Source organism: Phoxinus phoxinus, assembly GCF_949152265.1.
Source record: "Phoxinus phoxinus genome assembly, chromosome: 15".
Classification (NCBI taxonomy): Eukaryota; Metazoa; Chordata; class Actinopteri; order Cypriniformes; family Leuciscidae; genus Phoxinus; species Phoxinus phoxinus.
The window spans coordinates 16,759,467-16,903,645 of record NC_136890.1 but is presented as its reverse complement, the minus strand read 5'-3'; the positions used below and the strand labels follow the sequence as shown (position 1 = coordinate 16,903,645).

Below are 144,179 nucleotides of genomic sequence, written 5' to 3'. Positions count from 1 at the left end.
ATTCTCTCAAAGAGAGAGAGAAAAAAATCTCAAATATTTATAATTACAGACGACTGAACTGTTGCTGATTGGAGCTGGTAAGTAATAGCTGTAAAAATATAATAGATTTACATGATATTTCTGGCTTCCAATTTACATCAACTTTTTTTTCACAATTAAATCATAACCGCAAATGGAAATTACTGATCATGAAAGAATTATTAACTGTGACTAATTGACATAGTGATGACTTCAAACCACACTATTTAAACAACATTTTATTTTTACTAACAGTAGTTCATTTTCACAGAAAATGACCAGGCAGACAATAATTTCACAGAATACATAATACATTTTTTTTTTTTCATACAACCTATTAATGCTGCCATCAAGGTTTTCAAACACCAATTCAAACGCCAAAGCACACTGACTGAGCACCAGAGCTCCATTTACTTGCTAGAAAAGAGATTAAAATATTGCCTATATCCATCACTGATTCTGAGTTTATTTTGTGATAAATATTCTAAATGTTAAGAAGGATAATCATTTTGCAAACTGGCATTTCATAACCTAATAACAATAAAGTCAAAACGAATTTACTTTCATCATCTTTGTGGCCCTAAAACATTTGCTGCTATCCAAAAAAAAAAAAAAAGAAGAAGATCATGACTACAGCCCCTTCAGCCCAGGTCTAGCGACACATCTGGTGCTACACCTCAGTCAGAGCGGATAAATCAGAATGTATTTCTTTTCTCTTTTTTTTCCACCACACTCTCTCCCGCAAATTCAATCACATTCCTCTGATCTGCCACAAAGATCAAATTAGGGCAGAAAGTCGCTTTGGGGAGAGAAGGAGGGATAGAGCTGAACAGAAAGGCGGAGATGAGGAGAAAAGAGGGGGAGAAGGACGAGACGAGACAGATGGGAAAGCAGAAAGAGAGAAAGAAAGTAGCCTACTAGAACTGAAAGCAAGAGAATAGGGAGATACAGAGGAACAAAGTGATAAAGCAAGGCGACTTCAGCACCGGTTAGCCCGCCTCATGATTCGACCACAGCTCTGGGCTTTGACGTTACTGAAACGAGTCGGCGGGTTTTTCTGGTTTATTGTGGCGACTTGGCTCGGCAGCACCGCTGGGCTCCAGCACGTCTCACGGTGGTGTGTGTGGTGCTGTGCGGGCTGAGACAGGGGCAGGAGGGAGCGGAGGCCCTGCTGAGAGACACTCTAGCAGTCTGGTCAGGGCCCTGTGGCAGCCCACATCTGCTTCCAGTTTGGCACAAACCGGCTAAAAAGAGGGCCCGCTCTGCCAAGGGGAATCACAGGCCTTTGATTGTGCAGCTCTTTTGACTTAGTCTAATTGTCATCTCTCATTATACAGTCAAAAGGTGCAAAGACACAGCGGCATGATGGGGAGGCAGCAATGTTTTCAAAGAGATAGATAGATAGATAGATAGATAGATAGATAGATAGATAGATAGATAGATAGATAGATAGATAGATAGATAGATAGATAGATAGATAGATAGATAGATAGATAGATAGATAGATAGATAGATAGATAGATAGATAGATAGATAGATAGATAGATAGATAGATAAACTCTTCACTGGGTTATTTGTTCTAGAACATATAGTCATCAAAAGCAAAACATTCAGTGAATTAACAAGGGCGTGAGCATTAGTGGAAGAGCCACATAAATTGTGGAAGACATCACTGAATTAATTATATTGGGAGTGGTGAAGTTTCGTACCAGTAGCAATTGCTGGAATGACTGACAATCAAAACAATATGTTCACAGTATTTAAATGACACTCCGGCCCGTCATAAAGACTTCTTCTGACAGGATGTGTATTCTCATGCATAAATGATGCACTACGTGCGTTTACATTGGTTTTTAACACCCAAGCATGCAAGAACCGTATCCCGACAGCCAAGAGAAAAATCAGCTGACGCAGCCACTCACCACTTAATGTCTGAACAGACTTTGTCTATTAGTCCAGAGCTTCTCATCTTTTTATGTTGTTTCGCAAAACCATGCAGAACTGTTAGCGTATTCCCTCACAGTCGATTCTAACCACATTCCCAAGAGCATCATACTACAATGAATCACTGTCACCAACATCTGATATCCTTTTTGAATTATTTGCCACTGGAAGAGACAATGGTATGAAGATATAAGAGTCGAAAATGGATAAGAAAAGGAAGAGTCTCTGGCTCCACATGAGACCTCCTTTGTTTTGGCCCCCATGGCTCTGCGGTTTCTCCTTACTCTTCTTAAACTCTTAATTTATTATGCTGTAATTGCAATACAAAGAAGCCACATTAAGTGGAGCACTTCTGAAAAGCCTTCTCAGGTGTTCGCAAAGACTACGTGCTCGGTGCTTAATGAGTCCAAAGGTTGGCTCTTACCTCAAGGTGTTAAAATAACCATCAACACAGAAGCCTTCAATTACAGCTGGGTAATCCCTCCAGCGATGGCAGGTATGTATCAGGTGAGAACAGGTTAAGTTGCGCACACACACACACACACATGGCTGACAGGCAAGGGTGTTGCCCTTCTTTGAAGTGTAGCCAGTTTGTTTGAGAAACACACTTGAGCTGCTGTGACGTGCCCGAGAGATCACCCCACAGATGATATGTCCCCTGTCTGCACCACCATGACATCCTGGGAATCTTACACACACACACACACACACACACACACACACACACACACACACACACACACACACACACACGCGCACGCACGCACGCACGCACGCACACACGTTGTGTTTTCAAGTTTAATGGGGACTTTCCATTGACATAATGATTTTTATACTGGTCAAACTGTATATATTCTATCATCTAACCCTACCCCTAAAATGACCAGTCACAGAAAACTTTCTGCATTTTTTACATTTTCAAAAAAAAAACAAAAAAAACACATCACTTAGTATGATGTATAAGCTGTTTTCCTCAAGGGGACCAAAACATGTCAAGGATTTTTGATATTGCCATCTTTGTGGGTACATCACACACACACACCAATACACTGTTGTTTGGCTGCCAGCTTTGACCTGTATTACCAATATTTTTGACTGTTTACAAAAATCTAAATGCATGTACTGTGCCTGTGCCTGTGCCTACAACAGAAGTAGAGAGACCATTTCTTCAACTACGGGCACTTTTGGACCTGTGGACTTTCAGAAAATAAACTCATTCAAAACACATCTTTGGACTCAATGGAACAAAATGGCCAATTCCACTCCATGGGACAAAATTGCCCATTTTTGCTAGGCTAATTAAGGCTAATTTAATAGCTAGCATTTAATGTATCCTAAAAGCATAATACAATTAAATAACCTTTTTTTTTGCACTTTTGCATAATTAGTGCAGGACATTTCCAATCAAGCTGCAATTTTCTTTCCACATCATACCTCATATTTAATATGAATCGATTCACTGACACTATTGTTGCTAAACCGTCATTAGACAAAATTGTTGGTTGTGGTGAAAATGACATGATCTCCGAGAGAAAATCTATGTTTTAAGTGTATATATACACTAATTATGTATCATTATATAATCTGTTACTGTTAGTACAATACAAAATCAACCCCATGAACATCAACCTCCAGTGCCCACAGTTGAAGAAACACCCAATTATGCTTATCCATCCCTGGCATTCTCAGTCATAGTTGACAGGAACTATTGCTCTAATCTCTTTTCAGGTTGGTTGCAAAGAGCACATTTCTTTTTTCCCCTCTCTCTGCCTCTCTGTTTGTCAAGCGTGCCATCAGATTAGCCTGCGCTCTGGTTTCAGTGCTAATTGTGCTCGTCCACTTAAAAAGCTGACAGACTCTCGAGTGTGGAAAATCGCAGGCCTTGGGTGGCTTACCGCTCATCCATCATCAGCAAATAGATCCCTCACAAGAGCTGCACACCATCACCATTAGCACGCGGCACACCATCACTATTAACCTGCAGTGTGCTCCCCATCAGCTAGCGCTCAAACACGTCCAGCGTGGCTTGCGTACGAGACTTAGATGTGAAGATTTATGCATGGTTAAGAATAAAAACGAACAAATGAACTGGAAAAAATGTTAACGTTGAGAATGTTTAGAGAATTGAAGCTGAAGTAACCTTGTTTTGATGCAAATCCTAACTGTAGACGTTCAGTGGCATGAATAATTCCCTCCTTTATTTTAACGGTATCTTTAGAAAATATTTGTTTTTTTTAGAATTTTTTATTTCTTTATTTTCCTTATGTGATGTTTTTCCCATTTCGTATGTCTGGGAGACGTGTTGCTATACATCCTAGCCGAAGCTTAGCTTCCTGTTTCCTACTCTGAAATACAATACAACTGTAATTTCATATTTCACAATGACAGAAAACCACGGCAAGGATTTTTAATTAAAAACCGAATGAGTGAAATGAAAGTGGGAGGAGAGACAATAAAAGCAGGAATGTGCGCATCCGCGGACAGATTCCCAACGTTTAGGTTCTTTTTTTATTTAAGACCCGCGCCTGTGCGCTAACAGCATTAATGACATTATAAAGAATTATGAGCAGAAATCGAATTTGCTTCGCCACTTGAGCGCCACTAAAATGCCAAACAATAAACTACCAGATTGCAAATTAGATCAGTAAAAATATCAAACACATTGCGGTGGTGGGGGAGAGAGCGAAAAGGGAGAGGGAGGGGAAAAAAAAAATCCATAATTGTGTTTAGCGTCTGGACCCCAGGGAGCACAGACACTAAAGATCATCAGGGCCCGGCGTGCGAGCCTGCTATTGACAGTGTGCTAAAAATCGACAGGCTAACTAAATAAACACTGCAGGCTCCATTAAATATTCAACAGCTGAGATTTGACTAAATCGGTTGTTTCGCTTCTGTGCGTCCCCCTTGGAATCGCTACTCTCTCCTGTTTTGCCTCTCCTTCTCGCTCTCTCTCCCCATCTCTCGCACTCTCAACTCATCACCCCGTCTTTTTTCTTTCCCTGACTCTTGACAGCAATAAATGATGTGGAGCCTGAGGGCCTGACTCCAAGGGGAGAGAGCCGAGGCCTCAGCCTGCTCAGAAAAAGCAATAGAGGAGAAACAGCCAATGACCAATGCTCATCACGCCAGCACTGAGGCGAAGATCAGTGACATTAAATAAAGGCTCCGAACACCTCCCGCTACCAAGATGGAGGACCTGTCACGGGCGCACACATCCACAAAATCTACCCAGCATGCACTCTGTGCAGGCAAGACTGGATGGATGCACACCGTCAAAGAAACCGGGAACCATTTTGGCAATGCAGATGTTTATGATGGCTGCCATACAAGGTCTTATTTTCAGGTTAAACAAATAGATTTGGTAACCGTTTGAGAGAATGCGTTTGATCATACCAGCAGTAGCTGGTTGGGTTCAAAGTGTGTGAGCGGAATGGAGTGATTTAAATTTTCCTCCCCACTCAAAGCGTTCTGTGTCACTCCAGTTTCAGCTCCACTCCAGGTTTTCTCACTCGCTGAATAGAGTACTGCTCTGAGTTCACTCAAACTCACTCGAAATTTGGCCTCAGTTACAACCAAATCGTAAAGTTCTTTCAACATCTTTTACATAATACACCTGAGTACATTTCTGTACAGTTACGATTATGATTCATTAGTATGACTCATTTAGAAAACCGTGAATTTTTTTAAGAAAGACTAAAATAGTATATTCTGGTAAAACATATTCCAATAATTTTTATTTGCAACTTAAATATTTTGACAACTGACATGATATATACATGATATATATATAGTTGATATATATATTAGTGTAATATTCCACTATTTCCATCTTTCTTTCATTTGAACTGCTAAATACAACATGGGTAGCCTAAGGTTTAGCTTGTGGTTGTACATTTTGGAAAACCCAACGATTTCGCCATCTCGCACAAAGTAAGATTTTTTATGCGAATAGCTTGACTAAATAATCTATTAACACTGTCATGGTGAATTCTTGTGTAAATGTTATTGCATTATGGGCTGTTATGCTCATGATAGAGTGGCATTAGAGTGACAGAGTACACAGACGGTTGCACACTCTAGTTGAGAACCAATACATCCGAAATTTCAATGAAGCCACGTGATCTCAATTGACATTCAAGGGCAGCTGCATTGCACCAAGACAGACCACTCGAAGACCATCACCTCGCATATGTTATAATCATATCAGCATGCTGACACTGATGCTCCAACTCGGGGGACAATCTCCTGTCCCTCTCCTAACATCCTAGCATTCAACTGCTGCCCACAGCATTATATCTCTGTATATTTCTAGGGGAATACATCAGGACAGATGACGGCCTGAGCCGAACCCGTTAATCTGAACTGAAAACCAAACTCCTCCAGGTTTCTCCTCCTCTGTCTGCGCTCATCTGCTCCCGCGAGAGTGGAGAAGCACTTATGCAAATGAGCAGTGACAGCATTATTGTGGAAGGAATATCAATGGAGTAATTACAGCACAGCCAGCACTCCTTTCCCCACCACCCCTGCCCGACTTCATCTCACAGCCCAGCTATGGCTCTCCCCGAGGGGGGAGGAGGAGACAGCAGCCACACTCTCTGGATCCACAGCTAATAATCGAGGCACAGGTACAGGCACTGAGGGAGTCAGCCCGGGGGTCCTGAGGCACAGACGTGGCTAAACGTGGCCCGAGGTCCCAGAGAGTGATCACAACACCCATCTAATGATTATTGTGCAGTGAGCTGTGTTTAAAGGCTCTGAATAGGAAATTGTGTATGTGTTTCTTTCCATGTGTAAATCGGTGTATTCTTGAGTGGATTGAAGTGGTGAGTTTTAAAAGGCACTTGCACTACTGAAGGATGTCAAGTCACAATTGTTAACTTTGTAATTGTAAACATTAGTTAATGTGTAAGGCATTTTATATCTGTTGAGGTCATCTTTGTCATCTTTTTTTTAAGATATCTTTTTTTTTTTTACAGATTACCAATGCCCACTTTTAAAGTTAATTTTTAACACTAATACATCAATACAACTGTTAAGTGTAATCTTTAGAAAATCTCAAAATGAATGTCCATTTTTGCGTTGCATTGATGCATTAATGTCCTTAGCATTTAAAATTATTAATTCAAAAATGAATAAAAAAAAATCCGCTTACATTATTGTCCAATTTTATCATCAGTGCATCCCTACTACTCCTAGAAAATGTAACTTTTAGCAGATATAAACATTTAATTATAATATACATAAATTCTCTTCCAAAAGAGAAGAGACCAAAAATATTAGTGACTTATCTTGCACTCACCAACGTTTCCAAATTTGTGTCCAATAAATTGTTGCATGTGAATGTCCATCCCACTAATGCCAATTAGTAAATAATGGTTAACTACTGACATATACAAGTGAGGCTATTTTGAGGCTAAAAAAGGGACAAGCCCTTCAAAAGTGGTATGTCCCATCCCAACTTCCTGTTTCAATACATCAGCACAATAAAACTGTGCTCGTAAAGCTCTTTCACAGGCTTCTCAAAAGAGTGTTGATAGTTACATGAGCAATCTGCAACTGCACGTGTCACAAATAATCAGGACTTCACGTTGGCGTGAGTGAATTACATCCAACATTAAGCTTCTGCAGTGAACTCCAAGGGATCGAGAAAAGTCTTTGTAACTATCCATGAAACGTCAAAGCATTCCCGCAGACTGAAAATATACAGCTCAAATCAAGATTTACTCTAGCCTAAAAGAGAATATAACAGGGTCTAGATCTTAGCATACTTATGCTTGCTTACAGGATTAGCGTTCATCAGTGAATCTAAGGTGATTTACTCTGACAGGCTCTGGAAACAAGCTGGCGATTGTCCAATGAGCAAACACTTTTGGCATGTAAGAGTTGTCTAATTTAATGCTCAAATTTGTCTCTTTGTGCTTAGGGAAAGCACTCCTAGCCCCATTAATCCATGTGAAACAACAGTCATGCACGCCTGAAAACCAGTAATCTTTCATCCTCACCATCTATTCACAGGTGAAGGATGGGTATGGCTATAAATAACGAGGGGGAGAAGAAAAGAGGAGGAAGGAAGGACAAGACGAAAGCTGGGAAACGAGACCAGAAAAAGCAAGGGAGAGAAAACCAAGGGGAAAGAGGCGATAGCTTCAAAGCCGCCACATTCTTTAATACCCCCCTAAGGCTGAGCATTAACACGGCCAGGGCTGGAATGCTCCTGTGGTTCCATCACTAGCATGAGCGATACCCCCGAAAAACACAACAGTAAACACTTGATTGCACGAAAGTGTCAAAAGTTTCACAAATCTGCTCAATAAATAAGAGAAGGGATGAGGAATTAATAAATGTGCAAGAGATCAGGAGACATCTTCAGAGGGCAAGGGGAGTGGAGTAAGGGTCGCACCCAAGACCCCGAACACATTCTGTTACTGCACGGCACTGGCGATGTCCAAGCACCTCATAGATCAGAGCAAGCTTATCCACACACTTATCTCACCAGCAATAACTCCCAATTAAAACTCAGAGAGAGTAAAACGGATGAAGTGTGAGACAGGAACCCGAGGTTTCTGAGGCCATTCGCCCCTTCCGTTCGCGTCAGCCTCTTCATTCACGTGTTCGCACTCCAACCGACAGCCAAAACAAATCGCTCGCGACCCCACTGGCTTATAAATTTTGATTATAGGGGTGAAATGTGCTTGAGGATTCCCTACCACACATTTCTGAGGTCTGTGTGGCCTTAATAAATCAGAGAATCATGCCTAGTAGTTTTGCCCGATCCTTCCATAAAAAAAAAAAAAATGCTTTCTAGCAAAAAACAATGTTTTGCTTCAGATGGGAATCGGTTTACTGGCCTAGTGGTAAATGTGTTGGAATATGCCATGGGGATACAAAAAAACAGCTGTGTTTTTATAATGATAATGGTTTGAGAACAGATATATATACGATTGCATAGCAATCAGGTCAATTAAGGCTCAGTGGAAATGAAAGGATTGGCATTTATTGCGAATACCAGCCTGACACACATCGTATCATTTATACAGCAGATTGATGAATGTTTCCATGCAGAGCTAACCTGAAAAATAAACAAATACGATGGTGAACGTAGGAAAAGAAATAAGCAACTGTCAAGTGTGATCTTCATTCGCTCACTGGCCTTTCAGAGAAGAAATTGTTACAGCACAATAAAAAAATATGCAGAAATAGGATATAGGTCTGTGGTGTGAAGTTACATTTTTAACTGCCATTGTTCTTATGTTTAAGAGGTCTGTTTTGCGTTCTCTCAGTTTTATTTTTCTTCACGGCAATAAAAATAACGAATTAAAATAACGGGCAACTCTCCACAGCATGAGCCCCCGCCGTGGGAGGAGCCGTAAAGTCGATGCTAACATGATTAACAGTGTTGACAATGAAAAAATAAAGAGTAAGAAAAAACATGCCCTTCTCTATTTATTTTTCCTGTTCCCTTCTATGGTGCTCTTCCCTGCTTTTCTTTGATCTTGCGGGTCTTATGAACCTTCCACATAAACTGCTACGTGCGAAGGACACTTTAAGTGCATCCTGGATTTGATGCAATGCATCTGCATGGATGTCGCCAGAATCACAAATCTCGGGGATGAAACGGACATCTACACTCATGCAACCACTGGAAAATGACATCTCTTTCTATCTGAAATATCTTAAGAATAGGTTACACGCTCCCAGTCTAGCACCTAAACGCATTTGGAGAATAGCGAGTGAGCGCGGGCTTTGAAATATCAACCACTTGTGCAATTACCTACGGGCCTCTGGTGGTTTGCCGCCACAGGGCGAGTGTCCATCTCGAGGAGGACAGCCTAGACACGAAAACCGAGATAAAGAATGTGCACCTTGCAGAAATCAGTCTCTGATGTTCACATCCCACCATACAGTACCCTGGAATATAATCAAAATAGAGCATTAAAGAACCAAGGACTAATAATGACGTGGTGGTACTGATTTATAGGTAATCGGGGAATTGCACACGTAGGACATTTTTGAAACACATAAAAGTTCTTTAAAGTCCCCCTGTAGTCAATAATTGTATCCCTTAAAACTTATCTTTGATCACCAAAATTACATATTTAAACGCTTTTTTCGTGAAAAAAATCTTCATGCCTTAAAATAGCTTGAATGTAACTTTTTAGTATATGCGGTTATATGAATATGCAAATTAGCCCCGCCTCCACTCCCTCGCACCAGCTCGAGATCCACTCGTTGACGGTCACACGTTGACCTGATTGGTTACAAGGTAGTTTGTGACGTCAGAAACACCGGCGATTTCAAACCGCGTTTTTTGAGACTGTCTTTGGTTCACTGCATTTTTAAAGAGAAAATACTCAGCAATGGTGTTGAATTATGCATTTGTACATGGTTTGTCTTAAAGCATATTAAAAAACACCACATAGACACATAAACAACATTAAAAGCATGATTTTCACTATACAGGGAGACTTTAAACACCCCGAATCCCATGACAGTTGATATCTGTTATACACTTTTGCTCTGTGTAATGATAATCTAGTGTTAAAAAGGAGTTCCAGTGTTTACAAAGACTTCTTTTGTAAATTAATCATTTTTTTCGAAGAATGTTTCAACTGTTCTTGTCTATATAATGAAAGTCAAAACGATTCAAAACAACTTTGGACTCCACTGACTTGTATGAACAAAAACATATTCTTCAAAATATCTTCTTTTGTGTGTCACAGAAGTAAGAAAGACAAACAGGTTTGAAATGATGTTTGGTGAATAAATAGGTTTGTTCTAGTATTAACTATCAACCCTCGATGGACACACTGAAGCTCGAGTCGCCATTGGCGGCATTATTTTTATGGTAACACTTTACAATAAGGTTCATTTATTAAACATTAGTTAATGTATTAACTAACATGAACTAACAATTAGCAATACATTTATTACAGTATTTATTAATCTTTGTTAATGTTAGTTAATATGAATAAAGCTGTTCATTGTTTGTTCATGTTAGTTCACAGTGCATTAACTCATGTTAACAAGATTTTAATAAAGTTTTAGTAAATGTTGAAGTTAACATTAACAAAGATGAATAAATGCTGTATAAGTGTAGTTCATTATTAGTTAACGTTAACTAATGTAGTTAACTAATGTTAACTAATGAACCTTATTGTAAAGTGTTACCATTTTTATTTTACTCACCAGACTTTTTTAGATGGAATGCAAGGATGCTAATATTATATAATATTATATGAATTTTGAACACTATTAAAGTCAAGTAACAACTAACCAAACTATAAGCAATAGCACAAATAAACAATAGAACAAAGATGCAAATTAAATAAACAGTGCTTTTCAGGTTTTTCATGTAGATCTAACAGTAGTTAGATACAGATTAGGTAGATTAGTACAGAATTTAATAAAGTAATCAGATGAAAAATAACACTGTTACTGTTAGGTCTTTACGGATCCAATATACTGATACTGTACACATGCATTTTCTTTCTCAACTGTTTACGTTCACTTAAGACATAGCCGACTGTTTACTAGAATACCTGCCAAGACTCGCCATTTGGACAATTTTGTGTGAAATTGTCTGTTCAAGCGCAAGAAGACGTAAAAGAGAGCTCAATTCAGCATTTACGCCACGTCCTGTCAGATCCGGGTGCATGTATTTGGTGACACATTTAACTGTGTTTGGTGAAACTTATTTTTTGCCTCTGACTCAATTACAGGTGACTGTAATCATACAATTGACAAGCCATTGGCTAAATAATAAAAAATTTGACATTTGGTTGCATATGCAAGTGATTTACTCGAATTTTAGAGGGTTGTCTATGCACATTAATTGGACTATAATTGTGCTTGCCGTTGTGCATGTGCACCAAATGTCTACTGGAAAGCAAAACTATACCATTTAACCTGTTTAGAGGTCTTCAAACACACACATAAACCCTGCAAATACTTTGACTTTCCAATTATATACCGTCAAAAGACACCTCTGGACAAGCTATTGCTCCTACAAGCACCCCTTTGAGAAGACTTAACTTTCTCCATCACATTTCCATGTCTTCGTCATCACAGATATGAAAGACTCAGGGTTAAATGACTAATTAAATAAAAACGAAGGAAACAAAAATACAGATTCAACCGGAGCAGAAATGAACACTGATTGCAGAGGCCAAATAAGAGTTTCCATTTGGGGTTGCCAAAGCACCGTTAAATATTATGGGCACATCAGGGTGCAAAGAGAGCCTGTTGGTCAGCCCAGAGGGGAGTATGACATCTGACACAGAGCAGAGGCGTTCTGGACCACGCAGACCCCATGCTTCAAAAGAACTGCATGGGAAACAGACAACACTGCTACATTTGGGTCACAAATGGGCCTCCAGCAGAAAACGTGAAGAACAGATATCATGAGGTGCACAATCACAAGTTATACAATCCTAGTCTTCGCTGAACTCAAGCAAAAACATATCCTAACGAAGTCACATGAAACCTTAGAGAAAGCCTATACATATTTATCTTGCTTTGACTTTCAACAACTGCGGTTGAACTCAAACCCAAGGGCCCCAAGAGTTGTCGGGTCTTAGACGCAGTATGGCTTGAGGGGCCGATGCTATGTCAGGGCTTTTGCTCCAGTTGTCGGTTCACTTTTATAGCTTCCTTGAAATATCTTTAAAAGAGAAGCTAGTGAGCTAAAGAAAACTGCTTTAAAACATTAGGGTGTAAATCTCTTTTAATACTACAGAACCCTGTGTTAATGCTGCCTTCAGAAACCACTCACCATATTTCTCTCCCTCTCTTTCCCGGTTTTCTTCCTCGCAGCTCTCCGCTCATTACATATGATGTGGAACTGAAAGACCACATCTTCAAATTCTGCACAACTAAAAGTGTTTTTCAGATACACTACGTGAACTCGGGCCAAAAGGCCAAACAGTCTTCCTGTTTGGCTCTCAAGCTGCTCGTTTGTCTTTCTCTCACCGGTCAGAAAGACGTAACATTTCAATTACGAAAAACAGAAAGACTTCTTTTATAATCCTTGACGGATGTCCACTGAGGTTCATCCGATGGCTGGCAAAAGAGTTTCTTCGCAGCTGCTCGCATGTCTCCCACGGAGGGGAAAAAAACCCCACATGGGTGGGAGATACTTGGAGTTCTCAAAAAATAATTACGTTTGAGCCTTTTGATTGATCATAGATCTCTCCCTGGAGAATGATACAGTTTTTGGGAGACATTAAAAACCTGACAGAGAAAAATACAGATTCAGCGCAGAGACAGCAGAGGACGGTCCAATGGTCGGCATCGTGAAAATGCGCTTGAGTAATGCAAGGCCTGTTGGAGCAACAGATGGTTTGTGAAGAGTAATACAACTTAATGTTTTACCTGTGCTGATGACATCACTACGGAATAACAATCGAGCCAAAAGGAACGTTGGGAAGTAGCGAGCAAAAACTTGGTGGAAAATCAAGGCCAGTTTTTCCTTTTCTTAAACTCGCAGGGCTGCGGTGAGCTTCAACCCTATAATAAAATAATGCACAGCAGTGTGCGTAGTGGATCTCTGTTTGAAAAATACTTGTGGAGCAAAAGAAAAACACATGGTGCGTAGTGTGGCACAAAACATATTTCATGCATGACTTTGGAGAATGTTAATAAGGATTAGAAACATACTTCAACTAATGTTCGGGTTCCCTCGTGGGGCCATGACTGATTTTTACTCATGTTTTTTCAAATGGGGGAGACATAACATCTGAGGTAAAAGTTAACATTTTTAAAAACAAAAAAGGTAGAAAACACTTTTAGGGGTATAATTGGTGAGCACGGTACAGAGAAAAGGAATCATTCTTCTCTCTTAATAGCTAATTCTGAGCGGTTCTCTTGCATTCGCTCTCTTTCTGCAGTCTTTATTTCATTAGGATGTCATGTCAGGGGCCCTCAAGTCTCCCTCTGACCCCACACTCCGAGCACGGCTTCTGGTTAATGTTACATCGATATGGCTCTTGTAAAAAAATGCTTTAACGTAAAATGTATGTTAGGTTTCCAAGGAAAGATGAACCAATTAATCTGATTATAGTCTCAAATCCGACAACATGTGTACGCGTGTATCTAAGCATGTGGGATGCAGATGTGCGGCGCGTATGCGTGCCTGCAAGCGTGTAACCCGCGGATCAGGCCAAAATGTTGAGAGGATACAGCAGCTGCCCTTCCATTGCGAATAAACCGAATGTCAGCTCTGGAAAAAAAACTCTGCAGCCTGTCAGATACAGAAACATCAGAACTACTTGAAAACCACGGAGCAAATACGCCACCAGGCTCAGCCACTTTGTTAAAAAGGCAAACAATGACACAGAGAGGGTTTTTTTACAGAGCGTGTGTCCGTGTGTGAGCATCATATGGCTTGTGGGAGTATTTAAAAAAATAAGGTTGCAGATTTGTTGCGGGCAAACCAATTCTAAATGTAAATAAAGAACTGCAACCAACCATGTAATCATGTACATTGTATAGTAATGATGGAACAATAGGGTTTAAATGAGAGGATGGACCTTTCCCCATAGGATATATGTGCAATCAAACTAATATTTTGATAAAGCCATCATTTTAATTTGGCCTGTGCAGTTCAATATTGATACATTTTAATGACTGGCTTTAAGCCTTTTTTAATTTTGTACAAAAAAGAATTTCGCTACAAATCTGCATCCCAAAGCAAAGCCAGTTGAGATATACTGGTTCACCGTGACTGAATCCACTCTTGTTCGTCACATGACGTTATGTAGTCGCATTAGACAACTCAGCAACTATATGCAAATACAGCCCACGTGTGAGTGACAGACAGCTGCTCTGACACTGGGAAATAACGACAGGAAAGAGCCATGAAAGGGATACAGAAGTGAAATCATAAACCTCTGTCCAAGCCTTCATGCTCCATTTGATATCATAACACTAAAGCACTTAACACTTCAGAGCAGATCATTTGTTCTTCTCCGCTTACATCACTGGGTCCAACGTTACGGACGATGTGTTTGCTGGGCTCTCTTTTTGAAAAATATGACACATTACTGACCTTGCTTTGATTGTGCTTTGCCAATAGAATGTACATTGGTTGGGAGAGCATCAGTCATCCTCAAGTGGTGACCCAAAAGTCTATTCGGATGTATTAGAATAAAGGGGAACAAACAATGCTAAAATACAAATTAATCATGAATGACAAAATAGGAGAACAGAACAGAAAACAGCATCATAAGAAGTTGGTTCAGTGGCACACACTAAAGCATTTCCAAAAGACGTATTCACATGACACTGCACTAAATTCAAAATTGCCTGTTGTAGCAGAATCAAATGCTAAATGTGATGTTGCCAACCACCTACAGCACCATCTTTTAAACAGCGGCCATCTTTTAAACTGTGACCATCTTTTAAGCAGAATCTTTTAAAGGTGGGGTATGTAATTCTCTTTTTTGGCCATTTTTTCAAAATCACTTAAAATCCTATTCCTAACCCACTTACAGCCACTGAGTTAGAAGCACTCCAGCCAATCATTTCCAAGACCACCTAGAATCATTGGACAGTAAGTGCGTCAATCAATCGGTCGTACCATCCCCCCCTCCCCCCATCCATGTCCATGTTCTTTGAATGGGTGGAGTCAAAGGAAAGAAGGTAGGACCATTTGAGTTGTGTATTTTCAAAATCTGCCGGCCGTTTTGCAAATCACATACCCCACCTTTAAGCAAGCCATTTTCAGGATTTGTTGAACAACTTCCTCGGTTGAATCCTTGTTTTACCTTGTTTATTCGCCACCGAATAATACAAATAATTGCGACTTTTATCTTGTCATTCTGACTTTTTTTCTGAGAATTGCATGATATAAACTCGCAATTGTGAGTTATAAAGTCAGATTTGCTTGATAGAAACTTGCAATTCTGAGAAAAGAAGTCAGAATTCCGAGATATCACACACTTCTGACTTTATTCTCTCAGAAACTCAATCTCAGAGTTGTGAGATAGAAACGTGCAATTGCGAGTTATAGAGAAAAGAGTGCAGGATTGAGTAGAATATTTATCTACAAAAGCACTGGAAATACTCTCATTTGACAGCGATGAAGAAGGTCGTTAGAAAGTTTGACACCTGCATGTGAAACTTGAACGACCAAAACAGTATCAAAACACTAACAGAGCACAAAAAGCATTCAAGATGTACAGTAGAGTTATTGGACATGCTTCTTGGAGTACTTTGGAGTATTAAATACTATCAAAGGATTGAATGCCCTCGACATAATATTCGAGAAAGAAATCATTTCGTCACAGATACCAAACCCTCTGTATACTAATAAATCCACCAACACATAGCCTCACAACCAATAGGAATGCACTTTAAAATGACCTCTCGTTTCTGTATTTTAATACAGTCTGCCCTTTTTTCACAAAATATTTGAATGTGTATTATTTTAGATATTATATAGCCTAATGTATAACACTATATTTTAATCCTTTAACTCTTGTAAAGAGTACTTAAGCAAACGAGGATGAATGTGACAGCAAATTGTTTGGATTGTAGCTGACTGTTCATCTCACAGATGGAGATGTTTTTGGGTGCGTGGGGTGTTCAGGCTTTGCCCTCAGGTGGTTTGGCACCGTGTCCCACCACTACAGAGTCTGGCGCACGGTGTGATGTGGAGCTGGAGGTCAGGGCTCTGCCGCCTCTCCAGCTGAGCACCAAGCGCCACACACCGGCTCTGGTTTCATGTTCTGGGCCGGGGGTCAGGATCGCTTTCCCCCTGCTAACTGCAGGGGCAGGGGCCGCTCCTCACGCCTGACAACAGACAGACGCCCACCTCGGGAGGGGGGAATGGACTTACTCACTCACTCCCGAGAAAAAACAACAGAAGCAGGGAAGCCAGGAGAAGAGATGGATTGGTCTGAGATGGAGAACATGTTTGAGGCCATAACAGAAATGTTTGACTCCAAAGCCAATCTTTTTAGAGGCAAAAAATGCGAAAGTCAGGTCTATCTATTTTCCATATGTGACTCAAGTGAGTTTAGCTATGTTTCTCATCCAGTCCTTACTGCTGAATAAGCTATTCGAAGGTTCAGTGTTTCTTCGAAAACACTATTATGTCTGAACAGCATGTTTGTGTTTGTGGTTATGAATCCTGCCAAAAAAAGATGGGCATCGGGGGACTGGTAAAAAAGTGTACTATCAAAACAACAGCATTCACAAGGTAAAACAATAAAGAGAAAGCATTGTTTGACACTAAAACAAAGAACACGTAATATCTCAATATTAATCAGACAATATAGGTTTTCCGGTCTTGCTCGTAAGTAAACAAAGACACATGAGTCTTCATTAAAATGGCACTGTGGAATAAATCATTTTCCTTTATTCGATTTTCAGAAATTCTCAATATTTCATTCCCTCATCCACCTTTTTTTAGACTAGCGGATCATTTTGCTGCACTTGCGAGTCGTGGAAATTCCCAGGAAGATGTATTGTGGCTCTTTTCAGAGAAATATTAGCATCCAGCCAGGAGAGACATGGAAGGATAGCGGAGAGAGGGGGGTGGGGGTTAGGGTGGGTGAGGAGGAAAAAGGCACAAACGATCAGTATCATACTTTTAGGATTTTTTTGGTTGTTTTCTTGGCTCACAAAGGTTACATCCCTGCATTAAAAAAGAAAGAAGAGACCTGCCCTTCATATGACATCACAACGTTCCCCGGCTGTAACCTTCTCTAAAACAAAACTGTAAAATTAAAAAAAGAAAACTATTTTAATCTGTTCTGCTTCTAATAAAATTGGTTCAATACAAGTTAAGACCAATTGACAGCATAATGTTCATTGGCACAAAAATTATTTGCGTTTTCTGAAGAAAAAAAAAAATCTATTTTTTTACAATGCAAGTGAATAGGGCCAATTCTCACAGTATTACAAATAAAAATGTAAAGCATATAATTTTACAAAAGGTCTTGTATTTTATTTGAGCTGTAGTTGATCTTGAAGTTGGTCTTGCATTATTAAGGTTTTCTGGCTATACTATTGAAACAGAGAGTGCTTTTACAATGTTTAAACATTGGCCCTATTTAATTTCCTTGGCAAGTGCCTCACTAAGAATTTTCTCCCGTTTCTTTTTTTTTTTTAAAGAAAAGGAAGGACAAGCAGCTTTGTAGATCTTAACATAATTCCGCAAATGCTGTCGACCGATCTCAACTTGCACTGAACCCAGAATATTACTTTAATTCCAATGAGTATGAAATTAAAACTAATTGTGTTTACATTGCTGTGGCTGTGTGTTTAACTCCTCGGAATCTTCTGATAGAAGATTATTAAAATTTTGAAACATCTGCAATCCAGTTGCCTGCTTTTTCCTGTCATTCCATTCTCTATCACTGTGCCTCTCATTGACTCCGCCTAACATCCAAATATTTCCACTCTCCACTTTTTGAAGCCGCCATGGGTCTTTTGACCTCCAGCACAAATCATTTTAGCTGCTTGCGGGGGGCTCGCGGTCCCATGGAGGTATGGAAATACGATCCCCACCATCTCCTGCTCACGTTTGTTTTCCTTGGTCCAGTCAGCGATGGGCCGATCAGCAGTGATCCCCATCGCAACAGAAGATCAGGACCGTGGGTGGGGAAACAGGAGGTCGCTGTTTTTTCAAGTTTACTTTAACCTGTCTCCCACTTCAGCTTCCCCACAACCCTGGGAGGGAGATTAGGAATATTTAGACCGCTACATTTGGGATTCAGGATTTCGTCCCGGATACACTCACACACACTGAGCAATGACACTCCTTCTCTGATGCACAGCTTATTTCTTTTACTTCAAGCCAACTTTCTGAACAACAGTTTAGACATTGTAGAACAATTCTGACTTCTCTAAAATCTTCAGTGATAAGTGAGCGATCGGTGATTATGAAAGTTCAGATAGCTTATATTAATGGGGAAAAAACCCAATCATGATAATAGCTTGATAAATTTGAAGTTATTAACTTAAATGTAGCCTTACACACAGCAAAATGGTACAAAAATGTAAAACAAATGGCATTTTGTCACATAATTTAAAAATGTCCTTCATGCATAAACAAAAATATAGTTCATAGACTCAATTAACTAAATTAATTTAGTACACCAATGAAAGTAATTTTTAAGGGTCAAATCAGTTAGAAAAAGCTGCTTACGGTAACAACACGTTTTTTTATTTGTAGTTTATATAGTGTAGATAGATAAGATCATTGTTGTTCTTTTGTTCAATTGCTGGGGAAAGTTTAGTGTCAGTTTAATGTAATTTAAGTTGGAACTTAAACATCAAAGTTGGTTGTACTTAAATATTTAAGGCATCAACCTTTTTTCCAGTATAAACTTAATTCAACTGTAAAGTTGTTCTGCTTGTAGAACAATTGTACACTTCTGCTCAAAACCATTGTTTGATCAAAAAGAAAACCTTATGATTCCATCAATAATGTTTAATGTTTCAACCACACAAAACATTTTAGCCAACCAAAACGCAAACTGTCACGTTCACCTTCAAACATCAGTAGTGCTGTAGGGATTCAATTGCTAGCCAGAGTAACGCTTCCAATATTTCAGTTTAATTTTCCTGAAAAGTCTGTCCAAGTACCTTGGTGGTGTGACAGCATTCAAGATCGTTCTAACTGCTACTCTTCTCTTTCCCTTTGTAACGAAAATGAAGAAATATCGCAATCTGGCTTTAGAACTGTGGTCGCGAGGAGGAAGGTAATTGGCTGGTTGAGGTAATCAGATCGTTTCAGAGCATCTGATCTGCAGTCTAACAGACTTCCAACTAGTTGAATGAGTAAATAAAGAACTGTGGGAGCTCCAGCTGAAGACAGATTACCACTAGCTCCAGGAGGGTCCGACCCGGAGAAAGCTTATTCCACGTGAAGGAAAACTGAGCGGGCGCAAAAGACCACAAAGCATCCAGCAAGAACCAGCAAAAGTCATTCTTTCAAATGACCCCTAAAACACCCTGATATGGGGCCCATACATGGTGAGGCGAGTTTTGACATTTAAAGGGATAAATCACCCAAAATGGAAAAATCTGTCATCATTTACTCACCCTCATGTCGTTCCAAAACTGTATGACTTTCTTTAGTCTGTGGAACACAAAAGAAGATGTTTTGTAGAATGTTAGAGTCCAAACAAAGTTCTTCAAAGAACATTGAGAGTCTTTTGTGTTCCACAGAAGAAAGAACGTCACATGTTTGTATCCACGAGAGGGCAAGTAAATGACCGAATTTTCCATTTTTGGTGGAGTATCCCTTGGTACATGAACACCTGCCAGAATTCTTCAATTTGTGCTGAAATGCTACTGGGATCTGTTCTATTTATAGACCATCAAGAGCTTTGTACTTTATGAAAATGCATTCCGAACAAGGGTTAAATGGAGGGAGCAAACTGCTTAATGCATGTGTGACTGTGCCTGTCTGCGAGCCTGAGCCCCATAAGATCCCTCTCATGCTCACTTGGCTGTGAGAGAGGGCTCAGAGGGAGGAAGTGGCAGTGGTCTCATTCCAAAGCACTGTCCCATTCCACCTCATTCTTCCCTCTTTTCTCCCTCTGACACAAATAAGAGGATTAGGGCACACAGCTTCCGTCATTCCCTCCATTCAAGACAATGCGGCAAAGAGCTTAGTAAGATAGCCTTGGATAGCGGAGCAGACCTGTCATTCAAATCAGCTAGTACTATGGCTGTTGGGAGGCTAATCTCATTAGGATATGAAAAAAGAGAAAGAGAGGGAGAGACATAGTCTGAAAGTCCAAGATGAGATTTGATTATCATCCTCATAACTCGCATCGAAGACATGCGCCAAGCTTAAATCTTCTTGTCTATGACAAGACAGTTGAAACACTCTCGCAAGACAACTTAATAGTCCAGGATTATTTTGGAGGATGCGGAGACTTTGAAAGTCACCAATAATTGTTATATCACTGGATTATGTCGCTGCTGGTTTTGAATTCATGAATGAAAATCCAGCTTTATTTTAATGATGTAGGTTATTTCGCGAACTCAAGATCCTTGTTTTGAGACAAACCCACGTGTGTTATGTCTTCATGTATAGGTAATGTGTTAGGTGTAGATATAGTGATGCCCCGTGGCACCACTTGCCACCCCAGTGCGAGTGTTTTCTAGCGTGTACCTGTGAAAAGCCTGTTTGTAGGAATAACACTGTGGAGACACTGAGCTTCAGCACTATGTTGAGAACACTGTAAAATAGCGAGCATTAAGAAGAGAAATTATGGAAATGTGTCATAATTTTGGCTTCTTAGAATTTTTATTTGCGTAGTGGATGATATCCGTTTATTCCCATGAAAAAAACACTGTGGCTCAGCATCCCAACCACATCTTAAAATGGCATTTAGAAACAGCCTTATCTGTTTGTCCAAACAATGGTTGACGAGGGGAGTGTTCCTGACATTATTTCTGCAATTGTGTTTGGTGATGTTATAGTGGAGATAAAAAAATTACACCCTTCAGATTGATTATCCAATTCGGGATAATGCACCAATGTTTAAAACTGGAAATTAGAAATGTGTTAATAAATTATTGAGTAACACTTACAGTAAGGTTCATTATAACATTAGTTAATGCATTAACTAACATGAACTAAACGAGCAATACATTTGTTACAGTATTTATTCATCTTGGTTAACGTTAGTTAATAAAAATAAAGCTGTTGATTGTTTGTTCATGTTAGAGATTTTAATAAAGTATTAGTAAATGTTGAAATTAACATTAACAAATATTACTAAATGCTGTATAAGTGCAGTTCATTATTAGCTCCTGCTAACTAATGTGTTAACTAACGGACATTATTGTAAAGTGTTACCAATTATTGTCAAATATTTAATTTAGTTTTTTAATAATATATCCTCATTATGGTAACATCCATCAAAAATGTAGCTTATAGCAATTATTATATAAATAATAAGGCAAATGTATATACAATATAATTTGAATATGTATGTAAATATAGAAATATAAACATTAATATATAAGTTCAAGTATTTACCTAATTAATAATTTGATCAAATGGATTAATAATTCTGTTTAGGTAAAGATACAAGTTTTAAAAATCATAGTCAAGCTTTAAAAATCCTTAAGTGTGTCAACAAAACATCAGTGTTTCAATGTCAGTTGAAATCAATTAAAACGAGTGTGCGTGACGACATTTTCATAATATCACATTCATAATGCAAAGAATGCCCCAAGAAATATAAGTTTCTGCATGTACTGTATTTATAATAGCAAAATAAATATCCTTTAAAGTTGTCTCTGGCTGGCACATTAAACATATAGACATAGCACACACAGTTTCTATGGTTAAATACTATCACAGCTGTGGAGTTACATGTCAAGGACATTTACGAACACATCTAAAAGAGAAGAGACCTGTATAGAGAAAACTAAATAATCTATTCCATGAATGAATTTAAAAGCAAAACCCAGCCATCTAACGATCCCCTCTACACCAGAATAACATCCCGTTAGGTCAAAGCGTTAAACGTCTGGTGGTGGGGGGTGTGTGTGGCACAAGTCACGAGATGACAGATGATTGCATCATTCTAATGCTGCCAGGAGAGGCTGGGCTAATGTTGACACAAAACCTAATACTTCCTTGCAGAGGAACAGGCTGGCTCAGGCTCGGCCTCATCCCAGAGCAGGGCGCTATACGAGGGCCTTCAACACTGCAAGCAAAAACCCCCTGAACGCTGCAGGATCAGGACTTGGCGTCCTCGCTTCTTTAAACTACCTTTTCTCACACTTCCATTAAAGCAGCTTTCATTTTTATATTTATACAACGAACGATGCAAGTATTCAAGAACATTACAAATCATTCAAATCATTCGAAACAATGATAATATGGGAGAGTAAAGGCATTCTGGGTAAAAACACGATGGCAGGGTGTATTGGGAGGGTGTATACGGCTCCAGTCATGTAGAAAACACACTGCCAGGACCAAAATCCACTCATGTCAGCGGGAATATGGCATCCCGCTCGCAAAGCAGAGCTAATTAAAAAACAACACATCGCAGGAGGACGCCCCCACGGTGCTAAAATAGAACTATCAGCACACCAGGGGATCGTCCACAACTTCCTACTTCGAGCAAATTATCCCTGGACCAAGACTAACAACAGACTCGAGCCAGGTTCCACTGACAAGGGCCAAAGGTGAACATTCAAACACTCAGCATTCAAATAATGCAGCATACTGTTAAATAACACTGTGATATTGCACTGTTATGTCATATCTTGCACACACACTGAGTGCACAGAAAGCCTTGCATGTGGTACAGACATGTCCATTTGAGAATAATTAAATTCAGGAGTTACACAGCCACAAAATCTTTGCCGAAAACTTATCTGCCTATAGCCTACATGTATTTTAAACAACATTAATATAAAACGTAATTATAATTACATTTAGCTTAATTGAAACAGTTTTGACAGCTTTTCTGATTTTAAAAGTTAATGTTCTGATAACAAAAGATAAAAGATTCCAAACTTTGTAGCCTAAATGTTTTTTTTTGTTTTTTTTAGATATTTAATAGTCTGTATTATAGTCTAATTTAGAGAATTAATAACTGTATATTGAGGTTATTTAATATTTATTTTCCTGTCTCCTTTGAGCAAGCAGCAAAAAAAGAAGAAGAAAGAAATGTAAAAAAAAATAGTGCAGGCTGTAGGCTATCTATTGTAGACTAGTGGCGTTGCAATTCAAATTAATTCCGATTAATTTACAATACAGTAACGAGAATTCCCACTAATAGCTTGAAAACACAATTATATTTCCATAACCTTTGTATTTAATCGGCACTAACGCAAAGGTCTGTTGAGCCATTTAAAGAACATTATATGCAGATCGTAATTCCAAAGCTAATCCTCTATTAACGAAAGACTGTTATTCCAAGTTACTCTTGAGCTACAGCGAGGTGAAATTTCCGCGCCAAAACAAGCTATAAATTCCCGCCGGTAAGCTCGTGCTGTAAATAGCTGACAGAGAGGTGTGAATATGAACGTTTGCCCAATGTCGTGATTTACGGTTCTAATGATTATAGGGCATGAATCAATTGATGCATGTCATTAGGCGGAGTTCCACCACAAACGGCCAAAGACTTCAACTTGGAGCCACGGGCGCTTTGCGGGGTTGACAAGTACAACCTAAATGAACGTCATAAAAGTCAAAAAGGTGCCAATTACATCTACTAAGTGGCCCGTCATTGAGAAATAAATAAACAAATATTACTGCAAGCTACCTGTGTAGCACGCGAGTGAAAGGACATCCATTGCAGGTGAATATGCTGGAACGAATCTGCTGTTTATGAAAGGCAGGTTTTGTAATGCGAGCAAAAAGAGATCAGACAGGAAAATATAATTTACACTAACCTAACGTCTGATTGACATCCAGTCTTAGACATCATAACAGAGTTAAGATTACAAAAAGAAATAATTTAAAAAGGAGAGAACTCAAGACAAGCAGCCTATAGGCTAAATCTAAACAGTCATTCTATGTAGATAATAGGTAGCCTATAGGCCTACTCAGAAAACCTCTTTCCCATTTTTGGCATGTCTCGCGCTAGCTGCCGTCTCCAGGGTAATGGAATATAAGACCAGAGCTATGAAATTAATTTTGTTAACACTAACTCTTCACGGTCAAGCTGGAAAAATCGGCGACTATTAAAGTCAGGCGGTAGATATGGCCTTTTAATTGTTGCTTGGTGTCCGATAGGGACCTCCCAGTTATCACTGTAGAGAGAAACACGGGAAGAAGTCGACATGCAACATAAGGCGCCCTGCGGTCGGTCCACACTCACAGCTTCAGGACCGGGTGAAGATCAAACTATCCCATACCATGACAAGGCCTTCATCGTTTTATAGAAAAGATTAAGATTCGAGCAGAATGTAATGGGTGCACGCGAGATGTTAGACTATATAGTTTTTTTTTTTTTTTTTTTTTTTTTTTTACATTCATGAAGGTAGCCTCATGGTTCTAAGGCGTTCTGTAGCTAATAGAACAATAGAAACGACCACGAGTGCACAACAACAACAACAACAACAACAATAGCCTAATAATACTATATATAGGCTTATATATATATATATATATATATATATATAGGCCTATATATATATATATATATATATATATAAATATATATATATATAATGCAATTAATACATATAATAGGCTACTAGGCCTAACAACCATGATACATTACCTCAATAAATTAATGGAAACATTTGATGAATTAATAAATAAAAAATAAGTAGGAAAAACAATAGTGCGTACTTATCTAGGACAAGAAATTAAAGAATATATATTTTCCAGAAATATATAACGCGGAATGTCTAATTTAGGCCTAAATATTTTCTGGCGATTTACCATTGGCATGTAAATAAAGGTAGCCTAGCCTACAATTAAAATAGGCCTCCATTAATATTCTGTGGTGACCATCAACGTCAATCTGCGTTAAATAAACCTAGGCTACTGTGTGAACGACAGGTGATCAAATAATTATGTCGGCCTGGATTAATCGAAATAAACGGAGAAACGACCACTTTAAATGAAATCGCTTAATTTTCATTACTATTGCGTTGCAAAATATCACAGCCCAAAAGTTCCTTCAAAATCACAGGAGTGACGTAGCCGATCTCAGTTTAGAAATAAGAAGAAGAAAAAAAGAACAAGACAACGTAGGAAATACAAACTAAATGTAGGCTATCTTATCTATAACTAGCTATATCTTAAAGGTATAAAAATATAAGGACTAATCTTCACTGCTCCATAGTAGCTACACTTGGTGCCTCAATTGTAAAACTAACACCATTTTAAGACGTTGACAAGTTCAACAAAATCATACCACCAACTTCACCATACAGTCCAACTTTACGAACAGAAAGTAGCTCGTGCGTAAAAACGAAAATTGTGTAATGTCTTTGCTTGATCACAGTTGAATAAAAAACTAAAGTAATGAACCTGTGCGCGTGTTACACCAAAAAAAAAAAAAATCCATGCCCTTACTGTTGGTAGTCATGTTTGCAGTAAAGTTTCCTCTCCCGGAAGTAGCAGCTGGTGGTGAGCGGTTGTTGACACACGGCGCATTGCAAACACTCCTCGTGCCATGAAGACTCGTTGACGCGCATCAGAAAGCGGTCAGATATCGGCCGCTGGCACCCCTCACACACCGCCTGGTGATGGCACTCCGTCCCTGGAGGGCACAAGCATCATTTTAATAACACACTGACTGCATCTGAATTTTTCAAATAAGGATTCATAAATGGGCTACTGAATAAGTGGCTATGAAATATTTTCGTAAAGATTGCCATATTAAATAATATGACACGGTGAAAGAAACAAAATAAAACAAATGGTGTGTGAATATTTATCACCATACTGTGTGTACGATGGGATTTATTATAATTATTATAATTATTAATAATCATTATTATATACGCTCGGAATTAAAATAACGCAACTTTCAGCCAAAACTAAATATAAAAAGTATAGATCTAACATGATTGCCACGAGTATAGACAATGTAATGCACAATAATTGATAACATATTATTAGTACTTTTTGTTTATATAGCCTACCTACAAAAACATTTGGAAGAAAAAAAGACTATAGAATTATGTAGCAGGTTTTTGTTGTAGTTGTTGCTTGTTAGAGCTACACAGTCTCATGGTGTGTTATTAAATGAACTTAAAGGACACTAGAACACAACAGTTGCTTGTCAGTCTGTCTGTTTGCTTGCGTGCGCGCTGTGTGTGTGTGTGTGTGTTTTATTTAAATTTATTTAGGCCTGTTTTTATTTTTTAACATAAGCTTTTTATTTATTCACCAGAATGTAGACGTTAAATTTGTAGTTCAAATGAAGCAGTTATAAGAATATATTCCAGGTGTGAGAATGAGAAATAGCTTAAGTAGCCGTTACCATGAATTTTGAACCATGATCCATGGCAATTTTGAAGCATGGAAATAAATGCATTACGTTGCGCATAAAATGTAAGAGAAATGGATGTTATATATCAGTTGTGTACATGGGGTTATTTTATCTGGGAAATAACTTTGATAATTGGACAGATATGCGGCCGGCCGGTAAAAAGCATGACACATGAGGAGGATGCATCCCAGCCGCTTGCATAGCTCGACTGCCACAGTTCCAGCTGTAGTTCTCTTCAACATCTTGATTTTTAAAAAGCATTATACAATTCTGAGAAATTATCTTTTCGTATTCTCTGTATATATACTTAAGACACTGAATCACTTACCCAGCATAACTCCAAGTGTAGCCTGTCCCGACCGCAGCGGATGGTCTTCGATTTTTATACCGTCCAACATCTTTAAATATTCCCACTGTTACCTGCAAGGAAACTCCGTCCTAGTGACTCGGGACCTGTTGTAATATCCATAACAACACATTTGTCAGAGTTGTCCACGCTTTAAATCCCCAAACTACAGCACACAACATCAGTTGATATTACAGAAATCTCAATCTAAGATGGCCAGTTCAAGAAAACTTTTCATTGCAATTGCCACTTGCAAGATTACTATATGCTCTTGATCAAACCTTGGTACAGAAGCACAACAACACATAACTATAAAACTTAAAACACGCACTAAATCACCTGTTAATTACCGGCCGAGTCAGTCTAGACGTTTTCTGCACGAAACGCAAAGTTTGTATCCCGGCAGTGCGCTATCACGAGCTGCAAGGGAAGATCCTCCCTTTCCTACACCGTGCACAAGTCGTCTCGACCCGCAAAACTTTTCAGGAAATTAGTACAAATCCACGAAAATATAAAGGAGATGTCTAAACGTTAACTCTTAAATTAGTGCGCCATTCGGCTCCCTGCAGCTTGAGAAATCTCAAAACTGAGATAGGCTTGAGAGAAAGCACCCTCCCCTTTTGGTCGCGTCACTTTGCAGACTATTGACTGACATAGGGATGCTATTGGTGCGCCAGTGTTCGTGCACTCTGCCGAGTGGAACTAAATGCGTTCCGCCTTCCAAATCGCATTGCCTCACAAACTAGAGGCGCACAAGGATGGTAAACAACGTTACGAAAATTGTGGTGAAAACAAACGAGTTTGAAAACACAGTCTAATTCAAACTAAAGCTTTGCCTAAAGGAAAGAAAGAAAGAAAGAAAGAAAGAAAGAAAGAAAGAAAGAAAGAAAGAAAGAAAGAAAGAAAGAAAGAAATTTGTGAAATGCGCGCGACTGTTCTGTCTATAAATGTATTACTTAAAAAAATGTCGAGGGCTCAAAATGCAACATTTCTACATCTGTGGGGAATCGACAACATCCATTTCTGAAGTGATAAAAAAGAAAGAAAGAGAGAGCTACTAAGTCAATATATGTATGTTGAAACAATTTTATGTATATTCATGTATTTATAACTTCACATATGGATGTTGATGCCCCACAGACTATATAGGCTATGTATATATATATATTTAAAGCGAGAATACAAATAACAGTCGCGCCTTTTTTTACTTTTTAAATATATGATTTGCGTATTTAACGAAATTACGACGCAAAAAAATAAAACAGAACAAAAAAGCATGTATTTGATCTGTAACAAAACAACATCAATAATAGGCTAACTGTTATTTTTATTCTTAGTTTTTTTTTTAGTAGCAGAAGTATCCCGCACTTTGCATCGCAATGTTTATGCTCCAATGTGATTACGATGAATACAGAAGAAAACAAGTCATTTGTAATCTGTGGCTCTGTTTGCAATTAGCCTACGCGTTATTTCTTTTGTAATTAATCACAATAACGGCAAATTTGTAACATGCGTATTGTAATGTAAAATGTTACTGTTATTGTTGTTGTCGTAAATAGAGCTCTTTGGTTTTCCCCTCTCCTCTCATGCAGAGGCTGCTGGCTTTGATATCAGGTAGCGGAGCATCACGCCTGCCCCGTCCGCGTGCTTTGTGCTTTTGTGTCCATTATGCAGCCTCGAACCTTCTGACCCTCGTCCACGATGCACCTGGAGATCAGGGCCGATAACCACAGACAGCGGATGACAGAGTCAGATGAAATAAAATGCCGTCCTATTGGATGTCTGGGACAGAGTAATAATACTACCGATTAAACAGAAAAGATAAAAATCGAGCTAATTTTATTTAGTGCGCTTTGTTTGTTTTGTTCCGGCGGGACCGCTTTGGATAGATCTATTCTCATCCAAAAACCAATAAACCAATCAAAAGAGGACGCATCTGAACAAATCAAATGATGCAACAGATAAGTGATGAATCTTTTATACATTTATTAAAATGTGTAGCTTCTTTGTGATTTGATTATTCTGTTACCCTGGCAGTTTATTGAGGGGAGTAAATTCCAGTAACTCTAACCATTAAGACGTTTCGTTCTTATTAAAAACAACGAAGAATCGTTTAACTAAATTTTGCACAGCATAATTTATAGCGGTATTGTAAAGAATTTTTTTTTTTGCTCACCGTTTTGATCATGAGGGAAAACAATAAATCAGCTGTATTTATGGCAGCCCAATGTTTCACAAATGTTTGAGACAGACTAACGATAGCCATGACTACCAATGATATACATTGAACACCTATTGAGAGCAATTGTTAGGATCCCAGAGCTTGATATTTTGGTTGAGACCCACTAATGGTTGCGCCTTTCATCTTCAGGTCTTTATTAATTGCACGTGTCCTCAGTTGTTGCTGAGATTAACTACATAGTCAAGTTGTCGTTCTCCCTCTATTTATGAAAAAAAAAAAAAAAAAAAAAAAAAAACACTAAGTATAGAAAGCCTCTGTTAAAATGTTAAAAAAAATTGATTTAGCTCATTGCATATATCATAATAGGCTAATAGGATTTGGCCAGTCAAACGTCAGTTTTTTAATACATCTAAAAACAACGACTTTCCTCCAACGCCTCAAGTCATGTAGGGTACTCAAGCATGGGAGTTAACACGCTCTTTTCCAAACATCATATACACTGAGAGGGAGGAATGCACGCGCTTAACTCCTCGCGCTACACAATTCGTCACGCTCCCCTGTTACCGCCTCACTCCCGGGATTCCGTACTACCTCCGAGCCATTTAGGAGACTTCAAGCAGTCGCCAAGTGAGATACCTATGACGACCCCTCATTATAGAGTAGCTTAACCCCCACCAGCCCAACACCTTTAAAAATAAATGTCTTCAGTTGACACTCAGAAAACCATAGGCCACGGCGGCCAGTTCATTACAGTCCTCTAAACGGTTTATTCTCGGTCGAACTCAACTGATAATGTATTTTTAGTACTTTCTCCAATACACTCCAGCATGCCGCGTGATGATCAGCAAGGCTATTGATCACCGATCAAATATTGAATCAATCTAAAGACAGGAGGAGAGTCAAAGGACGAGCTGGCAACAATTATAAATTGTGGCCTGAGATTACAGGGAAACAATGATAGACAGTCATTAGGTGGACCGTACAGCAACAAAAACTGGATACTGGTGACATATTTAAAGCTTAAAATAAAATATATATATAATAATAACAAACAACAATGATAGCTATCAATGTAAAAAAAAAAAAAATTGCTGTCTTATTTTTTTTTAAGTACAATCAACTTGGATGTTTAAGTCATTTCAACTTAAATTCGGCCTATAAATTCGACTGACTTTAAAAACGAGTTCAATAACATTTAAAAAGGTTGACAATTGCTTAATTTATTTTGATGCGTTGAAGCAATGTAAAACCATATGTTGTCATAACTTATTGATCATATTATTAATTTTTTGTTATTATAATAACAGGCTACTTTTCTTTAATGGTGTTGTTAAATATGTAGGCTAACTGTATAAAAAAAAACAACCAAATAAACTATTTTTTTTCCTGAAAATGTGTTTCAAATTATAAAGTGGAAGATTTCATTATTTTACATCGGGCAGGTCGCCTGTCATGGTTGCTGCCATAATGAGATCACATGACCTGCAAAACATCTTTATTTAACATCTATTATCCACCATTTCACGTTTCAGAATAAAATCATTTGCTATTCGGTCGCAGGAAATTAGAAAATGTTCACGTGTGGTTTATGCTGCATCCTTGCAGATATAGCCTAGGTCTATTTCCAAATAACCGAGTTGGAACAGAGGGACAGTTGAAACACCTTAAATAAGGTGCGTGCGCATCACTTTTTGCTAAATATTTTTTGCTCCACACATGCATAGTTTTACACGATCAAAGAGGATGCTACTACGCATGTGGAGCAAAAATAAATAAATAAATCACGGTTAAGAAGAGATGCGCGCGCTAGTTATTTAAGGTGCTTCAACTCCCTCTTTAACTCAGTATACCTGAGTGCATTTTAAATTAAATAATAAAAAAGAACGTTTTTACTGTTTCCAAATTTAATGTTAAAAAAAAAAAACCTTGTGACTCACCACCATTAGAAAAGATCGATGCATCATTTACCTTGATTGAGGTTCACTGAACATCCTTTGTAATGAAACTAGAGCCCGAGGGTCGTTTTTGTGCCTAAACAAGATTTGTGAAAGGCTCCCCCTTGCGTTTCAATAACGATCTGCAGAGAAACGGCTAGGCCTAATGACAGACAGATTGCTGAGAAAACGTTGAGAAAACCAAACGTATTATTAGATAGACGATTGTATAAAGATATCTGGATTTGGAGCAATTAATATAGAGATTGCATAACATGTTTGACGCTCTTGAGATACTGGAAATTCACAAATACCTTCTCTTGCATCACAGTTTAAACACAAGACATGTCTGTTAAAAATCAGCTTGCGAACCAGCTAAGTCCAGGAAACTAGCTTAGGCTTGGTTAAGATGTTTTCTTTCTCCAGCAGGGATGTGCCATGAAGAAAGTAATTGCCGCAGAGAGGAATGAACTGTGTCCAAGGCCGTCAGCAATGTGTTGGTGGCGTGACTTGTGTGTTTTAGGGACTTGGCCTTTTTGTTTGGAACTCTGGTTTACGAAGTGTTTCATAAAGACGGATCTCATTGGACAAGCATGAAAGGCAATCAGAGCGAACGCCTTACATGTTTCGAGTCCCTTAAAAGTCGCTCGACTTCCGTCACTGGTGGCGCAAAGGCCCAAATGTTGTGCCCACAAAAGTTGAAAGGGTTTTAGTGGGCGCACGAGATGGATTCTGAACTTTGCTCTCGAAAGAATTTTGACAAGGAGGCCCAAAGCAAGAAACGCAAATACATGTGATTTATGCAATGTTGCTTGAGAAACTCTCTTTAATTGTTTTCTTTCAGACACCCCTCCCTCTCTCTGAGCAGCAGGTGTGTGGCACGTGCACCGCAGTGAGTGACTAGAGAGAGGGTGAAAAAGCCAATCTAAACTCAATAAAGGTTTGCAAGCTTTGCTACTCTGTTTTAGTTAAACAACGCGGATAATTCGACCACAAGGTAAGAACAACGCAACATGCATTAGGAGGACTTAAACTGTTTGTTTATAAAGAAACGAAAAGATTGAAATAATGGAAAAAAAGAAAAGAAAAAAATTAATGTTATTGCAGTTTCCTATAGCCTAGCTACTGTATCTTTGGCTAAAATATGTACAGCGGCAATACAAATATTTATTATTTAGCTATTATATAATATTATTTAATATAATATTTATTAGGCTACTTGTAAATATGCCTATATGAAATAATTTATCGCAGGACAATTAAGAAACATATCAGGGTTTGAATATTGCGTAAAAAGCTCTTAATGTAGGCTATCTATCCAACCAATGTGTATAGCTATACACATACTATGTGTATAGCAATGTGTAGGCTATAGCCTACTGACAGATTAAAAATAAAATAAAAAATACGCTCAAGAAACGAAATTATAAAATACAAACGAAGGCACTATTTTGTTAATTGTAGTGCTTCCATTTCAAAATAAATAAAATAAAATTTAGATAGCCGAAATTATCCCAATAATTTCGTTGAGGGGAGATTTTCCCTAAAGCCTATAATGCGATATATTGAAGTTTAATATTAACATGGTTAAATTTGCTCAAACTTGTTATAGCCTATTAATATGAATCATATAGAACGTTTTTCAATAAATAGCCTAATACATGTCCCTGATGCAAACAAAATCAAAAGCAACGACAACAATATAACAAAATTCCGACATCAGCACCAACAATAATAATAGCCCTAATAATAATAATAATATAGTACTCTGTAGGCCTATAGGAATGTGCACAAAGCTAGTGTCAATTATGACTCTGCAAAGTGAAGTATTGGAAACTGTTTAAACACCTCAGATGTCATCTAAGATCTGATTTGAAATGATAGCAGTGGTGTTCAGAGTTGAGGCTCTGAGAGCATCACTGCCATCTAACGATGCATTCTTCGCTATTGATCGCAACGAAGTAACGTCATCAAAATAGATTTATATATTTATTATTGTAGCATCAATCGACAAATTTAGCTAAATGCATTTAAAAGAATTTGCAAAAGAAAACATAATAAAAACAAAAATAAATGCCGGACTACTACTTCTGGACAGGGTTCTTTACTTACGAGATGACAATAATCAATAATAATATTATTAATAATAATAACAACAACAATACAAAAACTAATTCGTTTAATTTAGGACATTTACAAAGAGAGGTTGATTTGGAAGAGAATAAAACGTAAGTTTTACGCAATTACTTTGTGTAATTAACCGATTCTGCGCTTTTAATATAGCCTAGCATAGCAAATTATGTCTTAAAGTGAAAATTAGATTTTAAAAAATATATGTCTAGTTTTAATCTCTCCAGGCTATTCTTTCTTTTTAAGTAGGCTATATTTCCCTTTAAGACTCACAATTTGCACATATATGTCTGCACATTAAGAACATTTTCAAGAAACATAGCCTACCTTATGCTACACACAATTTGAGTTTCGTATCGGATAAATCTTAGAGCTGTTTGGAGCATACAGGTTAATCCTTCACTTATCACATCCTGAAAAAGAAAGCAAGCCCTGCTAATGGCAGTGAGAAGCAGACATACAGTAAATTGTACGTGGCAGTGAACTTTCATGATTGGTTCCACTTTGATCTTTTAACGAGTGTTTGCTATAATGAACCATTTCACTTTTCAGAGATAAAAGGCAGCTTTAAGTTATTTTCACTCATTTGAAAATATGCATAACAAAAGCCACTGAACAAGAATTAAATACTAATTCATAATTGAACAATAATGAATTCTACCATTGCATTCGGCGCAGCTTGTAATAATTGTAATACATTTTTCTTTACAAAGTTATTTTCCAGAAATATTCGTTATAATGTACAATCACACACATTCTTTGTGTAAGATTATTTTAGGCTAACAATAAATAATGAAATAAAATGGGTCTAATATTAACAAATAATTTACATAACAACGAGTGTAACACGTGCGTGTTGTGATGAACTGATAATTTAGCTTATAACGTAGGCTACTTGTCATGACTCGTCATAAAACTTTTATTAGGCCTAATATATTTTTTATATATTTCAAGTTTTTAATTTACATTAACTAATAATTTGCATTAAACACATGAATATATGAATGTCTTGTATACTGTAGTTCTTATTTCTTCAGCACCGAGAGCAGTTCAGTACCGTTTACCCCTGATAGACTTGGTATCTACATTTTTTGTGTTATAAAGAGGGTCAATGTCGCCCTCCAGTGGCCAATATACTTTTTACTTTACTTATTATGAAACAAACATATTTTTGAGCCGTCTAGGTCAGATTTATTAATCACTGCACTGCACTAAACATATTTAATTAGGTATAGTTACCGTCACACAGTCACGTGGATGTCTACATCTGATTTTGCAACGTTTTTTGCATAATCAGTGTGCACCAGTGGAAATAGTCCCATTCTATGTTCTAAACAGAAAATAACAGATAGGTAACAACATTTTTGTATTTAGGCAAAACAAACATGTTCACAGATGAGGCAGTCTGGCTACTTTCTTATGCCATGACCTTTTTGAAGACCAATTTGTTTGTAATATGAAAAATATAGATAAGATATATACTGTATATATATGTATATATATATATATATATATATATATATATAGAGAGATAGATATAGAGATAGATAGATTAATAGATAAATAAATATTATAAGTAACATATAAGTTACTTTAAAGTTAGGATAGAGACAATGGGACAGAGCTTCTTCTCTGGTCAAATTGACATGCTATGGTAAAACAAGATTAATAATCATCTCAAATAAAGCTAAACTGACTAGTCTCTATTGAGAAGAGGACTAAGCAAGAGTTAATTGCAGCCACTTTTACAAGAACTTTAGATAGTTATCATCACATTATGTCCATTCCAACCGTCCACAATTGACTGTGCCTTTAAACGTTGATGAACATTCTAAAAGTGCCCAAAGAAACAAGGTCAAATTTTACGTTTTTAAAGGAAAATGTTTGAGCCAAACGGATTTCACTTCATCCAGAGTCCTCTTATCAAAGGTCAGGATCTGAAGCAGATCAAAGTTAGCTTAAGATGAAACAGACTATTTTTAGGTAACAAAGGCACTGTGTTGAGAGAAGATGTGTTTGATTTCTCCATTGAATCTGGAAAATGTCACATGAAAACGCTTGCAGATTTGGGCAAATTTGTATCCTTTTAATGCTAAAAAGAGATACTAGCAGCTTTGATATGACAGAGGCAATGGTAATGACCTCCGAATCATGATAATAACACAATTCATCTATTAGCATTTGCAGTGCTGTTATGGAAAAGAGTGTGAAGATTTTTGTGAGGCCTGCAACTCTTTATAGAGCAACTGAAGGGATGGTAACGTTTCCCAAAACCAGAAGAGATTTACGATGCTTTTCAGCAGATGGTTGTCTTGTTCATTCGGTTCTTCTCCAGACTGATTTATTCATCCCATGGCAAAGCAGGCTCAGTGGCGGCTCCGAGTCTGATTTTAGGATGCGTGCCATTTACAACATACATCCCCTGTTTCTCTTTTGTGGGAGGAATAACTTCAGTCAGAGCTCTTGAAATGAAACGCGTGTAAGCAGTCTTGCGGCCTGAAAGTTGAGATGTTCTAAATAGATTTAGAGTCGCCACACTGAGGGGAGCTGATGTCTGAAAATTTGTCACTGGTTTGTAATTATGGCAAAGCAACTGTGCTGTGAAGATTAAAGGGGGAACGTGGGGATCAAGGTAATGGCTTAATGGTTCACATCAAGACTTCAAGTGGAGATTTCAGGTGCTTTGATGAATGACAGCCCTTTGGTCTCTTTCTTTTTATTTTCAACCTATAGTTACAACTCTCACACAGATAATAATAATAATATATTAATAAAGATAGTTGACGCATGTCAATGAACCATACTAATGTGGGTATATCTTATTATTATCTTACTTTAGATACCGTGGATGGTGCGATTTTTGTTGTTGTTGTTGCCAATAGCTAATTTTAGATTTTGGTCTTGTGGTGTGACAAATTCATTTTTAGAAATACTAATATTCCACACTGTGAAAAATTATATGATCCATAAGTTATGACAGCATATGTTTAAAAAAAAAAAATTAACTCATCAAGATAAGTTAAGCCATTTTCAGCTTTTTTTAATAAGTTATATTGTACAAGATGTGACTAATTTTTAAGTCAGTTTAATGTCATTTAAGTTTAAATGACTTAAACATCCAAGTTGATTGCACTTAAAAATTTAAGGCAGCAACTTTTTTTATACATTGCATGTAGTCTGTCAATGAACATGAGGTTATTAAATTTATATGAATAACAATTTGGTTACGCTTTATTTTAAGGTGATTTATACCGTAGTTACTTTTTAGTTATAGTTAATTAACTATAGTGTACTTACCATATGTTACAGTTAGAGTTTGGTTTAGGGTTTATAATTACTTGTAATTATGCATAATTTACTGTTATTACAATAGTAAGTATACATGTAGTAACGTGTAACTACGTCAACTTAAAATAAAGTGTTTCCCAATTTAAAAAAAAATAGCAAAATGCTGTTTAAAAAAGTTTTAGATGTAATACTGAATGTCATACCTAAGGACATACAAAATAGTATTTCTTCTTCTTCTAATAATAATAATAATAACAACAACAACAAATAATATTATTAAGTGCTGTCAAATCGATTAATCACAATGAATCACACACACATATATATATATTAGGGCTGTCAAAAGATTAATCGCATCCAAAATAAAAGTTTGTGTTTACATAATATATGTGTGTGTACTGTGTATAATTGTTTATATATATATAAACACACACAATCATGTATATATTTAAGAAAAATGTGTTATATTTATATATAAAATATTTATATATAATATAAATTATATAAATGTATATACAGTATATAAATGCAAATATTTCTTAAATATATACATGATTGTGTGTGTATTTATACATAATAATTATACACAGTACACACACATATATTATGCAAACACACACTTTTATTTTGGATGCGATTAATCACGATTAATCTTTTGACAGCCCTAATATATATATATATATATATATATATATATATATATATATATATATATATATATATATATATATATACACATATATATATACATATATTATATATTTACAAACTTTTATGTTAGATGCGATTCATCGATTTGACAGCACTATTATTAATATGTAATTGTTACAAATTCATAGACCGCATTCGCCATTGCCGTGCTATAAATGCAACTCAGAACACATCTCTCAAGGTCTGCGTCTGAGTGGGGATCCCTCCAGATGTTCCTCAGCTGGCTGGATCTGGAGATGAAGATCTGTGCAGCGTCTGTCAAAAGCTAGCGTTTCGAATCTATCCAGCACCCCCTCATCTCTATCAACACGTTCAATGCTCCCTGCATGTGCTGACCCGGGGGTCTCCAATGCATCCCACGAGAGAAGAGCACTGAAACGGGTCCAAACACTGAACCTTTTCCCCGTGTGTTTAAGATCACGGATAAAGTATGACCTGGAGTGGAGCTGTTGATCTCTGTTTTATGTTGTAACCCCAAAAATGTTACAGAAAACACATTTGAATTCAGCTGAAATCAAAAAAATGAATGCCAAGATGAAGAGGCCTCTAAGACTTCCTAATGTAATATGAATGTTGTATGTATGTATGTGGAAAACATAATACAAGCATAAAAGCAAATAATAGTCCAAATTTCACTTCACATCAGAAGTGTAAGGGTAGAAAAAGCCTTTCCAGCGAGCTATGTTTCATCTCATGAGCACTTAAACTCTTCAGATTTGTAGCCGTGTCTTGGCCATCATTTACTGGTCCATCTGCTCGGCTATTAGAGCCTGCAGTTTTGAACCCTCTGAATGGTCAAATGTAGTTACCGGGCTGAAACATGAAGGTGTGAGTGGATTCTGCCCAGGATTTATTGCTGTGGTCTCCCTCATCAAAGGTCAGCGTGGAAGATGGGTTACAGCCTAGAAAAGAACAGACCTGCGGCATTAGAGCTGTGAAGTTCTCAGTCTTATGTAGTTACCGGCTGTCTAATTAACTATTTGAAATAGTGTAGCTCAGTCAGAATCAAGACTTTGGGTAACCGAAGTTATCTATATATTATCTATATATTACATATACACACAAACATATATATTATATATATATATATATTAAGTGATTTGACAGCACTATGTCTATACAGTGTATATATATATATATATATATATACAATAATATAATATAATATGTAATGTATAGATAACATATATAACTTTGGTTACCCTCTATGTTTTGATTCTCACAGAGCTATTTCAAATAGTTAATTAGACAGCTATATATATATATGAATCGATTTGACAGCATTAATATGTATGTATTATTATTAGTGCTGTCAAATCGATTTATTGCGATTAATCAAATCTAACATAAAAGTTTGTTTAAAAAATATATATGTGTGTATATATATTATTATTTATATAATATATATGTTTGTGTGTACTGGATATACACACACAGACACATATAGCCCCCCCCCCCCTCACACACACACACACACACACACACACTGTCAAAACGATTAATCACAACTAACTTAAAATGTTGTATACATTATATATATATATATATATATATTCAAATATGTAAAAGAATAAAGAGAAAAAATATGTCTTATATGTATAGATGTTTGGTTCATTTCAGTGCAAAATTATTATGTAATTTAAAAGATAATAATTGTCTTTGCCATTAAATTTATGATTTAAGCTACAAGGTCTGACCACAGAACTATATATCAATGAACAGGAAGTATGTCAATACTAATGAAGTTATTAGAGCACCTCCACCTGGATCTGGACACAAGGGGCTTTGACCCGCTGCACTTTCATTTACAAACTTTTAATGGCATTTAGCCGATTCATTTCTTGAACTAGATCTCACAAATATGATTCCCGTATGCGAAATTAAACCTAAAACCCCACTGACCGGTCATCAAATCAGCTTGAACCATCAACCAAACATAATTAAGCACGGTTTAAAAAACATCTAAATCAGTCCCGTTCTCCGTGTGGGATTTAGTCAGGGGAAGAGGAGGGAAAACAGCTCTCTGGGGGAGTGTTGGGAGTAACAAGAAAACAAGCTCCCTCTAACAAAATCCCTCTCTGTAGTTGTCAGTGTTTTCCCCCTGGACCACTTTCTGAATCATAAACATCTTAACAGGGCCTGCCTCCCCCGGGAGCCTCTGAGAGTTTCCTACAAGCAGGCTCAGGAGCTGCGCTCTTATTGCATCCAGGTGGCCATGGTAAAAAGCGCTGGTCTACCATAAATGTCCCATAAAATGCAAGTGGCACCTCCAGAGGTGGATAGGGTCACTGCACCTGTCTGTGGACTGAGACTCGATGTTTCCTCTTCCGACTCCACTCTCACGCTCCCTCACTCCTGTCCTGACACTTTGTTTCTCTCTTTTATTGCCTCGTATCGGCTATCATAATTCCATTATATAACCAGAGTGTTTACGTGAAATAATATAATAATATATAACCTCTGTTACCCTAAGTTTTCATTCCAAAAGAGCTAAACTATTATAATAGAATATTACATAATATATTAATATAATAACGTTATTTGAATTGAATTTCAGGTTAAGAACATTCCAATTCAATAGTCTAAATTTAGATCAATTTATTTACTAATTACTCTCTAAATCCCATATCAACCTCGACCAGTTGGACAATATAAGGATAAACATGAAACTGCTCTTTTATTTTTCTTTTAAATAAACAGTATAAAATTGCATAAATTATTCTTAAACGGACCAACGTATTTAAAAGGAGATTACATAAAAAAACACACATTTTAACATTAGATGTTAAAATTTTTTGTTAAAACTCACTATTCTTTTATACAGAATTGTTCAATAGTCCGTACGATATTTAATGCAATTACATCAGAAGTGACGGTAATTAAATTACAGAAACATTAAGATTAATCCCTTACTTTACTTTCCCAGGGAAAAGTAATTAAATTACATTAATTCATTACTTAAGCATTACACCCAACATGGCTTACTATAATAATAACTATAAATTATGCATAATTACATGCAAATAACCCTAAACCAACCCTAATCCTAACCATATAGTACATGTAGTTCATTAATATTAATCAGTATTAAATGTATCATTACACTGTAACAAGGACACATTAAAATAAAGTGAACCATAATTTTCATCCACATCTAAAATATATTATTAAATAACGTAAGAATAATATTTTGCCCTTTATTTTTTTTTTATTACATAAAAAAAAAAAGATATATCAACTATGACTCCTATAATAGGTATTGAGAAGTTTTGTGTTGCTGGCCTTTAAAATAACACTACTCATTGTATCAAATGATAAGTATACAAATTTGTGGCGTTTTTATAGCATATTGCTAAATCCGTAGCATGTGTCCAGTGGTGATTGGTCCATGGGGACCGGCATCCTTCTGGTCAGGTTTAATTGGCCCTCATGCCTGGACATGGGGCCACGTTGCTTTGATCTCACTTAAAAGGAGCTAATTGATCTCTGTGTTCAAACCACTTTGTGATGTCCCAAGGGGGAGAAAAGAACGAACAAAAGAAGCAAAGCTTCTTTTTTTTAAGGAAATGAAAATTCAGACGAGGCTGAGGGAAAATTATGACTTTTTCAAGAGGAGAATGAAGAAAAAGAATGGGTAAAAACATCAAATACCATGTCTTGAAAGTTAAACTTCCAGACTTAGACAAAGGTGGGATGGTTGAGTGTGTGAGACAGTGAACAAAGAAAGAGAGAGAGAGATCACCTCACGCCTGGGCCCATTGCTCCTCAATTACTCTAATGTGACTCATATGGCCGAGGTATTCTGACAGAGAGCGAGAAAGAACCCTTGCACTTGCCTTGCTCTTTGATATCACTCTTTGCTCTGTGCCAGATCCAGACGTGATGGTTTACGTTCCCCCCTTGAGTCCAGTTTGAGCTTGTTAAAGGAGAAGTGCAGCGAAGACCACACATTTCAATCTCCCTCCACGCTTCTCCTCCAAACGGCATGCTGCTCTCTTAACCTTAGATGATGTCACCAACACAGAAAAGCATAGAAATAAATGTACATATGCTTTATGGCTTTTCACAATAACCCTTGTTAAAGGTGATTGGTAAATGAGGAGTCTACGGATGTGTGTGTTGAGCAACGAAGTCCACGGCCATCATTCAGTGCTCGATCCTTACATATCTAACTTTCTGGCGAATCTACGCCATTAAATGTTATTATAAACACAATTTTTAATTTAGAGGAGAGAGGACAGGAAATTATGGGGGGGTCGCTAAACGCGATTTGAACTCTCCATATGTATACACACAGCAAACCACTAAGCCACGTCTCCAATATCAGAAATATGCAGTCATATTCAAGAAATATTCAAATCCGCATGAACCGGAAGTTGCAAACGACTTTTGTCCAGTGTTGAGACCAAGGGGGTAATCCAGCACCCGGAAAGTGAAGCTGACCCCGGGGGCCGCCATTGGCTAGCAAGCCATCACCTGCTGTTAGCATTCCATTGACTCCCATTCATTTTGCCGTCACTTTGACAGCGAATAACTTTACATCTGAGGCGTTTAAAGACTCCATTTGTCCATTGTTTATTTCTAAAGAAACACAACAATGTATAAAAGGCTCCATTACCTTGTATCTTACGTTATGGCATCTTACGTTATATTTTTGTAAAAATAGGCTAACGATTGCATCATAACCACGTGACTCTCTGTCGCACAGTCGAGAAATTACCGTAAAGACAGGCGGGGAAGCTCACAAGCAATCGGGGGGACGCGGAGGCATAAAGTACAATAAAGTCAAGGAAGAAGCCCATGAGATGGAATATTGAACAGAGGGCAGGGGTTTACTTTAGCGCTCCTCCTCTCCATTGAGGGGAGTGGTTAAGCGTTTTCAACCCAAGCCGTCAAAGGCAGTATGTAAACTGGACACAGTGACCCCATAGGTTTCAACTGAGAAAAGTGAAGTCAATTAGAAGCACTCACTTCCTGATGGCTGAGCGAACTGCGCAGGCTCAAACTGAGCTTGACGACGTAGATGTGACGTGAGCTACCTGTCTGACAGTTGTAAGTCTTCTAGTAGCTGTGCCGAGAGAAATCTGAATTACTCGACTGTGCGACAGTCACACGGTTATGACGCAATCGTTAGCTTATTTTTACAAAAACTGCTTCTACGGGGCCATAACGTAAGATACAAGGTAATGGAGCCTTTTATACATTTTCGTGTTTCTTTAGAAATAAACAATGGACAAATGGAGTCTTTAAACACCTCAGATGTAAAGTTATTCGCTGTCAAAGTGACGCCAAAATGAATGGGAGTCAATGGAATGCTAACAGCCGGTGGGGGTCCGCTAATCAATGGCGGCGCCTGGGGAAGCTTCAGTTTCCGGCGGATGGATTATCCCCTTGGTCAAACTGTCATAAGAAAAGGAACGACATTCCAGACCGGAAGTAACTTTTCAGATTTTGATTAAAGATTACCACGGCAAACACATTTTTTTCTGTGTATTAACTTGCACGGATTAATTGTTCACCACAAGACTAATGTGCACTAACAAAGTAAATAGGGTCAATTTTGATTTCATGTCGACTTTAAAGGGGACATATCATGAAAATCTGACCTTTTCTATGTTTGAGTGCTATAATCGGGTCCCCGGTGCATCTACCAACCCAGAAAATGTGAAAAGTGACAAATCAGTAACTTTGTTTCGGTAAGACTTTCTCTGCAAGCATGTCAAAAAATAAGGGGATTATTATAATATTACCGCCCCTTAATCTGCACGTTTCCACCCTCGGCGCCACCATTTGGTTTTCGCAAGCGACTGTGTAACCAATTCTAAGTCAATGGCAAAAGTTCGAGCAAAGCATACAAACTGTTCTGTCGTTGGCTGCACGAGCACAGAACACTGTTTGACCAAAACATTTCACAGCTGTTTTATATAGACCTCAGGGAACTGTCAACTTGTGTAAAAGTTAAACATGACGGTAACATGCAAGTCGATTAAATGAAATAACTCCACAATACATTAATGTATCCACTAACCATTCAGAAACGTCCAGGTGCAGTCTAAAAGTTGCAACCTCTTCCTGAGTCTCTCCGTAACGTAAGGCTTCACTCAGCTACAGGTTATTTCTGAGATTTTGGATGAGTGAGATTATTCGCGTGTTTTGTTATTGCCGGAGTGTCAGAAGCTCGTGTAAAGGATCGGCTCTCTTCTGAATGGGGAGCGGCAGCTCTTTTGCATTTAAAGGGACACACACAAAAAAAGCAGAATTTTCACAGACACATTCTGGAACACCATAAATTTATATTAAATCTTGACAAGGGGCACAATATGTCTCCTTTAACCAAGGTCATGCGATAAAGTTTAACCCTTAAATGCCTGACTGTTTGGCCAATCATTAGCCAATTTGCATCTAACATGTATGGATCTACCTGTCGCTATAATAAAAAATTCTCCTGATATAACAGTAACAATTAAAGAAGTATATAAAATCAAATAAAGCATATTTTGTTACCTTTTGGAGCTTGTACTAAGTGTTCAGTTTGAGATGTTTTATAGTTATGCCATCATCACTGTCCTCATCAGAGCTAATTTCCCAGTACATTCAGCATCTGGCTTATATTCATAATCTCAAACCTATTCTCAAAACTATCATTTGCAACATCTACAAATTCAATATTTTGATCGCTGACAGCTTCTTCACCAGATCCACCATCAAGTGACAGTGACACTAATATTTTAATTGTGTTCAGTATAGGCCTACTTGCTCTGCAGTAAATCGCTGAGCCATTTCAAGTTTTGCTGATGATATTTCCTATTCTTTTGTTTTCTGCCTGCGGTAACTGAGTGGAACGTCACTTCTTCATTGTGTATCAGACATCGCCACCCTGTGGAATAAAGGTGAATTGCACTTATTCAGTCGTCAAAGATTCAGTTTTTGTTGAGCAGAATAAATATAGGCCTACTTACACCTTTACACACCTTGGGTTGTTAGCCACCGTATAGGCCTACAATTTTTACAAAAAACGAATGGAAAAACAGGCATTCTTTTATAATTTTATTATGTTTTCTTGTTATATTGTTTATAATGAATTTATTGAGGAACGTTAAGAATGTCTAACTTTAAAAAATGAATGAGGAGGAGGGTATGACGTCCAGGGTCACTATGAAGACCCGAGGTATGCGTTTAAGGGTTAAAAATGTTTTTCACATTGTTTTTATATCTATATAAAAAGTATAAAAATATATTATTTTATCTTTCATTTATTATTATACACATGTTGGGATTTGGGGTTACAAAACTCTTCATACTCGGTTACACTTTATTTTAAGGTGTCCGTGTTACAGTTTAATTCTATATTTAAGTACTGACTAATATTAAGCAACTACATGTACTTACTAGAGTGAGGGTAGGATTAGGGTTTGGTTGAGGGTTAGTTGCATGTAATTATGCATAATTAACTGTTATTTTATGCTAAGTACATGTAACATATGTAACAAGGACACTGTAAAATAAAGTGTTACCCCATACTCCATAGACATAATAATTGTATACTGTAAAAACTTTACAATCTATCCCCTGGACCTAACCATTGGAAAAAAAAACATTCTGCATTTTTACATAAAAATAATAATATTAGTATTATAGTTAGTAGTATTAAAGTTATTATTATACTAACTGTTTTCATCATGAGGACTGAAATGTTCAGATTTCTAGTTCTTTTGAACTTTCTGTTCATGAATGTGCCAAAAATGTACATGAAATACAAAAATGTATTTAAAAATGTATCGTGGTTTGCACAAAAAAAAAAAAAAAAAAAGAGTAGAACATCTGTTTTCAACATTGATAATAATAAACATTTATTGAGCACACAATTATTTCTGAAGGATCATGTGACACTAAAGACTGGAATAATGGCTGCTAAAAATTCAGATTTGCCATCACAGCAATCAATTGAAAATATATTACAATAGAAAACGTCATAATAATATTTGACAACATTACTGTTTTTTCTGTATTTTTGATCAAATAAATGGAGCCCGGATGAGCACATGGAAAGAAAGAAAAAACAGTAACACAAGTAACAATGAGCAATACATTTGTTACAGTAGGCCTATATATTAACCTTTGTGACAGTATATTAACCTTTGTTAAAGTTAGTTAATAAAAACACAACTGTTCATTGTTAGTTCACGTTAGCTCAGGGTTAATTAAATAATAGAATAATATTATTAAATAATATTTTAATAATGTATATACAATATAAAAAATCATGGGGCATTGAGCTAGATCTGATATCACATAAATGTTTAAAACATTTCATATTTTTATACACTGAATGAACATGAACCAACAGAAGTATTTGTTTAGGGTCAGGTCAGGTAGAAATAGCTCTTTAACTGCATACTTTTGACATCTTTAGACTGTGCGAGTGTGCACGCCTGTAATTTGAAAGAGGAGTTAGGCCACGTTTCTTTTACAGACATTGGCCGCATTCAACCAAACAGTGCATTGATTTTATCTTACACATCAGATTGCATGTTTCGTGAGAACCCACAAACTCAGCCGTACTACTATAGCGCAATACACTACAAGAAGAGCTACACAATCGTGTCCACAAGCGTTTGTCAAGCTAATGCATATACATGGAGACTTCAGCCTGTGTTTTATCAACGATTTAAACTCTGTAAATCTCATTATGTGTAGGTTCCTCCTCAGAGACCCTGTCCATCCGAAGGCATGAAAGACCCATCACGGGATTCCAGCTTATTCTCATGGACAAGTTTCCATGTATTCGCCTATGTCTTACTTTGTGTGTGAGTGTCTGTGAAAAGAAAAGAGAGACTAACAAGGTTGAGTCCACGTGCCCAGCGATGGATGGCTCCCTCTGCTCTTCTCTACATTGGAAGCAGATGACTATATCAGCGGCCTACAAAAACACAGTCCTGTCCGTTCATGCACACCGAGCCACGGTCTGACAAACCTCTCATCTCTCTCTCTCTCCATCTTCTATAAAACAGAGAAATACAGAATGAGACAGAGAGAACAAGAAACAGAAACAAACCAATTTCTCATAATGAATGTGCTCATTGATCAACTAGACCTATATATATATATATGAGTTTGTTTTCTAATTACAAGCATAAAGATAAATAGACTAGCCGAGAATAGTTCGCCTCTATATTTCATGCCAAACCATTCCCTTCAAACACACATGGATTAATCACACTAAAGGCTCTGACCAATGAGAGAACCAGTCCTTTTCATTTTACAGTGCGGTCTCAGGATATTATGATTATTTTCCCTATCATAAAGCAATAGCACGGCTGAAAGTAAAACCATGTGAGGTGGTTGTTTGAAGAGGCAGTGATGCTGTGGTTCTGAGAAAGACCCCATATTCAGCCCCATCTGGAGGTGAGGGTCCATGGCGAGGTGACTGTTGACTGGATTTTCATTGCAAAAAGAGCGTTATATTTTCACCATAGAGTAAGAAAAAAAAAGTTGTTATGGGACCAATGATATAACAATGAATACATTAAGTTATGATGACCACCTATTACTCATCATCACTAGTACTCTGCAACAGTGTGAACAATATAGTTAACCAAACATACAGTAATAGAGAAAATGTAAGATTCTTAAAGGTACAGAAGCAAACCGTTAGCCTGGTCCTACCAGACTCTCGTACATTACATTTGTACAGAGAGTCTGGCCACTCTCCATTGACAAGCGCTAACTTCCTTGAAGGCGGGTACTCTGTTGAAGTTTATAATAATAATAATAATAATAATTTGTTACATTTATATAATATCCACTTGGATGATGCGATGGTGGCCATAGTGTGGTGGCCAGAACGCCCACCACACACCAGCTTACTGGTGGAGAGGAGTCAGTGATGAAGCCAATCAGTATATGAGGATAATTAGGAGGCCATGATGGACAGAGGCCAAGGGGCAAATCTGGTCAGGATGCCGGGGTTACACCCCTACTCTTTTTTGAAGGACATCCTGGGATTTTTTAATGGCCACAGAGAGTCAGAACCTTGGTTTACGTCTCATCCAAAGGATAGCCTGGCTCCACCGAAAACTATTGGAAACTATTGTTTAAAACTATTGGATCTGCCCAGAGCCACTCTGGATCTGCCATAACCAATCGCTAACGTTTGGTCGTGAGTCTCGTTACGTACGACGACTCAAACTAGCGCACGACCTCAACATCATCGTTCTCAGCCACTCCCTCTGTTCGCTGATTGGACCGGTAAAAAATTGATCGGAGAAAACCCAAGAATATACCGCGAGCCCAGACGTAGTACTGGAGGGAAATGAAAATTGACCGGAAGTACGTAGGAGGGCGGAGCCAGGCTAGCAAATCGCCGCTGCTGGGCAGAAACCTCGTATCTCCATATTTCATTGTTTTTATTTATTTTCATGAATCATTACTATTGGTCAGCCTTCACAAGTTTCTGTGGGTCTTGCAAAAACGTAACCAATGAAAAGTGTTAAAAAGAGCTTTTGACTAAACCTCTTAACTCCATTGGCTCCTCAAATTGTCAGTCAAGCCTCATAACTCCACAAGCCATATCGTGAACGAACTGCCACACGCAGTTTAGACTGTCTCTTCTTGTTTGTGGTGCAAGAGTGAATAATAAAGAACTGTTTGTTTGAACAAGTACAGCATTTTCTTTACTTAAGAAACAATATAATATAAAGACTAATGTTTTATGTATATGAGGAACGGAGAAGAATGCCTTAGTCTAGCATTTGTCATAGAGTCTTAGCCAATACTAAATAGCTTGTGTGAAGCACTTTGTCTTTAATAACTTGAGATTTGGGCGAAAATACTAGAATACGGAAAAAACTGTCTGATCGCATACCTACAGTAAACTTATAACCTGGAAGTTGATGAAAATGTAATGCGATGCACTTGCTGCCTCAGATCCGGCCGATCTAATGACGGACAAAACAAGCAGGTACGAAATTCGCTGGTCAAACTCCATTTGAGCTTGATTTTGATAATATGTTAATAATATAATGACACAGGTAAGTGTCTGACTACAGTATATATAAAGCCACAATATCAGCTTTGACAACAGTTTTTTAAAAACAGTGTTTTTTTCATTTCTTGAAAAGTAGCGTTTGTGGAGATACAAGGTTTCTGCCCGTCAGCGATGAAATATAGCCTGATAAATTCTACAGGTCATAGGAAGGGTTAAACAAGGTTATGAAATTACTGTTTTTGGTACAAAAAAACTTTACTAACATAGTGGATAAAATATAGGGATGCATATGTCACAGGGTGACTTTTCCTGGGGCGGAACCATAGTGGCAGAGATTGGTTCCGCCCGGATCAAACACCACCACTTCCGGTTTCGCTTCCCAGCTCAAAAATCAGGGTTAATCAGCGGCAGGTGCGCCAATGAACAGCGCGATCCCCGGATTGGATGAAGGGGAAGCAGGAGGAGTATAAGGAGGGCTTCCAGAAATCAGTTGGCACGGGAAGTTGGGACGGCAAGTTGTGGCGGCAAGTTGTTACGGCGGGTTGTTGCGGCGGTCGCGCACCGCCGCGGCTGTGGGTTCCGGGTCGGGTTCAGGCCAAGCGTGGTGGTAACCGCTTCCAGCCGTCGCCGCGAGAGAATCTGGGCATCTGGGCAAAACACGAAGGGCAACGCCTGGTGACTATTGTGGACTGAGCGATCAAGGATCCGAAGAACTGCGAAGAGAAAGGAAGAGACGGGGTTGAGTATAATACAGACAGCGTTTTGCATTGTGATTCAAGTGTGTGTTCGCTGGTGAGAAGTTACCTGCAGGACAGCTTCCCGGAAGTGCTGATCGACGAATCCCTTTGGGAGAGAGAGCACAGCGGCCAGGACGCGAGCGGAGCACTGCAAGAGGGAACAAGACGAGCACACGGGTTGATCGATGCGTGAGTACCCTGAGAAACTTATGCAGTAGAAAATTCATCGGAAGTGTATCATCTGTGAGCTTTGTGAAGTTGGATCTAGGAACACGAGTGGCCCCACTGCAGAGAGTGAGCGTGGGAAAGCCAGCGACAGTGGACAGGAAAGACGCCGGGGTGGTGCGGCAGCGACGTTCTCCCTTGCTGGTCCTTCGCTATAACAGCGCTTCAGCGATTCCCCCCCGAGATAAACGACGTGGAAAAAGTGGTCTCTGGACCTTAAGTGCACCTGGACTGTGGGTGGAGTGCCGTGGGTGAGTCAGTGTCTTGACTGTGAGAGTGTACACTTGGAATTTGCCGTGTGGTGCTGTGTTGTGTGCGTGTCGTCACAAAGACCACTTTCCAGACCGACCCCCTCTCTGGGGAGGATAAGGATCCCGAAGCTGGCGGAGCGGCTGGCCCATATATTTAAGCCGTGTTCAAGCCCCCGAGCCACCGTTATCACAGAGCCCGAGACGAGGAGAGAACCGGACGCACCGCGCCTACGAAGTTGGTGAGTGAGATCCAGTGAGCAAAGTTATACTTACCTGTATACCAAACGAAAGTCCCAGTGTTGACCCCGATCCAGCGGATGCCCTGGAGTTGTTTACCGTTATACCGCCGGACCACTGACCCATCCCTAAAGAAAGCCGCCGAACCACGCCCGAGACAAGAGGTAATCCTGTCACCCCTGACCCCAGTAATTCTTTGTTATCTCTGTGCCCAGGAAAAGGAGCGCGCCGTGGCGTGAAGGTCCAGGAGGTGCTTACCTTTATACCGCCGGACCACTGACCCATCTCTCAAGGGAGCCGCCGAACCACGCCTGAGGCAAGGAGTGCGACCTGGGAAAGAGAAGGAGAGACGAGTCAGCGAATAGAAGGACATTGAGGCCAAACATTGAGTCCAAGGAACGAGACGACTTATCTGAGGTTCTCCCGTGACGGAGACAGCGGGCTCCGAGGCGGCGTCCTCACCCTCCAGTCCCCCTGGATTTTAGCCCCTTCACCTCCCCCTCCCCTATTTTAAGTAAATTAATAAAGAGCTGTATTTTAAACTTCCATTCCAGTGTCCTCGTTCTGTCTGGTCGTCTGGGGTATCCCTGGGAACCTCCCCGAGGTGGAGATCAAGGGAGGGGCGGTACTCACGTGGTCCGCTCCGACCTGTGACACATAATCGATAAAAAGCCAATAGAAAAACACTATTCCATCATGTAAAGCGTTCAAAATAAGACTAAAAACTAATCGTTTTTAATGCCACAAGTCACAACATTATATTGTACAGCATGACAATGGATATTTTTGATCATTTTGATATTTGCTAAAGATTACATTTAACGGTGATATTAGTGTTTTTAAAAGATTAACTTTGAGTGAGCGCTAAATGTCTGGATGTCTAAATTATACATCTAAAATGTATAAATACATGTGCAATTAAATACCATATGTTAATAACAATATACTAATAAGGATAACTAATAATATACACATAAAGAAACCCCACTACATTATAGTGGGCTGTGGTAAACTTCCAAGTAGGCGCCGTCACGTATGCTCTCCACCTTCCCATCTTCACCAGTCCAGTCATCCATTCAGAAACTATATTTCCCAGCATCCCTCACCTTCCCCTGCCCCTCATCAGCACCTGAATAAAAGCACACACCTCACAGTCACTCTTTGTCTGGTCTCCAATACGACATTCTTACCTGCACTACTTACCAGTGAAATCTCCTTGTGATACTGTAGTGAACTCCTGTAAGCTAATGTTTGGAACATTACACTTACCCGTACTCACCCTACTCCGCCAAGAGTTGTGTGCTCTCTCGACTCTTCACGCTCCAGTCACCACCAGTCCCCCCATTACCCTGGTAAAAAGGAAAGAGAACCTGTTAGTCAGTATTCATCTGCTCATTATACTGTCTGCTTCATTACTCGCATTCTTAACTGTGCATATCATCTCTGTCAATGAATACCTGTTTGGGTTGAACTAACTCTCTCTGTCTCTGAATCTGGTATTCCCTGACTGCACAGGATGACTATATATATATATATATACACACAGGGGTTGGCCAATGAAACAAACACCTGGTTTTAGACTATAATTTATTAGTATGGTGTAGGGCCTCCTTTTTTGCAGCCAATACAGCATCAATTCATCTTGGGAATGACAGATGGAAGTCCTTCGCAGTGGCCAGAGGGATTTTGAGCCATTCCTCTTGCAGAACAGTGGTCAGGTCACAATGTGAAGCTGGTGGAGGAAAACGTTTTCTGTCTTGCTCCTCTAAAACACCCCAACGTGGCTCAATAATATTCAGGTCTGGCGTCTGTGCAGGCCATGGGAGATGTTCAACTTCACTTTCATGTTCAACTAACCATTCTGTCATGTTTTGCTATGTGTATTAGTGCTTTATCGTGCTGATACAAGGCACCACCTTCAGGGTACAATGTTTGAACTATTAGGTTCACATGGCCCTCCAGAATGGTCCTTGGAAGGGATGTGCCCATCAAGCACAGTAGAGAAGAGTCAGGGGTGCGTTTCCCGTCCAACGGCATAACTCGCTGCTTCACTACCATAGTACGATGCATCGTAGAAGAAATCATCCAGGTACTCACGACTGTTTCCCGAAACCGTACTGTCAAAAATTGGTCGTTCAACCACGTTGGTTAATGATGTCATGCACGTGCTGGAGTAATAACTACTTTTAATGAATCTGTTTGAGATCGAATTAATGCAAGATGTTTTGCTATAAATTACTGACATGGCATCTGAGAACTATTGCTAATTTTTCTCAGTTATTTTGCTTTATTTCCAGATCCAATCATAGACTCTATTGCGTACTAGAGCACGTTCGCACTCTTCAAAAATGGTGCTTTAAATCTCTTGACGAGCTAATGACATTTGTATGTATTATAAATAAAAGTTAGATTGTACTGAATGTCAGCTTGCTTATTTTGCTCAAGATAAGGATGTATTAAAGGTACAATATGCAAGATTTTATGCCGCCAGAGGGCGCTACATTTCAAACAACAACAACAGCGTAGCTTGATGACGGTGAAGGAGCGTGGAATGATGGGAACTGTCGTTTTTAACTCCACCGTGGATGTAAATCAGTCAGACGGGTGTTACGGTCCTGCCCCTGTTTTTAACACTAGTTTCTTTTGAGTGAATTCTAGGTCCAATTCCTCCTCTGTGGGCGGAGTTGCCTTATTGAAGATCAGCTGCACCTGTGGCAACTTATTTAAGGATCTCCTGGATTTTGTTCAGTCTCTCTCATTTTTGTTTTGTGTCTTTGTGTGAAGGGTGGGTTATTGAGTTTGTGTTCCCTTTATCATTTCCACCACTCTACCAATCCCATTTCCAACCATGTATTGATTTGATGTTGTATGGATATTTGTTATCATTTCCTTATGTTTTGACCCTAGACATTATTTGTTTAACTTTAAATAAACTTATATTTTTCTTCACGTAAACCCATTTTGTGAATTGTCCTCTTTATGTTATGGCTTGGAGCCGGGTCGTAACACGGGAATCGAAAAATCATGTTCATGGATGAGGTACAGTTCTATTTTTATAAATGTTGCGTTTACTGACATGCTTTTATTTCATTAAAATTAATTAACCGCAAGAAAATAAGGTTTAATACTAAATCGGTTATCATAGATGTTACTGTATTTGTCTAATTCATTGTTGTGATAACCTGCGCAGTTTTACGTGTTCTAAACAATTGTTTGTGTAAAAGTACATTCGAACATACCCACATCATTTGCCAAAAGACTGATTAACCTTTATGTATAACACATGCTATATTTATTTACATGCACCAGACGTGATAAACAATGTCAATAAACTAAACACAAACCTAAAGCAATAATACTTTCCTTACATAAACATAACTATTACAGAATGCTACATTTGGAATATATAAAATTGACCCGTACGTTTATGGGACTTGTCTTTGTCGACAGAACCAGCTGCAATCGGTAAATAATAATTGTGTTCCATAACGACTGCACGAAACAAGCTAACGTTTGTTGCTTGATAGACGCTACAACTACAACTTCCGCATTTGTCCAGGACTCCACGCAGTACGAGCGGAAACCGAGGGTAACGCGGATATGACGCCATTGACTGGCGACTCCCAGCTCACCCCTGCTCACACGCCCCGTTTCCTTGGTTAAAATCGCAATTTTCTCACGATTTAAAAATAGTTGGAAACATTTTGGATATTGTAAGTAATCAACTTAAAATACATAACACTGGCCTTGTGATTTTGGGATATTTGAATACAAAAATCATACATATTGTACGTTTAAGTTCACATGTCATGCAAACAAAGAACCATGATTCTAACCACAGGTCGACAGCTGTCGTTTCAACCACACAACTTTGCGAGGCTGTTAGCAAATGTTCATTGGAACTATGGTTTTGAGAAACACTGACTCGTTGAACTATGCTGATAATGACGGAACTTGCGATCATAGTTGGCAAACGATGCTTTTGGGAAACGCACCCCAGAACGGTTCAGTAGTCCTTGGAAGTGATGCGCCCATCATGCACAGAATGCTGTGATATTGCAGCCCAAACCATCACTGATCCTCCCCCGTGCTTCACAGTCTGGGTTTTTTAAGCCTTTGTGGCTTATCCACACCTTTACTCCCACGGATGTGGGAAATACTGTGAAGGTGGACTCATCAGAGAACAATACATGTTTCCCTTTGTCAGTCCAAGATTTCCTCTTTTGGCACGATTGAAATTGACGTTTGGCATTGGCATGACTGAGCAAAGGTCTGGCTATAGCAGTCTGACCATGAGTATTGACCCTATGGAGCTCCCGATGAACAGTTTTGGTGGAAACAGAAGAGTTGAGGTGTGCATTTAATTCTGCAGTGAGTTGGGCAGCTGTGGCTTTGTTTTGTTTTTGGATACAATCTGGGTTATTACCTGGACATCTCCTTCAGACACCTTCTCTTGCGTCAATAGTTACTCATGTCGGATGTGGTACATTACAAAGACTTGCTGTCCTGGGACCTATACCATGATGGTAGTTGAACCAATTTAGGGTTACTGGATTCGTTTCAAGTTCACAAAACCTACCCAATTTAATCAGGCTTTGTTTGTACCATACATCAACTTTACATGTCAACTCAGACATTGATCATGAGTTTATGGAGCGTGTGCACATGAAAGTTTGGCATCAGTAGCAAACAGCCAATCGCATGCCTTGAAACAGATCAACTGCGATTCACTTCTCACGAGAGAATCGGCGAGATTATTTTTTCTTTGAAGATTGAAGATTATGAAGTACATAAATGCATCATAAGCAATTCGCAAAGGTTTCAATTTTCAAAGCTTCACAAAGCAGCGTTTAGAAGACATCCGTGCCAAGATAAAAATAATTCTATTACTTTGAATCCTTTGAATACTTATGTCGAACAGCGGGATCTTCAAGTCAAAATGCTTGAGAACCTCTGCTCCAGATGTACAGTACTTGATAGTGTTTACCTGACATGTCTTGGTTAGTGGATGAGTTGACTGGGAAACTAAACCCTGGTTTCACAGACAAGGCTTAAGCCAATTAGCCTGACTACGTCAGACTTCCTACTTCCGCTAATTTCATTTCGCTCCTGTAGTCAGTCTGAGATAGCGCCCTATCTTTCAGTTTTCCACCGGCCTTCGGACGGCCGGACCAATCAACGAACAGAGGGCTGGCTGAGAGCCGTGACGTAGACGCTAAGCGCCGAGTTTTACATTGTAGGTCAGAGAAATCGAAAACCGAAACGAGACACGGGATGCAATTCGCTCTGTCATGGAGAACCAGTGGCGCCGCTCCCACCACGCGCTGTGCTTTTAGGGCAACAAAAAATAACGTTCCGGGAGTCTCCCGCATATTGATAGCGGCTCAATGATGCCCGCGAATTAGTTAAAATCTCCGGAATCTAGAGCGATCGCGCCCGCGAGACAGAGACTGTGCTCTAAACCGCGTAGCGCGTGCACGGCAGAGAGAAAGAGAGAGCAAGAGACCGCGCGCGTGTGCCTGAAGCTTCTCGGGGTAGAGGGCATCATAAAGGAATTATGCTTAGGGCACCAAAATGGCTAGCAGCGGCACTGGCTGTGTTTAAAAGATATAATCCTAAATTTGAGAGTTGGCTACAAATATTTTCTTGTTTCACTCTGTCAAAAATAAGTTTAGAGGCCGTGATTGTACCGCATAATCTGCAAACGTCGTTTACAGCCATGTTCACTCGGTATTTCGCTCGCATCATCATGTGTTTACAGCAGGTTTACAGTGGAAGTTCGATCATAGATTTGAGTTCGATGCATGATGTCTGTGGCTGTACAGGCGCATAACATACGTCCTTACTAAACTTATCTGATTGGCTTGCGGGTAACCAATGATTTTAAACTTCAGACAAGCGCCCCCTAGCGAGAGAGAAAACACTTCTCTATTATGCCATTCCAGACTCTGTCTACGAAGCAAAGTGAAGTAGCAGAGTCTGGAATTACCAGGCTATAAGCCAATAGTCCCAGACTAAAATGCATGTTTGAGTTGTTTTAACTGAAAGCGACTTGCACTGACAAATCTTAAAATATATCAGTGTGATTTTTTTTTTGTCTCAAGATAACGGTCACCAGTATAATGTTTTTTTTTCTAAGGCACATTTAAACTAAGACCTAATCCTGGCTTAATCTAAACCCTGTCTATGAAACCAGGCCTAAATGTTCTGCTCAAAGGAGTGTGAAGTGAGTTGACAGGAAGGACAGCCACGAGACCGTCCTGTCTCCGCGGCTCATGATGTCTAAACGGACCAGTGAGACAGAACCTGTGCCTGTGTGTCTCCTGTTGCTGCTGCTGTGTTACTAAAATCATCAACACACCAGTGACTCTGACACCCACACACTCCACAAACACCCCTATTAGTTTGTCTGGGGAAAAGAGCAAGAGTGACAAGAACAAAGACAGCAAAAATGCATCCGTGGTCACAAATAAGAGAGAAGCGTCGGGGAGAGCTAAACGTCATTAACACGCTTTTTTTCCCTGTAAAATTAAACACAAAAGCGGGGCTCTCTGGGATTAATGGAGGTTGATGTGCTGTAATGTTGTGCCAAGGGACGTCAGGGTCCTTGTTAAACTGTTCTATTCATTTTTTATTATTATTTAGTTAGATGACTGTTATTGCAAACTGTATTTCATGTCTGGCTTTACAGTGTTAAGCATAAAGTGTACCTCAAGTTACTGGAAATGAGACGGAAAACAAATCCTAGGCTCATACGAGTGGGTTAGCTGTGTCTCTTTACTGAATATTTTCTCAGGGTGGGTAATTGGGAAAAGAAAAAGAAAAAAAGTAACACATTTAGATAAAAGCATCTTCCACATAGTTAAAACAATTATGTCTCACTGAGTATGTTGTGGTGCAAAGTACAAATGAAAATACACTCTAAAAGGAGGTTTCAATGCAATTTTATTTGTTTTGTTTTCAAAGATCTGAATAAAACAACATTCATTCATGGTAAGACATTCCTATTTGTGTACAATTGGGCTAGTTACTGTCGTTTAAAAATCTAAATAATAAACAATTATTTAAAAAAAAAAATTTATGAAGTAGTTTAAATTAGGCAATTTTTTGGGCTGTCTATATTATTAAAATTACAATATTACAACAACAAAAGCACACCATCTGTTTAAAACAGTACAGAAGCGACTTCTTGAAAGTCTCCCTGAGAACATTTATTAATGTAAAAATTAAAGTAAAAAGAAACAGTGTTTGCAGCCCCTTTCATTTGAAACAGTAGGCTATATTAATATATATTAATGTATATAATAGTAAATTTTTATCCATTTGATAATGTGAAATCGTTATATGGCATAGAGGAGTTTTCGTAAAAGAAAACTGAATGGTTCACAATAAGACCAGGAACAAGAAAGTAAATAAAGTTAATGTGAAATACATGGACTCTAAGGGTACGTTTACACACGTTTAAAAAAAAAAGTTTTTCCTTAGTGTTGTTTTTGCGTACAGACAACAATGTTGTCAAAACGATCCTTACAAAAATGACTAAAAACACTGTATTATGCTGCCAGGCCAGTAGTTGGCGGTGTTACTTTCTAAAGAAACACCAGGTGCCTATAGACTGAACGAGTAATACGCATGCGCATGACGCCACCGTTTCCACATATTCACATTTTTGTGGTTAACACGGAGACGATAAATAATATCATTTTCCAAAACTTGAACTTTGAAACGCGTTTTCAAAAGCACTGTTGACATGTAAATGAACAGTCAATGAAAAGTTTTCAGTTTTTAGTTAAAAATGGTGTTGTGTAAATGGTCACTGAGTCTGCATAAATTGGATGATCTTTGGATTGCTAGATGAAATAAAATGAGGGCTTCAGTACACTGTTTGCTTCCTTATACCAGTGTTGAATCTTCACTCTCTAGAGTCACTGGGTTCATGGGAAGGACGCAGCGCTGTGTTCATTGTTGAAACAATAGTTGTACTGTAAAAAAAAAGAAGAGAAAAAAAGAAAAGAAATGACTTTTCAATTCAACAGCAAAAAACAATGTCGAAAAATGCTATTAACAATGATAATATTTGTGTGTGTGTTGCATTGTATTGCAACTCTCTTCTAGACTGAATGCAGCATAACAGTCACCATTGCATAATTTCATCTAATAGCAACTATAACACTTTTTTTATTGTTTTTACAGTTTTATTGGCCCTCTTACAGATCAAACTGGTCTTCACCCAGTAAATTCTGCTGAATGGCGCCCCCTTGTGTACGTGACCAAAAACACATGCACTGAATCGTGAAGGCAAAGTAATGAACTGCTTTCCACAAAACACAAGATCTCATGACTTCTCACTCATTTAAGCCTTTTCCTTCCCTCATAAATAAATGTATTACATCTAAAGGCCCTGACATTATATCCAAATACAGTGCAATAAGTAGTCTGTTTACATGTATGTTACAGTACGTAGATCTAGGCACAACTCAATAAAGACATATCATAAAGAATTATGTTATGCACAGAGAAATCATGCGTTCGCTCAATTAAAAATAAAGAATTTACACAATTACTTACCCCTGCTTTTATCTTCAGTTACATTTTGAATAAATAATTATTACAAATTAATAATTATAGCCTATTATGTAATTACTGTATAGCCTGTAGTGTAAATAATTATAGCATGTTATATAAAAAAAAACATTGTTTATAGTGACTAAAATAGGAGGATTGGGAATTACATTATATAAAAGTGCATTAGTAATCACATCTATAGTAACCAAATCTAAAATAAATAAATAGAATGAATTTAATACTGTTACGTTTTATAAAATGCTAAATAAATATGATTTTAAGCTTAATAAAATGCCCTTGCAAGATGTTATGCAGAATCGGAGCACTAGGTGATGCTGGAGGATCACACAACACTGTTCTTCCGTTCAGAAAGCTCTCTTTCTCTCCCTTTCATCTACCTGAAGCAAAACTGCAAGTTCCACCAACATGTCACATGTCACACGCCGCTTAGTTATAATAAAAAGTCACACACAACACCTGAGTAATAAATAAGCAAGCACGTGTGTGTATGTGCGCGCATGTATAAATGATGGATGGATAGCAATGGGCTGTTATCACAGAGTGCATGTATCACTGCCTGCCATTTTTACACAGGCCCGTGACAGGACAGTGACATGCGGAACATGGGCGGCAGCCTCCGAGATGAGCAGATCTTCATTTCCTGTTCCTGCTCAGAGCAGGTGAAAATATGTGACATGTTGTCTTCATTAATTCCCCCTTCATTTGAATTTCTCCCCGCCTGGGTGTCCTATCAGTCTCTTTCTCCCTCACATGACCATATGTACAGTCACACACACACACACACACACTCACACGTCCATTATAGCATGTTATGGGTCTGGTTTAAAGCCAAGCATGAGATCACATATTGTGCATATTTATATTCCATGTTTTATATTATATATACCGTATATTCTAGGTAGCTGAAAACACACACACACACACACACACACACACACACACACACACACACACACACACACACACACACACACACACACACACACACACACACACACGGAATCATTAGCCTCCCTTCAATAACATTTTTCAGCTGTGCAAACTACATAAAGACGTCAGCTCAAATCACTAACTAATTAACACTTAAAAAGACACAAATTAGATATGCGTGGCTAAAAGCAATTATAATCTCTACGAGTTTTGCAAATCATTTGGGAAATGAAAAGAATGCGTAATTGCTGGAACCAACATCTTCAACAAAAAAAAAAATGGCTCAAGTGATGCTTGTTAGGGAGCGGTCTTATCGACGGACCCGATTGTGATTACGACGCTTTTCCGCAATTACATGTGCATATGTTTAATGTCACAAAATGCCTCTTTTTAATGAATGTGTTTTTAATAGAATTAGCAATCAGTCAATTACGATGTGCATCAAGGCCCCGAGCAGAGAAGTTATCATCCAGAGACTAATGAAGGAATACGTGCAGATTCCTACTGGAAATATGTATTCAGCTCCTGGTCTATAAATGCAACTGATTTATACAACTTTTGCAACACTTTACATGACAGAATCCATGTTATACTCATTACTTATTTCTAAAAAGAATGACTGCAGTAATGACAATTACAATATGTAATAACAGATAGCACTACAAAATAATTACATTGCCATAGATATTATTTAGCAATAGATAAGTACAATAAAAAGTACAAATACCAAAAATATAACTTATTATATTTCATAAGTCACTTCATTGCAGCTGCCTATACTCTATAAACTTTATTATTTTTGGAGCTCTCAATAGAAAAATGTATTACTTATTATGTATTACACACACACACACACACACACACACACACACACACACACACACACACACACACACACACACACACACACACACACACACACACACACACACAATGTGATTTTTGGTGCTCACTTACACCTCATCAACAGGAAATCAATAGGAAAATTACCAAAAAAAATTGTAAAATGTAATAATAATTACTGATAATATTTATAATTTATAATTTTTGAAGCTGACTTACACCACATACCAAAGAAGAAATCGATAGAATTACCTCAAATGTAATATATACACACACAAATGTATAGTATTTTATTCTCTCTCTCTCACTCTCTCTCTCTCTCTATATATATATATAGTATAAAATATATAGATTTGTGCGTGTGTGTGTGTACAGTGTATATATATTTTTTTTTTACATGCATTTAAGCATGAGCATAATATGTTATATATAACTGTGTAAGAATAATACTAATAATAATATATTTCCGATTTTTTTATTTATTTTAATTTAATTGTCATTTTTTATGTCACAGGGTCACACACGAGCAATAAACGACCAACAGTGACTGATTCAGAGCAAGAGCATCCCGCCTTGCGTTTTTGACAGGGTGGCAGGGAAACGGCGTTCCAGGTCGAAGATGCGGCTGAAGAACAATAGCTGTGGATGCTCTCACACTGATTCTAATTATCAGGGCAGTCGCCGTCAGCCCTCGCTTCTCCATTAATCTTGTGCTGTCGCGCACCTCACTAAACCCAGTGCTGTTACACTATCTCTGCTTTACTTCATCTGCTGTAATTAATGAATCCCCCCTCCTCGCGTGGGTCTGCTGCTTCTAATCACAGCCTGCTTCGCCATGGAAAGTGTTGATGGGGAGGGGAGAGGGGGGGGGGGGGGGGGTCAATGCCATAGTAAATATGTACAACTAAACAAAGAGAAACTGCCATTTTAAAACAAAATCCTGTTGTTTTCACATAATTTATTCTAGATATTCAGTAATGACTTGTAATGAAATGAAAGCCATTATCAGTCTCGCGTATCGCCAAGTTCATCTTCTTTGGACTGTCTATAAACTGACTTGCACTACTGCCTTCTTGCGCTACATTCTTATGGCATTATTGCTGTAACTCACATCATTAACATAACTAACATTTTTTACAATAATAATAATACTTATTTGTCACTTAATTGCAGCTGCCCATACGCTCTCAAAATTATCACAAGATTTTTGGAGCTCGCTTAGACCACGTCAATAGGAAATTTACCGAAATATATTCATTTAAAAATGTGATCATAATTACTGATCCTATTTATCATTTAAAAAATTTTAACACCACCTACCTAAAATGTAATAATAATAATAAAATAAATATCACTGTACACTGATAAAATCTTGTATGCTTAGTATGTTGGCAGCTGATAATTGCAACAATGACTGAGAGCACATACAGAAAAGCGTTACAACACAATATACGCATGTGTATATACAGTATGAGCACCACAGTCTACCTGAGCATATTTGAACTTACTTCCTCCTCAATCTCTTGTGGTGATTTGATGGCAATGCTCAAGAAATGGACTGGCTCTATCTGGAAAAAATAAAGGAATAAAAATAGAGGAAACATTATGGTGGCGCTCATGGTTAAGTAAGCATGATTAAGATCTTTAATCCTCTCGCTCTCATTCTCTCTCTGACAATAAGAGCAGAGCTCTTGTGACAGGGGCCAAATGGCCCTCCATGAGCCAGCTCAGTCTGTCTGCGCGTATTCATCAGCTGCAGATCCGTTACAGGGTTGGGCAGCATCTGGGTGGGATGGGGGTCTAGCAAAAGTTTGGTTGCATGAGTAGCACAGCGACGGATTTGTTTGAACATCAGGATCAGCCCAACATCGCAACACTGGCTCAACCAATGAAGCTCAACCTATCTGTCTCTGTCCAACCAGTGAAAGTCTGGGGAAGGGTTTTGGAAATTTGTTTGAAAAATTATGATTATTATTTTCCTTTTAAAAAACTTACTTCATCTCTGGTCGTGGAGGTAGATTTTTTGGAGATCATAAAGGGTATATCATCCATTGCTGGAAAGAAAGAACAATATATAAGTGATAATGAAGTGGTTATTACTGAAAAACCAAAACCTGGACTGGGAAACTGCAGTTTATTACACCAGAAACAAAAATAACTAGACATCCATGCAGAACAAAACCCAGCTAAAACCAGCCTAAGCTGGTTGGCTGGTTTAAGATGGTCAAGCTGGTCTCCCAGCCTGACCAGATAAGACCAGCCGTACCAAACCAGCCTGCTAAACCAGAAAAAAAGACCAGCTAAGACCAGCCAAACAGCTTATTGTTTTATCAGAGAAGAAAAAGATTGTTGAGACATGAAAGAGAGACATGAAACTAGTACAGTGCAGGAAATTGTTTGCCAGAGGCAACGGTCAAATACACATTTTATCCAGACAGCAACAGGTCCGGCCCGCATCTGGACCATGTAGAATAGTGTACCAGATGTGGGCCAGGTCTGGGCCGACACCATGTTGCTGTCTGGGTAACGTTCATTATACAAAAATACTTGACAACTCCACTATGGACAAATTAGAGAGCACTGTAATACAATTCAAAACAATAATAATGATAATAAAAATAAAACCAAACAAGTAATATTCCAAACAAACATCTGCAATATTTCCTATATTCTGAAAATGCATTTGACTTAATCTAATGGCCGCAAATAGCAGAAGACGGAAAGTTCCCGAATCCCCTCGGAAACTCGCTCAGACAAAGCGAGATGAAAGCCTTTTTTATCCTCCACTGTATTTGAGTGCCCCCCCCCCCCCCCCACCCGCTCTCCTCCCTCTTTCCCTGTTAATTACTCTTGATTATTCCTGATCCTGTCTTGTCAGGGAGACGTTCGACTCCAAAAACAAAGCCCCACTCGCACACGTCGAAAGAAAAAGGGGAAAGAGAGAGACAAAACATTCGCCGGATATCAATTTGCATGAAAATGAGCCAGAGTGTTCGGCTCTCGGAGAGAAAGCGAGAGCGGGAAAGAAAGAGAGAGGTGGATTGAAAGAGGACTTGCCAAGAGTGCGGTGGTATAATTAGCATTCTACCAAACAAACGAGCTTCAACAGAGCTATAATTAAGCAGGCCTGTAATTAAGTGTATGCCCTTTATCATAATGATCATGGTTAAAGCGCCTTTGATGGCTGCCAGTGGGTTATTAACGGCGTAACCCTGCGCCACACGGCGCCCACGCAAGAATCAGGGTGTCACGACTGTCAGGCTAAAGAGCGCCCCTTTGTTTATCAAATACATTAGAGCCCAAATTAACACAGGGTGACACGAGCGCACAATAGCTCCCATTGACTGAACTGAAGAAAATGTCCATCCCCTCAAAAAAAAAAAAAAACGGAAAGTGCCTGAGTTTGCTCATGGAAAACATATTGAGTGTGGCAAACAGCAGCACTATATATTTACATCAGCACATGGGATCTGCTGGCATGGAAGTAGGAAACCAGAGGACTTCTTCTCATAAGTTACCTGGAGGTCGACAGTGTAACATTTACTGCTAAAGGCAGGAAGAATATCTTAAACTGTCATACGGTTTTATTATTTTGGCAAAAGCTGAATGCTTCTTTGTCCCCAACTCTTCCACAATGTGTCCATTATTCTTAATAAATATCTGAACACACATAGGATGTCTTGGGGAAAAGGTGAACATGTTATAAATGATCCCCCAATCATGAGCTCAGTCCACCCTGGCAAAGGTTGGCACTGCATAATTCACATACTCTTTGTATTTGGGTAATGATGTGATGCTTTTTTTTAAAGTAATTTATTTGAAATTACAATAAAATGCGGTTCATCCATTCAATTACTTAAATACATCTCTTCTATGCTGGGCATGTTTCATAATAAAATGAAATCGTTTTTTTCATAATATTTTTTGTTTGGGGGGGGGGGGGGGGAAGCACTAATGTCAGTTGGATCAGTAAGGATAAGTAGTTTGGCATTATTTATTAAATTTACAAAATAACAAAGCAACTACTATACTTTTAAAAATATGAATAAAGTTTGTCCACAAAATCAGTCTTGTGATAAACCAAAAAAAAACTCATGTCAAAAACATTAGGACCTATGTTGGGTTTTCATGTTTTTATGGGGAATTTCCATAGACATTATGATTTTTATACAGTAGAAACTATATAGTATATCCCTTAACCCTATACACCCATCACAGAAAACTTTCAAAATGTTTTCAAAAAACATCACTTAGTATGATTTATAACAGGATTTTGTATATTGCCATATTTGCATTACCACACACACACACAGACACACGCATACACACTTTATTTGAAAAAACAAAACAAAAAAAACACGTTTAATTTGTTACATCTGGTCTGGAAATGTAAAATTTCTACTTTTTTTTACAAATGGTATAAAAATAACAAACACATGTAGATATCTGAGAAATTTATTTTAAAACAGATTTTACTGTGTTTCAAACTAGATTCTACATCATAGACACAGTGTGTATAGACTGCCAATATACGTCTCACCCTAAGAAACCGAAACCCTTTAAAACTAAATGAGGGTCCGACTCATTCTGACTTATCAAGCTCTAAAATCAAGAGAATGATATACAAGGTTAAACTACTTCACCACAGCCATGAACGACCTACTCAAATAGCCCCTTCGGGCTTCCCTTATGGATATATTTTTAACATCGTTTTGGATACTACCTTTACGGCCATTAGACAGGCCTCTGGGAATGTATCACTCAGCTCTAGAATGGACTATTGAACAACAAAGCGCTTCAAGAGGTCATTTTACCAGCAGGGCTTGGGTAATTGAAAGGAGGATGGTAACGACTTGTTTCGGTCCATAAAAACAAGTGAATAAACATGTGCTAAAGCATCACTGAACAACAGCGTGGGGGGAGAGAGCAAGGCTGGCGGGGAATGCATTTGAATCAACATATAGTCGCTAGGAAGACTTTGATGAAACGAGAATGCGTCGGATGGATGAAGGTGGGACTTGAAGGCCGGAGCATTCCCTTTTATTGTTCAAGCATTGCGTTTTCAATCAGATCGCACTTAGTATTCGCCCGCCATTCATACTGGGTGCCCCACACTAATACACACGTATATGCACACACGCTCATGGCCTGATGGTAAGATTTGGGGGCGATTGTGAGGAAAGAAAAATGGATGTGAGTTTGGGGTCATGTTGGGGAGGAGTGTTAAGGTAATGTTTGTCCAGACTGCTGCTGCCTGGACTAAAGTCGTAAAGGTAAAGTATGGTGCCTGGCAGATTCCACTCAAATAGGTTAGACCACAGGCAGCCTGATATGTACGCTCCTCTGGAAGAGCGTGACTGAGATTATAGAAGCAGCTTGAAATGTCTGTAGGTACTAAAGCACCGAAACGCCAGTGTTCAGGAAATATACTATAAATGCAAAGTGTCACATTTGGATCACATTATGGAACTTTGGGTCTTTCTGCTACAAGTAGTTGTAAAGCATTTAAAACAATTCACTTGCCACATCTGGCCACTTCATTTAATTTCCAGTAGGTACACAGCAATCAAACCCATGACCTTGGATTTGCCCCATTACAAGCACAATGCTTTACTACTGTAGCTCTGACCAAAACACCTTGTGCAGGTCGAAAAGAGCTCATTGATCTTCACAAGGTTGATGGACACAGATGTGCAGTTCAATGTTGCATGATATCTGTTTATTCAAAACAAATACTACAATAGGGATTTTCAGTCTGCCAATACTTGCGATACCTGATACACAGGTACCTGATACACAGGTACCATCATTTCATTAATTGCTGATTAGAGTGGTGTGTTCAGCGCTGGGATCGGTTAGAGTGAGTGAATGATGAGGGAGTGCTGAAGTGAGTATGAGTGTGGCTACGAGGATCATTGCCTTATTAATAGCAGTGTCAGGTGTTGTGAAAAATTTCGGCATTGTCATCCCCACAGCCCCCGAACCCTGACGGATGGTTGCTGCAGGCGGAGAAGACTTCCCTTACATGCTGCTATGAGCTCTAATCCTTCACACTTCCATTGTTGGATGCACTCTCACACAAGACTTCCGCCAGCCACGCTCGCCACACCGACTCGCACACACATCAGATTTATACGTAGGCTAATGCTAAAAGACTGACAGATGGAGGACTCGGTCAGCCAGTACAGCACAGTTCATGAAACAAAAAAAATAATTTCTTCCCCAGAGGATGAGGGTGGGGGTGGCGGGGGTTTGCGAAAGGTGAGAAAGAGAAATTCAGTAAGTTTGAAATGATATATGGCGAAATAGGAAGTCTGATGGGGAGTGGAAAAGACCCTCCTAAAAAAAGTTAACCCAACTACAATTTGTATACTAGTTTTTAAAAGTTTGGGGTCAGTAAGATTTTTTTGTTTAAAGAAATTAACACTTGTATTTAGCAAAGATGCATTATATTGCTCAAAGGTGACAGTAAAGACATTTATGTTCCAAAAGCTGTTCTTTTCAAATTTCTGTCTAAAAGAATCACGGTTTCCACAAAAAACACACCATCAGATGCTGATGCTATGGGGACGTGACCTCGTGGAACCTAGTGTCTCAGACACGTGAAGTAACACACCTTGCAATGGTCGATGCAGTGCGATCATGCCATTGTAAAAAAAGAAGGGTGCCTAGAGACGCTTGTTTGAGAGCTGTGTGAAGATGGCAGTGTGTGAAGAAAGGATAGAAGGTAAGCAGAATAATGGCAAGAAGACAACTCAAGCGCTGTGTTCCTCTGTGCCCTGGTTTGCAGTGAAGAGAGTCAAGCCGCATAGCCCAACGGCTCTAGCTCCACGTTTGCGGAGGCAGCGCGCAGGCTACGACCAAGGGACTCTCAGACGGAACTGGAACTTGTAGAGGGACGTGAGGGAGTTCCCCTCTCCTCTCCTGCTGCCTCCATTGACTTTGTGCCAGAAGCGGAAGCCCTCTCAGCGGTTTCTTCCGTGGAAAGTGAGGACTCGTTGCTTGTATGTGATTCTGATATAATAGATGTGGTGTCAGTAGAAATGGATATATTTAATAGATCTGTTTCTTGCTCAACACAGCAACTGCTGAATGATGAGCTGGTAAAACTTATGACTCGTGCTACAGCCAGACTGAGTTTAAACTGGTCCGTCTCGAAGTGCGAGACTGCGGAAGGTCATTTAGGATCTGTATCGTTTTGGCTGATTGGATCACAAGTAGACAAGGGAGACACATTCCCATTTGTACCTAGTGTTTTACTACGTCTCTTTTGTCCACTTTCTGCCAGTTCTGTCTTTGAGGGGAGGGTCGATGGGCGGGTAAATGTTTTTTTTTTTCAGATCTTTCGATCTAATGGACAAAATAAACCCACGCTGTTTACATATGAACGTGCCTGGAGACAACGGAAAAACGAACAGAAAGCATTAGCTTTCAATTCTGCTCTGATAGCCGCAAGACCACACCGAACACTGTGAGTGTGCGTTGGAAATCAGGAATGGTGAGAGAACATTGTGCTTGGTTCAAACTAAACTACGGTCTCCAGCCAACAAAGTTTAAATCCTGTCTGGCAAGCAAGCTTCCTATAATGTTTACAAATCAAGTCAGTAAGCGGAGAGTAGGCGGTCTTTTGTGGATGTTCGACATTCAACCACATGAGTGTCTACATTGAAAGCAATCCAGTCTAATGTGTTTTCGACTAAAGTTGAAAGTGGACACGCTCAAAATGTTTTAGACCCCGTTTACACCTGTATTTAGTATCGCCCACTTGTGATCTGATCAACCAAAATGCATCTCAGTACCAGGTGTAAAAAGGGTCTTAGATATCTCCGGACTTATAAGTGTGCAGCTCCGGTGAGCCTTCCCCTTCTCCCAGACCTGCACACCCGTGTTGTCAGATGTGTGGAGACCTCCATTCTCTGCCTGCATGGTCCATTCAGCTTTGAGTTATTTGAATCAAGGGCTGAGCGAGCAGGGCAATCGGTGGATGCCTTGGGTGGAAAGAAATTTACCAAATTACCTTTCTCCGGGGACAAAGGCGCAATAGAAGAAAGCCATACACATTGGGGCACTGTTGGTATGATGAAGAAAGTGGAGGATGGTTGAGCAGGGCTAAGTCCTAAGCTCTCTGCCCACTTTTCATTGTGTTCAGCTCCTCCTAGATCGTCTGTGCCCTTTCCAGGAACAAATTCCCGGGGAGAAGAGAAAAAGGCGAGTGTAGCTAAAGCTAACTCTCCTTCTGAGGAACCGAATTAAGTCACACACAGATATGGGTGCTGAAAAAAAGAGAGTGATTGAGCAGGGACGCTGTTTAAGGAAAAAGTTTAAGGGCATCCCTTTTCATTCTTTTTCCATTCTTCTAGTCTCGAAAGGGAACATCTAGGGTTACGTATGTACAAGTAGCTGCTGAAGGATCATGTGACATTTTTTTTTTTATCTGTAGTATTAGCTGCTGAAAATTCAGCTTTGCATGAATAAATTACATTTTAAATTAAATTAAAATAGAAAACAGTTATTTTAAATTGTAAGAATATTTTACAATTAATTACTTATATACTATAGCCTACTATTAATATATTATTAATACTCACAGTTAACATGTATTGGTCAAAATAAAATTATATTTATAATAAAATAAAACAAAATATTATAGAAAACATAGTTATTTTTAAATGATAAAATATGAAAATATGAAAAAAACAAGAGAAATATATATTATTATAATACATATTAACAACGACAAGAACAATTTCTTTATTATTAGTATTAGTTTTATTTTAGTATTGTATGTGTACATTATATTACAATAGACTTTCCTTTCCCATGCACTGTTATATTTAAACATTTGACAAAATATTATCATTATATAGATATATCTATATATTTATTTTTTGTATTATGTATACTGGGTGAGGAATTATGTATATTTTGTATTAAAAAATATATATTTTGGGTTTAAATGTCACATGCAAAACATAATTATTTTCCCTACATTCAGGCTCTCTAAAGTAATTAATGCTCTTTCCATACAACTATTCAGTCCTTCCCCTAACCTTACCTTTTCACCCCATAACATGCATTTAATCTCCTCACACCCACAGCTCACACTGACAACATCCAGCCAAACCACAGGAGAGCAACAGCCGACTGCAGTCTGACTCACTGCAGCAGCAGGTCATGCATAAAGGACAATAGTGCAAGTGGATGTGAAAACTGGAGAAGTTGATAGGAAGGGAGGGATACCCAGTGGGTGTGAACTGCAGATTAGACACAGTGATGCACGGGCTAAGATGGGACGCTTTAACCCTATGGATATCCCAACAGCTCTCCAATCAAACAGAGACAGTTTTTCAGCAGCAAACTTTCTTGCTTTTAAAGAAAAAGTGTGCCCGCCGCCTAAAGACATCTTAGAGACATACTGTCGTTTATTTTGTGGCCTGGGTTTGCCATCTGTGCCGTTCCAATAGAGGCTGCTGCCTGGTGAAGCCAGAGCCTGGGCGAGGAGGTCTGCCCGAGCCCCTCCAAAGCCCAGCCTGGTCATTAGTCAAATTGCCTAATGAGAGAGAATACAAATGGCCCCCTGCCCTGACAGGAGGAGTTTTGGAAGTGTCAGCGCTCCTGACCCGTGCTATGAGAACAGATGATGGCTCGCTGCTATTTTCAGCACCTTTTAATGACTCTGTCGTGGCCCTTGCCATTCCTCCTCTTTTTGTCTGATTTTCTTCATTTATTCATTTTCCATCTTCACTTTGTATCAATGTGCATCGTACTCATGCACGACTGAAGTGAGAAGAATCAATGTTTTGCTTTAGAGCAACATGGTGCCTGAACTTGCAGAACAGAAAACCCAAGTGAAATGTAAGTAAGACAGAGATCTTATAAACAAGTACAACCACAAGTTATTCTTTTGTTGTAAGACTGTGTGAGACAAAACTACTTTGGACAAAAACTAAAAATATGTCATTATGTACTCGCCCTCATTTCGTTCCAAACCCATTTGAGTTTCTTTCACAATTTGGATAAACATACTGGTTGCTGTTTTCCATGCCATTACAACAAACAGGGCCCAAGGCTTCACATACAGTATGAGACTATAATCCTATATACTGTATGTCTTTCAATAGCTTTGTGAGAGAAACTGGAAAATCTTCCACACCATTGGACTGTTAACAGATGCAAATAAATCACTGAGTCACTAAGTTAAACTTAACAATAATTTTGATTAAAAAGAAAAGAGTCGCCAGGAGATTCTTTAAAATTCACCTTTCGTAATGGATGGACAGTTCTACAGGTTTGAAATGACGAGTAAATTGTTGGGTTTAAATTTTTGGGTGAAGTGCATAAAAAGTGAAAGAGCAAGATGGAGAGATTAGAGAGATAAGGGGGCGAGGGGTGGGGAGGGGGGATCTATTAAGTTTATTTAGAAGAGAATTGTTATTTTTCCATCTGGGTGACAAGTGGTCCTTGAAATCTGGTAGAGGGTTGGGTGCCAGCAGGCATCACCCACTGGGCACTGATCAATCTGTCTTCCAGATAGAAAGAAGAGCCAAATGCTCCAACTGAATCCTGGCAATAAGCACACAGTTCAGAAATACTGTAACGTAATGCAATCCCAGCACCTATCACCTGTTCCATTCCATAAGAGAGGTCAAGAAACATTAGCTGTTTTTTGGGGGGGTTTTTTCCCCTTCATGCAATGATAAAGAATGCACATTTACATAGAGAGAAATACTAAATACTAAAGTATGCTTTCACAGGATGCCTACAAGGTGTTGGTGTCCAGTTCATGTGGTTTCCAAGAAACCCAGTCCATTTGAAACAGTGGTCTAGAGTATGGTTCACATGAACAACAGTACTGATCAAAGTTGGTATGAACACAATCTGTCCTAACTTACACTAATGATGTATAATTTGTGTCTCTTTGCACCTGGAAACTCAGAATAATGCATTTGGTCACTTTAGTTTAGGCTGATTACTACTTATCAATAGTCAGTAAGGTAGATGTTAAGTTTAGGTATTGGGTAGGATTAAGGGATGTAGAATATGGTCATGCAGAATATGGCAGAATATGGCTAAACAGTCAATATCCTAGTAATATGCATGCTTATAAGCAACTAGTTAATAGTGAGAATTGGACCCTAAACTAAAGTGTTACCATGTGTTTTTCACAGCTTTTCTTTCAGTAAAAATTGTCTTCATAGAGCAAGTATTAAAAATTATTACAATAACTGAGTAAATAAAAAGGAAGCAATATAAAATAAAAGTGATATAAAAAAATAAAAACAAAACATAAAAAAACTATATAAAACACGGTAAAATAAAAGACAAAATAAAAACTCAATAAAACAAATGACAATAAACAAAATAACACAAAAAGACACTAACACAGTGAAATAAAATAAACACAACACAAATAAATGAAATTAAATGAAAAACAAACAATAAAAAATGCAATAAAATAAAACTCAAAATATAAATAAATACATGAAATAGACACAATCAAATAAAAATGCACAACATAATAATAAACATTTTATATATAAATGCTGTGGTGGGAATTGAACTGATTTGGACCATGTGATCTATGGATTAGTCTATTGTACAAGAGAGATTAGTACTAGCTCTGGCATGTGAGAGGTCTAGTGGTGCTGTAATTCTAGCACAGTGATCTGAAGTTGTTTTGAGCCTCTGAGCAAATGAGCTCGGCCTCTCCAGAGCATGCATGAGGGGCAGAGCTGGCAATGGACCCGCCGCTAAATTACGTGTGCCGGATGGGCCGCAGCAGAAGGCACAATTACATCAAATCCCCTCTTAATTAGCGGTTCTGTGGGTATGCTAACTCACCATGCTGAAGCAGGAGGTAAGGCGTTCTTGGAAAGGGATGTTGAACCATAAAAGAAAGAGAAGCAAATTAAGGCAAGAAAGTGGTGTTAGGGTCACGCAATAGGGTCAGTGCCCGTATTTGTGGGCTACAGTCAGTGTGAGAGCTATTTTGAGCTGAGCTAGCATCCCATACCTCTACTTAAGTTGCACTGGCACTCTACAGTAGACAATAACTGGCATGGAGCCCCAATAGATCCCCTCAGAGCTGGGGAGTGTTATTAAGTTTTCCATGTTGGCGGCTGCAGGGCGATGTAAAGTGGCACCTCGGCCTGGTGAGTAATGATGTGTGCCAGGACTCAGGCAGGAGGGATGACAGCATGAGAGGCCTCGTTGGCAGCCACTGGTGCAGCCATAGGACCATTCATCATCTCTTTAAACCAATCTACCAATGCCGCACCGCCATTCCTCATTAATTATGCTAAGCATCGTAGCATTACGTTCGCCGTGACATGAGGCTCAGTAGACACTGTAGCTCAGATGTGTCATTGAGAGATGAGAGTATGTGCATAAGGGTTGACAGCTGCAGTTTGGCCTAACAAACAGTGTGGCTACGACACTGAGCCCTGAATGTAATATTAATAACTGTGTAGCCAATCAGGGATATGAAGCAATAGCCTGATTGACTTCAGATGGCTAGATGTTTAGGAACTATACATAAGTGCATGGAGCATAGAACAAAAAGCAAAAACAAAAACCAACAAAACACCAAAAACAAAGAAAAGCACAACAAAACAAAATATAAGTAATTATAGAGACCCCTTGAAAAGCCTCATGACTGTCAAGGTCAAGCCTGTTCATTTGTTTCATTTAATTTTAGATTGTAAAATGTCATGTGGTATGACTCCCTCCAAATGTATTAATCTTTATACATTTATAATCTAGAATAATAGATAATTGAATAAATAAATACATACATACATATACAGTACATACAACCCATGGCTATGACATCGAACAATAAAGAATGATCATTTTGACAACGCATCAAATACCATGCTGACAACAATAAGCATTTATTTTTGAGAGCATGGGTGTGGGGATTTGGTCAGTGTTTTAGAGAATAAACTCTTCGTACAGCTGTAGATGAGTCTCTTAATATATTTAGAGACAAAGCAGGCAGCACACTTTCAAAACAGCCTTTGGGGGGCCCACTTCCCCCTTATCAGAAATGGCTCCATTCCCCGGAATCTCATTGAGAGTTTAAATCGCACTATGTATTAGGGGCTCGTTAATAACCAACTTAACGAGTCCACAGACCCATTAAAAGATCTTTAAGAGCATATTTGATCATAAATCTCCTTAACCTATATTTAATGGCTGGATTTCGAGGGAAATATTTTTATCAAGTTCTAATTAGATGTGCGATAACAAAGACTGCTGAACATGAGGGCAATGGGAAGGCTAGACAGGCCCATCTATTGAGGGCGGCCATGTTTGATAGGCTGGAGACTAATGAAGGAACAGATCTTATTCTGGGCTGGGAGATGGACGGCTGAGGAATGATACCCCGGACTGTGATTAGGCCCACAGGCACGTGGTTCTCATTAGTCTTACGATTGACTTAAATCTCCAAGAAACTTACAGACACATTTAGAAAAGAGCACATATTTGTAGCATGAATAGAAAAGAAACAGACAAAATATTTGTCCACTGGTGATGATAAAAAAGGGAATAGTGGTATATTAATTATAATGCTAATTGTATTTTAATGCTAAATAAATAAATATCACATCAGAGTCAGGGGAGGGGGGGGGGGGGGCAGCAGTACTGTAAATTATTGTTGGGTGAATGGATGGATGAAAACTTCAGCCAAGTAAACCTAAAAGGTTTTCATTATGTTTCATGTTTCATTAGCCCCTTTCACACATACAGTCTTTACTGGTAAATTACCGGTAACAGATCATGTGTGAACAGGACCTTTTCAAATATACTGATACATTGGTTCCGGCAATTTACCAGTAAGCGAAGTTGTAACATTACCAGTTAATTACCGGTATATGCGCTGTGTGAACGCGGAATGAAGATTATGGGTATTGTGCACGTCCGAGGTCAGAACGCGCTGACGCAAGAAGTGATTTGGGCCAATCAGAAGCCGCTGAAAGAGGCTAAGCCATTCATAAAATGATGATGCATATGATGTGTTTACTCAGCACTGTTTACAATATGTCTTCAAATTGGAGTGATATCGAATCTAAAGCTCTTCTTTTCATCCGGGTGGATGAAGAGATTTGTCAACAACAATTTGTCAGGTATGATAAAATAACTAGCCTTCTTCAGGAACAAGGCAAACACTTCCAGTTAATAACAGTTTACCGGTATTTTGGAACTGATGTGTGAATGGTCTGTTGCCGGTAAAAATCTGAACGCTGTTGCTTGTGTGAACAGCACATTTTTGAATTTACCGGTAAAGTCGTTCTGGCAATTTTATGGTAATTTATCGGGATTGCTGCGTGAAAGGGGCTATAGACACCACGGAATTAAAATGAATAGGGTAAAACTAAAATGTAAATGTAGAAGTATGTGTACTCTGACAAAAAATATTCTAATGCCTTTGTAAAGCCAGTTGCCAGCATAAAAAAGCATGTAAACACAGACTTAAAATGCTACATGTAACAGACCTCGAAAAGGTCGAAGACCCTTGGTCTCCCCCTAAAGGAAGACTGAGAGTAAAGACTCTTAAATCTGGATTATTCCAGAAACAAACATTTGGAGGCAACATCAGTCACAGGTTTAGTGGTATTTGCTATCATGCACACAAGCCAAGCAAGTTGTAAACCGACTCTACATTTTCCTCAGGCTCCCTCTACGTAGGCCACGAGAATAAATCATTAATGGCTTTTTTGGAAAAGAAGCTGTATGCAGTCTTTCATGCCCTGTCGCCAACCTGAAGTCCTTGGCTCCCTTTCAGAACGGTTTTATTGCCCCGAAATTGCACGGCTTAAATCGTGTACCCATCGAAAGTAAAACACAGCTGTAAATCTGGTCTATGTCTATCCCCCTCCTAGTCCCCCCACCACCACCCATCAAATATCCATACACAATTCATTTAGGGCAATTTAGCTGATGCTAAACAGAATCAAGGTGAACTTTCAATGGGCCCTCAGCTATGAGAGAGGAGGAGCAGAAAAATGGTGGCCTAGCTTTGGGGGGTTTTAATCAACTAGCTCCTCAAGGCTAGCCATCCAGCCATGGAGCAGCCGCACTTAGCAGATGAGTTTTTGTGTCGCTAGCCCGAGTGCGTGTTCTCTAATCCTTCAGCCTAAAGTGTTTTGGTATTGTAAAATATGGCCACACGGGTCTAGAGAGCTGCTGGGCTACACGAGATTAGAGTCACGATTAAAAGCCTATGGGATCCTCCTCGACTGCCAAGCGCTAGCTGGAGCGCTAGTCACGGCGAAGTCTGCACCCGGAGATAAGATGGAACTTTTGTTTGAAACCTGATGAGAGGATTCCTAATGAAAGTGCTGGCCCAAAAATAATCTTTTTTCTCTGTGTTAGTCAATCAAAAAAAACAGTGTGGTCGGAGATGGTTAAAAAAAAAAAAGTGAGGAAAAAGAGAAGTCATTTTGCATAATCAGTGAGCACCATCTGGAACAATTAACGAAATTCCACAGAACTCGGAGGATCAGTCATATTGGCTTATTAAAGATCCTGAATTATAGGAGCAATAAATCCGTGGAAAAATGAAGCGTACCCCGGCCTGTCATCACTATTTTAACTTCAAATACGCACGACTATTCGATAAGGCTGAAAAGAAGAGATTAATATATGCAAATTAAGTCAAGCATTTTTAAAAACCCCCAACAACTGTCTGCCATTTTTTTCCTGTCTCTTATTACGAGCCTTTATGTTTTATTCATACACCAGCTCACCTGTCATTTCATAAGCTCTAATATTATGGGGGTATTATTAAAGTGCGTAAAGTGGCGCTTTAATTGGAAAGCTCTGTTGCATTTTCCAATTATTTGGAGCAAATTAAAAGCAGATGCACATACTTTAATAAGGGGAATAATATCAGTTCCGGAAAATCAAAAAATCATTGTCAATTGCTTTGATATTTTGCTAAGGTAATACTGAAACATCTCTGTATTTTCATCTCTCTCTCCAATCACCTCTTAATTGATCTCCCTTTAATGCACTAAAGAATAACTGATTGGCACTCTATATAATATTTAATAAAGGGCATTGTCAACCTTTTTTGATTAATGTAATAGATATGTTAATGCAAGTTAACTAGAGGATATTGGATATCTGTGAATATTTTAGTATGAGTATTTCCTGTTTTTTATAGACAGGGATGAAAAAAAAAAAGTGGCAAAAGTCAAGCTCCTAACCACATATAATACTTACAAAAGACGTTATCAATTTTATGTTACCATTTAGAGAGTCACAGCTCATATGACCACACAACGCTCATTTCTGAGACTTCATTAATGCTCCCCAAAAAAAGAATATATTCAAATCCGTCACCTCACAGATGTTGCAAACGGGCTCTTTTTTCACACTGATTCCTTCGCTAATTAGGAAATATTTCTTTCAACCCATCAAGCTAAATGAAAAATAAATGACACCAAAAATCTGCTCAGCTTCAAAGAGGCGGTGGTGAAACAAAGTAAGAGGTTGAGAAGTCTAGAAAGACCCAACTTGTTAAAATGAGCGTGGACTGTCAAGTGAATGAAGGTTGCCAAATCTATGTGAATTAGATTTTAATACTCTGGTAATAAATGTCAAAGCACCTGCACCTCAAATCCACGCATAATGTGGCTGACGATGACAGATTCCCCCGACATGTCGAGTCTCCGACGCTGGGATAGTCTTTAATGTGCTCGTCCTTTTTTTTTTTTTTTTGCATGTGTGTGTTTTGTTGGGAAGTGACGGAAGGTTTAATCAAGAAAGCAGGCAATTCATCAATCCTGAAGGAGCTGGTGCTACGAGCCTGACAGAGCGCACATGGTTTTAGCCCAGCTCAAACCTGGCCAGCTGTCAACATCCACACACATATATGCGCATATGCGTGCATGCGGAGTCCCCAACGATTAAGGTAAATCCAGCTGTCTGTTCAAAACCCCACATTTGCTCCTCTGGTCAACTCAATTAATGGAGAAATTCAAACAATATAATGCATAATTATATTGCATAATATATATATATATATATGTGGCGGATATTGGTGATCCTGGGACAGGTCGGTTTATCTTTTTATTTAATGGAATTTGTTTACAGTAAAGAATGCACAACAACATGATTTTGGTTTCATAAACTTTATTTAAACTTTCGTTTGGAGTTAAGTGCGCACACTCTTTAACGTTTAGTTTGCTGAGTTTATTCTTACCGTTTCTTTTGTGTTGTTTGTCTGAGTCCTGTGAGCTGGTGTACCATCTAAAGGGGTTCGGGCGGAAACTTCGGACGTATATATATGGTTCCAGGCAACGATCGGGCCGCAACCATTCCAGTTTATACCATGGGGGACTCCAAGGACTATCTAGTTGTCTTTTCCTTTATTTATGTTTAGGAAATGCATTTATAAAATTAAGTCACTTGACCGTATTATTTGAAGTGTTTATGTGTGTGTATATTTGTTGTTTTCATATTTGTTTGTGTATAATGGCCATTATGTGTTTGTGTATCCCCCTTTTTGTGTTAATTGGTGCTGGCCACCAATGTATAAGTGTGTTAATTGTTGGGTATGAGTGAGTGGTGTTCTGTGAGAGAACAGGTCCTGTAGTCCCTAGACCTCTGTAAATGTGTGAGAGGCAATTGCAGTGACTCGTGTTTATTGTAAGTTTTTTTGTTTGTTTATTTTCTTTTCTTTCTCTTTATAAATACTTTGGTTTATCCCAGTTGGGTTAGCATTTGTTTTACTTTTGTAACCCCCATTCTGTGGAGAATAAACCCCTAAGCGTTTGCTGTAGCCTGCTGCCTCCGTGTTCTTCTTCCTTTACTGGTCACATCTATCACAATTGGTGGCAGCGGTGGGATGTGCCAGTAGGGGGCAGCAGTGAGCAATTTTTTTTTCCCTCCCTACTTCATGGGTCAAAATGGGACCAAAGAGAGCTGTAAAGAGTGATGAGATGGCGGCCGCAGCTTCAGGAGGAGCTGATGCGGAAGATATGCCAGTTCCAGGTGGCTCACAGAATGTTACAGTAGAAGAGTTACGGGACATGTTCGGGGCACATATGAAAATGCAGCAAGAGAGAGATAAACGACTCGATCAGGAGGCAGCGCGGCAGGAGAATAGATGGAAGGCTCTACAACATCAGTTCACACTTCTTCAGGAAGAGGTACATACGAGAACTACTCCAGACCCTGTTCATCCTTCCGGGCTTCAATATACCCCATTGAATCGAGGGACTGAGCAGGTAGATGCTCGGGCGTCACCATCCGTTCCTGGTCAAGTCGTAGAACAGCCGAGAGTTATGACAGAGCCGCGTCTACAGCCGCTTAACGAAGGCGATGATGTGGAGCATTTTCTTACTACTTTCGAGCGGCTAGCCACTGCATGCCGATGGCCGAGAATTGACTGGGCGGTGAGGTTAGTGCCGCTACTTACTGGCAAAGCTCGTAGTGCTTATGTGAACATGGATATTGATGAATCTCTTGTCTATGATGATGTGAAAGCGGCAGTTTTAAAGAAATATGACATTAATCCGGAGACCTATCGTTTGAGGTTTCGGGCCACAGATGTAAGAGCTGACGAGACCCCTAAGGAGCTCTATGTCCGTCTTAAGGACACTTTTAACAAGTGGGTTCAGCCACAGAATCGGAGTAAGGAAGAAGTTGCGGAGGTGATTATCATGGAGCAATATCTTCGGGTGCTTTCTCCAGAGCTCCAAACATGGGTAAAGGAGCATAACCCTGATTCAGCAGCAAAGGCTGCAGAGCTTGCAGATGTGTTTGTTGCAGCACGAAGACGAGGCCAGCCCTGGTCTTACCAACAATGGAAAACATTCAAAGACCCCAAAAGACCCAGTAAGAGATCTGTATCACCCCCGAAGACAAGTATGACGGGAGGTAAGTTTGTGGGTGATAATGGTGGTCTAGGTGGGAAACTGAGTGCTAACATTAAAACTATTGTGTGCTATCAGTGTGGACAGGAGGGGCATACTAAGCCTAGGTGCCCTAATAGACCTTCCACACATGCAAATTTGTGTGGAGTACCTAGACCTGATGACCCTACTTGTATAGCAAAGATTTCCTTGCATCACGTGACTGTGTGTTTGAATGGACAGGAAGTAAGTGCTATGGTAGACACTGGAAGTATGCAGACGTTGGTCAAAGCAGAGTTGGTTCCTGTCCATCAGTGGAACCTTGCATCTCCTGTGGCTATTAAATGTGTTCATGGCGACGAAAGGTACTATCCTACAGCTGATGTTTATGTAAAGGTGCAAGGCCAATCTTTTCTGTTGGAGGTAGGCCTTTCACCTGAGTTGCCATACCCTATGGTGCTGGGTCAAGATCTGCCTGTTTTGTTCGATCTCCTTCCTTTGCAGAGTTGTAATGCAGCTATTACTCGAGCTAAGGCCAAGAGTAGTGATGAGGAGGTAGGATTACTAGGGGCTTTACCTTTTTTTGAGGCAGAACTTGAAGCAGAGCCAGGGAAGACACGGAAGTCCAGGAGTCAGAGGAAGCGAGAAAAGTTTCGACATGTAGGGGTGAGTGAAGGGGAACCTGCCCCTGAGAACACATTGGGTTATAAAATACCTCGAGACATAGTACAATTGCAGAAAAATGACAATTTAGTCGGTCCCCTGTACAAATTGGTGGAGGAGAGGTCACTAGTAGGACAGACAGAGGTGGAAGGTAGTCAGGGAGTCTTTTGCCTTCGCAATGAGGTATTGTTTCGCAAACAGAGTCCTGAGCCGCAGTTGGTAGTCCCCAAGGAGGGTAGAGAATTAGTCCTTTCTCTGGGTCATTCGGTACCCTGGGCAGGCCATTTAGGTAAACAGAAGACAACAGCACGAATCATTCGTCACTTTTACTGGCCAGGTATGAGGAAGGACATAGCCACGTACTGTAAAACTTGTCCACAGTGTCAACACACTTCCCTAAGGGTTCCTCCTAGGGCACCTCTTAAGCCTCTCCCAATTATTGGGGTACCTTTTGATCAGCTGGGTATGGATATTGTTGGGCCACTAGAGAAGACTAAGGCAGGAAACCGCTATATGTTGGTCATTACAGACTACGCCACAAAGTATCCTGAAGTCTTTCCGCTCAAATCCATCAAGGCTAGAGTGGTAGCTTCCTCCATTATACAACTGTTCTCTAGAGTAGGTTTTCCTAAAAGTATAGTTACAGATCAAGGTTCTAACTTCATGTCAGAGCTACTAAAACAGGTGTATAAACTGTTGGGTATAAAGGGAATAAGAACCACCCCTTATCACCCACAAACTGACGGGTTAACAGAACGCTTCAATCAAACTCTGAAACAAATGCTTCGTAAGTTTGTTGCTGACAAAAGTGACGATTGGGATCAGTGGCTCCCATATCTGCTTTTTGCCTACAGAGAAGTTCCCCAGGCCTCAACTGGATTTTCCCCGTTCGAATTGCTGTACGGACGGGAGGTACGGGGACCGCTCATGCTGCTGAAGGACATGTGGAATGGGGAACAAGACTGTGTAAGTCCCACTCATATTGTTGACTATGTGGTTCAGATGCGTGAGAAGCTAGAAGCCATGAGTATATTGGCCCAGGAGCATATGGCCGAGGCGCAAAAACGGCAAAAGACCTGGTATGACCAGAAAGCCAGGACAAGGAACTTTGAGCCAGGCACTCGGGTATTGGTGATGTTGCCCACTGATGCGAGCAAGTTGACTGCCAAATGGCAGGGTCCTTTTGAAGTGCTGAGGAAGCTGGGGCCGGTTACGTATGAAGTTGCCACTCCGGGTCAGAGACGTTCGAAATGGACTTTACATGTGAACTTGCTCAAAGAGTGGTTTGCCAGACCAAGGGATGCGGCAGGGGTATTTCTGATTCGGAAGGTAGAGGATGAGGAAGAGGTGGAGGCCCAGTATCTACCAGTTTCAGCTCCTTCTAGTTTATCACTGAGTCATCTGTCTCAAAATCAACAATTTGAAATTCAGAGACTGTGTGATCACCAAGTTTTTCAGAAGAGACCAGGGCACACCAATTTAGTTGAGCATGACATAGTGCTCCGAGAAGGAGCATGCCCAAAACGTATGAGCTATAGGATACCTGAGCGGCTCTTGGAAGCTTTGCGCAAGGAGTTGGATGAAATGTTAGCCATGAACATTGTAGAACCATCAAAAAGTGAATGGTGCAGCCCAGTTGTGTTGGTGCCCAAAAAGGATGGAAGCCTACGGTTCTGCATCGACTTTAGATATCTTAACTCTGTGTCAAAGTTTGATTCTTATCCGGCTCCCAGAATCGAGGACCTCATTGATCGTTTGGGTAAAGCCAATTATTTAACAACTATTGATTTAGCTAAAGGTTATTGGCAGGTTCCGTTGAGTGCAAGGTCCCGGGAACTGACAGCATTCCGGACCCCTTGGGGCCTTTACCATTTCTGTAAGATGCCCTTTGGCCTTCATGGAGCTGCTGCAACTTTCCAGCGGCTCATCGATCAGGTACTTTCAGGTTTGACTGACTTTACAGCTGCTTACTTAGACGACATTGTCGTTTACAGTTCGACTTGGGAAGAGCACCTGCAACATCTGGAAGTGGTTATTGACCACATTAGATCAGCTGGGCTCACCATCAATCCTTCCAAGTGTTCCATTGCGATGGCAGAAACTGAGTACTTGGGGTATGTGATCGGCCACGGGGTTATTAAACCTCAAGTTCAAAGAATCCAGGCAATAGAGAAGTGCCCCATACCACAGACGAAGTCTCAGATAAGATCCTTTCTTGGAATGGCAAATTGGTACAGAAGGTTTGTACCCAACTTTTCTGTGAGGGCAGCTGTCCTTACAGATTTAACGCGGAAAAACTGCCCGAACCAGATTCGGTGGACTGAGGAGACGGAACAGGCTTTTCAGGATATTAAGGGCGCTCTGTGTCAGGGGCCAGTCTTATGTTGTCCTGATTTTGATAAACCCTTTATTCTGCAAACTGATGCCTCAGATAATGGAGTAGGAGCGGTTCTTCTCCAGGGGTCGCAAGAAGATCGACATCCTGTAGCTTACATCAGTCGCAAGTTGTTCCCTAGGGAGGTTCGATACTCCACTGTGGAAAAGGAATGTTTGGGAGTAAAATGGGCCCTTGATACCCTCAGGTATTATCTGCTTGGACGTGAGTTTGTGCTTGAGACGGACCATAGAGCACTACAATGGATGAACCGTATGAAAGATTCAAACGCCAGAATTACCCGTTGGTATCTGTCGATCCAGCCATATCGATTCTCCATCCAGCATATCCCAGGTCGAGATAATGTGATGGCTGACTTCCTTTCTCGCCTGCCGGCGTGAAACCAGAAGTGGGGGAGTGTGTGGCGGATATTGGTGATCCTGGGACAGGTCGGTTTATCTTTTTATTTAATGGAATTTGTTTACAGTAAAGAATGCACAACAACATGATTTTGGTTTCATAAACTTTATTTAAACTTTCGTTTGGAGTTAAGTGCGCACACTCTTTAACGTTTAGTTTGCTGAGTTTATTCTTACCGTTTCTTTTGTGTTGTTTGTCTGAGTCCTGTGAGCTGGTGTACCATCTAAAGGGGTTCGGGCGGAAACTTCGGACGTATATATATGGTTCCAGGCAACGATCGGGCCGCAACCATTCCAGTTTATACCATGGGGGACTCCAAGGACTATCTAGTTGTCTTTTCCTTTATTTATGTTTAGGAAATGCATTTATAAAATTAAGTCACTTGACCGTATTATTTGAAGTGTTTATGTGTGTGTATATTTGTTGTTTTCATATTTGTTTGTGTATAATGGCCATTATGTGTTTGTGTATCCCCCTTTTTGTGTTAATTGGTGCTGGCCACCAATGTATAAGTGTGTTAATTGTTGGGTATGAGTGAGTGGTGTTCTGTGAGAGAACAGGTCCTGTAGTCCCTAGACCTCTGTAAATGTGTGAGAGGCAATTGCAGTGACTCGTGTTTATTGTAAGTTTTTTTGTTTGTTTATTTTCTTTTCTTTCTCTTTATAAATACTTTGGTTTATCCCAGTTGGGTTAGCATTTGTTTTACTTTTGTAACCCCCATTCTGTGGAGAATAAACCCCTAAGCGTTTGCTGTAGCCTGCTGCCTCCGTGTTCTTCTTCCTTTACTGGTCACATCTATCACAATATATATATATATATATATAATTATATTGCATAATATATATATATATATATATATATATATATATATATATATATATATATAAAATGCATAATGTTATAGAAAATATATCCATTTATAATATATAATTACAATTAAATATTATATGATGTTTTGTATAATACTAGATGTCTGTGTTTGTTTGTGTGATGAAGTATATATATATAAAATGCATAATATAATATATACACATGCATTGTATAATACTAGATATGTGTGTGTGTGTGTTTGTGTGTGTGTATATATATATATATACACACACACACACACACACACACACACACACGATTTTAACAATACAAACTGAGTAATGCAGAATAATATAGTGACAAAACATAAATTGACATTCCCAGAATTCCCTGCATGACACTTTACAAGTGATGTATCTACTTAGTTTTTATGTAGGCTACATTAGGGTTTTATATTACATCTAATATTGTTAAATGAATGTTTATTGCATTATTTTAGTGTCATGTGTTACCATGATCGTCTTGTTACCACCTGTTTTTGGTGGTTGTTAGTGTTTTACAAAGGTACCAAACAGATATTAGTACTTCAATATGTTGATATATTAACATTATATATTAACATACAGTATCAGTTAATGAAGTATGTTTTTTTTAATTGGGCATTTAAAGGGTTAGTTCCCCAAAAACAAAAAAATATGTCATTTATTACTCACCCTCATGTCGTTCCAAACCCGTAAGACCTTCGTTCATCTTCAGAACAAATATTAATATATTTTTGTTCTTTATATTTTTGATGAAATCAGAGAGCTTTCTGACTCCCATAGACTGCAGAAAGCACTCAGATTTCATCAAAAATATAAAGAACAAATGTCTTACAAGTTTGGAACGACATGAGGGTGAGTAATTAATGACATACTTTTCATTTTTGGGTGAACTAACCCTTTAAATTAAATCTGTAAAACATAAAATGTTGCTACCATATTTTAGATTTCTGGCAACCACAGCTGCCGTTGCTTTTTTCCCCACTGAATTTATTTTAGAGTGCATATACACACATATATTCTTATTTTTTATGTCTATTTATGTATATAAGCCTAAAATATCTACTTCATCAGAGCTGCTGCAGAAACGTTGTTTCACATTCCCTCTCTACTATCTCCATTCAATAAAAATACCCAAATATCCACTCTATAACTAGACCACATACTGAACTGCTGCTGAGCTCGTCTGTGAACATAGTTACTGACGGTTACAGAGACGTTGCTAAAGGAGGATCAATAGAACATACTACTTGTGGTGACAGAGTGATGATTGGTGGCAGAGCATGTGTCTGCCTGTCAGTCAAATGGCATTACCATGGCGACATGGAAGCAGAATGCATCAGCCTTCGTGCTGACAGAACCTTTCCTTTCTCTTTGGCCTCACTTCAGAACAAGTCAATCTGCTGTCACTTTAACCACGTCAAAGGCAAGTGGCTGAGTTTAATGTGTCAGTCACTTATTTTAACCACTGAAACCTTGATATGATCGGCGTGCCTGTAATCATGCAATTACAGTATGCATAAAATCTATACGTGGCTGACTGAAATCTTTGAGGCTGTGTTAAAATCAAAGAGGCTGAAAATGTAAAAAAAAAAAAAAAAAAAAATTACGAGCATTAAAAAGTTGATGAGAGCCCAATTCGTCGGTCGTTCTGATGTAACGTCGAACGTGACTGGCTGAAAGAAAACAACAGTTTCCCCAATAGCGGAAGAATATGTAAAAGTATGGTAATTGGGGTAAAGGCACAATAATTACCATAAGAAATAGCCACCTGACTTTTCCATTTGTTCAACATTTCCCAATTCAGATGGGAAAAATCATATATCAAGTTGGGTGTCCATCTTAGAGATAATCACCATATTTATAATGAAAGCAAAATATATTAAACATACGATATTAATCATACAATTTAATACAAATATGTATGTGTAACTACTGTAAAGCTTTATTAAATTATTATGGGATCTCATTCAATGCTTTCAGAATCTTTAATTTTTTAAATGATCTTGTTTCTGTATTTTTAAAACAAACATCTTTTAATGACAGTAAAAATGTATTATTTTATACATCAAAATAAACCGAAAATAGTGCAAACTTTGATAAAGTGATTGTTTTGAACAAGTATTAACTTAGACATTATGTAAAACATTATTTAAGCTAAAGTATGTGTATAAATAGTTTGTGCCCTTTGCCCCACGCTGGTGAGCCTTTTACCCCTTGTGTGGGGTAAACAAACCACTTTTATGATTTATTTTACACAAAATCTGTTGCTCCATCAATGTTCAATAACTTTTTTTCAAAACAATCTGCAATCATACACTATGGGAGTAGTGAAAAGCAAATTTTTCTTAGGTTGTGCCTTTAGCCCCGTTGTACACTTTATTAAAAAACAGCACATAAGAAATATCGATAACACTTTTCTTAAAGCCTTAATGTGTAATGGATTAGAAAGGTATTCATAATGTACGTTATAATGCGTTATATCTTTTCATAAATAATTGAAACCAAAGTTAAAATGCATTATAATATGTGCAGATTCCTTGTTATATCTGAGATTGGCTGTTTGTCGTGTACTTTTAATGCATTCTACTTTCTAAAGGCATAACATGAGTATTATAATATATTAAAACTGTGGTTACAATTATTCATGAGACCAAACAATGCATTATAAGGTGAATTACAAGGCCTTATTCATGCATTAAAAATACTGCATTATATATAAAGGTGTTATCGAAATATCTGTGGCTCGTGAATTCACACCACAGGTGTGACCAAATGTTTTTTTTTGGACCTGAATGTACCTCAGTACAGGAAGAGATCTTTCTCTGTACTATAGATAAGCTCATCCTCACCACATGGTGTCTCTCTCCAGCCAGAAAAAAGCACACGGGCATGCCTTCACAGCCTAAACTCAGAGTTATATTTTGGACCTAAAAGACAGATCTGCAGGACGGTGGTGGTCAGTGGGATTTCCTGAAGTACACAAATCTCATTCCCCTAATGTATGCATAGAAGTGCACACGTCGTGGTGTGACTGTGTAATTTTCACCTAAACGTTAGCAATAGTCCTAGGGATGTTGCAAAAGTTTATTCAAGACAATGGAAGGTTGTGTAGTGATGCTGTAAACTCCAACACAACAGTGTTGACAAAATGTTGAACTCTCGACATAAGATAAGTTACATTGTAGAGAAACTGACCTGATTTGGTGTATAGGTTGTAGATTTGGTGTTCATAATCTGGCCTGACGATGTTCTTTTTAGTAGGACTGGCCGGAGACTCTGGGAATTGTCTAGGAAAGAGAGGCAAAAATCAATAACAATGTGCAAAGACAGGAAATAATGAATATATATTTTCAAAAGAAACACTGTATTCAATGTAAAGATTCTAGAAGGATATATTGAAAACTTGATAGAACACTGATAGAACTGTTTATTTGCTGCCTGAGGAATTATGCGAATAAGGTAACAACGCAAACACATCCTGCAAAATCTGTCATGAATGCAATTTACACCGTGCAGTTCAAAGTGTCTACGAAGTGCTAAGTTGTGAATGATGCATCAAAATGCTGAGATCTGGCATACTTTACTGGGACTGCACAATATCACTGCGATCCACACCTTAATCAGCTCTTTAAAAAGTTCTTAAAGCTCTTTAAAGAGCTAGAATATAAATGTAATAGGAATCATTGATGGTGGGTCTCCATCTTTAACCACTGTGAATCACTGACTCCAACTGATCATTAACCTCCCATTTTCTCTCCCTCCCTGTCTGTGGCTCTTAGGTGCCTGTGAGCGGTTGTCATGGAGTCATGGTAATAAGAAGAGTTTCCTAAGCCAGGATGCTATAACACACACACACACACATTGGTTTTCCATGTTTTATGGAGATTTTCCATAGACATAATACGTTTTATACTGTACAAACTGCATGTTCTATCTTCTAACCCCACCAATCACAGGTTTCGGATATTGCCATATATTCCCCACAACGTAGAGTTTACCAGGAAAACACACACACACACACACACACACACACACACACACACACACACACACACACACACACACACACACACACACACACACACACACACACACATATACACACACACACACACACACACACACACACCAATGAATCTAATAATTTTGTGGTAATGCTAAAAAGATTCTGCAAACCAAATTATCTGATCAAAATCCAACCAATAATTTACAATAATGAAATGTGCTGAATATAATTATGTAAATATCAATAGTAGTATATAGTAGTAGTAGTAATAAATAATCATTATTAGTATTATTTATTAAATATATAAAATATTTTATTTTATAATAAATGCTAGTATTTAAATATACTAAATTTGTAAACTGAACAAAAACAAATACTACTTCTACTATTTATTATACAATATTTTTAATAATAATAATACAAATTATAATAACATTTGCATAAACAAAAGAAGCCTCTGCTGATTTCAAGTCAAACTGCTTAACCATATCAAAGTTTTGGGGAAGAGCAAAAATAGCGTGCGCTGCACTTCATGGACAGTTTGAACTTGCTCTCCTCATCAATCAGGCACTGGTGAATTACACTCTCTGACTCACTCACGGGAATCAATAAATTCAGTGCCTCGCTGCCTGAGTCTCTCTGCATCAGGAGCGCTGCATAATTCTGCTTTAGACATGCTTTGAAGACCAAATGAGCATCTCCAACAGGTTACAGGATGCATCAGATGCATTAAAGTCAGACGGAGTCATGTTTGGGAGAAGATTAGGAGCAAAGTGACACCGCCAAGGGGAGTAAGATGTCATTTAGGCGGCGGGAGAATCCAGAGTTTGAGAGTAAGTTAGGAAGGTAAGTGCAGAAGTGGATGTTGGAAAAGCTTCTGAAATGTGATATCAATGCAAAGCAGGAGATGCCTAGATGTTGAAAATGGAGGACGGGCACGTCTGAAATAAATAGATGAAATGGTTGAAGTGCTCGGGCCGGGCAAAGGATGCAAATTCAAATCTAGTTGGTTACTTTGTTGTAGAAATCTGCTATGCAAAGGCAAAAGCCAAATTAGAAAAACAGTCATCTATCCTTTCTGGAAGCACTTTTTTTTTTCTTTTAGTCAAACACTGTCCACCAGAGATCAACTGTACATATTCATCAGAATAAATGAATGGTAATTGTGGGTCAGCTCTAGTTTCTAACTCATGAGTAAACTGAAGACAGGTCTGCCCTGAGTGGCTACTCTGCATTTCTATCAGGTGTGATGAGATAAATAAATGCAGTAATTTCTATCAGAGGCAATAAAACATGCTTCCTGACAGCCTGTGGTATTTATGAACTGAAGCCTGCAACTCAGATTTATTTCTCTCGATGGGGCCGACTTCTCCCTGTTCATCTGCATCAGCATTTGCCCGTGTTCAATTCGGCCCAATGGTGAATTTTTAAAAGGTTGGCATCAATCTTGTGGAACCGATTGCCACATTTAATGAAGACTTCCCTTCGTTTGCAAAGGTTGACTCGAACGCAGGGGGGAGAGAAAGCCGGGGACATGGCTCTACGCGCATCCAGACATTTCACAAACAGCCGTAAACTGAAAGGAGATGGTCCGGATGCTCTTTCGTCGAAACTGGCCTCAACTACCCCAGTCACTGGAGCAAGCCAAAACAATAGCGAATAATACCGAGCGACACAGAAAATGGAAATGAGATATATTCAGTGAAAAGCCTGTTTACGACACCCAAATCTATTTGGACGTAAAACATCACCAATTTGATAAGGTCAAAATAGAGATAAGAGTTGATCTTTAGAAAAGTGACCATCTTAAGATTATCTAACATCTTGTATGTTTAAAAATGCAGTATTTATATTGAGCAACTCATTGTGCCAGTGTCAAGCATCCAGAAAACCATCTCCAAAACTTTATGTCTCTGAGCCGCCTCTTAAAAAGTTAAATAAAATATGCTTGAATCAATATAAGTTGCAGGAGCAAGCGTTTTCCAATCTTCAGAGCTGTCAAAAAGTCTAACCATACTCAATCCCCATTCTTTGCTTTTAACATTTTAGGGTACATTGGGTTTGGGTAGCATATGGCATATCAATTATACACATCTAATTCTTAAAATATAAACATGGCTACATAATCAACGGCAGCGCGAGGCTTGCATTACGTCGGCCACTGGAGTTTTGAGTACAATTAATCATCATTCAAACCCATCAGAGTGACACAAATCCCAATTTTGAATATCTAATTATACCATAATACCTCCCAGAATTAAAACAGAACTGGGATTAAGATGTAAACAATTGCAACATTTAGCTTGTACACAACAACAACAAAGAAAGGGAGAAAGCCTCAAACGGATTCTGTATCTTATGACATTTTAGATGTTCAACATGCTCCACTTAGATCTACGGATGACGACGAGGCCAAGAAAGATCAGAGTTTGAAGACAGACGGAGGTCTCGAGGTACAAACTCAGAGGACAGTTGATGGTTGATTCCTAATAAGGCCAAATGGAAGACAAGTGGACACAAAGACAAGCGCTCAAGAATATCACAATGCCTGGTAGGAGGAGGAAGAGGCTTGACCTGGGATGAAGGACTAGACAAATTAGAGGAGACAGGCACATACGAGCGGTGTAGGTAGACTAAAAGAAGACCAAATTGTGCTCGGACTAACACTAATGATGAAACGGAACACGAGTTCATACTTCAAATCTGTTGCACGAACCAAAAGAGTTGCCACTGTATTTACAGGCAAGGCAAAATTACAGCCCGGAAAATTTCAAGGAGGCTCGTAAAAGGAGCCAATTAGTTAGAGTAATCTCAATATCAAAAGCCCGATCCCACATGCTGGAATCTCCACGGGTGGCTGATGAGAAACTCAAGAAGGCATCGACGGAGAAGCGGAAGCACGAGTCCGTCTCGGGGAGGAGACGTCTAGAACATCTGTCACACTGTGGACAAATTTGCCAAAGCCTTCGGTGAGGCAAAGACTGGGATAAAAAACTATATATAAAAATAATACGGCGCAAACTGAGAGGAATCTGGAAGCCGGTGTTTTGACACTCATCCGAGATCCTCGATGACAACACCTCAGCGCTCGCTCCGAGCAGGCAGCCCACACAACCTACGGCTTGTAGACAGCTGCTTTCTGCAGTGGCGGCTTTCCCGCTTGTCATTACCCCACTTAAAGTTCCATGTCAGGTGTGGAGAAGGAAGAATCTTGAAGAATTCCGTAGCGGAATATGGGAGTGTAGAATCTCTAAAGAGCCACAGATCTTTGCTGATGATTCTATTGTTTGTGGCACTGCTCAGTTTGAGTTTACTTGATGTGTATGGAAATTTGCACGCTTTTTAGGGCTTTCCGGGGAAGGGTACACAGAAAAGTGTCTGGAAAACACATTTGAGGATGGTGTCACAACAGATCTCGTACAAGCCCTGCCTTCCCTGAGAACTGGTAGATCAGCCATTGTTTGAAGAGCAGATGTTGAGTAGGTGACACGGAGGTCACTGAAACCAACAAAGAGCGGAAACATTGACACCCGTCCATCAGTGCTACTCTAACGCTGCATAGAGTACATGCATTATTGTTTTGCATTATTATTATTTATTTTGTGTCATATTATAACTTTTGTCTTTGCTGTTTTCTTGAGATCACAACTCTAACTCCTGTAATTTTGGCAATAGGTAAGTTATCTAAAATAAAATCAACATTTACTTGATATATTTTATTATAAAATAAACAAAAAATGTGTAAATAAAATAAAATTGGTTTGGTGGCACTAATCCTGTTATCCTGTGATGTATACAGATATATGGTACTAAACGCCTGTTATTACAGACCACACAGACCTAAAATACAACAATTTTATTTCTTAAAGTGAAAGATCCCTGATCTAGATTGCAAACTTTATGAAGCAATTTTTTGTTTTTAAAGTTCTTCCAAAGTTGCCAATGTGGTTGTATATTTACTGACCTCCAGTAGTGAATCAGTGGAGTGAATCATGGGACGGCATAAAAAAATCTTCCTGCTCACAATGGGGAATATGCTTGACCTTTACATTTATACTGTTCGGCTTTTGGATATAAAAACTTTCCCTGCCTTACTGTATATTGCCCTATCATTCAGAGAGAAATGCCTGAAACCTTGATTCTATGAAGAAAAAGAGAAACCGAAATATTAACACAAGGCAACTTTATGTTCTCTGTCAATCTAGAGGTCAGATTTCAGAGCGAGAGATGACAGTTTTATCAGGACGACAAATGGCAGCAAAGAGGGGAGAAGAAGATCTGTTGTAGACTTTAAAGAGCTCACCCTGAACAACCCTAAAATCTATGTTTCTGGAACTGGATTAAACGGGCCTATTTTGAATGAAATGGGGGTAACAAACTTGACACCAGGCAATTTTATGCCATATACAGTATTCACAGTGCAATGCTAAAACCTAAAACATAAGACTATCAGTAAAAATGTTAAATAAAATGTTGCACATTAAATGTACATAAAAGCATTGATATTAGTCATATAAATATATAAGCATTTAATCTCCAAGACAAAGTGGAGAAATGGAAAAAAAAATAGATTCATGGAAATGCTTTGAAATTTCTAAAAGGCAGCAAGGGAAACTGAGATTTGAACAACTTTTTACTCAGTAGTCTGCAAACACAGTGATTAGTGTCCTTGTAGCCTGAGGCAAAAAGGTTTATTTGCAGAACCACCAGCATTCAAAGTTAAAGGGCGGGTCATTAAACATTTATTCCTTATTGACTATGCTTAAAACATCCTTCCTATAACTGTAAAATGCATTTAAAATTGACGGCGTCTTAAAAGAGTCATACAAACAGTAAACATTGATGGGCCCGCAGAGTTTGTGTGAAATGAGGCAAGAACAGCATCAAACCTTGTAATGCGATATGAACGCAGGCTTCCTATTTTAAAAAAGCCTCTATTTTGCCATTTTTTGTCAACATATTTAGATACCTTTAATAAAAATTTTGGTTACATCACAGAGGGAAAATAAGTACCGGTATTATTATTAAATTATTCATTATTATTAAATAAATGAAATCCTAAAAATCCCATCAAATCATTTGGTGAACTATATTGAACAAATTAGACAAAATACATATTTTGAATGACCTTTAGCTTACTCATTTACTACTATAATTATTAAAGGGGTCCTTGAATATGATTTCACTTTTTTAACTTTAGTTAGTGTGTAATGTTGCTGTTTGAGCATAAACAACATCTGCAAAGTTACAACGCTCAAAAGTTCAATGCAAAGGGAGATATTTTATTTTACAGAAATCGCTTTTCAAGGACTACAACAAATGTCTGTTTCTTCCCGGGTTGGTGACATCACAAACCCTAAAATTTACATAAACCCTGCCCCCGGAAACATGCAACAAAGCCACGTTGGGCTGCTTCAGAGAAGAGAAAGAGTTGGTGTCGGCGGAAAAAGGCTGACATACTTAAGAGAGGTTCAAATTAATTTTGAACACTGTACCTGAACATTACAACCTCAACGTTTGTCTGTATGCAAAAGCTTCTCTTGAAAGACATAGCCATTCCCATTCTGTTGTTTATGGAACACAACTTGTCTTATTATTTGTAGTTGTGTTTTCTTTTAAAAGTTCAAATTATAAGCTTTATGTAGTTGCTATGATAGCTATGATGTAAACGAAGGGTAAAGCTTTGCCTCCGCTAGCCTGCTAACTAACATTACAGTATTGATGAAGTGTTTACTTTATAGCTTTTGTAAGCTCTTTCTTTTGTAAGACTGTTTACCACCCCTTAGGAAAATGATCCATGATTTTGTGATCGTTTGCTGTTTGCATTACCATAGTTTTCCGACAAATATGATTAAATGGTGGATAACATCGTATCTACAGCATAAGAAAAAAAAATTGAACGACGCATTTAACCAGACTAATAATGCGTTTTTGGTAACACTTTACAATAAGGTTCATTAGTTAACTACATTAGTTAACGTTAACTAATAATGAACTGCACTTATACAGCATTTATTCATCTTTGTTAATGTTAATTTCGACATTTACTAATACTTTATTAAAATCTTGTTAACATGAGTTAATGCACTGTGAATACCATGAACAAACAATGAACAGCTTTATTCATATTAACTAACATTAACAAAGATTCATAAATACTGTAACAAATGTATTGTTCATGTTAGTTAATACATTAAATAATGTTTAATAAATGAACCTTATTGTAAAGTGTTACCGCGTTTTTTTAACAAAGCATTTTCTGACACCCCAAAATCGAAATCAAGACTTCGTAAAAGGGCATAAAGACCCATTTAACATTTTGAATTAGCTCTAACTTTTATATTTTAATTTTCCTTTTTAATTTTAGTTTAAGTTTGAGGTGTTTTGTCATGTACTTCTGTTCTTTATTATTATATGTTTTTATGTTTAGCTTTATTTTTATTTCAGTTTTAGCCATTTTATTTCTGTTAGTTGCCAAGGCACCATTTCTAATAATCGTTCAAGTTAAGTCTAAGTTTTTCATCTAATTATATGTTCATTTATTTCAGCTTTATTTCAATTATTGACAATTATACTTAATAGTTTCAGTTTACCATAACAACACTGTCACAGCCTTGAACATGACTTGCTACATTCTATTGCCAGAAGCGAGTGGTATATTAAACTTTTAGAAGAACAATACAACACCTCAAAGCTCATGGACATGCACTAAAAGCCACAAAAGTGTTATTCTTTAGCAAATACATTCAGCTCAAGTGGAAGCTAGCCGGAAAACATCTTCAATAAAGCACTTGGTTACCTCTTGTGCCTCTTAACCAAGTTCTTTTTCACAGATTCACATATTGCGGTTGGACATTCACACAGACGTAAGAGCATGAAATGTAATAACACCAAAGTGCACAGTCTGTGATCACAGCAGGTATCGGAGTGGGGAGGCGTGGATCCTCGCTTGGAGGTACAATTTATTCTTCTCCAACTTGAAAAGTGGCTTCAAAAGAGTGAGGAATTAACAGGGTGAGACGGAAGTGTGTGAAAAGTGTGGGACTGGATGTAGGATGACTCAGAGACATCAAACACTTCTCTCTTATAGCTGCCCCTTCCAAAAAAATACACAGCACAAAGGGCTTTATTCAAGCCACGAAACCACGGTAGGTTTCAGAGGTCGGTCTTGAGCAAAGGTTCAAAGAGCAGAACTTCAGAAAATATTTCAAGTGGAGCCCACTGAAAAATCGTATGCTCATCGCGGGATAAAAGCAACCAATGATCACAGAGAATTTATGTGAGAATTGGCCCAAGTCAGATTCAACGCCATATTTAATTTGAAGTGGACAAAACTGAAGGAAAAATATAAAATTCTTTAAATGTTGTACAGTACTGTTGGGTACCTGTGTGTTTGATCATTCACCTGACAATACACTGTTTTGTTCACTGAAGTTTGTAGAAAGACATATTTTCTATTGCAAAATCAAGCAAGATTACTACATGGGCATCATTTTAAGGCATCACAGTCAATACCAACGCAAATACCGTGAGGCATTTTTATCTTTGTTTGTTTGTTGACTTGTCAAGTTAGAGGCATCTCAGTGAGAAAACATTCCAGACACAATGGAATTGTGCACAATGGATGCACAAGTCTTGACAGCAAATTTGTTAAAATACATATTGCCGTTTTCATTAACAACAAAAATTGCATGTTGCACTTTCATAATTGACCGTTCGCAAAGACCTGCCCCCTTTAGTTACTGTCGCTATGTCCGACAAGCGCCGCTCTCACGCCACACCATGTTCTCACGCAGTGAAAAATACATCGCAGAGCAGAGAGGAGACTGACAACACGCTGACAGACAGGACAGACCAGGTTACTTTTGGGTTACTTTTGATATTAAACAAAGTCTCACCTTTCAAATTTGGTCTTTTTTTAAAGAAATTTAAACAATAAATACCGTTTTGTGGCTCTTTAATGTGTCTGACAGATCGCTGTAGAGCATCAGTTAAAGCTGTTCGTGAACTGATCATCTCTTCCTTCTAGTTAATTTATAGCATCAAATAAACATTAATGAACATAAGAAGGAATGTTGTTTTAACCGCGGAAAGGCGTAAGTACACTCTGTTTTTCAAGTTAAAATACTCCCATGTTAATCTACTAACTCTCCGGACTGCTTTGTCGGACAAAATGGCGGATGGCGAAGTATGATTGGTCAGATCAGCTGTCAAACAAGCTCCCTTGCGAAGGGTCAATTGAATAATTAAAAAGCAAAAACATACCTGATATGCATTCTTTATTTATCATTTTTAAGTATGTTTTGTAGAAAAGGTACATCACCATCTTGCTCTACCCAAAGTAATTTGACTGACTTCACAAATATGACTTCACAACTTGTACAACAAACTTCCCAGGAGGTTTGAGTGCACTAAAAGGCACTTTGAAAGGAACGATGTACAAAATGATGCTGCTTTTTAAGAATAAATACAAATAAAGATACATTTAAAATGGCAGACGAGATGATTATTATGAATAATATACTGAAAAGTATCAAGAGTTTCATAAATAACAAATATTTGTGCTATGTATTTATGGTTCATTAATTAAGCATATTTTTTTATGTTCATTGGCATCACACACTGAGAGCTTAGCAACCAGCTAACAACAAAATGTATTGAAATCGATTCCATGGTTGTTAGGATGTTAGATGACTAGGTTTTGGAACAGAGATAATGAGTTGTCGACTGACTGACCAACAACTATACCTTCCAAAGTAGGAAACACTAAACAGACTATAGTATCACTCAAATCCTCAAGCACTGAACTGGTATTGAAATATAAAGTGGCTAAAGCTTGCAGAAATAAAATTACATCTAAGCTTTATGTGCACTGGCCCTAACAGCAGTGCCAGGACCCTCATTGCCTTCTGGCATGCTTAAATCTTGCACTTTCAGTTGGCACCATCCATATGCCCCCTCCTACCAACCATTGGAGGGGAACAGTGATTGTTTATTTACTATTTACAGAGGAAAAACCCCTCTACTTCCTGCTCATAAATAATTGACATGTTTGAGTTGGATGAGGTACAAAGTCACACTCCCTCTCTGTCTTCTTCACTTCAGGCTGTGTGTTTATGTGCATGGCTTCTGGGCAGACTGTGTGTTTGTGTTGTGTGTCAGAGCAGACAACAGACTGAGCTCTCCTCGTGGCAGTCTCTCTTCACCTCGTGGCTTTTTTGTCTGAGCTGAACTTCGGGTTATCAATGGAAACACACTCAGTTATCTTGTGCTGCATTCTGCTCAACTCGAAAATGTGGAACTTCCAACTTCCTACATACATACAGTAGTAACTTAATTTTACAGACTGTTGGAATATCCCACATCCAATGAGACCCAATGACAATGAATAATTTCTCGTCATGAGTTAAGGAATATCCAATTAAAATAGACTATATTAGGAAAAATCAATAATTATAATGCCAATATTATTTCAGTATAGAAATACAGACATCCCAAGTCTCCCGGAAGTTCCAGGAGTCTCCCGCATATTAATAGCGGTTCACCGATGCCCACGAATTAGTTAAAATCTCCGAAATCTAGAGCGAGCACGCCCGCGAGACAGAGACTGTGCTCCAAACCGTGTAGCGCGTGCACGGCAGAGAGGGAGAGAGAGCAAGAGACCGCGCGCGTGTGCCTCATGAAGCGCATGTAATATAAAATATATATAATATATAAAATATTTTAGGTTTTGTTATGTAACTGTTAGAGGTAATAAAAGTTTGATAATTATTCTATTGGTTTGTGATTTTTCATTTCAGATCCATTAAAAATTAAGCAATATAAATAAATGTATATTAAAGTTTTTAAAAGAAGCCATTTTCGGCTTCAGTTTCGGTTTTCGGCCAAGTGCATCCTAAATTTTCGGTATCGGTTTCGGTTTTCGGCCAAGTGCATCCTAAATTTTCGGTATCGGTTTCGGCCCAGAATTTTCATTTCGGTGCATCACTAGACTATATAGTATATGCATTCTTACCTGACGACATCAAGAGCAGTTGTAGAGGAAGAGGAGGTTTTGTGTGTCGTCTCCTGCGACTTAGTGACTTTTCCCAGCTGATACCAAATCCCCAAAGTGTTCAGCTCTCTGTGGACAAACCCAGCTTGTTTCATTATCAAGAACATTTAACTTGTTGCGTTCATACTTAACCTAGTTCAAGTTCACTATTATTTGGGTCCTTTTGCGCAGCTACAATTTGAAATGTTAAGTTTATGTTGTCTATTTGATTAAACTCAAATAGGATGTTTCAGAAAACAGGCTTTAGTTCACTGCTGTTCATTCACTCTTCAGCTTCACCTCAGGCAACTATTACTTTAAGATAAAATTTAAATATTTTAATTTTCGCCACACCCCGCCCAGAGTACTCAAGTACTCGTTTTTGAGATCTATCAGTACTCAAAATGAAAAATTGACAAAAATTCCCATCCCTAATTCAAATATTAACATTTGTAAGACATATCAGTGGTGGCTTTAAAAGCTGTTGGAAAAGCAGCACAAGTAAAGCAAGCGCCCATAATGCCTGAAGCTGGCCGCAGGCACTGAGGGGCACTGGAGGAAACAAAAAATAAAAAATATAAAAACAGACAGACCAGAAGAACAATCCACTTCGGTTAAAAAAATGATGATTCAGACAGCATAATAAACATGGCTCCAGGATATTTACTTTGGTACTTTTTTACCCTCAGAGGGAATAGTGACCAAAACATCTACATCAAACACACACAAATAATTCTCAGAAAACATGTCATGTTTGTGACATCAACTAACTCGATTTATCCAAATACTATATGATATCTTACCCTATAAATGTATAATTAGCAAGGCTGTGCTTTGATTTCCCCTGTATAACCACATCGCATATAGCCGTGTCGGTGCTGTTCCTGGGGACCAACTTCACACACAGCCTCTCCTTCTTCAAAGCCTGCTCCTCTGAGAGAGAAAGAGATTTAAGAGTCATAACATAAACAGCCCTAATTATGTCTCTCATTTATCAGCAGTCTAACTACATTTACACCAGAGTTCAAATGTGACTTTTTATGCTGCAGACACATAGACTCATAACTAAAACCTACATTACGCAAACATATCGACTGACCTATTTGTCCTTGGGAAACCTTATAAAGAATGACACAACAATAACTACATATTATATAAACCACCTATTTCCTAAAAGTTTATTCAGACAGACAAGCTAAATATATATATGCATTAATATTTGAACACCTTATAAATGCAACGTATATGTGCCTTCAGCCTCAAAATATCATACAAGTATATGAAAGCCCATCATAATTGCATAAAAATGTCTTTGGGAGCTAGAGGGGAATCTTCAGTGTCAAGTGTGTAAGAAGGATATAAGGGGCTTGACTGAGAGTGAAATGGCAATATAGTGGCTGAGGCATCTATTAAACATGGTTTTACTACAATAAAGTGGCACATTAAAACCAGCGCCCAATGAGACTCCATCTTCTTTTTAGTCATTCCTCCAGAACCTGCTACCAGACTCGGCCATATTACTCCTGAGCCCATCCCATTCGTTTTGAGGCGGCGCCGTGTAAATGCAATAATAATGAAAATAATAAACATGCTGCCCTCACTCCCAATGCCAAAATAATATTGCGGCGTTCTCAAAGGCGCGGTGAGAGGAGAAGAGAGAAGACGAGAAGACGAGAAATACATAGCACTCAAAAAGCACTAAAGCATCAAGGGAATGCATTTCATTAATATTAGATAACCACCATCCACTCCCGCTCTGCACAAATAAATACATAAATAAATAAGCACATCATAAAGAAAAGCTCGGTTCTGGCAGAGATAAACAATGACTCATCGTTCTCCTCTCCTCCTACCTTCGGGGCAAAATGTTTATTTTACTCTCTCGCACCATCATAAATTAAGCTAAACCTGAGCCCATGAAACATTCACATTCACAACCTCTAGAGAAGCGCTCCCTCAGGATGACTACAGAGGAGAGAGAGAGAGAGAGAGAGAGAGAGAGAGAGAGAGAGAGAGAGAGAGAGAGCGAGAGAGAGAGAGCGAGAGAGAGAGAGCGAGAGAGAGAGAGAGAGAGCGGGAGAGAGAGAGAGAGAGAGAGAGAGAGAGAGAGAGAGAGAGAGAGAGAGAGAGAGGAAAGCAAAAAACAAAAGTTTATTTTTGAAGGAAACTGCTTACGGGTATCTGTGGTGTCCTGGATCGGAGTGAAGCCCTCTGGCAAACAGTCCTTCAGGTCAATCAACTTCATGTCCACGACCACCACGTTGCATAATTGCTTCTGCCACAAAATTTTGCGATATAATAATGATTATATGAGTTTAAACCATTATAACAATGAGCCTGTTCAATAAAAGCACTTCGCAGGGTTAAAATTACCCCTGGAAGTGGGCGGCTTTCAATTATGCATGATTCGTACCTACAATGAAAGGCCGCTGTATGTATTTTGCAGACGCGCACACATAGTTTTGTTGAATCGCTGCCCTCTTTTAAGCATGCGAGCACCTGTGTGCTAGCCATCATCTTCAGACATGGCAGCCCAGCGCTAGGGCCAGTCGGTGGCAGGCCAAATTGCTTGTGCTTCAGAACAGGGAGTACTTGAAAACAATCAGGAGCTGTTTAGTTGACATTTTCAAGCATGACTTTTTCCCTCAGCCTTCCCAGACTGGACTCATTACGGTTCCATTTTTCGCAGTAATAAATAGCAATAATCCAGCAAAAGCCCTGAAAGAGTGCATCTAGCGTAGCGTGACGTGATGAGTCCGACATTCTGGATGCCGTCGCTATTGTTACCCGGCAGTTATTACCACTACAGACCATTTTTATTCATAGTTCTGACTTGAGGGTACGAATATGGATGAATGCTATTACTATGCATGAGGCATGTTTTTTTTAACACTTTTTTTTTTTTTAATAAAAGACACGGGAGAGATTTTTCCCATCAGGACCTGACAAAGGGCCATCTACCTCCAACCCTGAGTATGATAAATCACAAACTGTTTACTTCCCACCACATAATTCACTGGCTAATTCTGTAGAATCTGTTTTTGTCATAGACAATTACAGTGGGGGCCACTTTGACTGACAGACAAAATAGCCTTTGTTGATGGCGCTGCCATGTTTTATTAGCGTCAGGGACTTCAAAACAGTGCAGACACACATTTTAAGACTCCATGCTGGAGAGGTGGCAGAGGGGACTGATGTGCTACATACTAAAACTGCAGCACTCATTTAACTTGATCAACAGGCAGGAATTGTCCTGGGTAAACCAGGCACAGTGGATTGCAACGTCATCTCTGAATCTCATAATATGGATCTTAGAAGATGTACAGTTGTTTTCCTGCAATGATAACAATATAGCATCTTAAAAACTAGGGCGGGACTTGATTTCACAAAACGAATGCGACTTTGCTAAAACAATTGCCCTGTTTTCACCCAGTATTAAGAGTTTATGGCTTCACTGTGATCGGGACACATTCTTCAAATGTCAAATGTTAATATCAGCTGGAGATCACTACTAGGCTGTTGGTTAACACCAGTGTTGGGGGTAACGCATTACAAGTAGCACAAGTTATGTAATCAGATTACTTTTAAGTCCCATTATTTTTAACAATATTAGCCTTTATTGACTAACATCTCTGCTGTCCCCATGTTGAGAGAAATCGTGTGGAAGTGCAGAGGAGTTGTGTGCACTTTGTAAACATGATGGTCATTGTAGTTCTAGACTAAATGTGAGCATGCATAAACTCATCTCACCTTCACAAAAAAAGATTTAGTATTCCTTAAAATAAATAAAACAGTGAAATTCAAACTTAGAATATTACACAAACCTTCAATAATTAAAAATATTAAATAACACAAAACTACTTTATGCATTTAAAGCTGCAGTCTGTAACTTTTGGCGTTCTAGCGGTTACAGTAATAAACAGAACTGCATGAGTCTTGCGGAAGAACATTGTAGCCGGAGCTACTTCTCTCTGTTTATGTCTATGACGAGTCACGCAGGTACTGGGCTACTCCGCAGTGGTACGACACGAAATTAGTCTGAATATAAACACTTTTTATAGGTGTACCATAGTGATTCAGGATAAGACAAAACGTCTCCGGTTACTTTCGTAACCTCGGTTCCCTGACAGGCAAGGAACGAGACATTACGGATGTCATATATGGGAACTCCTCTGCTCCTTCACTTCCGCTGAAATCTTATAGGCTAACGCCAGCAAGCTGGCCAATTGACGCAAATATGCAAATACTGAAACACCGTTGCAGATATAATGCAAGTGCAGCGTCAATTACATCAGAATCGAACAAACGCTAAAATCAATAGCGAACATGGCGGCGAGCGTAATGTCTCGTTCCTTGCCTTTCAGGGAACCGAGGTTACGAAAGTAACCGGAGACGTTCCCTATCAAGGCTACGGAACTTCGGCATTACGAATGTCGTATATGGGAACTGTATAAAATCCCGCCGTGGTAGCACAGCGACCACTACAACAGAACAACAGAACCCAATACAAAGACCGCCCCCCCAGTATGCGAGCATCTGATAGGCCGAGATTGACCAATAGCGAATCTCAAACCTCTGATTGGTCCAAAGAGACCAATCACAAGCTCACAAAACACTGCCGGAATTTGCATATCCCGAGCAAATTAAACTAGGGGAAGTTTGCACTGTCGAGCAACAGGGCAACAACAGTAATAGAGATCAACGCATAGCGGTGACAACTGCAAAACATACACAATAGCACATAGAACAACTCATGAGCAAAACGCAGAGCAGCTCATCCAATGCTATAAACAATCAACTCACTGAAAGCACCCGAGACGCTACGGAGGGCATATCCAACTTGTAAAACCTGGCAAACGTGTTCTGAGAAGACCAGCCAGCTGCAAGGCATAAATCCTGGATAGACATACCCTTAGTCCATGCCCATGAGGAAGCGATCGCCCTGGTAGAATGGGCTTTCACGTTAAGGGGGCATTCCTGCCCCAGGCAATCATAAGCCAAAACAATAGCGTCCACAATCCAGTGAGCAAGCCTCTGTTTAGAGACCCCCTGTCCTTTGTTGCACCCACCAAAGCACAAAAACAGCTGGTCGGATTGTCGAAAAGCGGCCGAGCGAGAAATGTTTTCCCGGAGCGCTCTGACTGGGCAAATAGAACCTTGAGCATCCGATCCCTGAGAGGATGAAGGCTCCGCGGACAGGGCAGGCAGTGAAACGATCTGCGCTCTGAACGGGGTATTGAGCGGCTTAGGAACGTAACCCGGCCTCGGTCTGAGAGTTACATTACAGTTTCCCGGTCCAAAGCGAATACAATCTTCACTTACAGAGAAAGTCTGTAAATCCCCAACCCGCTTCGCCGAAGCGAGAGCGAGAAGCAGTGCCGTTTTAACCGATAGCTCTTTAATGGCAATCGAGGCTAAGGGCTCGAAAGGCGGTCGTGACAAAGCCTCCAAGACCAAAGCTAAATCCCACGGCGGCACCGAAGGCGGCCGTGCAGGGCATAATCTCCTAGCTCCCTTGAGGAACCGTGTCACCGACGCATGTCTACCGATAGACTGTCCATCAACAAGGGGGTGAAACGCGGCAATAGCGGCCACATATACCTTCAGAGTGGATGGTAGGCTCCCTTCATCCATCCTGTACTGAAGGAAGCGTAGAATATCCGACACAGAACAGTTCGCTGGGTCTATTCAAATATCCTGACACCATTTTGAGAACACACCCCACTTCAGAGCATACAGGCGCCTGGTGGACGGAGCTCGTGCCTCCGCGATGGTATTCAAAACTCGCGAGTGCAGCGCGTCCCGCCCGCTCAGCGACCCTGCAGCGGCCACACATGGAGGCTCCACAGCCCGGGGCTGGGATGCCAGATCGTTCCGCTCGCCTGAGACAGAAGGTCCTTCCTGAGCGGGATCTCCCATGGCTGTCCTGCTAGTAACTCTACCAAATCCGCGAACCAGGGCTGATTCGGCCAGTTCGGGGCTACCAGAGTCACCGCCGCCTTCTACTCCCTGATTTTACACAACACCCTGGGCAAAATTTTTACCGGAGGAAAAGCATAGAGACAGACTCTCGGCCATCGTGCAGTCAGCGCGTCCATCTCCCGGGGTGAACGGGACAGCGAGAAGAACATCTGACAATGTGCGTTCTCGCTCGTCGCAAAGAGGTCTACCTCCGCTCTGCCGAAATGTTTCCATATCAGCTGAACCGTCCCGGGGTGAAGTCTCCATTCCCCATGAGGAATCCCGCTCCTCGAGAGCATATCCACTCCGCGATTTAGAACACCGGGGATGTGAGCTGCTCTCACCGAGAGGAAAAACCGGTCCGCCCACAGCAGAAGGGATTCCGCCTGCTTGAATAGGGCTCTGGAATGTACACCGCCTTGGCGATTTATGTACGAGACTACGGAAGTGTTGTCTGTCCGAATCAACACATGCCGCTGCTCCAGCTGAGACCGAAAGGTTTCGAGAGCTAGAGAGACCGCTTCCAGTTCCAAGCTATTTATGTGCCACTCCATCTGCTTCTCTGACCACTGGCCCGAGGCGGGCTTGCCCAAGCAGACCGCTCCCCATCCGGTGGACGACGCGTCTGTCAGGACCTCCACTCGCCGCGTCACTATGCCCATAGGGACACCTGAGCTGAAGAGATCCGGGTTCTTCCACGGGGCCAGGGCGCGGGCGCATCTGTGGGTGACCATAATGCGCTTGTGGCCGGAATACCACGCACTCGGGGGGACTCGCGCTTTCAGCCAGTGTTGAAGCGGTCTCATATGTAGCAGCCCCAGATGACACACTGAAGAAGCCGCTGCCATCCGTCCCAACAGCCTCTGAAACTCTTTCAGTGGGACGAGCCTGCCAGGTCTGAAGAGACCGAGAGAAGAACTCAGAGCCTCCGCTCGCTCGGGGGAGAGGCGCGCTCTCATTCTCACCGAATCCAAGCATACTCCCAGGAATGTGGTAGTCTGGCTCGGTGTGAGTACACTTTTCTGAACGTTCACCCTCAAACTGAGCATCTCTAAGTGTCGAAGGAGGGTTTCCATATGGCTGACTAGCGTTTCTCTCGACTGAGCGAGAATCAGCCAGTCGTCCAGATAGTTCAAGATGCGCATCCCGTGAGGGGTGAAAGTGCCGCGTCTACACATTTTGAAAATGTCCGGGGAGCGAGAGCTAGTCCAAACGGAAGCACCGTGTATTGGTACACCGAGTTCTCGAACGCAAACCTCAGGAATCGCCTGTGACGCTTTACTATCTGGATGTGAAAGTACGCGTCCTTTAAATCCACTGAAGCGAACCAATCCCCAGGGCGAATTTGCGCCAGGATTTGCTTCAGAGTAGTCATCCTGAAGGCGCGCTTGTGAAGCGCTCTGTTGACAGGTCTCAGATCCAGTATGGGGCGGAGACCTCCTCCCTTCTTCGGCACTACAAAATAGCGACTGTAGAAACCGCTCTCCCGCTCGCTCGGAGGAACCGGTTCTATCGCCTTCTTCTCGAGCAAGTTGCACACTTCCTGCCTTAGCACATGAACGTTTTGAGGCAAAGTTAAAGACTGGATTACGCCATGGAAGCGGGGTGGTCTGCGTTTGAACTGAAGTGTGTACCCGTGCCGAATTATATTTAACACCCACGGCGAAATGCCCAGAATAGCTTCCCATACTGCCTGAAAAGGACTAAGCGTGGGCTGATCTAAACCTGCGGTCATCGCCGCTGTATGAGGGCTGGGAATAGACACCTCGCGCTCCCCACGAGGTGCCTTTATAGTTATTGACTGTGACTCTGCGCTGCCCGAAGGCGGGGCGGGTAACACAGTGTGTGGTGCAAGAGGGGAAAAAAGCACTGTTTGTGAAGTGGTAGTTTGTTTTATTGAACAAATTTGTGCACAAGAAACAACATTCACAGCACAATTGCACTTGTCGCTCATTGAACGTTGAGGGACTACGTGCGGTAGCGCACGTCGCTTGGACGCGGGGCCGACCTGACGCTCTCCTCTCCTCTTGCCCAAGCGGAGGACGCTGGGGACGCGGCGACCTTCCTGCCTCGCGGGCTCTGAGCCGTCCTCTTCTTACCCGCTCCGTGCCACTGGCCGCCCGGGCCTTTTCTACGAGCATCCGGCTCGGAGCGGGGTGCTGCTTGCCTTCTGGCCGCCGCTTGAGGTTGACGGCCCGAAGCGGAGGACGAGCGAGAGCGAGGCTGCGGTGGAGGCGGGGGCGCCCTTCGCGGGGTCACATGGCTCATCGCTTTCGCCTTTTTCTGGGTCTCGGAGAAGCGTTCCGTGACTTTTCCGACCGCGTCACCGAATAGCCCTGAAGAGGAGATGGGTGCGTTCAGCAGCGTCTTCCAATCCGCTTCCTGCACGTCCGAGAGGGTGAGCCACAGGTGTCTGTGAAGGACCACCATAAACCCCATCGAACGGCCTATCGCCTGGTCCGAGCGCTTTGTGGCCAGGAGCGCGAGGTCCGTGGCTGAACGAAGATCCCTGATGGCGTCAGCGTCGACAGAGGCGGCGCAATCCAGAGACTTCAGCAGCTTTGCCTGCAGTACTTGAAGGACGGCCATGGCGTGCAGCGCGGATACTGCCTCCCCCGCCGCACCGTAGGCCTTGTTAGCCTGGTGGGCCGTGAATCTGCAGGCTCTGGACGGCAGGCTGCGGTCCGAGCCCAGGGCGGAAGCCGACGGGCAGAGGTGCGCGGTGACTGTCTCCTCGACGGGGGGGATGCGTAGGTAGCCGTGGTCCTCCGCTTCGTCCACGGGGGGAAACATGGCCTGGGTGGAGGTGAGGGTTCGTGCCGATTGCGGGGCCACCCACGACTTTACCACGTGCTCGTGCACGTCCGGAAAGAACGGGGTTCCCCTTTTCGAAGCGGCCTGACGGCGGCTCGATTGGAGGAACCACGTGTCGAGTTTGCTCTTGGAGGGCTCATCCGGAGCTTTCCAAGAGAGGTCCAGTTCCTCGACGGCCTTGGAGAGGATACGAAAAAGCTCGTCCTGCAGGTCCGCCGGGGTCTCGTGCTCCGCAGCCGCCGGCTCCGGTGCGGCCTGCTCTGCACCCCAGTCGTTCTCGGAGGCAGACAGAGACATGGAGTCTTCCTCCTCACTCGCCCCGAAGGACACGAAGTCAGCAACTCCGTGAGGGGGGGCGAAAAACGGGGTCCGGGAAACTCACCGGGGGTCGAACCTTGACTCCGCGGTTGGGGGGGCCCACCAGCGGCTCGTTGGCGGCAGTGGGCCCGATCCCCGCTGCTGCGCGAGCTTCGTCCCGTCTGTCCTTGAGATTCCGAAAGGACATGAGGGGGAAGGGAAGGGACACGGACAGAGCTCGCAGGACCCGCCATCCCTGAGGGCCGACTCGGCATGGGCCAGCCCCATGCACACGATGCAGAACAGGTGCTTGTCCGGGGGCACGATGGGGCCCGAGCACAGGTTGCAGATAGTCGCCATCGGATGCAGAAGACAGTAGAGGTATCTTCGGCGCACCTTCGACGACGGCGAATATCTGTTCTTAAGTTGAAAGTCGTAGTTGAAGTATCAGCTGTCTAGCACACGATTTGAGCGTGAAGAGAGAGATTCTGATGTAATTGACGCTGCACTTGCATTATATCTGCAACGGTGTTTCAGTATTTGCATATTTGCGTCAATTGGCCAGTTTGCTGGCGTTAGCCTATAAGATTTCAGCGGAAGTGAAGGAGGAGAGGAGTTCCCATATACGACATCCGTAATGTCGAAGTTCCGTAGCCTTGATAGGGAAACACGGTTTGGAAAATGGATTCATGATGTACTTGCTTATTATGTCCTTTGATGATCCAATTTAACCATACGAATAAGCAAAAATGACTTCACACTTTTTGTTTCTTTTTTTTATTGCTGAAATAAAAGTGTAGAACTTGTGTGTATATATATACTATATATATATATATATATATATATATATATATATATATATATATATATATATAAATATATATATATATATCACTGATTCTTGAGAGTCGGGACAAAACATGTCCCACATAGAAAAGTCTAACTTATAGCAAAAATTAAGAAATTCATCATGATTGACATACTTACAAAGTTAAATATAAAGGAATTGTATATACCTATCTGATTTTTGGAATAAACTTTTTATCTTTTTGGGGAAAATTAGTTTAAATGTGTGGTCTGTGGTTAGAAGGTCCATGTTATTGCACTTGTCCTCAGCAAGAGGTCACAATATTAACCATCCCAAAAAACTTTAAAAAAGCTCTACAATTGTGAAAACATAAACATCAAATAAAAAATAAGGGGTATAAATATAAAAAACAATGCATGAAGTGAACATCAAACAATATTTTCCATAGAAATCTGCCTATTAAAGTCGTGTCCTCGGTTTCTGTCAACTCCGTCAGATATTTTTATAAAGCTCTTTAAATCAGGAAATAGCATGGTCAGCTATATCCCGAGGACCCCTTTTCATCTCCCTGCCTGTGGTGAATGCAGCACTACCACACATGCTCTGGTACCTTGTACATTTTTTTATATTTTAGACAAACAATGTCAATATTCCTATGGTCACAGCTGCACAATGTCAATACCATCTTTCTGTTAAGATACTTTTTTTTAAACCATAGTGGATTGAATTTAAGCATTTTAGTGAGGTTATTGGGACAGCTAGCAACTGAGGAAAAACTACCTAGCTGCAGTGTACAATACATGTTTTGGCGGAAAATACATGCCCTGACGTCAACTCCGTCAGACGTCAACTCCATCAGGTTCTATGTCTGACGGAGTTGACCTGTAAGATGACGGAGTTGACAAATCCACCAATAACCTCTTAATGTGCGAATATAATATTATTTGTGAATATAGTGAAGGGTTAAACTGTTATTTCAGGGTTTTATTTACACATAAATGCACATACACAGCATGCATTACATTATTTAACCGTACGCATCTGACTTGTAGAGAATGGGCAGGCAGTGGTCTGCTTATTATTGTGTAACGTGTAACTTTGCCTGCACTTTAATATATATATTTATATATGTAGAGACAGAGATAGAGAAATAAGAAGCCAGTGTAGGGCTGGGCGATATGGCCAAAAAACAATTATCACGGCCCCTGGTTTCCCTTATTATTTTTTTGGAAAAACGGTGTAATTTAAAACAGTTTGAAACGGTGTATGTGCAATATGTTTATTATAGTTTGCTTTACAGTAAGTTCAATACTCTAATAACAAGGAGTAGTTTTAGTAGTAGTGTTTAAAGAGCACATCAGTTCACTAATCAGCAATGCACATATTTTTCGTCAACACCGTCAGTTTTTCGTCAACACCGTCAGTTTTTCGTCAACACCGTCAGATCTTCGACGTTTGGATGTATGTTTTTGTTAATTTTTTGGGGAAAAAAATATTCTTTCTTCAGTTTATGTGGTTTTTGTAATAAAGGACCATCTGATCTACATCCTCTTATGTTTTATTTATTTAAGGAATTTGTTTTTACAATATTGAAATTAAAATCAAAGTTTGAAAATGCAAATATTTAGAAATCTGAGGTTTCAGAATAGTGTGAAATCACAACTTAAGTTTATGTATTGTATTTTGTTTACATATCAGAGTAACTAAACACTATTACAATATACTTCCGAACTTTAGATTCTTGTTGGATTGGAAAAATTAAAATTGTTTACTTTTTAGTGTGTCTGACGGAGTTGACACAAATCCAGTTCTGAAGGCAAACATGTAAATTTGTTTAAAATGTGTTTTTATTTAGAACCTGTTCCTTTACATGGTTAAATAGCTAAGACCTTTCTCTGCAGAAACATATAACTATAATTGATATAGTGTGTATTTAAAAAAAAAGTTTTTTAAAACGTGTTTTGTCCCGACTCTCAAGAATCAGTGATATATATATATACATACATTTGCTATTGATGTGGGATACGTGTAACTTCAGGGACAGGTTTGGTGGAATGGGTAGATTTAAGGGTGGGTTAAGGTGTAATTGGGACTACACATTTATAGATGTATTTTATAGATATAGTATATATATATATTAACACTTCCTTGTGGCCCCTGGGCATCTGTCTGAAAACCCTTGCAATAGAGGAAAATATTTAATATTCATATCAAAATACATGTATGTTTATATATAGGCTTAAATTAAAACATTTTTAAATATTCATACATTAATCAGTGAAAGGCATTTTGTGGCAACAGCGTGTATTAAAGGAAAAAGCAGATGCACTGGTGAGATGCAACACTGAATAACAATGACCCACCAAAACAAGCTTATTAGCAACAGCCTATTTTTGTCATCCTCACAAACAACACAAGCAAACCTATCAGCAGGTTAAACCCAATTATGAACACAAGGTGAGTTTATTTCAATAAATACATAATTTTGAGGGATTTCAATCCAAGACAGAGATAAAGTATAGAATGTTTTCTAAAAAGACATGCTATGTGTTGCCTTTGCTTACACAGCAAATGGAGGCACAATAAAGGTAGGACAACTCAACTTTCTATTGTTCACCTTAAATGAAGACCGATAACCTGAACAGCATGACTGGGCCACCTGTTTCACTTTTCGAGACAGATACCTGCACATAAAAAGACGCTCATTCTCAATTTAGCTCAGCTGAATGGGAGGGAAATGTTCAAATAGTTCCAATTCACATAGGAATATTTTAAAATAGGTGCTCTTTTAGCAAGCATATTGGATGGCTGTTTGATGTGTCATATTTCATAAGCAAGAATCCCCATAACCAAAAGTTTGACATTTTTTGGATGCTTTTTCCATCTTTGATGAATGGCTGGGAGGTATTCAAACTGTCTATAGGGACCAGGTTAATTGAGCCAAATGAAATCGTAAACTACTAACGTGGAGAGTTGCGTTTATGAATAATCATAAACCAAAATTCCTTCGGGAGAACTGGAGATCATCAACAAATTTTCAAATGCAACCATGTTGGGACTTCAAACCATTCTAAATGCAGAGAAGTATTTGCATTCGGTTTAGATACTTCACTTTAAAGGACAGAACATATTTTGAAGGAATTTGTGATCAAAGATCCGCGCAGAACCTTAATGAGGGATGGACTGAAGCGAACGGAGCAAACACACTTTATGACGGCGTGTGAAGAAAAACTTGCAATGATGCTAAAACTTACACGTTTTCACTTACATTTTTGGATGTGGCAGCTCGGGTGAAGCAGAGATAGCGTGTGACCTTGGATTTGAATATGCTGTCCTTCCACAGGTTGGCGTCGAAGCCATCTGTTGTTTGTGCAACCTACGTGAAAAGAAAAAAATACAAAGAGAGGATAATGCATTGAGGTGAGATAGAATTAATGTATGGACGATGTGCATATTTCCTTTTTTTGCCCTGCTATGCGCCTACTTGGCTTAATTAAGGCTTGCTAGAGCTCTCACTCCATCTCATTAGAGCCCTACGCAAGAATCCTGAGCCTCCTAAAAAGGGTAAAAATACCATCGACCCCCCATGGGACAACAAGGATGAGACAAGACCTCACAAAGAAGGCCTTTGAACAAGCTAAATGAGACTTCATTGTGCTCTGCAGAGATCAAGCAGCTGCCTTTCTGAAATACAGTAATATAATGGTCATGATTTAGGAATTTGCCAAAGGATGTTGAATTAGAACTGCAATGACAGGAAGTGGAATTTACTAAATTGCAATTCAATGAAATTCAACAATTACAAGAAGACACAAGTTAATGTGTCCAACAAAATGTTTGTGACAAAATTGTGATACATGGAATCACATGTAATTTGTATTACTTTTATTGGTCTATAATCAACATAGCCATCAAAACCACAAAATGCCCACTATATATATTATAATAGCATATATATATATATATATATATATATATATATATATATATATATATATATATATATATATATATATATATATAATGCATTTTTTAAATCATTAAAATAAAAAATATAAAAAATAATCAATATAATAGAATGCATAATTTATATTAAAACTTATAATGAGTATATAAATTAAATCAAATTTATATAGATGGCATTTCAAGTATTAATTATCATAATTAACATTATTTTATAATTAATACTTATTAATATAAGTATTAATTATAATAATTATTATTAATTAATACTTATTAGTTATTAATACTGATCAATTAAATGTATATTTAAAAAAAATACACTTACAACAACTATACGAGTTATTTCAAATTCGAATTTAAGAAAGTACAATTCCTCATCCAGTTTGCTACCTTAATTCAATTTTAAAGTGAACTAAAGTGATCTTATGTGAAGTCTTGACAGGCATACATAATGCTCTCAGAAAAGCTGACAGGAAAACAGACAGACTGGTGGACAGAGACAGCAAGAGTGTGGTGGGGCTACAGCATCCGCAGACGTTGGCTAGGACCAAAGCTCTCAGGAGGAGTCTATACATCAACCACAATATCCCCCTCTCCTTCCCGTCTCCCTCCCCCCTTTACAAGACAACCCGTCCTGGACACTTTTTCCAGGTCAGTGCCCCGCTCCTCCTGACAGCGTAAACAAAGAGCTGGAGCTGTGAAGCCCAAAGTCAAACAGGGAGGAACCAGGCACCAAAGGAGTCAGTATGCCACCGTGCAGCCGGGGCAGGCAACGCAGCCTGAATGTGGAAACAGTTGCCAAGCATTGGGACTAGTAGAGGGAGGGGAGACATCTCTACTTCTCAGGAAAAAGAAAAGAAAAAAAAAAATCAAACACAATTGAAAGACACTTAAATATAAGTATTCTGTGTCTTGGGGTTTGTTGTCTGCTGATGTATAGTTGCGTCTGTTTAGAGGTTGTTGATTAAGTTCATGAGCCTAGCTAAAACTAACTACAATTTTTGTTCATATTTAGTTGTCTAAAGTTAGTTAATAAATAAACAGATTTGTTTGAAGAAAAAAAAAAGTGAACAATGTGCGTTTAGTTTAAAAGTCAAATTTCAGAACACTTGTTAAAACTAGCTCTTAAAGGGCACCTATTATGCATAATTCACTTTTACATGGTGTTTGCACATAAAAGTGCGTTGGCAGTGTGTGTACACAACCACCCTATAATGATAAAAATCCACCCAGTGATTTTTTTTAAAAATCCCCATAAATCATAAGCAGTGTCTCAGAACAAGCCGTTTTCAGATTCTGGGCAATGTGACGTACTTTTGCGCAAGCCCCGCAAATGACTTAATGTGACCCCAATGCGACCCTAAATCTACCCAAATGCGTTTATATTCGCGCGAATCATACACCAGACTGCTTTTTGAATGACGGTCAGTACAAAGCAGGCTTTGCTAAAAAGTTGTTTCTCGAGGATGGATCTGTACCAACTGGATCTGTTTGTGATCCAGCTTCCAGTCTCCGGAGTGATACTGGTCACGGCAGTAATAAAAGGGACTTTATTACAGTTCATCAGAGTTGTTTTACGGATATAAAGTTTAACAGTTTATTAAGCACCCACTGAAAAGGTCTGTATGTTTACTATTAGTTGTAACGAGTGTTTTTATGTTGTTCGCTGTGTATGTTGATGATAATGCAAGGGAGAGAGAGAGTTTATGAATAAGACTTTAATGCGCACTACTTATACTGTGTTTATTCAGCTCTTACAGTGATATTCTGGAATAAAACAAATGCTTCACCTTTTTTGAGAAGTACAATAAACTCATCAGTAAAGTTCAAAGGTTCAAACTGAACACTGCTGACGTTACTGAGAGTTTCTCTTCTGATATTTTCATTCCGTGAGATGAGATTGTCCTGACTGAAGCGCAAGCTCTTGAAGCTCCGCCCTCTGGGCCGGGAGCAGCAGCTCATTTGCATTTAAAGGGACACACAAAAACTAGCTACTGAAAAATCAGCTTTTGTTTATAGTTGGTTGTAAAAAAAAAGAAAAAAAGGTTAAGTTTGTTTTTGCGAACAAAGCGAGACAAATGAGTGCTGTTTGAAGCTGTTGATAATCAGAGTACAACGTATTCAAAGTTCAGAACACTTTTTAAAACTAGCAGCTAAAAACAAACAAACCGTTTAAGTTTCTTTTATCTTTGGTTGCATAACATTTTTTAAATAAATAAACATGTTCGTTGTGCAAACAAAGTGAGATGCATTGACAGAAGCTGATAATTTCAAATGTTAATAAAATACATAAATAAATAAATGACAGCTGATATTTCGAGTTTAAGAAAACTAGCTGCTAAACGTCAAATCTTTCAATTTGCATATATATTTTGTTGTGTAAAGGTTGTTAATAAATAAATGTGTTTGTTTGTGCGAACAAAGTGAAACAGTTGCATCCTGCTGCGTGTGATGGAGGGAAAGGCCAAGCGGAACAGGGCCTCTGAGAACACGTTGATGCCATGTGGCGTACACCGGATCCTCAGCGCCAGTGGGCAGAACCCCAGCACCATGCCAACCCACAGACAACCCGCCAGAGACGGCAACAGTTGGGGACTGGTGGGTGGGGCGGGAAGTGTGAGAGAGAGAAGAAAGAAAACGGAGGGAGAAGAGGAAAGCAGAGAGGAAGAACTCTAGCTGCCCGTAAGCTTAACGCGGTGTTGTTTTATACAGTGTTTGCTTTGTGCTTTGTTTTATTCACAAAACTTCCCCTCGCTCTTTCCGCCCTGGTTCTTTTCTCAGTCTTTTTGAGGCACACCCACATACACAACAGATACACGCACACACACAAAACATTTTCCTAGAGGCCATTGATACCGTTGTCCCAGTTTCCCCTCTCAGCGCTCTGGGATTGCTGAGAGTTGCAGAAGCGCTGGAGAACCAGCCACCCTTGTGTCAGTGCCATCTGAGTCCTAAACAAACACAGGGCACTGGTGCCAAGCTCTGTTGGAGGCCTCATCTGAAAGAGTTGTTAAAATCTATCCTCAGGATATAGGCCGAAGGATTCACGGCTCAGAGCCAGCCAGAGGAAGAGCCGAAAAAACCAAGGCAAACCATGTCAATAAATAATGTTTGTGGCTTCAGGGAAGGGAAGTGAATAAAACCATTTTTACTTTTAATTTTTAGTACATTTTTACTTTTAATTTTTAGTAAAGCTGTCATTTTATACTGTATAATAAGGCTCTAGCAAGTTGAAAATCCAAATGCAGATTTATTTATGAATAAACATCCAGCACAACATGAAAAGATATTAACCACAAAAAATTACTTACCAATTAATACCTGACAAAACAGAACAAAGCCTGATATAGGATAAGAGAAACCTGAGGGCTTGAATAAACTGAAGCTAAATGGCAAACAAACTAGATGGCATGACAAACAAATGATAACCAGTCACAGATAACAACTAAACTGATAAACTAGACTTAACCAAACAAATGAATCTGTGACAATACTTGGCTGCATTTAAATCCACTTTTAGGCATTTTCTTACAAACTTCCCTAAGCTGTTCCCCTCAGGGGAATCCCCACCGCCATTTTGAAGTGCATTCAACTTCGTCAAGTGGGCAAGTGAAGTTTATTTGGACAGACCCTTGACCCCTCGATTTTTACAGAGGGAGCGAGTCTACTCGTGTACACTTCAGGCAGACCACAATGCAACATGATTGTGACATCACAGCAGAACGCGCTTAATTTAGTCCCACCCCATACTAATCTTGTGTATGATATTAGTTGTTTTGTCATTTAACTGCATAATACTTGTAGCTACCTTAACTCTATCCCTGCCATTGAAGGAACTTTCCATAATTTATGAGACAACGCTTCACTGTCTTCACTGTTATACGGTAGGAGGCACTAGTATGCATCTTCTGAAAGAGAGAAGAAGCAGAAACAATGTAGCATATGTAAGCAGATGCAAATAAGGTGATCATCAACATTAAACAGCATATAAATGACGAGCTATAGGACTGTGAAGCTTTGGGGTGTTGATGGACTTGATCTACGGCATCTATGTTTTGAATATCGTTCTGAATCCCATCCAGACATTGTCTTTGAAAAAACATAATTTTTTTTTCAAAATCATCAGCTTTTTGCTGAAAATTTTGCTTTTTTTTATGAAACTTAGCCATATTCAGGTGTTAATAAAAAAAGAATCCATGAAGCTAGAATAAAACTTTTTAAAGCAGAGGCTCTTTCTTTTCTTTTGATATACTGTATGTTCAGCTATTCATACAACAAAAGATTATGGGGGCCATGAACATTTTGTGAATATCAAAAATGCTGTTACCTGCTGGCAACTCTTTAAAAAAACCTGGCAAGGAAAGAGTTAAGCTGATTGTTATAGTTTATTGTATTGTTATTTTCGTTTATGTCATTTTTTCATATTTTATTATCCAACAGCCCAAACATACATCCAGGCCTACAGAATGGTGCATAAAACACATAACAAAAAAAAAAAAAAACGAAATAATAAATCAGCTCCATTGTGGATTTGAAGTGCATCTTTACATACCTAAATTAAGGTTGCTCTGTGCCTGCTCAAAACTCTGTGTAAAGACACAATGCAGCATAAAAGCCAGACTAAATGATGTCTGCTCTGACCCACTTAAGCCCCTTGTATAACAATGTGCATGCAGTTAAAATTGCTGTGTAAATGCAGTTATGCCACCTCTGAGCAGAATTAAACTGTCTGTGTAAAGACACTCAAGATTGGCACTACTGAAGTGCTTCTGTGCTGCCTTTGCAATGCAAATTTGACATTGTGGCAAAGAGAGCAAACATTGTAAGGGTTCCGCCAGTAGTGGGCAAAGTAAGCAATGATGTACATCAGAGTGAACAAGACAGAGGGAAGGTAGCGAGGGAAGGGCATAAAAATTGGACTTAATTTAAATTTTCCAGCCCAGACCACACCTGAACACACACAAAAAAAAAACTAGGAAACCAAACTTCACAATACAAGACAACCAAACTTCAATATAAAATACATGTCACTAGTTTGTGTACTAACCCTAAACGTAAAGACCAAAACAAAAATTTAAAAAAATTATATATATAGTAGTTATTTTGTAGTTAAAAAATATTATTGTGGCGAGCAGGACGAGGTCGAGGGACGTGAGAGAGAGATACGAGACCGGTGCAGGTGTCGCTCATCAGTAATCACGCCACCGCTCTCGCGCCGCTTTCTCACGTCCCTCGACCTCGTCCTGCTCGCCACAATTATGTCTCTACTTATTTTTGTTATAATTTAATTTTATAATGTAAAAAAAGTAAAAATGCTACAGTAAAAAAACTTAATTGGACAATAAGTTTTACTGCAAAATACTATCAAATGTAATGGAAGTACAAAAAATATGGATTATCGTTCAATTTACTGTGAAGATTTATATAATTTTTTATTTATTTACCTTTATTTTACCAGGAAATAATCCCATTGAGATTCAGAATCTCTTTTTCAAGGGAGTCCTGGCCAAGACAGCAGTAAATGTTAACAAGACAATTAAATATACTTTAATAGTACAGTATTGATAAAATAAGTAAAAGATGGTGCTATTTAAAATATACAGTAAAAACAAATAGTAAAAAGACATTCCCAGATGTCCCTACATGGCAGATTACATTTGATTATATTTTATTTAAATAATTACATTTCTTATTATTTTCAGTTATGTTATTGGATTTGAATAGAAGCTTTCTGCCACTGAATAAAAAATAAAAAAGGTAATTGCAACTTTTTATCTTGCAATTCTGACTTTAAAAATTGCTAAGTTAGAATTGCGACATCTAAACTCTCAATTGCAAGAAAAAAGTCAGAATTGATTTCAGAAGTGGTTTATCGTGAAACCGGTAATCGTCCCATCCCTATGAATGACCGTTTATTATATTCCTATTTATATATTGTAAGGTCCAAATCACATACTGTATATTTTTAGCAACTGCAAACTCACGATATAGTAGTCTGCTGGAGGTTCTTTCTTGGATGCCAGCACACCAATATCAGAGATGGCTTCAGGCTGTAGCTCTGTTTTAGCACCAGAGATTTCCGGAAGATCTGCCATGCTTGCTGTGAGAGAGAAACAAAAAGTAAAAAAAAAAAACACATACTCTTACAATAGTTTATTTTTATTGCAAAACTAAACTTCCCACACATCCCACTAACACACAGTGCTGGGTATAAATAAAGACTAAAATACAGAAAGACTGCAAAACACTTCAGAGCTGTTGACAAGGTTAAAAGTTACAATGTCGGTATAGTATATGTAGCCTAAATTAACAATGTTTGCTTGTTCTCTGAGTTACATGGACCAAAATATTTAAGTTTATTTGCAAAAAGTCCGCTGGATGATGCAAAACGTGTCATCTGGCAGACTTTTGACAGCTTCGGGCTTTCGTGAAAACTACAGATTATGCTTCCATATTTTTGTATCCCCACCGATGGACAGTAGGATCGGCAGAGGGTTATTAACAGAGCAGTGTAAGGGTATACTTATCATTTATTAATTTTTTTATCGTACTATCTCTACTCTTTAAACAGAATTATGTTAAAAATGGAACACTATGGCAATAGATTTCATACAAGTACGCAACGTCGTTTTGCTTCGGGGGGTTGGGCGTAACTGACAGAATGGCCTCCATTTCACCTAAAACACTGCGTTCCTGGTCATCCAGTTTAAAATGTTGACTATAAACTATTTTCCAACGCGGCGTTCTCTCCATATTTATGATTCTTTGCAGGCTTTAGGCACTGCCTATAGCGCGTTGCATACTTCGAAACCGGAAATAACTAACGCCCGACCGCTAAACGTTTACTCTTTGAATTTTTGCACCTGGGAACAATAAAAGTCGACACCATTATGAGTAAAAGTTTGCTAAGACTATTTCCTACTGGTAAGCGTATCCATAGCAGACTGGTGGGAGTGGTCTTGGATGGCAACATGCCCTTTGCATTATGGTTGTTAAAGTTTTCATGCCAATTTGGCAAAAGGGAACACAACACAACAGCATTTGTTCTATCATCTAGTCTGCACTGGTTTCATTTTTTTCCCTCCTTTCTAATGTAAAGAGTACCCATTTAAGCATGTCATTTTATTTTGATATTAAAACAATCTATAAATATTAGACTCTTTTTGTATGCCCAAGCCTTCCTGCTTGACGTAACTATGGCAATCAGTGCACAATTTCTCAAGTGCTTTCCAGTATTTATAGGTTTGGCAGACAAAAACACAAGAACACAGACCCACACACATATGCACAGGTGGAAACAAAGACAAAGCAAGAGATATAAATATATAAATATATCAAAATAAACTCTCTGATGAAGGCTTTTTAGTACCGGACTGAACTCTCTGTGTCAGCAAGCTGAATGATAGTCATTGTGCTGATTGCTAGGCGTATGAGTCTCCTAAAACCAGAGAAAACAATCATGCAGCAGGTCTCGTTTGTACACTAAATAAGCAGAGCAGACACAGACAATAATACTGCTGAGGGCCCAATTAGCAGGGTAATTAATTACCGCAAACCTTTTTTCCCCTGTAATGAGCTCCAGATATATGGAGTGGGCTGACATTATGTTCTGAACTGTTTCAGATGAAATGGTTTTAGTGGCAGTTGTTTATAAAGATGAGGGATCTTCATTCTCGCATTAAAGAGTGGGAGTAAACTTTTCACTGCGTAAATGCCACCAGCAAATCTCTGGAAATGAGGTGGCGCTTGCAATAGTTATGGCCACTTCCCTATTCGGTGTTGTCTTGTACATTGATTGAGATCTTAAAGCATTACAGAATGCTGTTTGAAATTGTTTCTTTTGGATATGCAAAAGCATTAGGATATTTAATACATTATATATAGTGTGAATTTACTAAGAATTAATTGTGTCCGCTGCCGCTGATAATTTTATTTGTTTTACAAATCAGGTAAGTGCAAATGCATCCACAAAATAAGATGACCTAAAACATTTTTTAAATGGCAGAAATGTTCTTGTCTGTGCTAATTTACATAGAAAGGACATGTTTGCCCCCCCCCAAAAAAAATACGAAGGGTTTTTTGTGTTCAAATTCCACACACAAACATGGCGCAACTGTCTTAACTCATCTCTAAGACTAAGAACTGAATAGATAAATGTTGTGGTACACCTTTAAGGCTTTGAATGATAATAGGCCTACGTTAATACCCAGTGGACCCAACATAAATGACCTGAGATGGAGTAGCAATACAAACATAATTAGGCTCCACCAAGTGAAGTCTCTCTAAACAACAAGCCATGGCGATCAGATATTTTCAAGGAAATCTAGATCAATCGTTGTCTATTTTTGTCCCAAGATGCTTCAGCCTAATGTGTACGCATGGATCACCAAGGATTAGTGTACTAGCCTATGTGGAGGGTCCTTTGCCCTTTTATTAAATTACGTTTAAAGCAACCTACTGGAGTAAATGACACAGTTATTGCATTCAATCTAAATGTTTACCGAATTTATTGCAATTATAGTTATTAAATCTACAGGATTTACTGAGGCAGTGGAGGGTCTGTGTATAAAAAAGTCAGTCGGAGGGACTTATTAAGGAGAACCGAGGACGGCAAATTAGCTTATGGAGGGAGAATGATTTCTTTCTTGTGTTAATTTGTACACTAATCAATGCAGCCTTTTCCTAACTGTGCTGGGCTATTTGATTGTAGAGCAACTTTAATTGAAAAATGGAGGCCAGGCTGTCGAGACTAAGGGCGACTTTCTGTGGCACTAATGATGCACACTCATCTTATAGTGTCTTTATGTTAAAGATCAAAGAAGACATTGGAGCGGATCCCGCTTTGCAACAGATGAAGGGGAATTAGTGAAAGCAACAAACCACATATTTGAGAACGCCATGCCACTGCCTGTCATAAAACAGAATGAACAACGGCCATCGCTAAATCTACCTACTCATGAACATATCTTACATAAATTATTAAGATAGGATGAATAACCACTTCACACTATTTACCTGACAGCATTATTACTGAAGCATTAGCAACCAAAATGTACTTTTGAGTCAAAAACAGTTGATGTATTTTACACAGAGTTGTCAGTTATGAATAAAAATTACTGTTTTGTTACAATTCCAGTTTGCCTGTCTGAAAAAGGATGTTTTTATCAAAACTCCAAAAAGGATGAATGTAAAACATGTCATAGACAGGCCTAAATCTACCATATTTCGTCCATATTCTATTTAAAAACTAACTATATGTAGCCTAAATCATTAATGCATCTAGAATACTGTATCACAGAAATCCTAATCAAAATAATACGGCACATATTAAACATGTCAGTGGTCAGGTCACATTTGTGACTATTGAGAGAAGAGATTTGCTGACTCATATTATAATTGAGCAACTGAATCAATTTCATCCTCATTGGCTATCCAAAAACTAGAATAGATGTGCTCACTTCGCGGAAAAAAAAGAAAGAAAAGAAAAAGGCCATTAGCTAACGAAATGGGCTAACATACATAGGCCTACTACTGTTAGCCTACTAAAGCAGGAATATTATAATAATATTTTGATATTAACAAATATTATACGTTTTCAAAGATGTTCGTCAATATGAGTCAGCCTATAAAATGTTGAACAGAGTTATAAACAGTTTCAAAATAAGTAAAACTATTCATTCAGCGTTTTCACTGTCACAGTGTAACTGTCAACACAAGTTAGCCTATTTAAAGATTAGTTGCGTCTTTTTATCCGCACGCGATTTAAGCGAGCTGAAGGATTAATCTGTGAATTCGTACATGTTGCTTACCTGAGGGAAACAAATACAGATGCGAATATGCTATACTGAGATTGTCCTTTTCACTTCCGCGATTAGTCATCGATGTGACAAATGATTAACTAGGTCTGTGGATGCAAAGATCAAGAGTGACACCTGTTGTAGCATATTTTTCTTATCTACAAACTTCTTTAAATTAATCTAACCTCCTCGGTCCCGAGATGGAAACTTACAATGTTTTTGTGTGTGTTAAATAAAAGTTACATTTTTATTGTGAGGCTATTTTATACTATGATATGCATATTACACACATTGCATGTTAACTTAATTAGCCTACAGTAGGACTAGCAATAGAAATAAGATGATACAGGAAACAATTTTCAGAATTATTATTTTTATTATTTTATCTGATAAACCTCTTCATTAGGCCTACAGATATTACACATTATGTGTGTTTGCTTGCTTTAGTCTTTCAACACCGTTCATTTCATACCAGAACAATATCAGACTTAATGTGCAGATTTAACACACACACACACACACACACACACACACACACACACACACACACACACACACACTGATATGGATGGGTGAGAGAGAGAGAGAGAGAGAGAGAGAGAGAGAGAGAGAGAGAGAGAGAGAGAGAGAGAGAGAGAGAGAGAGAGAGAGAGAGAGAGAGAGAGAGAGAGAGAGAGAGAGAGAGAGAGAGAGAGACCTTTTATATCGGGGGACTTTCAAAAGGTGTAAAGGTTTTTGTACTGTATATTTCATCCCTAACCCTACCCGTAAACACAACCCTCACAGAGAACATTCATCAATTTCATATTTAAAAAATTAAATAAATAAATATTTTGTATGATTTATAAGCTGTTTTACTTATGGGGACCAAAAATGACATTTCAACACTAATCGTTAAAAATAACATTGTTCCTCAGAAAACACTGTTCAATTAAAACACACAAATCAAATTCTATGTTTTCATTCAATAAATGTAGGTAAGAAACTATTACGTTCCAGAAAATAAAGATTCCACAATATCATCCTTGCATAGTAGAAGATGAATAATCTGTGTAGATGTGGAGGGAGGCTCGTATACCCTCGTGAAGCACAGCGAGGTGGAACAGATTACGCCACAGCCAATTGCGTGGCATAAGAATACATCAGTCTGCATCGTCTAATGGCAGTCGCACACTGGCGTAATCCTGATGGATTTGACTCTGTCATTCCCTTGAAATAAGTTCCCGAGAAGCGAAAGAACACAGAAACAACAGCAAAAAAGCATCTGTTATCAACCCAGTGTTCTGCTGGAGCTAATAATGCTCAATAAGATCAAACGCACAGGAACTAAACAAGATTTAATGAACATAATAAGGTAATGAGACCTCTTACGCTCATCATCATTCATGAAAAACTGACAATGAATCAATGCCTGTGGCCCAGAGCAGGCGCCCGCCACTAGTGTACACTACAGACGTGTCAATGAGAGACTAATGGATGCCATCTCAACTGAGACTTGCTGTGTCAGTTTGGCTCACAACCAAACCGCCCAAAAGCCGGAGAAAGACGCTGGCAGATAGCGAGAGCGCTACATGTGTTTCATGTCAGAGCGGGTATACAGCGCCGAGGCACGTCAGGTCACGCTGAAGCAGTGCCACCTGCTAAGTGTCGCTATGCGTAGTGTGATATAATGAGCCTTTGTCAATATTTCCAAGAACTGTTGAGCTGCTAAAGAAACACAGTCATCCCGAAACAATACGGCACGGTAATACACCGTACATTGTAAAAGATATTTCTTGGGCACTTTTAGCATGCTAACACGGGCTGTCAAGCGGTATCTCACGCGCTTTCCGCAGTACAAACATCTCCACTAACTCCCAGAGCTGTTCTCCTTCATCCTGCTGTGTTATAGTGTCAGCTGAACTTCTCAATGTCACACCTGACTCTCCTGACAAGGTGGGGGTGGGGAGGGGAAAGACTACAAGCTTTCCTCTAACACCTCAGCTAGATTTCACAGACAGGCTGAAGTTGATGAAATAAAACATGGAGTGTGGAGAGATGTTTTCAGAAGGAAGGAGGAAAGCGGGGAAGTGGCACACCTGTTAAAGTAATGGTCTAATTATGGAAAAGGTGGTGAAGCACTCAGCGCGAAACAGTCAGCGATCAGCATTCTCACACTAACTGTGAAAGCCGTCAGCCATTATGGACTGGTTTTAATGCGCGCACGACGCATGCTGGGGATTTGCGGGTAAGATGAATGATGCCCGCATGTGTGAAAGCGTGTGTGTGTGTGTGTGTGTGATGGGGGTGGAGATGGTCCGCTGAGCGATGCAGATGGTACATGGGAGGGGGGATCATTAGATACGAGGGTGCTTTGTTTGCAGCGCTGCATTTCTTACATTCCAATAAACCGCCTCTTCAGGTCCAGTAAATGCCACCCGTACGGTACAGTTCACTTTCACGGCCTTAAACTTCCTACAAAAGACCTTGTCAAAGGTATTGGATAATAAGGAGTTGCAAAATTCATATAATGCTGTTTAAATGTCACGGGGCTCAAATAAACAATGAAATGGCATGTTTGCATATATAAATCATGTGCTGTGGGAAGCTTTAGAAAGTTCTCAGATTTCCGTAGAATGGCAACACCCATCACACACAAATTTATATGCAAGCCATGTTGAAAGTAAATGTTATTTTGGTATTATTTCATAATGTGCTTCGTTGATGATAAGAGCGTGGAACTCTCAGGTCTGTTTAGCACATTTTATCATGTGCAAATCAATCATTTCCACAGATTGTTTGAGAAAAGAAGTGAAAATCTGCAGGTTTCATCTATAGGCTGTTGCTAGCTCAAAATATATTTGTGTTCAGAAGTAAAGGAACTCCAGATCCAGGAGTCTATAAAATCTAGCTGAATCTCTGTGTCATTATTCCAACTCGATCACTGATATGCAGACCTCAGTCACAGAGACAATATGCCAACATATTTTACATATAGGGTATTTATCAACTGCTGGGCCACAAACTAAATATAGGCCATATTTCTGTTCTCATAATCTTGTGGAAAGCACAGAAAAGTAATGCAAAATATAAAATTAAATAAATGAATGATAAAACCGTTATGACCGTAAACAAAATAAAGTATTATCTTAGTATTAATACATTCAAATATTTGATTTCAAGACATTTTTGTTCACTTTTGTGAGATGAAGAAATTTGGTGTTGTGTCGCCATGATAAAAAGTAAAATCTGGGTCCTGAAGGATACAGGTAATATATATATACCTGTATACAGTTTATATGCAGTTTATATGCAGCAGACACTTACTGGTGAACAACCTTAAATCATTTCATAACTTTATTGCATGTTTTCCAGCAGCTATGTTTAGGGAATGTTTGATGCTGTCAAGCTGTAAGAAAATGCCTCTCCTCCATATGTGTGAGAAAGAAAGGTCATTGGCTGTGTTTTCTAATTTACCAACACTTGTCTGGGGACCTGAAGGGATGGAGATTTCTTTGTTACCAGGCAGTGTAATAATATCCTTATCTCGACCTGGGAAATCTACAGAAGCCCTGGTGACCTCCGTCTCCACGCTCAAGCCATTACTTGCGGAAGAGTGAAAAATCCACCGCGCTCGCTTCAAATATGATCCCATCCTCGCTCCCTTGTCCCCCCTTTTACTAGCAAGCATATGAAAAGGCCCCGTGTCTCTTGAATAGCTTATAATAATGTGTTTTAAGAAGCGCAGCCTTACTGCACCCGGAGGACGCAGCCGAGTGCCTGGATGTAATATCAATGTATTTTCTGCAAGTAATTAAAGGTCAGCTTGGGTTAGGCTACAGTTGCCTGGGTTGAGAGAAACACTCCTGTGCTCTTTTCCTTTCATCAGCTGTGATGCTTTGCCAAATGCGATTACGTCTTTTTTAAGCCATCTGTTTTCTTGGCACTACCAATGCATAAGCTTAAAACGTACCCTTATTACCATTATCGAAAACATCATCCAAACTCTATTTCCTTTAATCAGGCGAGCTATTGTGTTCATTTCAGCGCTAATGTTATAACGCTTAAGGAGACTAAACGCTTTGAATGCTATTTGAAAAGGATTCAATTACATTTATCAGGACTCCACTCGAATCAAAATTAATGTGGACTCAACCTCGCGTAATATTTCCTGACATCCTCATTGCTTGATCTTAACCCGAGTTAACAAGGTCAGGTTTGCGACCCTGACTCCAGCAGAGGCCACCGATACTCTTTTGCTGATAGATTCTGCTGCCAACCTTGCCTCGGTCACACGCACAGTGACACGGACACATCGCAGGCATCGCAGCGCTCACGTATTTGCACACACATACGCACACACGCTCTCGCTCTCCAGCGTCTGGCAGGAGGTCTGGCTCGCTTCGACTGGCTGCGCCTCGCTGCCCTTGTGCAGCGGTGTGCCAGTTGTGCCTCCCCCCCATTGCTGCGAATGCCACCATCTGGTGAGCCACGTGGACATCATAATCTCCCCTTAATTACATTAGCGCCGCAATCAGTTACTGCATTACAAGGCCCGGCGAAGAGCTTTTAAATCTTGGAGGAAATCATAAATAATTGCACTAAGTACCCGGCGCCAGATGTGAGTGCCAACTTGGCGGGCATGAGATAAATAGTCGCCCCTGCCGATGACGCTGTTCAATATCGGTGGGTTTTTTTTTTTTTTGGACGATGTCATCCTTTTTTAGCCTTTGCTCTCTTTGCTCTCTCTCTCCCTCCATCATCCCATAGTCCTCTTGGCTCTCCTCTCTGCCGCTGGCATAAGGAATAGCAAGCGCTTATGGTCTATTACCATTACGCTGCTGGACCTGTTGCTGCAGTTTTGCAGCTCACCGAAGAGTGGTCATCTGGACATGATCAAATATCGGATCTGTTGCGGTTGATTCTTTGGTTGTGGATTAAATGATTTGTGGGAAGATCTTATTTATGTGTTTTAAACAAATGTTGTCATCTGTCATTAATCTGAATTAATACATCAATGTTTTAAGCATTGCTGCCTTGTCTTGCACCTCATCTTGTGGAGCTATGTGTTGGTCTGGATGTTCAGAAGGATGGGAAATGGTAGTTAAAGGAGCAATGAAACAAGTAGTGACAGATATTTTATTCTGTATTGTGATGTACATCCAAGTGTAACGGATTATTGGGAAAGAAAAAAAGTAAGGCGGGGACTTGATTCTAGGCATCAGATGTTGATTGGATTTTGAGATGTAGGCGTTGCACTCAAAAGTGAAGGTTGATGAACGCGAGCGAGCAGGGGCGGCAGGGTTTAAATGGACTAAATGATTAGAGAAGTCCTGCATACATCACCAGAGAGAAGTCTGTTGTTTTCCCTGGAAGCTCCACTTAGGATTTTTGATCAAATATTACAAGGTTAAAAAAAGAGAAACGTATGCGGATGAATAAAATCTATAATATGCATTTAGAAATTAGATGGGGTAAATTTGATTTCATGCTGGCGTTAACAAATGTCAGTAGACTGAGAAGGTTTTAAAACGAGCAGTTAATTCATAAATACACTATGTAAGATCGGTGTGAAAATACAAACCGGAAAACAAAAGACAATGAGCGCAGTGCTAAAAAGGGGCGGGGCTACATAAGGTCTATAGCAGTGGTGATAAAATGGCGTACCACAGTCCGTTTTCGGACCTACATAATAATGACATTTTACCAATTCTACAATTTAAAGTGAGCAGCGCTCAGGGTCGTTTATGATAATGATCTTTCGGTGCTACATCTAATATTTAAGCTTCATTCCTTCAGGATTGTGGGATATTAAAGGCAGTGAAGAATACATCTATATGTTGCCTTCAAAAATCGATCAGATGAAGGCATCTCAGGAGACAGGAAGTGAACCTATTGGATTAGGACGTGCCTTAATGCCTTCCTACCTTGGACTGCGTCCTCCAAAGGCACCCCAAGATTCTCATCTTTAATTACTATGTGTTTAGGATTTTTTTCTTATAAAAAGTATTATGGCTGCCACGATGGAAATGTATAGCTGTTCAAAAAAGTATTGTCCGGACCTCTGCTGAGAAGGAAATATAGCGAAAGGACCTCTTGGAACTTTAATTAAATAGCCCTGCTCTATAGGTCACAGCTGATTGGTTCCTGCTGTATTAGTAGCCAATACAGTACTCGAGACATGCTGCTGCTGTACAAAATAGCATATATGAATTACCCATAGCAGATCTATAAAGGTGGAGCTGGGGAAGGTGGAGGGTTTCTGAAAGTGAGTTGCACTGCTACAGCAAATGCTGACCAAGTATTTGAAGGATGACCTTCAAATGACCTTCATCCTTCAAATAATTGATCAGCATTTGCTGTAGCAGTGCAACTCACTTTCAGAAACCCTCCACCTTCCCCAGCTCCACCTGTATAGATCTGTTACGGGTAATTCATGTACACTATTTTGTACGGCAACATGTCTTAGGGGTCGTTCACATAGAACGCGTTTTTTTCATTCCAATGCGCTTTTCCGTAGTTTTTCTATGTAAATGTACTAGACGGACGTGTATGACCGCTGTGAGTCTTGCATCTCACGCATGACACGGCATTCTAAAAAAATTCTAAAAGTTAAAATCAGTTCAACAAAAATTTAAGACCTTGCATTTTTTCTCCATTCCACTGCCCGCTTTGAAAAACTCGTTCTGTGTGGATGAGCCCTAACTTGCTCACAGCAGAGTGTCTTGTATGTATTGGCAGTAGCACCCGTACTTGCTCTGCAGCAGCAGCAGGCGTAGCAGATCTATTCCACCAAGACCAAATATATCAACATTGTCAAATATAAATATATACATATTCTGTCAAAATGCAAACTTAATTTAGAGGTGTACTGTACTAAAAAAGATGTGCTACATTGACAAATGGTCAATTATACTGTAAACAATTGTCTTTTCTAATTGCTTTCTTATCGCTCAGTAAACTAATTGCTCAGTTTAAGGACAAATATCCGATTTTGCCACTTGTCATTTTAAAGTCCTCATGAACTATAATGTCTGGCAAGAAGAGGCAGCATGGAGAATGATTCATTGGACCTGAATCGACTCATTCGCAATTGTTCGCTTATTGTGAAAACACAAACGACTGTAGCATTCATCATATTCAAATGAGGCAGTAAAATAGATGATGCCTGCGTTTTGGTAAGGAGCAGACTGCTTTTGGCATTTGTGAGCAGAAAGAAAGAAAGAAAGAAAGAAAGAAAGAAAGAAAGAAAGAAAGAAAGAAAGAAAGAAAGAAAGAAAGAAAGAAAGAAAGAAAGAAAGAAAGAAAGAAAGAAAGAAAGAAAGAAAGAAAGAAAGAGTAGATGCAGGCCCTCTGATACTTTGTCTCTGTGATGGAGAAAGCAATGTTGACCTGTGTCATGCTCGTTTTCATCACTAGAGCAATATGGCTCTCAATTATGAAACTGATTATAATTCACTGTAAGTTTAATTCAGATTTTTTTTTTAGTCAGGATGACTCAGAACTTAATTCAGAATATTTAGCCGTGTCATTCGTGTGTGTGTGTGTGTGTGTGTGTGTGTGTGTGTGTGTGTGTGTGTGTGTGTGTGTGTGTGTGTGTGTGTGTGTGTGTGCACGTGTATGTGACCACAGGCACTTTACCTCCTCTCATTTGCTTTCATTCCAAGCAGACCCTTGTTAGAACAAAAACCAGAGGGGGTTGACGAAGGAGAATTCCAGGTATTGACTAAATATATCTTTTCATTTATCATAATTTCTCCTTCCCACTTTGTCGCAGCTTCACTGTTTAAGGAAGATGGATGACACAAGATGTTGTCTTGCCTTTCAGAGTCTTTCTGCTTGGGTAAGTGTGTCCAATGCGAAATTATTTTGCCAGTTTATTACTCTCCAGTAAGCGGCTGTCACTGTGTTCCCACTCGTGTCACTTCCTGTTCAAGCCTGTGTAAGGGCTTATCTGAGTGGCGTCAGCTGTCAGATGGCTTGTCAGCCATTGTGGGTCTATAGAATCATAGCTGGAGTTGATCCCAATTGTAAATCAGCATTTAAATGGAGCGCACTTTTAAATATTTGTGTTTTTCTGGTCTCCTGAGCCTCATACACTCAGGCTCTGTGCTTATGAAAATAGACAGTTATTTTTAGCGAACACTGAAATCAATAATTCTCATCTATCAAGATACCAGAGCGTGTAGAGGAGGCTGTTTAATAGCTTTGTGTTGCTGGCGTATTGTAAACTAATATTATTGATTTGAAAATGCGGCATGTTCAGGTGTCAATCATAAATGGCATCAGAGATAAATGGGAAAGTGAATATCACCACTGAGATGCCATAAAACTGTAGTTTTAGGGAGTTTTACTAGCTTTGGTATCAAACACATAACATTTACACTTGGGCATGTCATGAATTATTACTGATCAGAGGCCAATCTGACCTTAAAAACACAAAATTTCATCAATTATGGAGAGCAACTTGAAAAAGAAGTTCTTATTACAGAAATAATATACTTTAAAATAAGCTAAGTGCAAACTGAATGTAATGTTCAGGACACTTAATTTCATGTTATTTACAATTAAAGAAAAATGTACTAGTTTTAATTGTGTTATACAATATTATAAATGTATTATAATATACTTGATGTTAAATGTAATTAGCTGAACTTAGACATACTTTTTTGACCCACTTCAGTGCACTCCAAAGTAACATTTGCAAGTATAATTAAAGTATAATTTGATATTATTACAAAATGTAAATCTAAAGTTCTCATGAAAATCCAGATGACGCAGGCTGATCCAAGGTCCTTAACTCTTGCAATCACATCATTCTCTAAAGGTCACACCTGATTGGTTCCTGCTGTCTGAGTAGCCAATGAGCTTGCTGCTCAACCTTCAAATATTGGTCAGCATTTGCTGTAGCAGTTCAGTGCGCTTTCAGAAACCCTTCAACTTCCCCAGCTCCACCTGTATAGATCTGCTATGGGTAATTCATGTTTATGTCAAGCTATATACAGAAACATAGTCATAGAAGTGTACTCTCTCAAGTGTCCTTTTATTTCATTAATATCATAATTATCTGCAAGTAAATATTTTTTAAATAAACTTTACAATTTGAAGTACACTACAAGCTCACATTCAGTACAAGTAACCACACTTCTTTTTTTACAAATCTGATAAATCCAAGAATCTGATAACTCAAACTTCAGGAAGTGATTTAAAGCACATACAAGACACAACTCGGCCAAGTGAAAATGTATATGGTTATACATTTCAACTTTACTCCCCCAAACATTAGCATCAAAGTGAACAGGCGCTGAGTGTAAATGTGTTTATGCAATCGGATAGATACGTATGCAGAAAGTATAAACGCCCTATAAATAGTTTACACATCTGTGCTTCTATGCTTAAATTATGTATAACGTTGAGTCTGAAAACTGCAATGTTGCCCTTAAATCCCTCCAGTGTCCCAGGTACTCTTTCGCCCTGTGCCACAAGGGCAGCCATTAATATCACAGGGGGACGATTCCCCTGGTACTGTGACTTATGAGAGGGGGTCTTGCTCGGCACTGTGACACAGACCCTGCTGGAGTGGAGAGTTGTGGAAAACGCTGACTTCCTCATAAACCAGACATGAACCCCAACCATCTGCTCCAGCGCTAGTTACCTTCAACTACTGGTCTTACTGCTATCACCTGTAATACTTCATCACAGAGCAGCTCTACAGTCAGCAGTTCACAGCATTCAACTTTTATTTGAACTTCTAGCATTTTTGGAGTGCACCTGTTTCTCTCAGAAGGTCAGTAACTACTGGAATATAGATTTGAGCAATGTTTAACATTTAGCGCTTGGTTTTAAAGCAAATAGCAATGTATTCCTGTAAATAATTGTATGTAATAAATCAACTTTACTCTAGTCTTACTCTTCAGTGTCACATGATCCTTCAGAAATCATTCTAATATGTTGATTTGGTGCTCAAAAAAACATTTTTTTTTGTTATCCATTTTGAAAGCAGTTTAATTTCTTTGTGGAAACTACGTGAATTGATGAATAGTCAGTGAACAGCAAATTTTTACAACATACACAATTAAATATTACATTTATACCACAATATTTAAATGGAGGAAAGAAAATGTCTTTGTACTGTGCTTAATTGCCATATGTTTAGGATTGCCACCTCAGAAGTCTTGGATGAAAATGACCCCATAAACTCAAACTGGCAACCAGTCCAGGGTATTTGTCATTGAAAGCTTAACTTTATTGTATACCTCTGCCAAACTGCAATCTATTACCGAATCAAACGGCGGTAACATTTGGTAGCTATAAATCTATCAGCAAAACAAATGTTGAATGAAAACAAAATGACTACAGAAGACTACTAACATTTGCCAGAGGTTCAAATGTTTAGTGGGTGCATGGGCACCATTAAACAAAAGGAACTTTGTTATTTTTATTATATAGTACTATCACAAACTATAACATTAAGACATACAGTACATATATATGTATATATATACACACACATATACACACACACACACACACACACACACGTATACGTATGTATATATATATATATATATATCATAAAATCATAAAATATACAACTGTAATGGAGGTTAAAGAATTGAAAACCAGCATTTTATTTTATTTTTTTGTTATTATAAAATCCAAATAGATTTTGACTTCACATAGCATATAATCTCTATCACACATGACAGGAACGATCTCAAATAGTCTGTCAATTAACATTCAATTTAAACGCTAACAATGCAATCTAAACTCATGGACAAACTCACACATTCGCACACATACACATAAATCCACCCACTCACACTATCCGTAACCCCCTTCCCAAACTCGCCCAATATCTTCCCCTCGGCATTGTGTTATTTCCATTATTATTAATATCTGCCAGCTTAATTTTCAGCCCTGTCATAACGTGACAGCCTAAATGACTAGAGACAATCGCTTATTGATAACTTTCCCAGCAAACCTGCCACTGGAGCCAGCTGATCGGGCTGCTCTCTCACGCTGCGGGCGTCTCACATGGTTGAGATAATGGGCCACTGCTCCCATGCTGAAACAGATTGAATGTGCAGTCAGTCACTGTCTTACTGAATCATACTGCAGTCTATCAGACAGACAGACTCGGATTATCATTTTACAGAGGTGGGGGGAGAAAGAGAGCCAGGGTGAGGGAGAGAGACAAAGATACCGTGTGTTATGTCATTCAATTTTGCGCTCATCCTGGTTTCACATTTAAGCCCAAAGACATCAGAGAGAAGGCGTCCCCCTGTTAACCGAGATTCCGATATTCGATATTCAATTCCGGCTCCAAATTCTTGATTTGTGATAAATGTCTTCCTCTGTCAAGTGCCCCGTCACTCACATCGGTGGAGAAATCTTTATTATGATAGCCGACATTGCTTCACTACTCTGTCAAAATCAAAGTTAACAGATCGGGTGTCAATAGGACACCATGCATCCGCTCACTCACTCAGTGTCAAACCTGAGAGGCTGCATGACAGAGAGATAGACGTTTCTACTACTATACAGGTCCAAAAAGTGTCAGTCTAAGCAGTAGTCTGCTGGACTGGACCTGTAATGGTCCGGTTCTTCTCTCAGGATTGAGGTGATGCACCTTCTGCCCTGACAACTTTCACAAAAAAAAAAAAAAAAAGAGAGAAAGTGCTGACTTTATAAAACATAAATAAACAGATAAACCAAAAGACAGTTAGACTCAGTCTTAGCTGAAATCCAAGGGGAAGGTTTTGAAAGTTTTACTACACCACAGTGCGAAAGGAGATTAATAATACATTAGGATTACAGATCCAGACTGAATGGAAGATATAGGAGAGATATAGAAAAAGAACTAAAGAATGGTTTATATATATATTAATGTATAATATATGTATAGAGTTGGACGTTTGGAGGAACACCGTTGTACTTTACTGTCTGTCAGACGCTTCATTGTGAAAGAGGGAGGCTTTTCATTTGAGAGAGAGAGAGGAGCTATGAGAGGGACGTAATTGGCACGGAGGTGTAAGATTTCCCCTGTTCGGTGCCAGCTGTTTCAAATATGGATGGTGTTGTTTGGGTTTGTTGGTTTCTGTTGGATTCTGCCGAGGGTGTGCAGCATGTTACTCTGACCTTTTAGAACACACTGGTGAAGTAAACAAAACTTTTTTTTTGTGGGATGAAGACATTTTTTGAACAGGTTTTGTGAGACCTGACTTTTCGGTGAAGCTCCAGGTTTCAAGATCTCTACAATATCTCTGCAACACCATAGAGAACAACCTTTACAAATGCTGAATTTTAGCAGGTAATTGGTCAAATTGCTCGTTTGGCTAAATGGTCTTATTTGATATCATGATAGGTGGTTTCTTTTTCGACCCAGATGACATCACTAAACACTTTCCTTGTGCATTGGCAAGCTTTGTCACACCATTACACTAATCTTCATCTGCTTGATTTGATTCTCTCCTAGACATCCCTTTAAGTCTTGCATAAATGCATAGATAACAAAATTATTAAATTAAAGGAAAGGTCCTTGACGTTGCTCACTGTCGCCTTAAATCATGCATGAACGTGATAATTATCCAGGCAAGGCTAAGAAGGGCCCATCACGACTGCTTTAAATCCAATAAACGTCCTGACCCGATCATTAGAATTGACCATCTATCAGGACCATCGAGTTGCACGTTGTCGTTAGCCGCCGCTTATAATCCCTCTTGATCAGCACTAATTACAGATAGCGGGAGAGAGTGACCAATATTTGCAGTCGGCGAGCTGCAAGAGGCATAGATGTTTTTGGCTTTAACTTCAGGTTGGAGATAATAATGATGGCGGACACATTTTAAAACTCTTTAGCTTGAAATAAGAAGGTACTCTGTGGTGCTTGCATGGATTCTGGTGACAGCAGCTTGGCAGAATGTCTTTGTTCACAGAGAAGATGCCTTCTCTCTGCCTTGGCTACACTTCTCTCTCAACGTGAAGAAAGAATCTCTGTTTTGACAATTTTGGTTGTGAAACAGAGAAATGTAGTTTAATATAGAGAAGGAAAAAAAGCGTGCAAAATTGTAAATAAATTCCAGACAGTATTGCATGGAAATTCATGTCTAGCACATACTTACCGAGGAGTAAAATGCATGCAATATCAAAACAAAACAATATTTAGATTTATGAGTCACACTATATTGTGCGGGAAGAAATCATATAAATATCCATAAAGTATTTTTCCTCATATATTTTGTAAAAAAGTTTTGTTTTAAATGATTAATAATACATTTTAATTGTACTTTTATTTAAACATTACTGGTAATATTAAATGTATTTAAATTGTGTTTTATATAATTATTTAAAAAAAATCTTTATGGCTAAAAATAAAATATAAATATATAAACATTTAAAAAATATTAATAGATTTATATCAAATATGTTTTAAAGTCTTTTACACTGTCAAACAATAATGTAAACATGAAGTGGGTCACCTAGCGCATACATTTTGAGATCACATGACCAGCTGAATACTAGATTTAGAATACTAGAAGTCTTTAAATATGAAAATGATAGCTAATCAAAAAGTAGAGGGGATGAACTTGGACATTTTCTGTCCAATAAATTGCTCATCCATCCATCCAGAATGTATAGGACCTGATTGTATGTAGAATTGCGTCTTTTTTGACTGTAAGTAACAAATATTCCAAGCCTAATAATAAATAATTACCTCATGCCAGGTCAAAGACTATAACAGCCAACCTGTTGATCTAAAAGTATCTAACACTTGAATGAACCTGAATATGGAGGTTTTTGGGGCCGCATGTGACCTAGACCTCGATAGACCCAATTAACTCTACCAATTATAATCCTGAAATCTGGAAGGGTGAACATACAAACAAACTGTGGTTTCCATAATGATTCCTTCAGAGATGGAGGCTGACATTGTATGTTAACAATCCTGCGGGTTTGGCTTTTGCCTCGCTTGCTGGCACCCCCAGGCCTCGCAATGCAAACAACAACAGAAAACAACAGGAACAGCTGCAAGAACAACAACTACAAAGACGTGTCCCCATTTACCCTTCAGCTGGATTTGCGATCTCGCTGCTTCAGTGCCATTAGCATCGGATCCCAGTCGTTCTTTTTTATACTTGTGGGTGACAATATTGCGCACAGCGCTGGCTCTAGTTATAAGCCAGAGAGAGCAAAGGAACCAAGAACAAAAGGGCCGAGATTTGTGCGGAGGACGAGTAGGGCCACCAAACTGGCTGCTGTCACACTGCGAGTTCCCTGCCAGCACAGGCTGTCCGACCTTGGTTTATTGGCTCTTCATTGGGCTTGCGGTCACATTAGATACACAACAGTTCTGCCGCAAACACCCGGAGGAATGCATGGGTGGCGCACAACGGGATTCTGCACACAATCCGGCTTTCATTTCACACGAGGGCACAAATCCCTGTTCGTCTCAGCCTCCTTTCCCTCATAATCACATAATAAAAGCTATGAAATCATACACAGGCAAAACTTGTTTCATTATGCGACTTTATTTTTTATTGATCACCAGAATGTGGAACTCTTAACCTCATTTAGTTTGGCTGTGCGGTTCATCTCAAATTGTCCACATATGTGACTCAAACTGATGTCAGATGGGGTTTAACTTACACAGATCAACCTGGAGTGGACTGGAGAGACTCCGAGTGGGGAAACAAGTCAGGTAAGAACGGTGTGAAACAGGAAACAATGGTCACGCCATGTCAGGGACTTCATAGAGAACCCCCCTGAGGCTTTTTGGATTGTGAAAATCCATCTCTCTCTTTCTCCTTTCTTCTTCTCTCCTCTCTTCCTTAGAAACACTTAGGCAGCACACTATTCTTCTCCAGGCTTTGAGCATTGTTCACGATCTTTCTGCCTAACGCTTGAAAGCACCCCATTTTTCACTCGGCCACTTCCTCGTGGGACCCCAGCCCAGAGAGCAGCATGCAGAGGATATGTTTTATTGGACTGTTGCTGACAAATAAATCTAAATATGTATTTTGGTCATGTTTGCAGGCAGGCGGTGTCCTTAGGGGGTAGGAGAGGGTGATTATCAGCCATAAATAAAAGTAGCAGGTCATTCACATGTGCATACTCTTAAAAGCAAAGAGTAAGACCCGGAGAGATAGAAAGATTTAGAGAGGAAAAAGATATTCCATTGGTGTATTCAAAATACTTTGCTGTATGAGCTCAGTAACTGTGTTGTAAGTTCCGGTAAGTAATCAATTTAAAGGAACGGTTAATCCAAAATATTCTGATGATGTTTCAAATCCAGCTGGAGCACAAAAGGCACAATTAAAGTGAATGAGGACTGGGGCTGTCATGACAAAAATGTGTAAAAGTAGTCTAAATGACTAGTCCGCTATGCTTCAAACCTTCTAAACCCATAAATGAATGTTCGTGGGACAAACAGACCTCTATGTCAGTCTTAAAGGTACACTGTGTAATTTTTTAAGTTGATTCTTAGCAACAACAACAAAAAAAACTTAGTTTTTCAATATTATATGTGCTCATTCATGTGTAATTACTTCCACCAAGTATTCTCGTAATCGTAGAATCTGCCATTCAGAATACATACGAGCGAGCCGCTCGAATGGCGGCAGCCATGTTGCATCTCCATCTTGAAAATACATTAGCCAAAGAGGGACATACCTGGAAATTCAAGCTTCGCCTTACGCGCTTTTACACTCAGTGGCACCGTGACGAATGTGAGGGCGAGATTACTCACGACTGCCTGCAGATTTGAAAGCCTGTTGAAAATGGAGGATCACGCCTTCTCGAGGACATGTAACAGAGTTGCCAAGGAAGCGAAAGAGAGAATTAAAATGACAACATGACAGGCAAATCAACAAGACCAAAGTCAATATTGGAGTGGCTTTTCCAAGATGGAAGGAGCTCATGAGGAGCAAGGATTTTAAAAGGGTTAAAATCCTTTTTAACCCAGTTGCCTGCTTTCTTCTCGACAGGTAATTCAGCGTATTTGTGTAAATTCTAAGTTTTATAGTTGCTTGGCTAACTATAGCATGGTTGTGCATAACGCTAGAACGACGTCTAAGATACTTTTCCTCGCGTCAATGATAAAAAAAAGGATTGTTTACCTTAGGCCACCGTAGGAGGTAAAACGCCCTCGGAATGGGATGGGCTAGAAAGAAATATTTCGATTGTAGTCATACACAATTTCACCGCTAGATGGGAGAAAATCTTACACAGAGTATCTTTAAATCAAATTTCTGTCATGACAACTCTTGGTAATGAGTATAACAATGTTAATTTGTTTGGTGAAATGTCTGCTACGCTACTGCAGAGCAAGTATATGGAACTTGCCACTGGCAATACACATAGCATACTGCTATTAGTAAGAAAGATATGCTGCTGCTGTAGAAGCATACATGTATGATCCCTGTAGAACAGCTATAAAGGTGGAGCTGGGGAAGTTGGGGAGTTTCGAAAAACACACTGCAAACTGCAACAGCAAACAATAGGCAAGAATATGAATGACAAGCTCATTGGCAGTACAGCGGGATCCAATCAGTTGTGCCCTATAGAGAATTATGTAATTGCAAGCAGACTGGGTTAAGGACTTATTAAGCCTGCACCATCTAGGGGTTCATAACATAACTTGGTATTTCTGTTTGTGTATATTCAAATATGGTGTGAAGAAAAAGCATAAAATGTCATTGGTTCTTGCATTTTTCATAGTAATTATGAGATAAACTCTAAAATAAAAATAAAAAATATGGTAACTCTTTATTTCGATGGTACACTTTAGACAATCTACTAACTAGTAACTTTGCAACTACTGTACATGTCAACTTATTCTACTAACCCAAACCCTAACCTAACAGTCTACTAATACTCTCATCAGAGTTAGTTGGCATGTAGTTGCAAAATGACTTAGTTAGTAGAATGTCAAAAGTGGACCATCTAAATAAAATACAAATATACATATTTAACATTAAAATTATAGGATAAATTTGATTTCAATTGTGAGACATTAAGCCAAATTGTAAGATATAAAGTCACAAATATGAGAAACAAAGAAGCATTGTGATATATTACGTTGTGTCAAATAAAATAGCACGGGTAGCGCCATGGATGAGTACATGCAAATATATATATTTTTGAATCTCAACAGATCTTGTTCCCCATTCACTTTCAGTGTGTGGCAAAATAGCCAGGATATTCCAATAAACTTCTCCTTTTGTGTTCCACAGAGGACATAAAATAATTCAGGTTTGCAACAGCATGAAGGTGAGTGAATGATGACATAATGTTCATTTTTCATTAGTACTCAATTACTTTAATTAGGCGTAATCATTCTTTCAATTAGGAGTAGTCGACCTATTGCACAACTGATGGAGCAAGCAGTAACAGGACGGTGTAAAACTGACAAAGACCACCCTTTAACCACAATGTTTTATCTTTCCAAAGTATCAAGCATATTTCTCCCAAGATCTTTCCCAAACTTAAGTCTTAAACGTGTCAATTCGGTCCCATCGTATCACGGAAGAGATGACCAAAACACCGAACAAACACACCCGAGGGAGGGAACAAGAAACTGGGGCAGGTCATACGAGTGACAGGCACATATAATATACATACTTGAGTAGATAAAAGTCAGCAGCGTATTGAGGCCTGCCAGCCCGACACAAATCAAGCTGTCCATTACAGGAGGCCCTTGCAGGTCACGCTCTTAATGAAATGGTCTGGGCCTGCTGACGGGGCTGAAAGAAAGTCAATGGGAGATGCTGGACAGCGGCACGCCTTTGTGATTGACACATCCCGAGCCACCGGCCCATCCGGCGTGTCAGAGAGGAACGGCGGCGTGGCCTTGACTGGACGTCCCCTATCAGCGTGTCACAGGGTGGGGATGGGACTGTAAATTATGGCCGCTTTGTTCGTGAGCGCTAAATGTTAAGTTTGGCCTGATATATGAGGCTGGGGATAACAAATGAAGATCTCCAGCTTGTTCCCCACGTAGTTAAAACGTATTAATATACGTTATATGTCATTTCACACACGCAATATCAATCGCGCTTTTTATACACCACAATTACAGTTGTCGCATCACGTATTCACCGGCGCCGCAGCGCAATTGGCACAATACGGGAAAAGTCTGCTAAGTTTTCAATCGGAGATGGGCGCTTTGAAGGTAGACAAAACTGCAGGGAATAAAAGCGGGGGCCTTCGGCAAGCTGCACTTCTGAAGGCTGGCGCGCTTCTCCAGCTGCCTGGCTTGACAAGCGAGTTCTTCCACGGCGCCGCTGAATTATATCGGTGTGTCTAATTATGTCTTTTCAACTGCTCACAATGAAAGACTGCGTGCCTTCCACTCGCGTGGAGTAGGACAGCGGGTGGAAGTGCCGCCCGAAAAAAACACACTCCCGTGCGTCTGACATAGATACCTGTCTGTGTGTCAACATAGCACATTGCATGACGTCCCGGCACCCTAATGAAAGAGATCTGTGCGAGAAGCTGCCATTCTGTTGTTTTTTATTATATATATATATATTTTTTTTTTTAGAAGAACAGTGAATCGCTTTTTACTCGTGTGTGTTTTATTTTATTTTCAAATCACTATTTCAAAACACAATTACCTCTCATTTGGTGCGTCTTTGTTAAGATCTCACTGCTTTTCCTATACAAAAGACTGTTTTTACAACATTATTTACAGGCTAAGGCAACATTTAACGGAATTCACAATATATTCTTTACTGTTTTTGCAGGTGTATAAAAAACTCTTCTAACTGAATTAAAAAAATCGACTTATTCTCATCTTCTTACTGTATGTTCTTCTTCCTCTCTTTCATTCAGTCGGAGGCTGCTATCACTCGTACACCAAACCGGTCACAAGGGGGTAGCATTGACACAGCTCTGCGAGGCTCTCTGGCTGAAGACATGCTGTGGGACAAACTGCCTTTGATGTAATTGAGGTCTCAGACCTTTTACGAGAGCATATATTGGTTTGTACGTGAAAATGTTCAAGGAACAATGGATTTCCATAAGTGGATGTAAAATTGTGTTTGGAACTCACCTCTGCATGCTAACCGCTTCTCTAAACAATAACAAAAAAATGGCTGCACGGGCACCGGGTCTCGTAATTTCTCCGGGGCCGTGCTGAGGAAATGAAAGAGACTAAAGCATTAGGATTAAATAGGTGACTAAAAGATTCAGACACACTCGCTTATGTGTGCTGCATCCCCGTTGAGTCATCAAAATAAACATGCAGATTTTCATGAAGTCAAACTGTTTAAAGGAGGAGGGGGAAAACAGAGTTTAGGAGCAAAGAAATCTGTCAGTGTTTGCTAGAAAATATACATTATTTTTAATGGGGGAAATTCCTTCACTGAAAGGGGGGTGAAAAAAAAACCTGACATGAACGTCGATTTTTATCCCGGCCACATGGGAAGAGCAAAATCAGTAGGAAGAGGTAAACAAGTTTTTAGATGGGTATAGGATCCAAATAAAGCATTGCAAACACATGGTACAATTATTACTTCATTAATATACTAATTAAGCTTTGCTAATCATTAATCATATTAGAAGTCACCTAATAAGCATTTGGGTCTATTTATCTTATCATCCAAAGCGATACTTTAAAGCAGAGTAACACCGCGGGCTCATAAATAAAGGTTACGCATTTACATATTCAGTTTATCATGAATATTGCATACACTGTACATAAAAATTCAAATGCACTCTTTATGAAATATGATCTAGCAACCAGAGAGAAATGATACACGCTGTCCGTTCACATTACTCAATGTTCCTTATTAACTCCCTTTGTTGATGAATAAAGAATGAAAGATATTTGACCTGGTTTATTAATATAGCCTCAGAAGCTATCCGTATTTCCAGGTTTATTGTGTGACACGCGTAGCGTTTAAATACATATTTTTTGAAATTGTTTATACATTATCACTTTGCAAATGCCTCGCTAATCGGAAATTGAACAATTGGATTATAGGGGAAGTGGGGCGCGGTCACATGGTACAACAGTGGTGACCCAATGGAATGCCACCTCACCTTACCTCTGCCAGCTGTGACTTAATTATGCCATCTCTCTGTGTGCTGATTAACTATATTCATTATTAATCTGAGGGGTAACTATAGCAGAGGCACAGAGGGGGAAGATGACACAGACTTGAGAGATGGTATGTTTCTCCCCAGAGGTAAGTTGACTGACACTCTGTATAATGTAACATGAACAGATATAGTATGTCATGTACAACAGATAACATATCTTTGCACATTTGTGTTGTCATTTTCAAGGAAAAGGGATTATTCAGAAGGCTCCTTTTGTAATATTATGGCAATTTTTAAGAATGCTATTTTAACAGCGTGCTTATGTTTAGCCCTATTTGAAATAATACATAGTGTGTGTGTGTTACATGTACAATTGTATTTAAAAGAATGTAAATAAAAAATTATACAAATGTATTTATTTACCATTTATTTACAGATTTCATTTAATTAAAAGTCATCAAATTGTGAATTAGCTTCACGGTGAAATGGAAAAAGTTTTAGTATGCATGTTTTAAGTTTTAGTATGCAGAACTTGAGTGCAACATGTTCCTGCATCAACATCTTTGTTGATCCTAGAACAACATTCCATCCAACCATTTAGATTTGAGAGTCAAGTTTACAGTTTATGTCAAGTTTAGTCTTACAATCAGGGTTAGGTGCTGTTACATACTGTAAGAGTTATTCACCTATTATTCCCTCTGATTTTAGGGATAACTTATGGGAATAGGTTTAGGGTTAGGGATATAGTTAGGATTACATTTTCGGACAGAATTGTTATTCTTGGATCAAAAATTAGTTTGACCCATGAACGCATCTAACTCGGCAAAATCAGGATGTGATATATGCACATCTAAAATAATGTTTAAAAAAATAATACTAAATGTAATACATATTTAATTTAAATATTTGCCTTTTATAAACATATTTGCAATATTATTTAATTTAAAATCCGCAAACTGTGAATTAGCTTCACACTTCCAGTACCAAAACCCCAAATATCACTGTTCCGAAACACATATGTCCTGAGTGAAATGGAAAATCCTCTTTTTAGATAATCTCCACAGCTTAAGCCAAGAAAGAGTGTGTGATCTCCAAATGTATTCAGCAGGGGGAGAGAAAATGACCTGGGTTTGGTGGAGAAGAACTAATCTGTGCAGGCCTGACACAGGACAGGAGAGGCCTCTTACAGTTATTATGATGTGTCGCCTCAAGTTAGAAGAGAACAGGGCATGATGGCCGGAGAGGAAGCCGCGTGTGTGTGGGGAAATACTGGAGGTCAGGAGCAGGGAATGAGGGAATGCCGCCACAGGCACCTGCAGTCGAGCTGATTTCTAACCAAGGGGAGCTGGAGAGGAAGTGTAATGCAGGGACAGGGCTTTTTATATCAAGACCAGACCTTTTTACAATCAGAGTTGGCAACTACAACATATTATTTAAAGAAAAGGTGTGTATACACACACACACACACACACACACACACACACACACACACACACACACACACACACACACACACACACACACACACACAGAGTTGTTTTTATTGACTATGAACTGATTATGATGAGAAGTCTACACTGTTTTTTTTTCTCCTGCAGACCTTTTTACAGCCAAGGTTGTCAACTAAAACGTATTATTTAAAGGGACTATATGTAAGAATTGTCAGCACTTTTTAAAATAACTTTTTATTGCTAATGTGTGAACAATTGTAACAAAACTTAAAAAAGCAAGACCTTTCCCATCTTCCTAGTTTGTCTATGAAAGACTGTATACTGGCCTGTATAAACACTGAGGACAATTTTTGCCGGGAAAATCAAAACGATGTGATGTTTACGCGCACTCCCGAGAGCCTTTCTTCCGTACTATGACACATGAAACCAATTCTTATTCAATGTTCAGGACAATGCCGAAAGAGCTTTTCTGTACTGTAATGTCAATGTGCCATGCTAAGAAAAGGGATTAGTTCAAACTGTAGTCTCACAGCCAGATCTAGTCTCAAATATAGGCCTACTTTATAATCAAACTAACATAACAGAGTCATCTTAATGACCTCATCTGTCAACATGATGCTGTGCTTTGAATTGCAGAGCTTGTGCAAACATAGCCACTATATGATCAGATGTTTTCTAAACAGCTGCTTTCTTTTGTTCCTTACGTGTGTGAGCATGTGCAATAAGTTGACTTAATTGACAGTTCACTTAATGGCCACCGGTGCCGCTAATTACAAGGGTTCCTAAATTATACCTATAGCCCCTTTAAGCCAAAGGAAAAAAAAATACAACAATAATAATAATATACATGAATTTTATAATATATATAGGCCTATATATATATATATAATTCTTTTTTAGTTTTTATTTATTTATTTATTTGTACTTATTGCTATTATGATGAGATGCGCATACTTCTTTTTTCACTGTACGCTTGCATAGCACTTCCATCACTGTCTCTCATCTGTCTGTTTGCTTTGTCAAGCTGCGTTACAGTTGCACTGTCAAACAGACAACTCAGATAAGCTCTCATGGTCAACACCCGCAATCCATTCTTCAGACACTTGATTTAAGACACTTGATTTGAGAAACTCAGCAAAACATAAACACAGCCTCACTCTTGCTCTCTCTCTCTCTTGCTCTCTCTCTCTCTCTCTCTCTCTCTCTCTCTCTCTCTCTCTCTCTCTCTCGTCCCTCACTTCCTGTGACACCCATCCATATCATTCTGCTACGCACATTTTGGCATACGGAGCCAAAACGTCAAAAGCGAGGACGTCACGCTTTGACAGAAACTAGCCCGGACACAATACCCTGCGCAAGCACAATCATCTAATGCTGTGAGCCGCGCTTTTACGGCCTTGTTAAGTGAAGTCTCTCTGGAGGCAGGGCAGATGACACACGCGTGGGGAGCGGAGTGTGTGATCTAACAGGGAGCAGGACCAATGGCTGAGCTGCTGGGGGAGGAAGGGACGGGCCTGAGTGCTGTCACAGGGCGTTTGTTGACCTTTGAGTGAATGGTGC

The 144,179-nt window shown here is 39.3% G+C and overlaps 2 protein-coding genes across 7 annotated transcripts in view; both read right to left on the bottom strand.

Annotated features, from left to right (window-relative positions):
• Positions 1 to 43,686, bottom strand: part of lmx1bb (LIM homeobox transcription factor 1, beta b) — an 82,492-nt gene extending 38,806 nt beyond the window's left edge. The window contains exons 1-5 of one of the 2 annotated variants that reach the window (XM_079638726.1): positions 43,520 to 43,686; positions 41,328 to 41,492; positions 38,301 to 38,393; positions 27,229 to 27,353; positions 25,979 to 26,165 (exon numbers count right to left, since the gene is read on the bottom strand). In XM_079638726.1, coding sequence (XP_079494852.1) covers positions 25,979 to 26,165; positions 27,229 to 27,298 — 257 coding nt within the window. In that variant the 5' untranslated portion in view covers positions 27,299 to 27,353; positions 38,301 to 38,393; positions 41,328 to 41,492; positions 43,520 to 43,686. Of the gene's footprint in view, positions 1 to 25,978; positions 26,166 to 27,228; positions 27,354 to 27,585; positions 27,872 to 38,300; positions 38,394 to 41,327; positions 41,493 to 43,519 lie in introns of those variants that run through there. The other variant, XM_079638725.1, reaches the window with a different exon arrangement.
• A 13,312-nt stretch (positions 43,687 to 56,998) lies between these two features.
• On the bottom strand, positions 56,999 to 121,284 carry mvb12bb (multivesicular body subunit 12Bb). 5 transcript variants are annotated; one of them, XM_079637452.1, is made up of 10 exons: positions 121,156 to 121,284; positions 117,331 to 117,446; positions 110,652 to 110,759; positions 99,679 to 99,775; positions 98,307 to 98,436; positions 97,486 to 97,593; positions 86,660 to 86,751; positions 62,283 to 62,341; positions 61,796 to 61,855; positions 57,000 to 57,910 (listed from the first exon to the last, which is right to left on the bottom strand). In XM_079637452.1, exons 1-10 carry the CDS (start codon positions 121,223 to 121,225, stop codon positions 57,863 to 57,865), a joined length of 888 nt encoding a protein of 295 aa, XP_079493578.1. In that variant the 5' UTR covers positions 121,226 to 121,284; the 3' UTR covers positions 57,000 to 57,862. The 5 variants fall into 5 exon arrangements, with proteins under 5 accessions (XP_079493581.1, XP_079493578.1, XP_079493580.1 ...); XM_079637451.1 differs by having other exon boundaries at positions 57,001 to 57,910; positions 99,679 to 99,778; XM_079637453.1 differs by lacking the exon at positions 121,156 to 121,284 and adding an exon at positions 118,269 to 118,469 and having other exon boundaries at positions 57,001 to 57,910; positions 99,679 to 99,778.
• Between the last annotated feature and the right edge of the window lie 22,895 nt (positions 121,285 to 144,179).

Bases quoted from the DNA above. Each gene is read 5' to 3' on its own strand.
- mvb12bb (XM_079637451.1), bottom strand. From the start codon at position 121,225: ATGACTAATCGCGGAAGTGAAAAGGACAATCTCAGTATAGCATATTCG. The intron at 62,342-86,659 runs GTCAGTTTCTCT...CTTTCTTTCCAG, and splicing joins CAACCTATACACCAAATCAG to CAATGGATGATATACCCTTT. The intron at 57,911-61,795 runs GTAAGTTCAAAT...TTTTTTTTACAG, and splicing joins CACAAGAGATTGAGGAGGAA to TACAACTATTGTTTCAACAA.